The sequence below is a fragment of the Cucumis sativus genome, chromosome 1 (genome assembly GCF_000004075.3).
Source record: "Cucumis sativus cultivar 9930 chromosome 1, Cucumber_9930_V3, whole genome shotgun sequence".
NCBI classification, from domain to species: domain Eukaryota; kingdom Viridiplantae; phylum Streptophyta; class Magnoliopsida; order Cucurbitales; family Cucurbitaceae; genus Cucumis; species Cucumis sativus.
The window spans coordinates 10,416,696-10,560,518 of NC_026655.2; the positions used below are offsets into that span (position 1 = coordinate 10,416,696).

The 143,823-nt window shown below is 32.7% G+C and overlaps 11 protein-coding genes and 2 long non-coding RNA genes across 17 annotated transcripts; 8 read left to right on the plus strand and 5 right to left on the minus strand.

Annotated features, from left to right (window-relative positions):
- Window positions 1-4,155: 4,155 nt before the first annotated feature.
- Window positions 4,156-16,914, plus strand: LOC101204842 (transmembrane 9 superfamily member 5). Of its 2 annotated transcripts, none has more exons than XM_004139434.3 (7): window positions 4,156-4,658; window positions 5,222-5,262; window positions 5,396-5,984; window positions 6,094-6,225; window positions 15,483-15,639; window positions 15,752-16,236; window positions 16,331-16,914. In XM_004139434.3, exons 1-7 carry the CDS (start codon window positions 4,498-4,500, stop codon window positions 16,545-16,547), a joined length of 1,782 nt encoding a protein of 593 aa, XP_004139482.1. In that variant the 5' UTR covers window positions 4,156-4,497; the 3' UTR covers window positions 16,548-16,914. The 2 variants fall into 2 exon arrangements, with proteins under 2 accessions (XP_004139482.1, XP_011654417.1); XM_011656115.2 differs by having other exon boundaries at window positions 4,519-4,658; window positions 5,389-5,984.
- Window positions 16,915-30,593: 13,679 nt separating this feature from the next.
- LOC116402715 lies at window positions 30,594-32,116 on the plus strand. Its single transcript, XM_031882632.1, has 4 exons — window positions 30,594-30,622; window positions 30,706-31,164; window positions 31,275-31,370; window positions 31,469-32,116. Exons 2-4 carry the CDS (start codon window positions 30,739-30,741, stop codon window positions 32,012-32,014), a joined length of 1,068 nt encoding a protein of 355 aa, XP_031738492.1. The 5' UTR covers window positions 30,594-30,622; window positions 30,706-30,738; the 3' UTR covers window positions 32,015-32,116.
- A 433-nt stretch (window positions 32,117-32,549) lies between these two features.
- Window positions 32,550-34,365, minus strand: LOC116402860. Its single transcript, XM_031883265.1, has 2 exons — window positions 34,048-34,365; window positions 32,550-33,594 (listed from the first exon to the last, which is right to left on the minus strand). The coding sequence occupies exon 2, from the start codon at window positions 33,564-33,566 to the stop codon at window positions 32,550-32,552; it is 1,017 nt and encodes a 338-aa protein (XP_031739125.1). The 5' UTR covers window positions 33,567-33,594; window positions 34,048-34,365.
- Window positions 34,366-34,509: 144 nt separating this feature from the next.
- On the plus strand, window positions 34,510-38,386 carry LOC101205091 (endonuclease 4). Of its 2 annotated transcripts, XM_004139435.3 has the most exons (9): window positions 34,512-34,855; window positions 35,129-35,309; window positions 35,767-35,877; window positions 35,956-36,011; window positions 36,414-36,497; window positions 36,664-36,756; window positions 36,884-36,951; window positions 37,318-37,391; window positions 37,930-38,386. In XM_004139435.3, exons 1-9 carry the CDS (start codon window positions 34,742-34,744, stop codon window positions 38,046-38,048), a joined length of 900 nt encoding a protein of 299 aa, XP_004139483.1. In that variant the 5' UTR covers window positions 34,512-34,741; the 3' UTR covers window positions 38,049-38,386. The 2 variants fall into 2 exon arrangements, with proteins under 2 accessions (XP_031746034.1, XP_004139483.1); XM_031890174.1 differs by lacking the exons at window positions 37,318-37,391; window positions 37,930-38,386 and adding an exon at window positions 37,156-37,311 and having other exon boundaries at window positions 34,510-34,855.
- A 2,940-nt stretch (window positions 38,387-41,326) lies between these two features.
- On the minus strand, window positions 41,327-45,173 carry LOC101205334 (quinone oxidoreductase PIG3). Its single transcript, XM_004139436.3, has 6 exons — window positions 44,879-45,173; window positions 44,192-44,371; window positions 43,918-43,999; window positions 43,737-43,844; window positions 43,454-43,612; window positions 41,327-41,808 (listed from the first exon to the last, which is right to left on the minus strand). Exons 1-6 carry the CDS (start codon window positions 45,128-45,130, stop codon window positions 41,612-41,614), a joined length of 978 nt encoding a protein of 325 aa, XP_004139484.1. The 5' UTR covers window positions 45,131-45,173; the 3' UTR covers window positions 41,327-41,611.
- Window positions 45,174-49,337: 4,164 nt separating this feature from the next.
- Window positions 49,338-52,293, plus strand: LOC101205570 (60S ribosomal protein L10a). The gene is made up of 5 exons (XM_031880373.1): window positions 49,338-49,523; window positions 50,514-50,733; window positions 51,465-51,630; window positions 51,755-51,960; window positions 52,048-52,293. The coding sequence occupies exons 1-5, from the start codon at window positions 49,519-49,521 to the stop codon at window positions 52,099-52,101; spliced, it is 651 nt and encodes a 216-aa protein (XP_031736233.1). The 5' UTR covers window positions 49,338-49,518; the 3' UTR covers window positions 52,102-52,293.
- A 1,907-nt stretch (window positions 52,294-54,200) lies between these two features.
- LOC101205803 lies at window positions 54,201-56,244 on the plus strand. The gene is made up of 2 exons (XR_969392.2): window positions 54,201-54,448; window positions 55,561-56,244. It is a non-coding gene; the product is annotated as an uncharacterized LOC101205803 (long non-coding RNA).
- A 24,311-nt stretch (window positions 56,245-80,555) lies between these two features.
- LOC101206204 (glucan endo-1,3-beta-glucosidase 14) lies at window positions 80,556-82,656 on the plus strand. The gene is made up of 3 exons (XM_004139440.3): window positions 80,556-80,735; window positions 81,171-82,201; window positions 82,321-82,656. The coding sequence occupies exons 1-3, from the start codon at window positions 80,558-80,560 to the stop codon at window positions 82,375-82,377; spliced, it is 1,266 nt and encodes a 421-aa protein (XP_004139488.2). The 5' UTR covers window positions 80,556-80,557; the 3' UTR covers window positions 82,378-82,656.
- Window positions 82,657-85,883: 3,227 nt separating this feature from the next.
- LOC101206440 (probable calcium-binding protein CML48) lies at window positions 85,884-88,884 on the minus strand. The gene is made up of 5 exons (XM_004139441.3): window positions 88,102-88,884; window positions 87,637-87,683; window positions 86,730-86,905; window positions 86,613-86,631; window positions 85,884-86,329 (listed from the first exon to the last, which is right to left on the minus strand). The coding sequence occupies exons 1-5, from the start codon at window positions 88,502-88,504 to the stop codon at window positions 86,219-86,221; spliced, it is 756 nt and encodes a 251-aa protein (XP_004139489.1). The 5' UTR covers window positions 88,505-88,884; the 3' UTR covers window positions 85,884-86,218.
- Window positions 88,885-89,455: 571 nt separating this feature from the next.
- LOC116403991 lies at window positions 89,456-91,176 on the plus strand. Its single transcript, XR_004216933.1, has 2 exons — window positions 89,456-89,667; window positions 90,619-91,176. It is a non-coding gene; the product is annotated as an uncharacterized LOC116403991 (long non-coding RNA).
- A 3,731-nt stretch (window positions 91,177-94,907) lies between these two features.
- On the minus strand, window positions 94,908-115,308 carry LOC101206680 (protein transport protein sec24). Its single transcript, XM_004139442.3, has 14 exons — window positions 114,845-115,308; window positions 114,387-114,452; window positions 111,460-111,513; window positions 111,193-111,365; window positions 110,861-111,047; window positions 110,585-110,730; window positions 110,353-110,507; window positions 109,956-110,037; window positions 109,744-109,859; window positions 103,565-103,657; window positions 101,728-101,851; window positions 96,246-96,523; window positions 95,675-95,889; window positions 94,908-95,581 (listed from the first exon to the last, which is right to left on the minus strand). Exons 1-14 carry the CDS (start codon window positions 115,170-115,172, stop codon window positions 95,370-95,372), a joined length of 2,229 nt encoding a protein of 742 aa, XP_004139490.1. The 5' UTR covers window positions 115,173-115,308; the 3' UTR covers window positions 94,908-95,369.
- A 1,781-nt stretch (window positions 115,309-117,089) lies between these two features.
- LOC101209435 (protein WHAT'S THIS FACTOR 1 homolog, chloroplastic) lies at window positions 117,090-119,936 on the plus strand. 3 transcript variants are annotated; one of them, XM_031880316.1, is made up of 3 exons: window positions 117,090-117,398; window positions 117,581-117,628; window positions 118,035-119,936. In XM_031880316.1, the coding sequence occupies exon 3, from the start codon at window positions 118,239-118,241 to the stop codon at window positions 119,439-119,441; it is 1,203 nt and encodes a 400-aa protein (XP_031736176.1). In that variant the 5' UTR covers window positions 117,090-117,398; window positions 117,581-117,628; window positions 118,035-118,238; the 3' UTR covers window positions 119,442-119,936. The 3 variants fall into 3 exon arrangements, with proteins under 3 accessions (XP_031736176.1, XP_011654449.1, XP_004139581.1); XM_011656147.2 differs by lacking the exon at window positions 117,581-117,628 and having other exon boundaries at window positions 117,090-117,408; XM_004139533.3 differs by lacking the exon at window positions 117,581-117,628.
- A 7,246-nt stretch (window positions 119,937-127,182) lies between these two features.
- Window positions 127,183-130,118, minus strand: LOC101207164 (uncharacterized protein At2g27730, mitochondrial). Its single transcript, XM_004139443.3, has 4 exons — window positions 129,886-130,118; window positions 129,669-129,791; window positions 128,246-128,284; window positions 127,183-127,669 (listed from the first exon to the last, which is right to left on the minus strand). The coding sequence occupies exons 2-4, from the start codon at window positions 129,771-129,773 to the stop codon at window positions 127,460-127,462; spliced, it is 354 nt and encodes a 117-aa protein (XP_004139491.1). The 5' UTR covers window positions 129,774-129,791; window positions 129,886-130,118; the 3' UTR covers window positions 127,183-127,459.
- Window positions 130,119-143,823: the final 13,705 nt, after the last annotated feature.

The window sequence follows — 143,823 nt, forward strand, 5'->3', positions numbered from 1 at the left end:
GATCCATTTGTAAAAGGTTAGATTCACAGATTTGACATAATTCTTTTCAATTGAGATCCTCTTTATGGTTCTCCCCCAACATGGATCACTTAGCCGTGTCAAGCATTGTTCCTGGTGGTTCATTACCTAATATATTTTTCCCAAAGATGCATGCCAAGAGCCAGATTTTCTGTTAGTATTATTTTATGATCCCAATAGTCTCTCTCTTGAGAAATGAGAATATTGATCTGGAAGTATAAATTCTAATTGCCCATAGTATAGAGCCCAATGTATATCACTTTTATCGAGACTAGATGTTGTCTTCCTATTACCACTATTTATGACAATGAAAGTTCTAATGGACCAGTTGAGACATAGGATATAAATAATGCAACTTTATAGATCACAGAGAAAAATTATTTCATCTTATAAGTTATATTAAGTTGAAGGTAGTGACTCTCTTATCTTAACCTTTTTTAGCAAAGGAAAAAAAGGAAAGAAAAACCTAAATCAATATCATCAACCATGAACCCCATAAAGTCATTTTACGTACACTGAAAAAGTTGCATTCAAAATGGCTTGGGTCTAAGTTGAAGATATTACAAAGAGCAATTTCTAAATTGGCAATATGGTCGTAATGCAGCCACAAGCGAGTTGGAATATGCATTTGTTGAGGTACTTTTTTTAGATTATTTTTTATTCTTTCTAGTACTTCGGCAAAATGCTCTTTATTGTTTTGCAGTGCAAAAACTTAATTGCTGATGTTGGGGATATGATGAGCGTCCAAGTGATTGTTGAAGGATCAATGAATAGTTCGAACCCCTACTTCTCAAGCTCTTGGTGGCGAGACTTCGCTGTAAGTGTTCTTCTAGTAAACAACCACAACACAATTTTTAAATATTATCTATGCTGTTTTCATTTTTCCCATCAAACCATGATTCATGACTGCCACTTTTACACTTTTTCATGGAAGAATATGATGTTTTTATTATAGATGGAACTATTGTATAATGGAATGCCCAATAACAAGACCTCTACATTTATATCTATGTTATCTCTCTCTCTCTTTTTGTTCTTCTTATCCCGATGATGTATTCTTAAATTTTATCTTTCATTGACAACATATGTCTAGTGTCAGGGGGGTTTCATTCTGGATATGGGCGTACACTTCATTGTTGGATTACGGATGGTAACTGCCTTTGAAACTTTTTTCCTGTGAGAAAAATATTTGAGTTCTATCCTAATGGCTATCACTTGCCCACTGATTAACCATTACTGTTTCTGCTCTTCTTTAAGTCCAAAATGTTTATAATCTCAAAATTGACAAAACCTATAAAACCAGTACAAGTCTCAAGTACATAAGATGAGGTGGTGATGAATTACAAGCGTGACTGTCGCAAAGGCTCTGATTTGTGGAAGAAAAAAAAACCACCTTTAGTCATGCATGGCATTTATGTTCCCTCCCCGATGGCACCATCCTTGATATGATATTTTTAATTTGGAAATGCTAGTTTCTTGTATTTGTAAACAACTTGTTGGATGGGAGGTGGTATCAGTTTCAGCGACTACCTCCTATGTGGATAAGTCTTTACCTCTGCCAGATAACATATCCTCGCTCTTGGAAGTTTCAATTGCTTACTGCTAATTAATGAGTCACCAACAAGTTTGAAAACCTAGAAATTAAGAAGGATGACATTTTTCCCTCCTTTAGCCAACTGGAGAATGGATGTTCTGGTGTTTTCGTAATGGTGTTTCTACTTGATTTACATCGTAAGCAGTTTTCTTTTTTCCAGGTTAATCTTGTAAGAACTAAAGAAAACTTACCAATATCCGTTCTGCTTGCAAAGATGAAAATGTGAAGCTATCTCCACCTCGACTTGTATGTTATTTCTACATTGAGTTCAATTGTATATATTTTAGTGTTATTGTGAATTCGGTATCCAAGATGTAGAATTCAGCTCTAGAACGTCAGGACACGAGTAGGCTGAAAAACTTTATTAGCTTTTCCTAAGTATGATTACTCACAATAACATCTAATTTTAAACTTAAATGCAGAGATGAGTCTTGAAGAAGTGATAAGATATGTTGCATCTGATGAACTTATTAAGGTAGTTTATGCTTTATTCATTCAAATTGTCTTTTCCATCTATAAGAGTTGTACTCTCTTGTCCTATCATGGATGCTTATATTCATGTTGTCTTTGTAGGTTCAACTGGAGTCGACAACTTCATGAGTTTTCTTTCAAAGAACATTTCCAAAGACGAACATTCTCGGTTGGTCGTTTATGCTTCTGCAGAAAATCTTGTTAGATGTATTCTAATGCTATTTAAAATATTTTTTGATTAAGGGCTAGGATTCCGTACATGTGGATTGTTGAAACTTGTATGGAGATGTACAAACATTATAAATTGTATTATAGTGTATATATATTAAAGTGTTGGCTATTTTTTTCTACATGGATGTCAATATTATAAATTCAAAATTGTCATTCTCAGCTACATTATTGTCATTCAAATGGTTCGTGTAATGGTGGAGCGGCAAGGACAACAGGAAAAAACTGTAGTAAATTGAGAAATGTGTAACAGGAAATAAATGACGTAATAAATGAATTTGTGACAGTTATTACTTGTTGTAAATTGGAGAACGATGACAGTTATTTAACAAAATAAATTGTCACGATTGCCCTATATGTGACATGAATAAAATGTCGTCAATAGATAAACAATGACATTTTTTTTAAAAGAACTGTCACGATTGCAATATATTTGACTGCAAAAAAATGTCGTCAATAGCAAAACAATGACATTTTTAAAAAAAAAAACTGTTGCAACATATTCATGACAATTAAAAAATGTCACAATAAATGAAATTCGCGACATTTATTTAACCGTCGTTAATACACAAATGATGATAGTTATTTGTTGTCATAAAATAAAATATGACAGTTATTTGAAGTCGTTGAATGTTGATTAACGATATTTATTTCATGTCATAAAATAACCTATTGCGACAGTTTTTAAAAACTGTCGTCGAAGGACTTTCCATGACTCCCGCTTCTATGACTGAAAATAACTGTCGTGAAATTTGTTTACGACAGTAAATAACTGTCGTCGTAGACCACTTTTCTACTAGTGTGTCAACTACTCGAGAGAGCAAGTAGTAAAGATGTGGTTAACGCACGCAAGGAGGAGTTTGGAGACAAACTCCAACTTGGCGAGATAACTTCCATCATTTTTGTCCCAAAAGGCAAGCAAGTGAAGTATTCGGCGCCGAGAGGTTGTAACCCATAAAAGTGAAGTTTTATAAGTTGTATAAGTAAACCTTTCTAGATAGATCTCACTTAACCCAGTTTAGTCATTTGCATCTCGAGAGGCGAGTAAATGTTGCCTTTAAAGTAGTAAAAGGTGTTCACCTTAATCATAAGTTAGTTAACTAAGCTCTATCACATCAAGGTTGCGTAATTACGCAATGAAGAGAGACATACTGAGCATCTCGCATGCAATGATCGTGATCAATGACTCACCGCATATAATTAGATTTAAGCATACACAACACTACATAACCCTAAGTCCAAATCAACAAGTAGGATTTCATGATAATCTTAGGCAAAATCTACCCTAAGATCTAACACATAATGCATAAAAGGATGCAAACCTTCAAAATCTCGGGACTCATTCAATAGATATCGGGACAATTTCATCCAAATCATTCATGTTCTTGACGAACCCAAGAGGTTGAAATTAGGAAGATTCATCAAATGAACCTAACCTATATGAAATAAAAACACCAAATATGCAAAACATCCAAGAGTGTAGGGCCACGGCATCAAATTTCATAACAAACCCCAACAAATGAAAACTTAAATGCAGACCAATGAACAAAAAGCGTTCAAAGTGGAATACCTTCTACAAATTGAAGCTCACGCGAAAGAAGTGAATCTTAGTTATTTTGAGAGCAAAGAGGTTGATAACTAAGTGTGAAGATGAAGGGGTTTGTATTTTGATAATTGCCCAATAGTTTCTATTTTGAATTTGAAACAATTATTAGTGACAATCACTTCGGACTATTTTCTAAACGTAAAACCCAAAGCACACCGTTTTGGACAATTTCACGTAAATATGTTGAAAACTTATATATATTTGTAAATTGATTTAAATTTGGGTACATTTACCACACTTTTGCCTTATTTGAGTTATTTATTTATGCAAGAACCCTTTACACATACCTCTCTTTGGAAGTCGATACCGAACCAATCACACCGTTTCTTGCAAAGTTACCCGTCGTTAATCCCCGACTGATTTCCTTGAATTCAATTGCAGATTCCGAATTTGTATATTGTGAAATCACTGCTAGTCCATGGAGTAGAATATCATGAAGGAAGTCAAAGGGTAGTAGTGGAGGGATGGTTCTGAGTCCCCATTTTTCTCAAAACGCTACCAAGCCCTTCCACTCCGCCATTTCGCTTCTTCCATACTCTCATACTTGATCGCCACCTTTTTGTTCTTATCTTCTTCAACAATGTCTATGTCTCTCCTTCAATTCATTGCCATTTTGATGCTTTTCGATTCCCTCTGCTTCTCATCTCGTCTCTCTACTGCTTCGCCGCTCAATCACCAGTATAATGTCGGAGATCCCGTTCCGTTATTCGTCAACAAGGTCGGACCTTTGACCAACCCCAGGTAGTTCATTCCAATCCATTTCCTTTACTAATTTTACCTTCTTTCTTATTATTTGATTTGTACCCATCGTAAGCCTTGTGACTATGATGAAGTAGCGATGTGAGAAATTTGAACTGCCTTAAAAGTTATTGTGTCCATGATTTCTTAACTATGATCATATCTGTGTATAGGTTTAGAGTGGATTGTACTACAGTTAGATGAAACATTGAAATTGACACAAATGTGGAAAAACTATTCTTGTTCTTGTCCTGTCTTATTGGGTAACTCTTGGAACTACATTTTCGACATATTGCTCATTTTTTTGGAATCAATATGCACTGAGGAAAGCAGGGGATTCCTCCCTGTGCCGCTGTGTCAAATCCTTGTAGCTTTACCAATCAGGTTTCTCGTTGGACTAGTTTCAAACATTAAAAATGTTGACTTTTTTATTGGAGCAAGAATGCCATTTTAACTTATTGGAGAACAAGTCCAGCCTTATATTGAATTCGTTCTCTTTCTCTATCTTTTTGTATCTTGCTTCCGCTTCAGTCTTATTGTTTACTTCATTTCCAATTTGCTTGCAGTGAGACATACCAATACTATGAATTACCGTTCTGCCGTCCAGGTTAGCCTTTCAAAGAAGCATAATTAGAAAAGCTTTCATGTTTTAGTAGATACTAGTGCTATTTTAGAATCACTTTTGTTGAAATTTTTCTTTATGGAATAGTCCGTTTGAAGGTCTTCTCCTTAGCTTGCAGATCCAGTAGTCCCAAAGAAAGCAACCTTGGGGGAGGTTTTAAATGGGGATCGGCTGAATGGTGCCTTGCATGTGATAAAATTTAGGGAAGAGAAACGATGGGAAACTCTATGTGAAAAGAAGCTAAAAGGTGCTGAAGTTTCATTGTTCAGGGATGCTGTCAGGGATGATTTTTACTTCCAACTGTATTGTGATGATCTTCCAGTGTGGGGTTTTGTTGGCAAAATTGATGAACAGAGTTGGTCCCTAGACAAGCAGGGTCCAAAATATTATCTCTTCACACATATTCAGTTTGACGTTTCCTTTAATGAGAACCAAATTGTTGAAGTTAGTGCATTTAGTGATCCAAATCATGTTGTTGATATAACAAATGATGTTGAACTCAATGTCAAGTTCACTTATTCTATTGTTTGGAATGAAACTTCGGCTCTGTATGGAGATAGAATGAATAAGTATTCGAGGGCTTCACTACTGCCTATCAGTCAGAGAATTCACTGGTTTTCATTCCTTAATTCAATTGCTATTATTGTGCTGTTGATGGGATTGCTTACTTTGCTTTTTATGCGACGTCTCAAGAATGATTTGAGGAAGTAATGTCTTGTAAATAAATTCTGCTCGAGTCTTTTAAATTTTAATAAAGCTTGCTCTGTAAATTATCTGACCTTCTTTTTTCCTTTTTGTGTGTGTGTGTGTGTTTAGGTGTTCTGGTGGTGATGAAGAGGATGAAAAAGAGGTTGTTTGGAAGTATCTTCATGGAGATGTATTTAGATGTCCTCAAAATTTACCCCTCTTTAGTGCCGTTTTGGGTGTCGGTACACAGCTTCTGACTATGTAAGTTAATTTGAACTATTTCTTCTATAATCGATCTTCATTTTAAAATATTGATATGTCAACTGCAATACTAGCATTTTTATTATGCATTCGGATAACAGAAGAATTGTGTCCATGTATTATCCTCATCGGCGGTACAATTAATTGCCAGAGTTTTACTGAAGCAACCTTGACCATTGCATTTTAAAATACAACCATCACTTACTTCCTAGGAAAGTGATAGACCCCTCATACTCAAGGTGTATTCATGTAGGGATAAAAGTGGGAAGAAGAAAGAATGATTGAGAGTTAGTAATTTTTACTGTATGGACCCTTAGGAGCATGCTTGTTACCGGCCAAGTATTCTGTTAATTTTTTCAGTATTTGACTATTTAGGTATCTAGAATGGTTGGGGGAGGGTATTTTTTTGCTAAATGATTTTGGTGTAGAATTCTCAATAGAGAAGCATGGAGAGACTGGGGAGCTCTCAAATTCTTGCCCAATAGTTGATAAATAAAATTGTGGCCGAGGCCTTAACAATTTTGGTACTAGAGCCATTGTTTTTGGAATGGTTGGTCAAGCTAGGGTGATCGAACTGGAAGAAAATTTGGTGGGAGTAAACATAGGGATGACCGAGATAGAAGGTAGAGTAGAAGAAAAGTTCTTGCGAGTAGAAGAACGAAAGTTAGCATTCGAAAGGAAGATGGACACACAGTTTGCAGAAGCAGAAATTCGAAGGAGAATGGCAGAATAGAAGATTGAGGTAAATCTGTCAAAATTGAGTGAGGATTTGTTGTTGATACAAGGGATGGGAGTGATGGGAAGTGCATCGAGAGGATTTACATCTAGTTAAAGAACTATCACAAACAAGGGAAAAAATAATTAATGAGGAACAAATTCAGGAAGAAAAAAGTGAACAAAAAACTAACCTAGTTGTGGATGAAGGAATCAAAGTACCTTGTGCACCAAACCATCGTGAGATACCCCTCTTGGACATGAGGTTATGGAAATTAGAGGTACCAATATTTAAAGGATAAGAAGAAGAAAATGTGGACAAATGGCCACATCACATGGAACACTATTTTGTGGTGAATAGATTGACGAAGAGAGATAAGTTGGATGTGGCAATTCTTTGCTTGGAAGGGAAGCGTTGGATTGGTACCAGTGGAAGGAGGATCAAATGAAGATTAGTAGTTGGGTGGAATTCCAGCAGATTCTGTGGGCAGGATTCAAGCCGATTGATCGAGGGGATAGCATGTGAGATTGATGAAATTGCAGCAAGAAACCACCGTGAGGGAATATCGGCGGCGGTTTGAGCAGTTTTCGGCCGACCTTAAGGATATGAGTGATGCAGCCCTAGAAAGTAAATTTATTTTGAGCTAAAGGCAGAGATTCGAAGTGAGATCCATAAATTAAACCCAGTAGCCCTAGAAGCTAAAATGTTAATGGCCCAAGTAATAGAAGATGATCAAGCAGTCCAACCAGTGTTTTTAGATGCTCAAGACCCACTATAAGGCGCAATGGTCCTCTAGAGGCTAGGCACAAGGCGCACAAAAAGGCGTGAGCTTTTTTTCAGAAAGCGTACTATATATAAAAAGAAAATATATATACACACACATATGTTGAGCATAGCAACAATGTATAAAATATAAGTATATAACCAAGGTAGAATTGAGACTTAATTCTAATGTATAAAATACTACAAAATTAGTTTTCTACCCAAAAAAACAAAACATAACAGAAAACTACTCTTTGAAATGTATAAAATATTCTTTGAAGCGGAAGCAGAAAGAGAACGGAAGAGGTAGATGAAGAAAAGCCGTGCAGGAGAAGAAGAGTTGTTTCTTAACTTTCATGTAATAGGTTTAAAAAACCTATATAATCAAATTTTTTTAATTAAAGCCTAGCCCATTAATTATAAAAAAGCCCACGCTTAATGCGACTTCAGCCTAGGCGTGCCTAAGCCAGGCTTTAGTGAAAATGCCTCTCTTCTTCACAAATAAGCCTCATTTGCGCAACTTAAGCCTAGGCCCACCTAGGCATGCACCTTAGTGAGCCTTTTAAAACATTGGGTCCAACTAAGGAGGATCCTGATAGACCCCCAATTATACACCAGTACAGTGGAAGGAAGAAGAAGCAAGATTAACTGCACGTGCCAGGGAGAATAGCCTTAATAGCTTTAATATTGTTAGTAGATGATTCCGTAATAAAATAATAGAGTATAAGTAGGAGTTTGTTATGGAGAGAGAAAGTTAGTTAGAGTATAAATAGGAGTTGGTTATGGAGTATAAATAAGAGTCTGTTAGGAGAGAGAGGGGAGTGAGAATTTTGTGGGTAAGCTCGGGATTTTCCTAGAGGGAAAAGGGGGAGCAGAGGAGAGTCTTTCGTTTTTGAATTGAGGAGGATCCCCAATTCATTTTACATTGTAATTTCGTTAGTTTCGGGAATGATACTATCGTAACGGGGCTGTCCCTACTTGATCAGTTTCAAACAAGAGGAGTTCCATCAGATCCATGAGGCGAGCGGAAACCCTAACCTGTCAAATAAAATGTCGGTTAATGGGCCGAACGGGTCGGTCAATCAAACCAAGTCAAAGGGAACATAACGGATCGCTATGTCAAGAACCATTACGATTAACCCTTGCTGCAATTCGCCTTCATCATCCACAACGATTACTTCCCACGATTCTGGTGTGAAAAATCCAATGGTTCAATCGACTGCTAAATTACCGACAATGAAATCAAAATTAAGAAGGAAAAGGGACTATGTTTCCGGTGTGACAAGAAATTCAGCTCAGGGCACCATTGCAAAGAACAAGAATCAAATATCATTGTTGTTCAAGAAGGAGAGGACTTAAGTGAGGGAATTGATAAGGTAGTAGAGGAAACCGAAGATAAGTAGGATAAGGAAATCAATACAGAGATAGCGAATTTGTTGCTGAATTCGTTGGTGGGAGTTAGTTCTCCCAAAACCATAAAAATAAAAGGGGAAACAAGGGGACGCAAGTTTGTCGTGCCGATTGATGGGGGAGCTACACACAACTTTATTTCGGAGGAGGTGGTCAAGGAACTAAAAGTCTAGTGGAAACCTTGGATGCTTATGCCATTGTTTTAGGAACTGGGGGTGTAGTTTGAGCAATGAGTATGTGTAAGGATGTGAACCTGACAATTACCAATTAATCAATCACTCATGATTTTCTTCCTCTACCACTTGTGAGTGCCGATGTACTATTGGGATTCACATGACTGGAAACATCATGGTAAGTAATGTTCGATTGATTACAAGTTATTGGAGATGAAATTTTCATTAGGAGATTGGGTGGTGATTCTACAAGGGGACAAAAGTTTAGTAAAATCGCAAGTGTCACTAAAATCAATGATGAGGACCTTTGATAAGGAAGATCAGGGAGTGTTAATCGAGCTGAGTACAGTCGAACAGTGGGGAGCGGAAGAATCAGGAGATATCTTAGCAAATTGTCTAAGTAATCTGCAAACAGAAGTTCAGAGAGTTTTTTGATCTTTTAGCATTGTGTTTGAACCCAACAAGCAATTGCCCCCACCTCACGATCATGATCATGTTATTGAATTAGAACCAGGGGCTCGAGCAGTGAACATGCTCCCTTATTGCTTCCCCCAATTCCAGAAAGATGAGATTGAAAAACTAGTGAAGGAAATGTTGTTTGCTGGAATTATTCAGCCAAGCAATAGTGCTTTTCCAAACCCGATGCTCCTTGTTAAGAAGGATGGTAGCTGGCGATTCTGCGTGGATTACCGAGCACTGAATCTCGCCACTATACCAGATAAGTATTCGATTCCCATTTTTGATGAATTGTTAGGTGAATTATTCGGGGCAACCATTTTTGAAAAAATTGATTTAAAGTCTGGTTATCATCAGATTAGAGTGCGGGCTGCCGATGTTCATAAGACGCCTTTTTGTACCCACGAAGGGCACTATGAACCTCGTGATGCCATTTGAGTTGAAGAATGTCCTAGCAACATTCCAATCAGTAATGAATGATATCCTCCATCCGTACTTATGCAAATTCGTTTTGGTTTTCTTCAATGACATCTTAATCTATAGCAAGTTGTTGGAGGAACATTTGCACCAATTGCCTGTGGTATTGGAAACTCTGGTAGCTCACCAACTCATGGCGAATTTTAAAAAATGTCAATTCATGGTAGATCGAATTGAATACTTGGGCCACATTACCTCTTCAGAAAGGGTGGCGGCGGATCCAACTAAAATAGAAGCTATGGTTAAATGGCCAGCACCCAAGAACGTGAAGGAGTTGCGAGGTTTCTTAGGTCTAACGGGGTATTATCGAAATTTTTTTGCGAACTACGGTTCTATCGCACTACCCTTGACACAACAGTTAAAGAAAGTTAATTTTCAATGGAATTAGATGGCAGAAAAAGCATTTCAGCCATTGAAATCAGCTATGATGTCGGTGCCGGTGTTAGGTTTTCCTGATTTTACGGAAAGTTTTGTGTGGAAACTGATGCTTCGGGTGTGGGTATTTGGGCTGTCCTAATGCAGCATCAACGACCAATGGCTTTTTTTAAGTCAAGCTTTACCTATTACCCATAGATTTAAAGTTGTTAATGAATTAGAGCTTATGGCAATCGTGTTGGCTGTAAAAAAATGGCGGCCATATCTATTGGGTAAGCCTTTTGTGGTGCGTACGAATAAAAAAGGTTTGAAATTTCTTCTTGAGCAATAGGCTATCGAGGGAGAATACCAGAGATGGATTGCTAAACTATTGGGGTATGATTTTGTGATTAAATACAAGAAGGGATTGGAAACAAAGCGGCCTATCCCTTATCTAGATTACCATCGGTATTTGAATACGACCTTCTAAATGTTGTGGGCGGGCTAAATCCTTCGGTTTTCATTGATCAAGTGGATGAGAATGAACCTCTTAACAGTATTTGGTTATCATTGATAAATGGACAGCTAGCTCCAGCGGGATATTCGATACAAGGGGAGGTTTTATGCTATCATGGTCGTTTGGTTCTTCTTGAGGATTCACCTACTATCCCTTTTGCTATTAGCTGAATTTCACAACAGCCCAATGGGAGGATATTATGGCACGTTAAAAACATAGCAAAGGCTAGCAAGGGAGGTCTATTGGCATGGTATGGAAGCACCTATGTTGCTGAATGCTAGGTTTGTCAGAAAGCCAATTATCTGTCATTGACTCCGGCCAGTCTCCTTCAAGCATTACCCATTCCAGACCATGTATGGGAGGATAGTAGTATGGATTTTACAGAGGGCCTCCCGAGGGTTATGATGTCATATTGGTGGTTGTGGACCGTCTTTCTAAGTATGCACATTTCATTCCTTTGAAGCATCCATTTGGTGCAAAAGTTGTGGCTACTGTTTTTATACATGAGATTATTCGTTTGCATGGAAGCCCCAAAGTATAGTTTCAGATCGTGACTGAATTTTAACAAGCTGGTTTTGGGAAGAGTTGTGGCGTTTGTTGGGAACTCAGTTGAGACGAAGTACCACTCACCATCCCCAAACGAATGGCCAAAATAAAGTTGTTAATTGAGGGGTGGAGATGTATCTGTGATGTTTTTCTATGAACACACCCAAACAGTGGGCTAAATGGCTAGCATGGGCTGAATTGAGCTATTATACAACTGTTCATACAGCCATATTGATGACCCCCTTCGAGACTCTCTACGGTCAGCCACCCCCCTCTATATTACCGTATGTGAAGGGATCGAGCCGGTGAATGAAGTGGACCATTTGATGAAGGAAAGAGATGAAATTTTGGGCGTATTGGAGTCCAATTTACTGAAAGCACAGCAGTGAATGATAAAATATGCAAATGACAAATGACGGGAGGTGCAGTTTGAGGTACATGATTGAGTTTATGTGAAGTTGTGCCATTACCGACAATCCTCTTTTAGCCATTTTAAGCACCCTAAATTGGCCCCAAGATTCATTGGTCCATTTATGATTGTGGCCCAAATTGGTTCGGTTGCATATCACTTGGCCCTTCCCAAGGAATCACTTATCCACCTGGTTTTTTATGTTTCTGTTCTTCGTAAGGTAGTGGATTCAAATAGGCCATCTTCCTAATTCCAAAAGATTTGGCTGCTGATTAGTCTATGCAATTGTCTCCCGTAGATGTGCTGGGGGTTTGCAAAATGGGAGAAAAGGAGGACAACTTAGAAGTCTTGATCAGTTGGAGCGATGGTACACCCGAAAGTGCAACATGAGAATAGGCCACTCTTATTCAAGAACAACTTTTTGAACTTCACCTTGAGGTCAAGGTGTGTTTACGTAGGGATAAAAGTAGGAATAAGAAAGAATGATTGGGAGTTAGTAATTTTCACTTGTGGGTCCTTAGGAGTATGCTTCGTAGGGTGGGCCAAGTAGAATGGTTCTGTTTAGGTATCTAGCATGGTGGGGGGAGGGCATCTTGTTACTAAATGATTTTGGTGTAGAATTCTCAACAGAGAAGTGTGGAGAGATTGAGGGGCTCTCAAATCCTTCGCCAATAGTTGGTAAATAAAATTGTGGCTGGGGCTTAACAGAAAAACACACTAGTTTTTATAGAGGTCAATGCTGAACACACAGCACCACCGAAAATGCTACGTTAAATGCATTTGAAACATGGGCATGCATTGGAGTGTAAGCAGCACTTCAAGGATTATTTTATTTGAGATTCAATTAACTACATGTTGGACATAATCAATTACCTGTTTCCTTTACCAAAAAAAAAACAAAGATAACATGGCACTACACGACTGCTGCAAACGGGAATATAGTTCTAAAGAAAATCTAATTGTATTAATCTATGACTTGAATAAGACATGTCCTATAGATAGTATAATTTTCATTGAATTCTAAGAAAAAAACCTTAATGAGCTAAGCATTTAGAGTTAATTTTTCTCAAGTATTGTTCTATAGATAACTTTGTTCTCGATTTCTTAAAAAAACACTTAAATGATCTAGAAATTGAGAGTAAATATACCTAAAAAACATTTAGTTTCGTCTATGTTATTGAAAGGAAAATGTCAACATGTGGCCTAATATTATGATAGGCAGCTTCTCCTTCTTTCAGTGACAAAGAATTGCTAACATGATTGTTGACAGTGACAAATGGAAAATATGTAGGCTGACTTCCCGTGTCCTTGTTGAGTTAAGCCTAATAATGTAACGTATCATTGACATAGTTTGTGATGATGTTGTCACTGTTTTACTTGCACAGGACATTTAAAATACTTAATAGATAAAACAAAAAGAAAAATACTGAACTGTTTTTGCATGGGTTCACGATGCATCAAAAGACAAAAGTTCATGTGCAAGGTTTACGACAGATGAGCTGAACAAGACACATGGACAGAAATAAAAAGCTAAACTATAACAATTCCCTTGAACTTTGCCCTTTGTTTAAAAAATACCCTTATACTTCTAAAAGTTGCAATACTACCCTTCAAATTCCACAAATGTTTCAAAGCTACCCTTGGAATAGGAGTCCTTTAGAATTTCAAACAACAATTGAGACATGAAACTGTGTGATGGACGGTGACCTAAAACAATATGCAGACAATTTTTGTCTAAAATTTTATAGAATTTATAATCCAAGGGTATTTTTGAAACATTTGTAAAAGTTCAAAAGTAATGTAGCTACTTTGTAAGTATAAACCTATTAAACAGAGAATGATGGATAAATAGAAAACTAATTGGGGTCTCTGATAGGAATCTAATCAAGAGATTCTTGTTGAAAACAAGAAAAGCCCTAAGGCTGTTACAATCTCTAATCACAAGAACAAGAACAAAGAACAATGGCTATACCTCTCTCTCTCTAAACTAGAGAGAAGACTCAACTCACTCAAAACATAGTACAATTAATAAAAACTCTCACGTAGCTCCATGAATTTGTTCTGTTGCTTCTCAATCTTGATCTATAAGTCCTACACTTTTGGCTAATGAAGCCAAAGTTTCTTCTGTTACTGGTAATTTCTGAATTTCAACCCAGACTTCTGAAATCTCACGATCTAACGCTTGACGCTTCAATCTTCTCCATGAATCTTTGTGGCATTTTACTTATCCTTGACAGGTTGATGTCTGATTGATAGGAATCTAATCAAGAGATTCTTTTTGAAAACTTGAAAAGTTCTAAGGCCAACATTCTCCCAATCACGAGAACAAAGAACAAAGAACAATGATTATCCCTCTCTCTCTAAACTAGAGAGGAGACTCAACTTATCCAAAAGATAGTATGATACCTATGGTCCCCCTTCTCCAAACTAACGATGGAAGCCATGCTTCCAAACATACACGTGCTTTACCTTTTTTAACCTGTCTTCCATATGTCAACACAATAGGTGGCCTAACCATCTAGTAGAAAGTTGGAAATTGGTATCTGAAGTGACAAATAGCAGAGCGGAAAAAGGAATGTTCCACAATTAGATTTATCTTTCCCTTTATGGAAAAAGTTTTGATTTTGGTGCCTAGATAGAAAAGAGCAGAAGAGGAGGTAACCTTGTGCTCTGTTTTAAGTATCATAAAACTAAGTACTATTGTTAGAACTCAAGTATGCCTTAAAAAAAAAAAAAAAAAAAAGAAAAAAAAGAATGGAAGAAATCAGATTGGACTTCTGTTTTCTCTTTTCATCCATGGAAAGGGTCTTGGATATCTGGAAAATCTAGAGAAAAAGGGAGAGGTTGAGGTAGGCTTTATCATGGTTGCCTCTTATTTATTTTGCTAAGATGAATCATGAAATGGGACCATACTTTCCACAGCGGGATAGTGAAGTGGGCAAAGTTGGGGGCTGCAAGACAGTTTTTCAACCTGGACTATCAAGCTTATAAAACTGTATAGCTATCTTTGGTATCTAACACCATGTTTTTCAGTTTCGTAGATCAAAATTTCAATTATATTTTCACTAATCTTGGAGGAGTTTGTCGACATACAGTATTAGACCTTAGTTCAGCACAATTAAATGATAAAATTGCAATTTATTCCCTGCATACCTTATATATCAGGGTGATCCAGTTTTTTTATAGCAATAGTTCCTCTTTCTTGTTTCCCCTAGTCTTCTAACATTTCTGCTGTTGTATATGTTAATTGTTATGTGATATTTTCCTTCCAAGTTATGTTAAGAGTCCGTTACTCGTGCAATTACAACAGATTGCGGAGAAAAAAATGTTTTGATACCGAAGTATTGTTTTCATGAGGCTAGCACAGTAGTCATTTTAAGTGTGGTTATCATCAAATCTAGAATTTATTTCCCTCATTTTTTGCATTTTTTCCAACAGGTTTTGCTGTTTGTTTCTTCTTGCGTTTCTGGGGATCCTTTACCCATACAATCGAGGATCACTATTCACTTCCATTGTTTTGATCTATTCTCTTACATCTGTGGTTTCTGGGTATATATCTGCTTCTTTCCACTGCCAGTTTGCCGAGATTGGATGGGTATATTTTCCTTCTGTGTTAACTCTATTATATATATTTTTTGCCATATTCTTTTAGTGACGTGATATTTTGCCATTCCTTCTATCTTTTGATTTCAACTTTGTATTTGCAGGAGAGAAGTGTTATTTTATCTGGGATTCTGTATTTGGGACCATCATTCGTCATAATTTCTATCCTAAATATTGTTGCTATATCTAATGGAACTACTGCAGCATTGCCTATTGGCACCATCATAGTCATTCTGCTCATATATTTTTTTATCAGCCTCCCATTGCTTGTATTTGGTGGTATAATAGGACACCGCTTTAGATCCGAGTTTCAAGCGCCTTGCGCCACCAAGCGAAACCCACGAGAGATTCCTCCTCTGGCCTGGTTCAGAAAACTTCCATGTCAAATGTTCATTAGTGGTCTGCTGTCATTCAGTGCAGTTGTTCTTGAATTACATCACTTATATGCAAGCATGTGGGGATTCAAAATTTTCACTCTTCCTAGCATTTTATTCATCACATTCATCATCCTAGTCATACTCACTGCAATCTTAAGCGTCGGTTTAACTTACATTCAGCTATCAGTTGAAGATCATCAATGGTGGTGGAGGTATCTATTATGTTATGTCCAACCTTCATGATGCATGTTTGTTCTTTTTGAGACTGTCATCCATTTTATAATTACCGCCTTTTTGACTTTTCAGATCTGTGTTCTCCGGTGGTTCAACTGCCATCTTTATGTTTGGATATTGCATATACTTCTACGCCAGATCAAATATGAATGGTTTCTTGCAGCTATGCTTCTTCGTAGGGTATAATGCTTGTATATGCTACGCATTCTTCCTGATGCTAGGAGTTATAAGTTTTCGTGTTTCCTTGATCTTTGTTCGTCGTATTTACGACGCAGTCAAAAGTGAATGAATTCATTGGACAATGTCTTCATTCCCATCATTTTGAGGGAAGAAGGAAGCAGTAATTGGCTAACGCTTGTAGGACGACGATGATTGTGAAGATTTTTCCATCCACCTGAAGAAATTCATGGTAAGTAAGAAAGAAAAGATGTTAGTAATTTGAGTAAATCGTCCTTTCTTGACTTGTAGGAAAAAAGAAACTGTTAGACAAAGAATCAAAGTGAAAACAAGATTTTGCATTGTTCTTTATCTGGAACAATATTAATTCTTGAGATTTTGAACTCTCCTACGAATGGTTGAATGAATATCCATCGATAAAGATGCATTAAATAATTTCACCATTTTCTTTGAATGAATAATTTCACCATATTCTTGTTTGTATATTTCATATAAATTATTTGCATAAGCTTTTTTTATTTGAGGAATGTCACATTAGTGTGCAGATTTGAAACTATAACCTTCCAATCGGATGCTCTTGTTCCAATTATAAAAGGAAAATTGCCCATATATGTTTAGGGTCGTTTGGATAGAGAGAATTGAGATGGAAAAAGGATCGTTGGAAATTGAAATGAAAATAAGATTGGAATTAAAGATGCCTAAAATTTACAAGTCTGAAAATAAGATTGCTAGAAATAGTTTCTTTTTTGTATTTATTTATAAAATTAACTATGTTAAATATATTAATTGCTAAACAATAAATGAATTGAGAAAAATTAATTATTTAACCATCAAAAAGCAATATTAATTAAATTATTAATCACAAGTATTTGTAAAATGAGTAATTTGATTGGGATGAATTTTATGAATGTATATAGTTATGATGTATTAAACAATAAAATGATTAATAAATTCTAATTACTCAATGATGAACTAACTACAATTATTAAGAAATAGATTGATGTTATATTAATCATAATTATCTTGATAGTTTTATTGCTTCAATTCTTTATAGTTTATGTAAAAATTACTACGAGTATATGTGTATATATATAAACTAATTTATTAAATTAAAATAAAAGTAAATTAAATTAAAATTACTACGAGTAATTCAATAGTTTTATCGCTTCAATTCCTTATAGTTTTTTTTCCAAAACTTTCTTTTGGAAAATTTTAAAAATAGTAAATTTTACAAAATATTTACAATATATAGTAAATTTTATGACTGATAGTCATTGATATTGATATGTAATGGTGATAGAAGACTATCAATTATAAAATCTAAAATTTTGCTATAACTTGTAAATTCAAAAGTTCACGTGAGAAAATAACAAAAAAAAGAGTTTCAAAATTGTAAAAGTAGAAATTCAATTTTATAAATAGAAAATATTAATTAGCAAAAGACAGAAATACCCTACGAGCCTTACAATACTAATCAGTCAAAGACGAAAACGACTGTTAACCGTAAATCTAACTAATCTGTAAATATAGAAAAAAAATTTAAAAAAAAACTAATGATAAATTGTTTCAGTTTAGCTCATTGTTAAAAGTTTTTATTTAAAATTTTCTCATTCTACGAATATAAACAAATTTAGTTATTTTTATTTAACATATAGCAAATTGTAGTTTTGTTGTGATGTGATTTGATCTCTAGAATTTGGTTCTCTAACTCTCTCTCGATTGAATATTTATGTTTGATTTGAGAAAGCGGAGTGAGGAGTTAAGGAGTCTTCTAGCTGAATTCTCTCTACACCTTCTAGAGTAAAAAAATTTCAACATTCACAAATGAGAATAACTCATTTATTTATAAAGTTTTCTGGTGGGTTTTATGGGCTTGAACTTAGTTGGTTCATTGACCCGATCACATGAATTTGAATCATATTTAACCTTTGAACTCAATTAAACTTTTTTTTTTGGTGTAAAAATACATTGTAACTAAAAAAATTTAATATGTTAAAATTTTTGGTTTGTTTCTTCCATAATCTTCCAATCACTTTACAAGAAATTACGCTATGCCTAAAACACAAAAAAAGATAAATACATTAAAACAAATTTGCGTTAATGATGATTAGAACTCACTATGTGCTTTTTATTCAAAGAATTATTTTAATAAACTAATGTATATATTCATACGATCTTAACCACGACTTTTTAAATATTGTTTCATCTCAATCAACAATCATAAAAAATACTACCATGAAAATAAAAAGATAAATACTTAAAAGATAATTGCTATTACTTGAGGGAATGTCTTCAAAATATATTCTTCCCTGCCAACTTTGAATCTTAGAAATCTCTAGAGGGATATGATAAGATGTCAAAAAAGAAAGAAAAAAAATATATAATGTTGTATAAATCTTGATTTCATAACCAATCTTGTAATTTTTATTAATTTGTCGATGTCGATTTGCTTTGAAGAGATGAGTGTGATGAGATTCTTTTGAGCAAACTAAAAAATACCATAAAAGATAATCAATTGAGAGTATGAACACATTGAGATTTTTTGAAGTGACATTTTTTTAAAATAGCAAAATAAATTAAAATATTTACAGGTTATAACAAAACTTTGGATTATATAATTGATAATCTTCTATCATTATAGCATAACAATGACTATGAGTGATGAAATTTGTTATAGGTCGTAAATATTTTGTAAAATTTGTTATATTTTAAAATTATCTAGATAAGTATGTAAAAGAGATATGGTATTAGAGAGAAAAGATTGTTTTTAAAAAGAAAGAAAAAAGATGGAGTAAAATAGTTGGAATCCTCTGTAAGGGTATTTTAGATTTAGATAGCAAAATTTCGAAACTTTGGTAAAGGTAGGAGAAGTGAAAGAAAATGAAGTTTTGTGAAAGGAAGAAGGAAGAAGGCATCCTACGGAAAGAAAGTTCAAAAATGCAATGGATGGAACCACTTTTTTTTATCCATATTGAATTAAATTGTTGTCTTTGCTTTTTGAAATATGGATGTACCAAACATGTACATCACTACATCTATACTTATTACAAACATTTAAATAATCAACCTACCTCACCAGCAATTCAAAATTTTTTAAGATTGTTTATATTTGGTATAAGATCTTGAACCAAATAACACTATGAAAAAAATAATACAAGATTTTTGATTGATTAAAAACAAATATCATAATTTAGAAAAATATAAAAGAAAAATTGCTGAAAAAGAAAAGAAAGATGATGGAAAGGAAAAGAAAATTTGGAGGAGAAGAAAAAAAAGAAGATGGAAAGGAAGGGAAACCCTAAAATATTTGAAAAAAGTGACCGACTTCACGTGCTTTTCGATTTTGTTACAGGGACCGTAAATAATTTGGTGTTTTTTTTTTATATTTATGAAAAATAATCTTTTATATTTTCAGTAACCATTAATTACAAAATATATCGTCATTGATGAATGCTTTCCGTTTCATTCTTTCTTGTTTTATTAGTTAACAAATATGCTATGTATACCTAAATATGTTTGGGTGGTTAATGATAAATTTTGCAATTTTTTCTAGCATTATTATTATATAATATATGACATATATTTGTAAAATGACTAAATATACATGGATATATATATATATCACTTACCATGTATATTTATATCGTAATAGAAATTAGACTAGAATTATAATATAAGGTATACATTACACACGTTTCTCAAAAGACATAAAAGAACAGATAAAATATTTACACTTTATAGAACAATTTTGAAAACGAAAAAAAGTCCAAAGGCCCACAATGGAAAAGACCAAAAATATTCCAGTCTCAACACGCAATTGATCGACCACACGTGAACGTAAGTAATCTTCTTCTAAACGATTGTGTACCACAGTCTAAACAAATTATCTACGATTGTTTAGGTTATGATGATATATGATCCTATGGTTCTATTTAAAGATGGTAAGAAGGATTCAATTTAATCGATCGTGGTGACCATGCTAAAAGATCATATTGACAATGGTAACGATCGTTTAGATCATATCCACGTAATTGTGTAGTTCTTTTTAAATGATGGTAAAAAGGCTTCAAATCTAACCGATCATGTTGACTATGGTAAGTCATTGTTTAAATCATATCCACACGATCGTGTATTTCTTTTTAAACGATGGAAAAATGACTTCAAATCTAAATGATCGTGTTGACCTTGCTAAACACAATCGTGTCTACTATGGTAAGTGATTGTTTAGATCATACCAACACAATTGTATATTTCTTTTTAAATGATGAAAATAAGGTTTCAAATTTAAACGATTATGTTCAACATGACAAACGATTGTGTTAACAATGGTAAATGGTCGTTTGGATCATGTCGTAATAATCCAAATGATATTTAAACGATTTTGATATTCTCGAATATGAGGAAGATGAAATAGCTTCCAAAGAATCTTTGTTGAAAACGATGAAGAATAAAATAGGAGATTTAAACAGAAGAATAAATCATTTTAAAATATAAGAAAGAAAATCTGGAAGAAAAGATGAACAAATCGTAAAGAAAAAGAAAGAAAAGTGACGAATCATCCGAAATATTCAATGACAAATCTGAAAATTATGAAAATATTGTATCGGGTTCATGGGCTTTTGCTTTTCGTTACAAGGATCATAAATGTTTATGTGTTTTGTTATATTTATGAAAATTAACCTATATTATATAACAACATTGAATCTGTAATTGCTCTAAATATATATAAAATCAACATGAAGCTTTTGCAAAAAAAAAATTATGATAATAGAACCCATGTCACACCATATTTTAAATTTGCAAAAGTGGTAAATATCACTAATAGTCATGTGATATTACTAATTTTGTCATATTTACAATATTTTAAAAAACTTGATGCCATGAGCTTTTTTAAAAAATATTTTTGTTATTTGATGCAATTTTCCTATTAACTTTTCGTATAGATTTGAAATAAATATATGATATTCGTTAATACACAAATGATTATTGTTTTCTTTTAATTTTATAAGTATATTCTACATATCCTTACATTAACAGTGAAAAAGTTTTCTCAACAAATATCATGAACATATATGATTATATTAAGATAGATTATATTACATATTACTTTAGATGATTTAATAAACCAAGGATCAGAGAAGAAGCTTTGAAAGTTTCATCAATTAATCATTGATCTTCAAAATACGCCATAAGTAAGATATATCAATCATCACTTGATTACTTCAAATATTTATGTGCACAAGAACACACAAGAAACAAAGGTTAGAAGCTTTGGAGATTTTAAAACTAAGATTCTATCATTTTCTAAATTTTCCTCCTCTCATTCTTTGTTGATCAAATCTTTCAAACTTGATGCTACTCTTTGTTTTGAATGAATCATAAGAAATACAACAATAGTTTCTTAGTCTTCATAATTATGGTCTCATTCTCAACAAATACTTCATATAGCTTCTCTCCCTCAATAACTACTTCACATTTTGATTCTCTCTTCCATACTTTGATGGTCATCCTCATTTTTTTCAACAATATCATCACAATTATATTGGAATCTTCTTTATGGATTGTGGCACATTGTCTTGATCATCTTGAATTGCTTGGTTGTCTTTCATTAATGGACAATCTTGTTAATACCTTGTCTCCCAAGATTTTTTTTCTTCCTAGCTTTCGTGAATTCAACCGAATTGACCTTTGTAATCAATGGATTCGCTCAACTCAACAAAACTTTCTCGAACATACTTCCAAAAATTATCATCGCTATTATTGGTTAGACGATAATATCTTCTTTTATAAACATAGCGTAGGATTTTAATTTTAATATCTCAAAATTTCATCAAATATTTAGTATTTCGATAAGAATTATGAAAGAATATGTTTCATATAGTCTAGAATGTGAAAAGTCACAAAATCTCGAAGTTATTTTAAAATATATATATATAGATAGATGCATAAGAAAATTTTCTCCTTTCAAACTTTTTTTCTACTCACATTTTTTTAAAAAAAAAAAAAATCAAGCAGGTATGTTAAAAAATGAAGGAACAAAAAGAAAACGACGAGTCACGACAAAAATGGATAGTTGAAATTCGAAAGAAGAAAGGATATAATATGTTTTGAACCAAAGGTCTGACACCCTTTGAAAAAAATGACTAATTCAATCATGTTTGAGAACTCCTATTATTCAACGTGAAACCCCACAACATTAATCTAAATAACTCGTATATATGGTAAGCAAGTCTAAGAAAACTAAATAGATTTGGTTTGAAATATTTACGGATGATAAAAGAAAAAATGGACTTGTTGTTGACTCCAAATTTTCAAACTAATCTAAACAATCTAAAAGATCTAAAACATGCATTTTAAACGCAAGAAGGCAAAGAAAAGCATAAAACTTTAGAGAATAAACTCTAAGGATACGTTTGGATCGCACATATTGTTTTCGTATGACTATGAATATTAAATATTTGGAATTCAAATGTATGAATTCTTAATTGTCTTCCATACGTAGGATAATTGTTGTGTACAAATTAAGTGCATGTATTTATTTTACATGTTTTGGTATTAGGATTTAAATGTTTTGTATAATATACTTATTATCATGTTAACCAAAATTTAAAGATTAATTGCATCTGATCTACCGTTTGTTTAAAAAATAAAAGTTTTAGCCATTCATTTTTTACTTAACTTTTTGAGAAATTATTAGAGATAGTAAAAAATAATAATACTCATATTTATAAAGTAAAGAAAAATAAAAGTATTAACACGTTTATAAAGATATCGATCAATTTTGTTATATTTTGTAAATGATTTTAATATTTTGTTATACTTTTCTCTCTCTTTTTTTATTTTTACTTATTATTGATTTGTTTTATAAAAGAACCTAAAAATTATATTATAAAACCAAATATAGACCTGATCATATATTTTCTTATACAATTATATCAATAGAAAAATATTGTTATTACATTATTATTACTTTGGATTGAGGTAACATCCAACGAAGAAAAAATGATTTGTAAAAAAGAAATGAGCAAGTCTATAATCCAATGTTATCTAAACAGAAATAAATGAAATAAAGCAGGAAAAAGAGAGGAATATTTTCAAAGTATAACAAAACGGTAAAATATTTATACGATATAAAACAATTTCAAAAATGGAAAAGGTTGCACAAGCTTACAATAAAAAATACAAAATACAAAAGATGTTCGGCAATTAATTGACATCCAACACCTAATATATTTAAAAAATGATCATTTAGATTTAATTCTTTCTTGCACGATCTTAACCAAATATAAACGATTAGGTAGTCAAATCTAAAAAAATCTAATCTAATTAACGATTGGATACCCAAATCTAAAAAAAAAACTAATCTAAACGTTTGGGTACCAAAATCTAAACTATTTTTTTTTATAGTTTATATTTGAAAGTTTTGATTTTGATCGCACTACTAAATCTAAACGATTTTCTTAAAAGATTATTTGTCTACCCAAATCAAACTATTTTTTTTCAACATATTTTGTATTTGGAAGAACTAAATAACCGTTTGAAAAAAAATAGATTTTTTATCTTTGTACACGATCTTAAACCAAATAACATTTTTAAAAAAATAAAAGAAAAATTGTAGAAGACGATATCTACTAGGTGGCCTCAATTTGAGTAATATTAAAGTTTTCTCCCACAAAAATCGCTCGGAGATGCCCCACACTCGGTTTTTATTTTTCTCCCAATACTTTTCTTCTAATGGTTTAGTTGTGTTTCTTTGATCTTGTGGAACCTATTTAGACCGATGATAGTCGGCGGATAAATGTGGAAACCCATCTATATTGCGCCATGTACGACACAGAAAGAAAGCATGAACGAGCCCCACACGACCCCTAGGCCCTGGGCTTTCTTTCTGTGTCGTAAAGGGTGCAATATAGAGGGGTTTCCACACTTATCCGCCGACTATCATTGGTCTAAATAGGTTCGACAAGATCAAAGAAACACAACTAAACCATTGGAAGAAAAGTATTGGAGAAAAAAAACAATGAAATGAAAAAAAAATCGCAGAATATGAAAAAAAGAAAGACGATGAAAAGGAATGATAGCCCTAAAATATTTTTTAAAAATAGTCAGTTTCATGTGTTTTTTTATTTTGTTACCTGTGCCGTAAATATTTGACCGATTCGTTATATTTATAAAAATTAACAAAAAAAAAAAAAATGGAGTTGGAGGTTGGAAGAAATTTTATTTGTACTCTAGAATGAGAAAGAAGGCATGAGAAATGCAAGTTGTGGGAAAGGAAGAAGGAAGAAGCCCCATTCTCGATTTTTCCTCTTTCTCCCCTACTAATAAATTTTCCATGTGAAAATGTTACATCCTACACATAGTTTAAATAATGCTATGGATGGATACTTTTTTTAAAAAATTATTATTATTATTATTATTCTTACCTTTTCTTTTATATTTTTAATTTTAATGTTCATGTACCTAATTACATGGATAATTATTACATAATTAAACATCTTAACAATCAACCTACTTCATCACCAATATTTCATAAATAGTAGCCCAAACTTGAACCATATTTCTTAATTACATTTCTCTACCTTTTTTACACAATTTTTATAACCTTAATTGTACTACATTTTCTCTCTTATTTAATTTTCCTAATATTTTATAATAACAATATTAATATTTTATTATTCATAGAGTTTTATATTTTTGTTAATCATTAGTTACAAAATATATCATCATCAATAAGTAATCTCCATTTAATTATTTCTTGTTTTATTCATTAACAATTAAATATGTTATTATATCCCTAAATATGTTGTGGTGGTTAATGATGAATTTTTGCAATTTGCTCTTGCATTATTACTAGAAATACATTTATTTGCATTGAATGTGAAAGATTTCTCTTTTACTTTTGATAATATATATATATATTTATAAATAAACAATATGATATTAAATTAAGCAACAACAATTTTAAATACAACACAACACACTTCAATCTAATAAGATGGACAAACTATTTATACAAAGTTTTTATCTTTTAATGAATTTTTTTTGTTATAAAGTGTAAATAGTTTTATATTTTTTTTATTATTCTTAAATAAAATAATAGTTTCTTAAATTATATAGATATTTTTTATTACAATAAGACTCGTAGAAATAGAGATAGAGAATTGAAGTTTGATAGGAATTAATGGCAATCAAGGTCAATTATCGCTGTGATGATCCCACTTTAGGTTTCCAACTTGTGTATTTAAGTTATATTCATTAACAAAAAAAAATATATATATATGATTTAGAACATTAAGTTTGGAACATATGATATTATTTGTTCTCTTTGGATAAGACTGTCTATCAATGAACTAAATATTTTAATTGATATTTTGAAAGTTACTAATGTACTTCTGTCAATAGTATTGATAACTAGTAATAGAAGTCTATCAGTTTCTATCATTGATAGAATTCAAGTTTTTGCTATAACTTATAAGTATTTTAATTTATTTTGCTACTTTTAAAAATGTCTCTAACCCTAATATATTACCGTAAATTTGGAGGTTTAGTGAAAAACATGCAAATATGAAAGATAATTGTAATGGATTAGAGGTAACCCTAAATTTCTTACATTCTTTATTGTTTGCAAAAAAAAATTTGTAAAGTTACTTAAAATGTCATCGATATGCAATATGTTTTTTCTATTTGTTCACAATTTTTATGAGTATATACAAACTAATTTTTTTTTAAAAAAAAATCCATGAATGGTACTTTTATAATAGAAAAATATTGTATAGTTTGTCGATTTTTTATACCTACGATCAACTTCTTAATGCATTAATATTGTAGGTTAATTAATTAAATTTAAATTTGGGTTTGTACAATTTATGAATTTTTTTTTTCCATAGTTTCTATTGTACATTTATCTTGTAAGTGTGATCCTACCATTTTTCAGATTTCAGAGATATGCTTTAACATACTATTGTTAAGAAGACAACTGTTGAAGATTAACCTAACAAATCGTATCCATTTCTAGGATTTTCGTTGTTTCGACTTCTATAATCAGGCCCTCCGATGGGATGGTCACTGTAGAATAACAGGTAGACGAAACATAAAAATCTCACAATGTAATCTTGCCACGCCTAGTCTGCAACCTTTTTATGCGACTAAGGAAATACGTGACTGTCTAGAATAAATCTGCAAAAATGATTAAGTGATAAAATCTTTTATGGTTAAAGTATACGTTTTTGCGATTAAGTGGGTAGTTCATGAAAGAAGTTGTGCGATAAGAAGAGAAATTTTTTTTCGTGTAAGTTAAGAAGTAAAAGTTGGTTAGTTTATGTGGAAGGTTTCTTATAGTAAAAATATAATCACGCGATAAGGTTATTTGCTATAAATGATTAAGTGGTTGAAGTTATTCGTGGTTTGGGTTAGGCGAGAAGCAAAGTCTAGCGATGAAAATGTCAAATCTAATTTGACAGAGGTTAATGTATAAGATTAAGGATTTAAGCATGGCTAGGTTGAATATTAAATTTACACGTGTGAAGTTTTAAGTCGGAGCTGGCGAACTAAGAAGAGTTTATGCATGACTAAGTGAGTTTAAAGACTATAAATAAGAGGATTTTGGTAACTAAGGAGGGGATGATGAGAGTTTTGTTGAAATGCTGAAGTGCTAGTGGTTTAGCCATGCGAGAAGATGCTTGCAAAAAGAATGACTTTTTTAGTAAAGTTTGGTGAGTGACTTTCTTAAATGTGTTTATGTTAAAATCTTTCTTGTGATTTTCTTTTACTATTTTGAAAGATATAATGTTAAAGGTTGACTTGATAATTACGATTTCAATACTATGAAATGATTTTCAAACCATTAGTTGATTCCTTTAGATCATGCTAACTTTTATGTGGACATAAAGAGTCAAGGCCACCATGGGGTGTACGGACTACATGGTGATAAGAAGTTGACTTATGTGTTGAAAGAAGCGTATAAAGCTTAGCGGCCAATGTGGTCATCACAGTGAGCTAACTATTATATGCACATAAGGAGTAAAGATAGCCATGTAGAATACAATTACATGGTGGTAAGAGGCTGACCAATGTGGTTGTGTTAGTAGCCTAAGCAATAATAAATGAATCAGAAAATTTTTCAGAAGATGATGATGATGTGGTCATCACAGTAATCTATGTGTGGAAATGATTCATGTTTTTTACTATGGAATGTTAAAGACTAATGTGTGTTTTATGTTTTATGAATGAGGTGTTAAAGTTTGACTACTGAAAAATATTTAACGCATTGTATGCCTAAAAGGTTTTTAAAAACTATCACTCACTAAGTATTTGACTTACGTGTTTAGTTTTTCCTCCCTACGTGATCAAACTTTGAAGCCAAGTTAAGGAAGTTAGGTTAAGCTGCTACGCGTTAAGTAGAGCAAGCAAGGTGTTAACTGTTGAGAAGCAAAGCAAGACGTTCTAAATTTTACTTCATAGTTTATGTAATTAAGAAAGTGTGGAATAAGTGTAGTTGGATCGCATGATTTAAAATTAATAAAATGAAGTTATTGTTTTATGTGGCGTTTGAAATTATATATTCTGATATAGCTTAATGATTAAGTTAAGTGGTGTTAAAATTACTTGAGGTGTCGTAGGCGATCAAACTAAGTTCAAGGACTTAGGTTGAGCATTCATGCGTTTCATCTTGAGGTGTCAAAATTGCTCAAGTCGTGTTGCATACCGCATCGCGAGGTTTGGGACAAGTGCAGGGGAGGCGTGACAAATAGATTTTTTTAAAGAAAATATTGGTATTATATACTAATATCTTGAATTTGAGGATTATATTTACAACTATCCAAAATCTAAATAATTTGAAAAACACCTTTACAAAATAATAATGGTAATAATAAATAATGAAATTGGAAATTTTTTTAAAATAGCAAAATAAATTAACTATGGTATCCATATGATATTTTGGTATGTTGTAAACATTTGGTGCTATCTTTTACAATTTCCCTAGTTGAAAAATCACGGGGAATTGACAAAAATAGGCCAAAAATGGGGTAGAAATAGAGTTTTAGGATTGATTGTAGAAAAGTTGAGATTTAGGATAAATTGGAGGTGAAATGACGAAAATACCCTCTTTTATTTTCCTTCCTCTTTTCTTCTTTTTCCTTTTCTTCAACCCGAAGACAGAAGGCCGTTCAAAAGAAAAACGTAAACTCGCATTTGAACTCTCCCGCGTCTGCAGTTACCCTCTTCAACTCTCTCCCGCCTCCGGTGAACGTTTTTCTCTTCCGTCCATTTCTTCTCCACTTCCATCCATTTCTTCTTCACGACTCTCCGCTATATTTTCCGATTTCAACTTGTTCACCGAACGTCTCCATTTCTTCTGCACGGGTCTCCATTTCGACTTCATCTCCGGCGGACGCTTCTCCACTTCCATCCATTTCGATTTCAGGTTTGTTTTCACCGGACCTCTCCATTTCTTATCCACTCCTCTACATTGGCAGTGCCGTATCCATCATCTTTGAAGTCAAGTGAGTAATAAAATCTCAGTTTTTTTTTTAGAGTTAGTCTGTTGTAGCTTATTTATTATTACAGTATTCCATCTTGTTTGTTTAAGTTGTCTGTTAAGATGTGAGTTTTTTGTTTTTGGCACATTTTGGAGAAGAAATGCATGTCATATGCACACAGACATAGAGAACCGTGGGAGCCATTCTGTTTTTAGGAAGAAAAACCATTTCCTTTGCAATGTACTGTAATAATAGAAAAACCATACCTTGGAGTTTAGAACTTGAATTCGAACATATATTTGGTATCCCATATAAACTCTGCAAAGTTACCAGTACAATAGATATGTGCTAAACATGCATTCTAAATATTGTATTCTAAAGACATTATCATAAGCTGCATTGTTGAAAGACCATTTCCTTTGCCTTGAAGTTTTCCATCATCTCTCACCTATCAGCACCTATCTCTCACCTTCCAAAATTTTGAGTAGAAGTCCCAATATAAGAGTGTTAACTTCCTAAACCGTTTAGAATGCATGTTTAGCTAGTCTACTAGGTGTTAAGGCTATAGGGTTAGCAATTGTATTAGACTTAGCAACTTTGCCTTGAAGTTTTCCATCATCTCTCACCTATCAGCACCTATCTCTCACCTTCCAAAATTTTGAGTAGAAGTCCCAATATAAGAGTGTAAACTTCCTAAACCGTTTAGAATGCATGTTTAGCTAGTCTACTAGGTGTTAAGGCTATAGGGTTAGCAATTGTATTAGACTTAGCAACTTTGCCTTGAAGTTTTCCATCATCTCTCACCTATCAGCACCTATCTCTCACCTTCCAAAATTTTGAGTAGAAGTCCCAATATAAGAGTGTAAACTTCCTAAACGGTTTAGAATGCATGTTTAGCTAGTCTACTAGGTGTTAAGGCTATAGGGTTAGCAATTGTATTAGACTTAGCAACTTTGCCTTGAAGTTTTCCATCATCTCTCACCTATCAGCACCTATCTCTCACCTTCCAAAATTTTGAGTAGAAGTCCCAATATAAGAGTGTAAACTTCCTAAACGGTTTAGAATGCATGTTTAGCTAGTCTACTAGGTGTTAAGGCTATAGGGTTAGCAATTGTATTAGACTTAGCAACTTTGCCTTGAAGTTTTCCATCATCTCTCACCTATCAGCACCTATCTCTCACCTTCCAAAATTTTGAGTAGAAGTCCCAATATAAGAGTGTTAACTTCCTAAACCGTTTAGAATGCATGTTTAGCTAGTCTTCTAGGTGTTAAGGCTATAGGGTTAGCAATTGTATTAGACTTAGCAACTTTGCCTTGAAGTTTTCCATCATCTCTCACCTATCAGCACCTATCTCTCACCTTCCAAAATTTTGAGTAGAAGTCCCAATATAAGAGTGTAAACTTCCTAAACGGTTTAGAATGCATGTTTAGCTAGTCTACTAGGTGTTAAGGCTATAGGGTTAGCAATTGTATTAGACTTAGCAACTTTGCCTTGAAGTTTTCCATCATCTCTCACCTATCAGCACCTATCTCTCACCTTCCAAAATTTTGAGTAGAAGTCCCAATATAAGAGTGTAAACTTCCTAAACGGTTTAGAATGCATGTTTAGCTAGTCTACTAGGTGTTAAGGCTATAGGGTTAGCAATTGTATTAGACTTAGCAACTTTGGGGTGATGGGGTGAAACATGTTGAACGTCAAAAGCAGGTTAGGAATCAAAGTTCTGTAGTGGGGTGAAAATCATCCTTACTAATGCTTTATCCTTAGTAATGCATTTTGACCTTCCATAGGGTGTCGAAGCAAACCGCACGGAGGATGACACAATGGATGAGTTGGATAAGAAGGTTCATATTCATTCGGAGGAGCCAGTAGACGTCGTTGACGATTTGAACGAGGAAATTGGAGTAAAAAGTCTTACTTATTTTGATTCAGACGTCATGGAAATAGAACCATTATCCACTGAACGACCACATGTTCGGCCCGCACGTAGCAAGCGTGCAAGTGTATACTTGTCAACCCCCTTCACAGCTTTAGATAAACGGACTACAAAATCAATCACCACCACCTCTCAGTCTCAACCATCCGTCTATGATCCTATGCACAAAATACCTGACGCCCATTTAGATCGACTCAGAGCTTGGATCACAGACAAGCGTACGAAAGATGAGGTGCGTGAAACTTTTCACGGGAAAAAATCGAAGGAGTTTTTCAGAGACTTGTTCATGTGTCGTCGGTGGTTGGCGGATGAGGTTAGAACTTTTCTCATTATTTCTTATTTACAGTTTTAGAGCACTTAGTACCTTCAAGAAGTTGGTTTGATCGCATAACCGAATTAAATGCTTTATTTTGTTTCTATTAGCATTTGGATGCACTGTTTCTTCTCATTCGCTTCAACATTAAGACAGCCATGATACCTACTGCTCAAAACTTCACAACTGTAGACACACTATTCATGGTTTGTACTCGCAACCATACTTTATGTACTGAGTTTGCTTTTGATATTTGTCTTATTGTCTCATTGTATACATGCATGTGTGTTTTTTTTCCTTCCAGCGACTATTAGTTGCGAAGTGGCCTGAATACCAAGAATGTATTAAAGAGAATCGACCATTTCACTGGAAGGAGGAGTATCGGTTGGTTGACTATGTTGTCGGATCAAAACAAGACTGTCAAGATCCTTGGGTGAATGTTGATTACATTTACTCTCCATTCAATATCCATGGCAATCATTGGATTCTATTATGCTTGGACTTGGTACGTTGTCAAGTTAAGGTATGGGATTCGCTTCCGTCGCTGACGAGTGCCGAAGATATGAGAAGCATATTAGAGCCAATTCAAGAGATGGTGCCAAATTTGCTCGATGCTACTGGATTCTTTGTTAGGAGAGGCGGATCATCAACACACAAGGAACCTTGGCCACTTGTCATTGTCGACTCCATTCCACTTCAACGCAACAATAGTGATTGTGGTGTATTTACAATTAAGTATTTCGAATATGAAGCTTCTGGTTTAGATGTAGCTACATTATGTCAAGAAAACATGTCATATTTTAGAAAACAATTGGCATTTCAATTATGGACCAACAATCCCATGTATTGACTTTCAGTTTCAACTTTTGAAGGAATTGTATATGTTCCAAACTATGTACATAAATAGTTTTATATAATGGAATGAAGACCATTTTTGTTTTTTGGTATGCAATTTTTATTTCATTATCTTGGAAAATTGTAAAGTGTGCAGAACTTTTATATAATGTACAACAATGCAGGAGTGAAAAATTGTAAAGTGTGCAGAACTTTTATATAGACATTCTTGATGTGTTACCGGTGGTGGAGCAGAGGTTTATGGTGGCTGCGGAACTGATTTATATATAGCCTCACGTAGCAGGTTTTCATTATAAAAACATCTTATGTACGAACAATTGATCCTCATTACCAATAGCAGCATTTTGATCTGTGTCTTGTTCTGTACCTTTGCTGTTAACCAGCCGGCTTTATACATTACTTAAAATTAGCTCAGTCTTGCTACTACCTGAACTTTCAGAGTCAACTCATTACTACTGCATTGAGATTACTATGCTTGAGATTACTATGCTTGAAGAGGTGGTTCATATGCTTGAAGATTTGAATCATTACTACTGCAGTAGCAAAAGGAGAGCAGTTATTGAGTTTATTAATTCTCCAACAACCCAAGATTTTGCTTGCCTATGGTCACGATTCAAAACGTCAAGAGAACACGAATGAACTTTGACATACTTTTTAATCTTAAATATATTTGAATCCTTCAATCTCATCGCTCGCAGTCTCCAACCACACTTGTTGTCAATGCATCTAACAAAGAGAACCTCTTTTGTAGACTTTTTTACTACAAACTGAAAATTTTTTTTCATTGCCAAGACACTTAATCTCATTGACAAATCTTTTTTGGAAAAAAATATTTGTCCTACATCAAACTCCTCACTTGTAGAGCTTTCTTCGGACCAATCATTCATGTCTGTCTTCAACTTTTGGCTAGAAGAGCTGTAACGAACTTTAGATTTTCCTTTGCAATCTTTTGTAGGACCATCTCTATGTTGTGGGATGTCAAATGATTCACTATTCATCTCTACTGGCTCCCATGTAAAAGTCTCATCTTTCGAATCATATGACTCATATGATTCCCATATAGCCGAAGTGGTCCCTATCACGTTATCACACAAGCCAACTTCAACTTCACGAACATGGACTTCATTCTCATTTAATGTATCCATTACAATTGGAGGATGAGGGTTTAAGTTATGAGCTTGGTTGCTGCCAGATACTGAATTGTAATCTTTGCTTAACACTTTTTTGCTTTGATTACTTTTAGGCTCAAATGAGACGTATAAAGGGACCTTTAATGGATTTTCACTAAGAAGATAAAACTTCAAATCACGGTCATTGCTTAACTCAAATGTAGGAGCTTCGTGTTCCACTTTTATCTCATATATGCATCTTATCATTACGTCGAACTTTGAAGGGTCAACTTCTGCAAGGTCATATAATTCTGCCTGTAAATCTTTATGTGTTATTTCTTTACTGACAACGATGCCTTTTAACATGCCTCCTTCGTATTTTCTTCGCCTCTCATCCCACATACCACCGTAACGCACTAACATGGGAATATGTGACATCCTTAAACCACCTTATACTTTTCAATTGCTGCAAAAAATGATTTGAAGTTAGCATTTGACATATCACATAAACAAAGTTTATTAAAAAACAGTAGGTAAATACTAAATAAAACGTGCATAGTCACACCCTACATGTTTACGATCTTGACAGCTACAAAATGTTTAGGATATTGCGAGATACAAAAAACAATAGCTAAAAGTCACCCTAAATCAATTCATTTCAGATTAAACATTTCAATTTAAGAACCTGCAAGATGTCTGCGAGATGTTTGCGAGATGTCTACCAGATGTTTGCGAGATAAAATAATAATAATGATAAATTGCTAACATCATTTGAAACATCTATAAAGCAACCTTAAATCAACCCTAAATCAACTTGAAACAATAAAAAATAATATTTGATTTATACATTTAAGATGCAAAAATATATATACATATAACACAACACAATTCAGATTCGGATTTAAAAATTAAAACAAACCACAATGCGTGAGATGTTCGCCGGAGTAGATGATGAACGACACCGGAGTAAAGCGGAAAGTTGACAAACTTTTGAGAGAGGAGAAGAATCGCAAATGAGTTTTTCTTTTTTCTTTTTCCTTTACATAATCTATGAGAAGGAGGAGAAATGCTTCTTTTTTCTTTACGTAATCTATGAGACTGCAAGAGAAGGATTCTTCTTTTTTTTTCCCTTTACGTAATCTATGAGGAGAGGAGAAGAAGGCTGCGTTCGCAATTCTGTTTTTTTTCTTCAGGTGAATGACATTGAAGAGAGAGAGAGAGGGGTTGGAAAAGAAGAGAAGAGCAAATGTGAATTAAAATTAAAAGAGGGTATTTTCGTCATTTCACCTCCAATTTATCCTAAATCTCAACTTTTCTACAATCAATCCTAAAACTCTATTTATACCCCATTTTTGGCCTATTTTTGTCAATTTCCCAAAAATCACTTCAATTAATGAACTGTCCGTTTTTGTGATTCTAATTTTCGTAGCCTCTGATTTGGTGAGAGGCAAGCGTCGAAAAACGAGAAACAAGGCTGGTTTAAATTTGAATTTGGAGACAAGCTTCTAAGCCAGAGGTCAAGCAGCTGAATTCGGAGCTGCAATCGCTGCCAGCAACTGATTTCTGATTTCATTGTGTTTATCATTACCGTATTTTGTTTCTAGGGAGCAGACATGGGTCAGTCTGAGCTTTGTTGGACTGCCAATGCTTTCCTTTTTCTCTTATTTCTACCTGGAATCCTCGGCTGGGGAAGGGAAGGTCACTATATGATTTGCAAGATAGCAGAGGTAACCATATTCCAGTCTTTTGAGCATTATTTCCGTTTAGTTTTATCTAGCCTTTCGGTGTAACGCTGTTAATAGGGAAGGATTGCAATTGAAGGGATTTGGGTTTCGAATTCTTGAAACTGTAATAGCGTAGACAAGGACTCAAATTAAAAGAAACATGACAAAGGGTTTTGGAGCTGATTATGACTCAAACCCTATCATTAAGATTCCAACCATTAGATCCTGTATAAAGTTTGCTGAAGCCAAAATCTGATATCACTTCCTTTGGTTTAGAAATATTTGACTGAAGATGCTCTATCAATGGTCAAAGAATTGCTTCCATCTTATGCTGAGGGCGATCTTGCAGCTGTATGCTCCTGGGCTGATGAACTTCGAGCACATCCTGATTATCACTGGAGTGGCGCCTTACACTATGTTGACACGCCAGATTTCTTTTGTAATTATAAATGCTCGAGTAAGGTTAAGCTTCATGTTATTTTCAGTTTCTCTTGCAGTCTATCATGCCGTGTTGCTCTTTGATGTAATTCTTATTATCATTGTGTTCATGAGCTTTAAATTCACATTCATTGTTGAATCACAAGAGCACTCTTGATACTCGTAAATTTTGTAGTTCATGATCACATATATGATGAATCCTCCGATGTTATACCGTTAATTTCACCATGGTCTGTCTGATTTGGATATATATAGTATCAGTGTCTTCCTAACAAACTCGTTCTGCAATTTAGTTGAGTGTGTGTGTCATTATGGCTATGTCATATATGATGGTTATTAAATTCAATTGGTTTTTTATTTTGGTCATTGAACGAGGTATCAAGATTTATCTCAAATAACTCATTTTCAATACTTGAAACTTGAAAGTATATTTGATGATGTTGGCCTATGTAACAGTATTTTGTGCTTCTTGACAGGAGACTGTCATGACAATTATAGACACAAAGGTAGATGTGTGACAGCAGCAATTTACAACTACACTATGCAACTCGAATCAGCTTACAAGGAAATAACTTCAGAAATTAAATGTAAGCATCCTAGGTGACTGACGTTGTATCTGTACACTTCTCGAACAAATGTCATTTTTATTCACATGATATTTTCAGATAACTTAACAGAGGCTCTTATGTTCTTGTCCCATTTTATCGGAGACGTTCATCAGGTTTGCACTTTCTACAAGTTTGTACTTAAAGGCAGAGATAAATGAAAATAGAAAATAGATTCATGAAATTTGTATAGGTGCAAAATTTACTGCTCTGAGTGTTGTTGAAAGTTCACTTTCACTCGATTGGCTGTTCAAGTCCCTCATCCTTTTTAAATAAGATTTCTTGGAGTTGGACTTGCAGGTTTGTACATTGATTACATAGATAAATTATAGCCTCATTAATGGAGTTTCACCTTTTTCCATTACAGCACTTAAATTCTATAATAGTACTTCTTGAAAGTCTTCAATGGTACTGGTTGCTAATAATAACAATGTCTTCTTTATTTTATTTTTCGAAAAAGAGTTGGATAATCAATGGTTTTATCTCTTGCATCTGACTTTCCCGATATTCAATGGCAGCCCCTTCATGTCGGTTTTGTCGGAGATATAGGAGGTAATTTAATAAAAGTCAGTTGGTACCGAAGAAGGACCAATCTCCATCATGTAAGTGTCATGTAGAGATTTCAAATCCCTGCTACACCACAAGTGCCCTGCCAAGTTTGGAAATCTCACAACATTCTGAAGAATGTTCTGTTTTTATTTATTTTTTATTTTCTTTATTTAATGTTGGAATAGTTCTCCCCATAAAAAGTAAATAGTTTTCCTTTAGGTCTGGGATACCATGATCATTGATTCTGCCTTGAAGAGATTCTACCATTCAAATCTTTTGCTCATGATTCAAGCCATTCAAAACAACATTTCGGTATATATGCCAACTCTTTCTACTTTTATGTCCTTATGTACCATATACGATAGAAGTAAACCTGTTTTTCTTAGGTTTTGCTCTTAGTTCTTTTTCCTTATGGCTTCATCTTTCTAAATTTCTGAAGGATGAATGGCATAATGAGGTCTCAGCTTGGAGAAATTGCACAGTGAACCAAACAACTTGTCCAAACCCGTGAGTATATTCTTCTCCCTTATCCATGTTTTGTGAGATTTTTTAGATAAAGAAGAATGAAATATGAGAAATGTATATGGTGAGATGCTAATGATCAAATCATATATACAAATGGTATTCGATGATACAAACATCTTTGATCAGTATACGAAAGTTAGATGATGCTTGTGATAGAAATGAACTTGCTCCTTTCATGTCTCCAAGAAGCAGCGAAGTATAACATGTTGCTGAGACTTGAAACTGCCATTTTCTTTAGATTAGAAGGGGAGAAAAACATTCAGAGGATGAAAAGTAACCTTCATTTGACTACCTACCATAAAGTTGTAGGCATAACAAAATTTTATCGGGGAGCCTCTTATTTTTCAGGTATGCTTCTGAAAGTGTTAGCATGGCATGTAAATATGCATACAAGAACGCCACTCCAGGAAGCGTACTAGAAGGTATGGTCGGAAACTTTGAATCACGTTATCTTACCAATGCTGTGATTATTATAAGTGGGGAAAATCTGATCTTTTTAACTGGGATTAGAGGTGGGCTTGGGAGTGATGCAGAAAGTGAAACCTCTTGATATCGTGGTGATGAGAAAGACAGAAAAGGGTGTAGTCCTATGGGAATTGATCAGATAGGTCACTTGGTTTGGTGTTGCGTTTGCAATCATTTCTTCCCATAAAAAGATACACATTTGCCTGTCATAAAAATAGGATGAGACTGATAAGTTGCTTTTGTTAAATCTTCCAGTTTCTATATTCGAAATTTTAAAACCCGTCTTTCTTTATCCTTGGGAATGTCTCTGTAAGACCTCCAATTGTGCGTACGTATCTACTGAAGGGTAAGAAAGGAAGAAAGTGTAAAAACATCAGTAAAGAAAATGTTGACAACGAAAATCAGTTGGTTGGTGGGAGAGGTTTAAGAGAGGTTTTGGCTGCAGGGGAGAGGCATTGGGTGTTTTGTGATAAAAAAATTTCCTGTTTGTTGCAGACAGTTATTTTCTTAGCCGGTTACCAGTCATAGAGAAGAGGTTAGCACAAGGTGGCATTAGATTGGCTTCTACCCTCAATCGTATCTTTGCTTCTGAAGGGAAAGTGGCTGAAATTTGAAGACAATGACTAGGAGAGATCAGATCAATTTCCATAAGATAGATGTCAAAATGGTTTCTCACATGAATTGATTTGTGCTCTTGTCTTTTGTCTTCGTATTAATATACTTGCTATTGCTCCAAAAGAACCCTAAATGTGGAAACTCATTTAGTAAAAGAACAAGATATTCATAAATAAACCAGGTCATTTGATATAAAATCCTAACATATAGTACTTATAGTATAGACTAAAGTGATTAGATCATTGAGCCATTCATTTTTACCTTGTCTTATGAAAGAAAAAAAACCTCGAATTGAGGTGGTTAATGGGGAACTTGTAGCTTATGGTGTTTCCTTCCCTGCCTACTATGTCTTCTATCATTTTATTTCCTTTTGACCTTATGTTTTCTTAAGGTAGCTAAAATCAACAAAACAGGTAAAGAATCCATGTAAAAAAACTTTCTAGTGTTTGTTAATTTCATAATAAGAAAAGAAAGCAAAAAACAAGAATGGATCTCAAAAGAACCTTTTACTATTTGTTAATTACATAACAAGAAAAGAAAGCAAAATAGAAGTGGCTAGAGCTCTATCTCAACTCCATGTCAAAGACACAAATTGGGTGGACTAGGATGATCATCAATAATGGTAATATTCCATCACCAGCGTTTTGGTAAATTTTTGGATGACTTTGTCTGTAGGAAAATTGTTAGTTTCTTGTAGTAAGAGGTTAAAATTGGGTATATGAATATTAAGTGAGGGAAAAAAAGGGTTGAAAATTACATTTTGGTTTATGCATTTTTTGAAAATAACAAGTTAGTCTCTATGTAATTTAATTTTGTAATAATTTAGCACTTAACAATAAAGATATTTAATTTAAAATTTGTAATGACTTAACCATCATATCAAAAGTTAGAGTTACAATTTAACGAGTTTACTCCCATCAGGTAAATTAGAAATTAATTAATTAAAACCAACAACCATTAAATTGAGAGCTTATATTAGTAAATAATAATATAGACATTTGTTTTCAATGAAAAATTTTAATTGTCAATTAAAAAGGAAAATTCTCACAAATGGTAGAAATACCAAACTAAAAAATCTCTCTGCCTCTTTTTGGTCTCTACTTCTTTTTATTCTTCAACAGTGACAATTTTATTAATCTTCCTTTCACCGTCTTCTTCTTGTTCTTAATTTTTTCTTCTTCATTATCAATATATTGGAATTAAATTTCAACTATACGTAATTTAACACTGGAGAATGTGATAATTAAATAGAGATAGAACTCTATCTCTCTTTTACGTACACAAAAATAATATATATGCTATTAAATGTACTTTGTTCTATATCTTTAATTAGAATGTTGTCCGAGATTACTTTTCAATTGAATATGATATAATATTAGAATAAGATTGTTTGGGTGTTTTCCAAAGAAATATCATGTACTCATGCACTGGGTCTTTGGATTTTTAAGGTGGATAGTTATTCTTAGGTAACTAAGTATTATTATTCAAGAACATTGTCATCAATATGTAAAGGTTATGTTCCACCTACTGGAGTTTATTCAAATTAGAGAGGGTTATAGATGACAACAATGAATCATTACTTTTTGTTGTTAAACGTCAAAAGACCTAGAAAATAAAGGATCCTACCTAGAGGTGAAGCTAAAAGTTCAACAAAATTTAGTCTTTGTAATCACAAAGGTCACAATGGTCCAGGTGACCGGTCGGAAGAGCTCTTTCCTATGGTCAGCTCAACCGTCCCCACGGGTAGAACGAGGGGTTGATTCCATTTATCTTATCATCTTTGTTTGGATTTCTTCTCTTGGGAGTCCAAGGCCGAGGGCCAGATCACATCTTTCAGCTTACCGAAAGGAAGCAACTTCCACAGCCCCAAGCAACCTCCTCTCTTCTTAGTCAAGCAGCATCTGGCGCGTCCAACGCCCTACCTACTCTTTCCCAACCTGAAACTGCACTCATTCGTAGAAAGGAAGTCGTCGCGCGAGTCACTATGGTTGTCCGGTTTAGAGTCCTTCAGACGTCCTCAGTCCTTTCCATTAGTAGTTAGGAGCTTTTCATATTGCGGAAAAGAATATTGAAGCAAGGCGCAAAGAATATTGCAACCTATCCCCCTTTCCACGGAGTGGGCTGACTTTGCACCTCATCCTCTCCTCCATCTCAGTCGAGCTTCTCTTTCGGGATGCGAGAGGTTAGAAGAAGGAAGGCGCTAGTATATAAGCAAGCCACCACCAACCTATTCCCCTTCGTCGCTTAGGCCTGCAGATGAAAGCTGACTTCACGCTTTCCCCCAGCCCCTCCGGGGAGGAGAGGCAATCTGGGAAATCCGGGTTAGCTGGCCCCTCTTGATCTGGGTCTTACCTTGAGTCCCTAGCTTTCGAGATAGATGGTTCGGTTACAAACTCGGACCAATCAATTTATGATGTAATCATGATAGTTGTATTTGTTTTACGTGTATTTTCAAATTATTCATATTTGAGTTTGTGAGAGTTATTTTTTGATGTATCCTAGTTTTGAGTATAAGCAAATGGAACACTATCTTCAAATCAATAAAATATTATAATATCTTTGTGTAGATTCATCTTTTAATTATACCAATGGAAGCATAACAAATAAACTATTTTTGATACACTTCTATCACATTCCATCTCTATCACTTATATATACATGTGTGTGAAAGTATATATGTATTGATGGATGCATGTATATATAAATTTTATAACAAATAGTGGAAAGTTTAGTTGGTTAATTCCTTTTATATGCATTACTAAATTGGAGTCTTGAAAGACATTGTAAAGTGACAACGAAATTAACAACACAATTCAATTATATTCATTTCTAAGAGACTGAAAGTTTTAAAATGACATCTCAAAGCACTCAATATATGCATGGAGGAAAAAGAAGAAGTTTTTTTAAATCAACTCAAAGTTCACCATAGTTTTCTTTATCCTTAACATACAAACAACAACAAGAGAGTGTATCATCAGCCATCACAGAGAGAACGAAATGTGATTCAAATGTTTCAAATTAAATTCATAATCACCAAAACAAATAGACTCAAATAAAAAGAAAGCATGCAAACCCAAACCACCCCAACTTTAGAAACATGTATTGTTCTCAGTAGACTAAAATAATTTAACCTTGTCAAATGCTAATTTTCAATTAACACATCACAATTAGAAGTCTACTAATTTAAATTTTATAACTTTATTTTCTTTTTAATTACCCTCCAAATACAAATTTTATTTTCACTTCAAATCTTTCTGGTTCTAAATGAAATAAGGTATTTGAAATCATTTCTTAAATTTCAAATGATTTACATTCATTTATTGAACTTTTTAGGGGTGACAATGTTTCTATTTGTACCATCATCAGACAAGACTTGGCTAAAAGAAGTAAGCAATTAACGAAAAAGTAACTAACACAGTACACTGTTTTATTACTGCCAAATTTGGAAGACCTACAACAAAGCCAGAAACCCGAACAAGATAAAACTGAACTTCTTCCACAACTTAAAAATCACCAATCATGTCTTCACCCGGCCCCTAGGTCTTTCGACAATCCATGTCTATCATGGAGTCAGCAGTATCTTTCCAATATGCTTGCTACTCTCCATTAACTGGTGAGCTTCTGCTGCTTGTGACAATGGAAGATACTTGAAGATCACAGGCTTCACCTTGCCTGCTGCAATGGCTGGCCAGACTATCTTCTCAACTTCACTCACAATGACTGCTTTGTTTTCAAGAGATCGGGTCCGCAAGCCAGCAGCTGCATACATGGTACATGATATTTCATCATTCAAAGATTATGTACCAAAAAAAATGGAGGATATGAGAAAAAACCAATGCTTCGAAAATGGTGAAATCATTTTCTTGTAATGACCACATGTGAACCACATTCAAAGAAGAAAAATTTATATTATGATCTCGTGTGCATTATCAAAATTGGAGATGTGGAAACTTCAAAAATTCAAGATGGGAGTTCTTTTTATTTTTTTTATTTTTGTAATGCATCAATATCATATTCATTTTAATACGATCTCAAAGGTTAAGCATTAAAAAAAAAAGAAAAAAAGATGATTTGTATGGTCAAAGAGAAGTTGATGTCTCTGTGAAGAGAAAATTGGTATGCATAGAAGATCGATGAAACTTGAAACTCAGAACCAATCTGATAGGAATGATATTAGAATAGATTTGGAGACACTACTAGGTACTAAGAGTTTGTTGGGAATTAATCAAGAAGTTTATTACCGAAGTTTTGTTGTGAATACAGCGAGTAAGAAGATAAACAATATTTTAGTGAGTGATTTAAGACTTGGGAGATATCTAAAAAATTAGAGTCTACCGAAATCTTGATTCCACACAACCATTTTGATAAGATTCTTAAACCTAAAAAGCAGAAAAGTCCCAACAAGACAAAACAGAGGCATCACTCTGCTACAATATATTGATAATAGTAATCAAAATGTATCACAGAACTCATATAAAAACCCAGAAAACAGTAGCAAGACAAGAACAATAACCAGCTCCTTAGAGAAGGCTGGAAATTTCTCCCAATGAAGGCTATGGCAGCTTTCACCCAAAAAGAAAACATAAAACCTGAAAACAGCAATCCCCAAAACAATCCTTATAAATACCAAATCCCTCAGTGGGCCCTCCGGTGTTGCTTTCTCTCTTTCTGCTCCCAGAATTACCACAAGCCATGCCAATTCCCTTTTCTGCCCCTTCTCTTGTATGTGTGTAATATTGGGGTCTAACACATTACAAAAGGGGGGTATTGAGAGGGAAATGTCTTTCTAATTCCCTAAATTGTGCTTGACTACATATGAAACAGAATTTCTAAGAATTTGAAGAAAAGAAATCTTTTAGAGAAAAGTTATCAACGTTTTTCCAATAACTAATGGAAGCATTGATCCTTCGGTCAATAGCACTTAACCCACTCTAAGTTTTTTTTACTAGCAAAGGTATACTGCATTCAAAGCTTATGATGCATGCTTGCATCATATGGAAAACACTTTTCAGCATGGATACTTATTTAAATAGGAAAATTACTTAGGTACAGAACTATCTTGTGGGCAGCTCAAGCTAGATCTCCATGAAATATTGTCACGTGGCAATATACACATTCAATTATTTTTTAAAACTTTTTTTTTTTTTTGTATGTGGTAAAGGGAAGGGAGTCTAGGTTGCACCAAATCATTACTTTAAATAATATCTTCATCACCTTACAAGCATAGATGTGGTACCACAAGGACAATGAATTAATGAATGTTATGACGTTTTCCTAGCATATATTTGACATTTGGATATTTCAACTAGTTTGAAATTTTATTTCTGATTAAGATAGAAAGAAGAAAATTTCCTTTGAATAGACTGCAATTTATAACAACAAACCTCATTTAAAATGATCTTACCCTGCACAGTGGCGCGTTTCGCAAACAAACTGCGAATATCGAGCTGTGTTACTGCTCCCCCCATGGTTCCAATAATAAAAAGCCTACCATCTAAGTTTAAACTTTCAAGGTTGCGCTGAAAGTAAGAGGCTCCAACACTATCAAGAATAACATCCACACCTGTCACAAGGTACAGAAGATCACATACATTTTCAGTGCTACAATCTTAGAAAAGACCAAGCATTTTCAGGAAATGGAACCTTGAAGCCTTGAACAATTAAAATAGGAGATGCTAAAGAAACACCTTTTCCATCAGTTTCTTCTTTAACTCGTGCAACAAAATCTTCAGTTTTATAATTGATGCACACATCTGCTCCAAGGTCTTTGCAGACAGCTAATTTCTCTTCACTACCTGACGAAGAATCAAAACATCAGAACAAACTAAGGCACGGGGCACCTATAAAAGACCAAAGTAATCACTAGACCTGCAGTAACGAATACTTTTGCTCCTTGATATTTAGCTATCTGAATAGCAAAAGTACCAATTCCACTTGAGCCTCCATGAACCTGAAATTTGAATATCTTTTCATTCATGATGGGAATACGTAAATGAATTCAATTGTGATTATAACTGACTCCATGTTTATCAACACTAAAGAAAGTAACATTTCTTCTCTCTCTTCCTTTCATTTTCCTTTTTAGTCTTTTCTAGCTCATCCAAGTTAAGTAAAACCAACACTAAGTTTTTCATAACTGTACCAACAATGTCTCTCCTCTCGATAATCGACTTGTCATAAACACAGTGGACCAAACGGTGCAAGCCACCTCCGGAAGACTAGCAGCATCCTTCAAGGAAACACCAGGCGGAATGGGAAGTAATTGCCCAGCTGGGACAGCCACTTTCTCAGCATATCCGCCTCCAGAAAGAAGAGCACATACCTGTGCTTGCAGCAATATGCTAAATAATCAGATGCTAATCATTTCAGTTCCTTAAAGCATATAGTATATGAGGAATTGTTCCCTACCCATGAAAGATCACTAAAGAACGTTAAGAATTCACAAAAAAAGAAGAGTAAAATCGCCTCTGATGATATTATCACAACATTGAGCATTTACAAAAGTAAACAGGCTTTACAAAATTACAAAAAGCTTAATCAAAAACAGTTCCCAAGCAATACCTCTCAACCCATTAAAACATAAAAGGTCTCCTTTAAACATTTTCCTTTAATAATAATTTAACAATAAATCAGAGTATTGATAAAAAAAAAATATAAAAAAAAATCCCATCGACTGCAACCCATCAGCTAAATTGAAGGGTGATTTTCATATGATAAACTATTCAACGCTAAAATTGGATCATCTCTTCCTTTCTCGATCAATACTAATAACCATTTCGATGTTTTTAAGAAAAGAAAAAAAAAACCTTCCAAAAAATCGAAAAATGACCTGATCGCCAACTTTCCAGCGGGAAACGTTTTTGCCAAGAGCTTGGATGATCCCAGAGCATTCGAGGCCGAGGTAGGGACTGGAGCCCTTGGGGGCGGGATAGAAGCCTTTCCTCTGTAAGGTGTCGGCCCGGTTCAGGGCAGTGGCTTCAACCTTGATCAGAACTTCATCCTCATTGATTATTGGGTCATCAACCTCCTGCAATTGAAGAACTTCAGCCTCGCCAGGTTCGCTAATCACAACAGCCTTCATTGTTTGTCTGCTCTGTTCATAGACTGTCCAATAGCACCTTCAAAACAACATCTTTATTACTATTAAATTACATATTTGACCCTCGGTTTTACTTGTAGTAAATTTGTTTAACCTTGTGTGTAAATTTCTAATTGGTCTTAAAATTTAGATGAGTATATGATTTTTAACTCTTAAGGGCTAAGGAGTGTTCGGGTGCAACGTGAGCCATTTAGTCAACACATATAAGTATCTTTTTATATCTATATATAATTTTTAACTCTTAACCGATAAGGATTTGCTGGCGATTGTGCCATGGCTTTGTCATGTGCATGCAACCTGACCAAAACAACCTCTAAACCCAAAATGCACGTTTATTTCATTTACACATGCAAGCTTCTCGACCACTACTTAAAACATTGTTTTAATTCCAGAATCTTGACCTAGTTTTAAAAAATCATAACTTAAAATCCATAACTCTTTTGAAAATCTTCCTTCTTTAAATTTTCTTAACTTTTTTACCTCAAATTTTCAAAGGAAAATGTCAAGTAATGAGTCTTGTAGCTCTATGGAAGTGCACCTTGCTCAAATTCTCCTAGAAAATGACCTCGCTTAATCTTGATCCAATCACAATCCTTCTTGAATTCAAATTTAACAGCAACCGTTTCTCACAAATTAGACTTAACTTCTAAACTTTTAAGACCAATTTGAATAATTTTGCACGGGTGAGTTGTGAGAAATTCATTATTGAAACTACCTATTTATAGAGGTTCTTGCATAAGATTAAGGTGACACTTAATCTTTGATTAGACTCACCTCTTAAGCTCTTACTTACACCTCATCATCTTCTCTACATCCTCTTTGGATACAAAAATGCATGTTCATAAGACTAGGACACCTAAATTAACTTTAAACCGCTTTCTTAAAACATGTCACATAATTGTGTTAATCGCATAGCTAACCTCTATGACCTTCTCGCATAGCCCTTGGCCGCCCAACTAACCTCTCAACGCTAATCCTTGGTCGCCTAGCTTCCTCGCCTAGCTCATTCAAGTGACAATCCTCCTCGCCCAACTAACCTCTCAAACTTGCCGTCAAGTCTTAACTTCAAACGCGTAGATAACCTCTTTGGAGGTTATCTCGCCTAGTTCATAGTCATGTCTTTGGAGGTTATTCAATCTTCTTTTGCCGCCCAACCTAACCTTTAAATACCCAATATTTCTTTCTTTGACACATAGCCAAAATTTTCTACTTTTCTCTTCTCTTAAACTTAAACCTTAAATTCTTAAATTTCCAAGTATTTTATCCTTTCTTTTCTTATAAATCTCATTCTCTTATCCTTTCAAAAACTCAATAAGTTTCAAAGGCTTAAGAAATTGTTCGGTTTTATATTTTAACTAACATGACAAATCTACATTGTGTAGGACATGTCTAGTACAACCAACGTTTATTAGCTCTACGAGCACTTCCATCATCTTTGTTGTAGTGGAGCCCATCTAGTACTCACGACGTCATTGTTGTTACAGAGTACACTCAACGTCAACAACAGAATCTAACTCGTGTGCACACTGTACCAGATAGCCTCGGGCTCAACATCTTAGTCATGTAGTTAACACAAATCTCAAAAAGCCATGTGAAAACATTAAAACATGTCTACTATCTTTATCTTTTGTAAAACTCAAGCTTACTCAGATTATTCGTGGAAAACTGAAAATCTAAAAACAATACTTGCTTAAAATGATAATGTTTCAACTACTTTTTAGAATGTTGATAATAACGTGCTCATATATAGATTTCATCATAAAACCTAAACTTGAATCTATGGCTTGAAATCGTTCATAGAAATCATGTATTATTCATAAAATTATATTCAAGCACAGAAACACAATCATAAATAATAGTTCAGAAATCAGTTTTGAAATTCGTTTGTCACTCACAACCTTAGGCTAGTTCTAGGCTCAACCTATTTTCTCTTGGCCTATCAAACAAACGAAAACCGAGCGTTAGAACCTTATATAGTCTTGTATCTTTATATTAAACTTAAGATGGCGCACAAAAGATGACATTCATTAATTTTAAACTTAGTATAAAAGAACATTTCAAAATTTCACCAACATTTTCCATATTCACAGCCTACTTCAAATAATCATAACTTTTTGAATACTTCACCAACATTAATGTTCTTTATACAAAACTCCTCTCCAACTTATTTGAAGGAAAGAAAACAAAACTCCCAACAGATTGCTGCAAAAATTGCTCGTAACAGAGGTAGTCCAAAATCAGGTCTTCTTCTAACATCTTTTTTGTTCCTGAAATTAACTTTACTTCCAGTCATTTTTTGTTCTCGATTCCTTCGTGAAAGTTGTAGAAAATTTAATATGCTTTTCAACCGTACTTAATAGAGCTTCTAACTTACTCTGTACAATCTGAAAAACTCAAAACAACAGAGGCTTCATGAGTTTGCACACCAAACTATGACCTGAATGCCTCGTCTTTTAATTCCTTATGTGTAGTTCAAATTGACTTAAAAACGAGAGGATGTCTATGAACACCAAGCTTCTGCCATGACTATCTATTGCTTCAAGCTTTTCTTCATCCTCTTCACCTCAATTCACAGCCCCTTCCCTTCTTCTTCTTCCTCAAATTCTACCTCAAGACCCCTCTAAAATTTTGGTGAAAAAATGGATGAAGAACTTGCTCGACGTTGGAGAAAAAGTCAAACAATAAGTTGCATTGAAAGCTTCTATTTCCCCTTCTCTCTCTTCCTCCTTTCTAATTCACTTTTAAGTAAATTTAATTTCTCTTTTTTTTTTTTCCATAAATGTGTGTATATATATAATTCCAATTTCTTTTCCTTTCTTTCTTTTTATAAAAATTTCAAAAAGAAGTTGAACCAAAAGCTTTGCCAATTTTCTTCGCCAACAACTTAAATTCAACTTTCTATAATATGCCAATAGCAAAGAATCCAAGTAAAATCTTGGATTTACAATTTACCTCCCGTTAAGAAATTTTGTCATCAAAATTTAGAAGTCCTTAAACCAAAAGTGTTAGGCAACTCTTTCTCATATGGCCTTCTCCATGATTTCTTCAAAGCAAAGATTGGAGTGTAATCAATAAAACTTGAAGAGGGATGAAATTTGACATTTTCTTATTTTTATTTATTTTATTTATATACTATCTTTAATTATTTTAATATTATATTTTCTCAATTTTTGTGTTTTGATGTCTCATTTTTTACATCATAATTAAAATTTTAAATAAAACTATTAATTTCAAAATTAAGAAAAAACCAATTGTGCAAAAACTATATTAGTATAAAGGTTTTTTTTCAAAAATAGAACAAAGTGCAAAAAGTATAAACAATTTTTAAAAAAGAAAAAGATCACAAGCCCACAACGTAAAATAACAAAAATACGCTTGCGATTAATCAGTCACACACACGTGAAAAATGATTTTGTACTCAGTCAAAACGATCTCTTAGCAATGATCTCGTTACAAGTCTAAACAATATTGTAACCAAGTCTAAACGATCATGTACACTTCTACCTAGTCTAAACAATCTTGTAGCAAGTTTAAACGATTTTGTAGTAAATTTAAACGATCTTGTACCCTTGTACCTAGTCTAAATGATCTTGTACCAAATCAAAATGATCTTGTACCAAATCAAAATGATCTATTAGTGATAGTGGTCTATCTTTATCTATATAGGATAGACAACTGATCGTTTAGATATTGGTATACAGTCATTTAAATCTTGTATCAAGAAAAGAAAAAGATGAGAAATGAATCTTAAGAAAGAAATTATGGAAGAGAAAATGAAGAAATTAATAAATATTTATATAAATAACTATAATATTGTAAAATGAATAATAAGTAATAGTACGAAGAAATTAATAATATTAAAGAAGAGATAAATAAATCTAAAAAAAATTGGTTAGCAGTTATTTGAAGGCAAACCTAAAATTTATGAAAATATTATAAATTTTTTTATTTGGTTACACGGAACGTAATATTTTGGTGTTTGGTCGTATTTGTGAAAATTAAGATTAGTATAATTTTCTTGACATTTTCGGTATATTTTTGTAGATTAATATATATCAAATTTTCAAAAGAGAGAAAAGAAAAAAAAACGAAAAAGGGAGTTAAATGGGCCGGCCCAATTAAATTGAGCTGGTTGGTAATGCCCACCGATTACAATGTATAAAATCTCCTTTTCTTAACCCTAACCTGTTTCGTTTTCTTTCTTCTTGGTATGCCGTCTCCATTGCTCCTTTGCCTCTCTTCATAATCTCTATTTGCATTACCATTTTCCATTGTCATTTGCTTTTCTTTGAAGTTTCTTACAGTTTCTCAACTCTGTTTGTATACAGGACTGAAGGGTATACTGTCTTTGCGAAGGCGAAGATTCGAAAATGAGGTATTTTTGTCAGCATTCTCTTTGTTGTTCATAATTGTTTTGGTTTCTGATTCATGTAAGCATTTAGGTTTAACTAGTTACGATTTTTGCACTCTCTTAGTTTCTTTTATTCGATTGTACTGTTTTTTGAGTTTTATGGTTGCTATAATAATGGGTTCTGTATAATTTAATCTAATGTTTGAGTAATGTGAACTTTTGAAAGTGGATGGATGATCTTTTGGAAGTAGGTAGGCCTCTTTTCTTTGATTCTATTGTTTTGAGTTTTATGGTTGTTAGAATAGTGGGTTTGTTCTGAATAATCTAATCTACTATTCGAGTAATGTGAACTTTTAAGACAGTGGATTGATGATTTTGGGAAGTAGGCTTCTTTTCTTCAAATCTACTGTTTTGAGTCTTATGGTTGCTAAGATAATAGGTTCTGTATATTTTAATCTAATGTTCGAGTAATTTGAACCTTTGAGAAAGTGGATTGATAATCTTTTGGAAGTAGGCTTCTTTTATTTGATTCCACTGTTTTGAGTTTTATGGTTGCTAGAACAATGGGTTCTAAATGATTTTATCTAATGTTGGAGTAATGTGAACTTTTGATAGAGTGTATCGATAATCTTTAGGAAGTAGGCTTGTATTCCTTTGATTCTTCATGAAGTTTCAGCATGTGATCGTTTCAGTTATACCCCGTGTTTTAAAAAGCTGTCTGAGGCACAAGGCTTAGGTTTGGTGAAAATCATTGTGCCTTTTGGCTCGAAGACCTGTGTCTTGGAGATTTTTCTTTATTTTTAAGAAATGGTAATTATTAGAAGTCTTTTCTTTTTCATTTTCATTTTTTTTCATATTTCCACTTCAACTATGCTTCCTCTCCTTAATAAAGTACTTTTATCTAAAGTGCACCTCATGAAAACTCTTTTTGCGCTTTGTGCTTAGCCTAAGATTATTGTGCTTTATTGGGGCCATACCTTGTGTGTAATATTATCTTTTGATTTCCCTAAACAGTAAGCTTCAGAGTGATGCATTGAGAGAAGCTATCTCATCTATCTTCACTGATAGCAATGAGAAAAAGAGGAAGTTTACTGAGACCATTGAGCTTCAGATCGGGCTGAAGAACTATGATCCTCAAAAGGACAAGCGTTTCAGTGGTTCTGTGAAGTTGCCACACATTCCCCGTCCCAAGATGAAGATATGCATGCTTGGGGATGCCTCACACATTGAAGAGGTAATATTATATAGCTCTAGGTACATGATCATGTTACTGCTGACCCTTAGTTATTTTGCTTCCTATATCTTCACTTTGCTTATTGTAAGCTATAGAAATTTATTTTATTATGCTCAATATTTCTAAACTACATTTGTTTACTTATAGCCAAATCTATTGTTGGATTCTAACTATAATTTAAGAAGCACTGAGACTTTAGTTTGGCTAGTGTGTACGTGTTCAACACGTGCCGGACACTGACATGGAGACCTATCGAACACATGTTAGTGTAACAAATGCATTAGACATGCATAGAACACTCAGTTGAGTGGACTAGAAAGACACATATAAGACAATAATAATAACTTTTGAGTGAGGGATACATGAAGCTTAAGTTTTTTAAGCATATAAATGCTTCAATTCATTTATTATGAATTTTATTTTACTATAAAAATGATGAAAAATGAATATTTAAAAAATGTATCCTTGCCTTGTCATGTCCTATAATTTTAGAACATGGCATGTCGCTGTTTCTGTGTCATGTCGTATTTGTGTTCCTGCTTCTTAGAATATAACCTCTCTGTTTTTAAATTCCTACAGTTTATGGATTTGTTGTGGTGTTTATAAGCTAAATATTAATGTTTCTGATGATTGTTTTGGAGATGGATGATTGGATATGCCTTTTTTTTATTTGTTACTTGCGCTTTTGGGAGCTCGATGTGCTAATGGGGTTTCATGAAAGTATATTTCAGGCTGAGAAGATTGGTCTAGAATATATGGATGTGGAAGGCTTGAAGAAGCTTAATAAGAACAAGAAATTGGTGAAGAAACTTGCCAAAAAATACCATGCCTTTTTGGCATCAGAATCTATAATCAAGCAGATTCCTCGTCTTCTAGGCCCTGGTCTCAACAAAGCAGGTTAGAATATTTGATGGAGATGTTCTGTTTTTCTTCACCAAATATGATCAACTGATTGACTCCCTGGCAAATTGATCCTTGCTATGTTCAACTTTCAATCCTATCTTTGGTGTTTTTATTTCAGGAAAGTTCCCAACATTGGTGACACATCAAGAGACGCTTGAATCTAAAGTTAATGAGACCAAGGCGATGGTCAAGTTTCAACTGAAGAAGGTTCTTTGTATGGGAGTTGCTGTTGGAAACGTTTCCATGGATGAGAAGCAAGTCTTCCAAAATGTCCAAATGAGCGTCAATTTCCTAGTTTCTTTGTTGAAAAAGAACTGGCAGAATGTAAGTTTGTCTATGTGTAAATCTCCTAACTCAACTCCATCTGTTTCATCATTTTGCTTATGGAGATGTGAATATGGTTTCTTGCAGGTTAGGTGCCTGTACCTGAAGAGCACAATGGGGAAGTCGTATCGAGTTTTCTAAGCTTTGTTAGCAATGTAGTCAGTCTTGTGTGTTCAATCTTTTTATTATCAACGTTATTTCTCGAAGAGCAGTTTTGTGAAATGAGCGTTTTTGAATGATTCTTGAACAAAGAAACAGGAATGTTTTCTTCTCTTTTAAAGTGACAATTGATAATGAAGTTTTTAATTCCCACCCAACGTAACCTATTATGAACCTTTGTTTGCATTTACTTTGATGGTTTTTTAGTTTTCTACTTCATGATCTCCATCCCAATGTTAAAATCTTTTTTCAACCACCCTAATTATTGTTGTATTTTTTTTAAAATTTTATGTTACAGTTTGGCTACCATACCATTAATGAAAACGCTTGAATAATATCATCATTAGTTTGTATCCGATTTTAAGCATCGGGTATATGCTAAACCGAATTAAATATGTACAGTTTGGTAGAAGATAGATGTTGGAAGTTTGCCTTATTTGTAAGAAAGCAAATTTTGAGCTCATGAAACTTTAAGAAGGGTTTTGATTGATATGTTTATGAAAGATTATTTGTAATTATGAATATGTTCTGTGGCATGCAATCAGATATTTGAAAATACGATGATGGGTGAGCATAATAGATTGGCATAATAGATTGAAAACTGATTGGATTGAATGTTGTTGGTTGCATATAATGAGTTATTTGGTCGTGTAAATGGAGGTCAACCAAACTATGCCCTTTCTGTACTGCAAAAGAGGTTTGTAGATAGATCACAATCGACACTTCTACTTTCTTTATTTACATTAGAAATTTAGCCTTATTAACATTAATCGACTCCATTAACAAAGATTGATCAGTCATAGGTATTTTAGATGGCATAGTCACACTCGCTTTGTTTTCCTTCCTTTTACTTACAGAACTCTCTCCTCTCGCCTTTTCTCACCCTTTGATTTCTTAGCACTTTGGTTTTGGTGAAGCTGGAATTGGTGTATGATTTTGTGGAAGTTTGGGTCGTATAAAAGAGGGGAAAAAAGTTTGTTGCTTTGAGGTTGGTTCGTAGGAGAAGTTGTGGTTTTGTTGAAGAAGAGGAAAAAAGAAAGAAATGGAAAGAAACTATAAAATTTGAATAAAAGGTAATTTTCATTTAGGGGACATCTGGCGACCAATATGTAATGGAGTCGGGTGAATAATTCACCAAGGTTTGATGCATTAACAGTTAATTGAATAGGTTTATTACCTTGTTATTCGTGTTAATCCATATTTTTTATTTAGTTATTTGTGTTATCTGGTGGAAAATTTTGAGAAATAACACTTTTCTGTTTTATATTTTAAAAGTAGCACAATTTTAGAAAACTCATAATTTTGTTTTTCTCGAGATCAATCTCAGTCGAGTCGAGATTCCTCCCAAATTTTAAAAAGGTTTTTGAAGGATTTACCTCAGTCTCTCTACAACGAGCGTATCACGATATAATGTGCTTCTTTTATTAAAAAGTTGAAAATAAAGACATAGAGTTCAAACAACGTAATAAGATACTTTGGATATGAGAATAATTTTCTTTTACAAACTTTTGTTCCTTGAGAGCCTGAGCAAGAAGAACCTTTAAAAAATAAGGACTGTCCGACGCTTTACAAAACCGTTTAACAAAGAACCTTAAATAACACATTTTCTTTATTTTGGCTCAACTTTTCAAAAAAGAAATGAGGAAGCCACAGAGATGCTCTTATTCAAGAAATGCGACAATATTCTTCCTTGTGTGACTAAAAATTGAACTTTAATTTAAACTAATTGACCTAAAAATGACTAACCTTCAATAAAAAAAATAAATCGGTGGAGCGATTGATGGAGGAACATGTTGATCCTCTTCTTCATTTTATGGCTAAGATATTTTTCTTAAAATGACTAAAAGTGTCTAGATTTTAGTTTTTAAACTTGAAGACATTTTGAGACAATCTTAGCCCGAGATGCTAATACGTATTGCTTATGTTCTTTAGTTCAATGCTATCTTATGGCATCCGGAGGCAATGTTGTTTAGATGGTTTCCATGATTGAATTAGTTTTTTTTTTAAAAAAAGTCACAAATGGGTAGCCGCCTGACCTACCTTTTTATAGAGCATAAAAAGGAAGAAGCATAAGATGTAAGGAACTTGGATCTGCTACTTCACTCTCCGCCTCTTCGAACCTCGCAAATGGCAAATTCTCCATTCATCCCCCCTCTTCCCTCTTCCTCCTCTGGGCCTTCACCATTCTCCAAAAGCCATTTTTCTTCCTCTTTCTTTATATATATTCTATATATATATATATATATTGCCCTAATATTCGCATCCTTCAACCACTTACGTCTCCCTTTTGATTTCCTGTCCTTGCTTTCTCCGCTGCCTCTCTCTTTCTGTAAGCTTCTCTTCCCCCATTTCCTTCCTTCGTTTATATGTTCTTTCTATCTTTTGCTATGAAAATCAACTAATTTGCTTCTCAACATATTTGTTCTCTAACCATCTCCCTCATCAAAATGCCCTTTTCCTTTTACCATTTCGCTATTTACTGTATTTCCTCATTTCCCATATTCTCTTCTCTTTTTACATCACTGCCTTTATTTTTGTTGCTTTCGATCGTTTTAGTTAGATAATATCAATCTGTGCTAACTTCTGTTTCTTCAAATAAAACCTTTGGATTCTGTTGACATTTTGTTCTTAACTAATGCAACTGATCTGGGTTGGAATTGAATGGTTTTGTTCATTACTTATGGAGCTTCGAGTGAAGAGCAGATAAAGCCCTTAGGTTGCATCTTCTCATAATGCTCCATACACCAATTTGCCTCCATTAACATTGAATAGCTTTCTGCTGTGCTACCTCATTTGTTCTTTCAAGAGGCATACAAAATCACTGAACCTATCATTTATTGCATTCGTTTCTCTATGCTCTGAATTGAAACACTCGATGCTTAGTTTTCACACACACGCAAATACTCCATTGCTGTTAAATGATACAACAGTTAATTTACTCTTAAGCTTAAGCATTTGAGTCAATAGGTGTTTTATAACGTTGCTGGAGCAGAGAGCAGATCCTATTTCAAACTCGTCCATTGTTATTTCCTTCTCAATTTACATCGATGTCGATTTCTATTTGTTGGTTCTTCTAAAATTAGAAGATATAATATTAAGTTTACCTTCCCTCCATTAGTTTAAGCTTTTGGGTCAATTGGTGTTTTAAGAATTAGAAAGGTAAATGAAGAAATCAAGTATTTTCTGCTGAATTGTGAGATAAAATGAAAAAGAAAATGGTTCTGCATTTTTCATACCTCTGCCATATGGAGGTTCATTGTTAGAGTATGATCATCATCCATTCTGGTGCTTGTTGGATGTGCTCTATATTCTAAATATTCTGTTTGATCTTTTGTTACTTGCTTGTTCCCCGGTGTAGCCTTTATTTTTCTCACATGCTTTTAGGTTTTGATTGATTTGATTTGTAAACCACACCCGTTTAAATGTGTTTCATGAATTTAGGAGCAGAAATGTCAACCATGTCAACTGCAAAGCTCCCTACCCACTTCATGTACAACACACAATCTAAAAATCAACTCGGTAGCACCATCATCAAGTGTCCATCGTCAATTGGATCTACGAGAAACATTTTGAAATCCTTTGGCTTGAATTCACGTCCCTCATTCAGAGCCTGTGCAATGGCAGCTTTCAAAATTAAACTTGTCGAACCATGTGGGAAAGAGCATGAGTTTGAGGCATCTGATGATACTTATATTCTTGATGCAGCTGAAGAAGCGGGAATAGACTTACCTTATTCTTGCAGGGCAGGTGCGTGTTCTACGTGTGCTGGGAAAATAGTTTCGGGTTCGGTTGATCAATCAGACGGGTCATTCCTTGACGATGATCAAATGGCAAATGGTTACTTGTTAACCTGTATTTCACTCCCAACTGCAGATTGTGTGATTCACACACACAAAGAAGGAGAACTGATCTGAGTATGATAGTTTGAATGATACAGAGTGTTTTCTTGTCTAATGGTTTTCATTTGTAATGTCATATTATTAAAAAATGAAAAAAATGAAAAAATAAATCAAATGTGTGAACTTTCTCGTCATGCACTTTCCTTGTTATTATTATCTACTTACATTGCATGAGAAATTTTGTACAATTATTTCTTTGAACCTATGGACATTGACATTCTCATTATATCATTGAAAAATCACTAAGCATATATATACTGTTAACTTGATATTTTGGAAACTAAATCAGTGAATTGGCCAACAATTTCATGTAATAGTATAGGGTAAGCTGTAGGGAAGCATATAGGAAACTTGATTGAAGCACATTAGGAGAATTGGAAAAGTATGGAATCGTTTAATCATTAAACCGTTTGATTATTATTGAGTCAGATGGTGTAAAATCTTACATTTATCAAGTCCTTAACAACACACGAGTCTTCATCTAAATGTCAAAGCATATTTTGACATATAAGCACAATTCAATTCCAAATGGTGTTGCCAATGAAATTGCAAGATGAGGTTTTACTTCAAATATAGCTGCAAAATTGACACAACATGGTGTATATATGCTAAATTATCATACATTGTATTTTTCTATTATGGTAAATTTTATTCTCTTTTTCTTTTTTACTTCTAGTTGGAGTTGAAATTCAAATTTGGATTTTTTTTAAAAATAATGTGTTTTGTAAAAGTATATACAAAAATAGGGTAGTCGGGAAAGTATTTTCAAAAATAGGTGACTGAAGTTTTGAGTACCCCGTACACGACTTCAATAAAATTATTATTATTATTATTAAAAATAATAATTATTAATAAAAATCAAAACCTAATTAATGTTAAATGTACTTTTTTTCTTTCATGATTTGACTAATAATAATAATAATAATAATAATAATCATAATAAAATAATAAAAATAATAAAAATAATCATGATTTGACTAATAATAATAATGATTTTACTAATAATAATAAAAATAATAATAGTAGTAAAAATAACAATGATTTGATTAATTTTGCAGACAAATCAAACACCCTGGTCCACTGTATGTTCCTCCTGCTCTCCTTCGTGCATCCCTTTCAGTCAGACCGAACCGCCCACACCCTCTGTCCAAATCTGCCTCCATTTTTGCAAAGCGCCGCCGTGTATTTTCCCTTTCTTCCAGCCGCCGCGTGACCCTCTGCTTTTCCAGCTGGCACGAGATCATTTACCTTTCAGCCGCCGCGTCTGTTCGTTGGCCGACAATAAGGTAGCATCGTGCTTCTTCTTCCAGTCGCGATTCATAAATTGTCGTACACTCTAATCTGTTTGTACGATCTTTGTCGTTTAAGTTAGATCGTCGCTGCCGCTGTTTTGTTGTGAGTTCTCTGATAAACAAAATTAATAATTTCTGCGTAATGGATTGTTAAGATAAATATCAAATTAAACGTTTGGTTAATATTGTTGTTGAAGGTGTTGGAAGTGAAGTTGGTTTCTTGTATTCATAAGCAAAACTATAAATTTTGGAGTTCGGCTTGCCAATACTTGGTAAGCTAGAATCAGGAGAAATTAGTGGAAGTGTGTATCGTGAAAGTATTTTAGTTTCATAATTTTTATGTTTAGGTATCTTTCGTTGGATATAGTTTGTTCGAGGAGTTGAGTAACTTTGAGGTAAGAGACTTTCTACTGGACTCAATAAGAAAATTAAGATGTATTGACTGTATGGACTGTAATGTTATATCTGAACTGAGTAGGGATGACGATTATGATGTATGTTTGGATGTGGGCTTAATGTTTAATGTTTATCGTGTTTGATTGGGAGAAATTTATATATATGTGCATAGATTGATGTGGACTTGTGGTTGAGTGTATGTTGTGACTGTCTGGTTATGTATATGTACAAACATAAGGATGTGAAAACGACTGAATCTCGTAGATGTTGCTTATATAAAGTGTGGATTTTAATTAGTAGATTGATTGTTGTTTAGACTGAATGTATGATCTACTGTTATGGTTGTGTGCTTGTGAACGGAAGAGACGTCATGGTTGTGCCCTTGTAGATTGAGGAGGAGGTTATGGTTATTTAATTTGTTAACTGATGTATTGATATGTTTTTAACTGACCTTGGACTAAACTAGAGTAAGACGACTGTTTGGGGTTAAATGGGGTTAACGAAATAATTCTTGCTCCTTTTAATCCTGGGTAAGTCAAGTTATTTTATTACTTGCATTGCAAAAAACTAGTACTAATATTTTGTATAATTAGGGGTCATTGGGCACTGCTGGCCATAAATGCGTATGATAATACAGTATTCTACCTCGACTCACTAAGGACAACATCGAAGTCAACTATAAGATACGTCACCGACACGTAAGTTAATCTAGTATTTCATTTAGTGTTGATTCTTATATGCATGTACACAATATTTAAACTATTTGTTCAATCTTATCTTGTCAAAACAGAGCAATAGCGATGTTTCAGTCACAAAATAACATTAAAAAAAGTAGAAAACAAACTTTACGCCGAACAGTAAAGGCAAGTATCAACTTTTAAAGTCATTATATTTTTGTAGACTACTAGCAATTAGGATTACTTTGTTATTCAAATTCGTTGCTTTTATATAGTGTCCACTACAAGTCGGGAGTACTGAGTGTGGATACTACGTGATGATGTATATGAGAGAAATTGTGACTAGGTGAAGCATTGTCATATCTGATGCGGTATGTTATATATCAAACTATTGGTTTTATGAGTTAATTGGTTTATTTGTATAGTCAGTTAATTCATTTAATTTATGTTGCATGTTTATAGATTGATACACGAAGATCATACTCACATGCAGAACTAGACGAGGTGCGAGTTGAGTTAGCTGACTTTTTGGGTTCTTACATATGATTATGACTAATATTTTGTGATTTTGAAGTAGGAAATTTTTTGTTGTGTCGCTTCTTTATGATCTGAAACTTTATATATAGAAATTTTAGCCGATAATTCCTTTGAATTGTTCATATGGAGGGGGGGGGGGGGGGGTTCATTTGTATACTTTTGATTATTGTTATAGCTTGCATGTTTTGTGACTTTCTATATTAATGAAATATAAAATCTAATGTAAAGTCTATTTCATTATGTATATGTAAAGTTTTGGAATTGAATATATATGGTGAATGGTTTTATTTATATATGTTTGAGATTTGAAACTATATTTGACGAATATCAAATATCTATGAAACTGTTGCTGAACAATTACAAGACAATTAGAATATATTTCTTTCAATTACAGCATAATGCAATTACAATTTCTTTTTTTTAAAAAAAATAAAAAATGCTTGACGGTTTTAAAATGTCATAAACAATTGCATGCTTGACGGTTTACAAATGTCATGAACAATTGCATTTTTGACGGTTTATAAATGTCAAGAACAATTACATTCTTGACAGTTTTAAAATGTCATGAACATTAAAATTCTTGCGGATTTAAAATGTCGTAAACCAGTTCATTCTTGACGGCTTTAAAATGTCATAAACAATACCAGTCTTGACGGTTCTAAAACGTCATGAACATAAGTATACTTGACGTTTATAAAACATCAACGTTCACTATTTTTGACGTTTATTCAACCGTCAAGAATTTTGCCTTTCTTGACGCTGGCTTCAATGACGTTTTTAAAACCGTCAAGAGAGTCATCTCTTGACAGTTTAAAAACGTCAAGAGAGCCTGTTTTTGTAGTAGTGATTAATTGGACACCATACACGTCCCACATTATGACATTGCTTCCACATCAATGTCATAACGGTCCGATGTGGACATATGTGGGTCCTATGATTTGCTTTTATCTCGTTGAGAAGCATCAAGTAGATCGTGTATTGCGACAGTTCCATATGCTACAAATGCCATCAGGGCCTACACCAAATTGATTTAAGAGGCAAGCACGATCAAGATTGGAGTAGGATTCATGCAGAGCATATAGCAATGTGGCATTCACGAAATAATTTTTGTGCCGAAGCAGAAGCAACATAGAAGCCGACAGTATCAAATAACTACTTTTCTTGGTACACGTCGATTACCCGACGCTTCATGACACCTGATGGCGCTTACTGTTATCGCATGGTAATAGTTTTAATATGATTTATAAATTTAATACAAGCATGAACATTTTTTAATTATATTATTTACAATCGTTCAGAATAATTTTGTTGAAGACGTACGTCGAATCTCCATGGAAAACAATTTTGAAAGACCAATGTGTGACGAAGTCATGGGAGATATAGACAACCTTGTTCAGCGGACTCGACGTTTAAATGTTGCCGACACAGATCGTAGACGCATTTGACGGCGACGACGACGACAAGGCGATGATGTCGTAGAGGGAGATGGGGAAGCTTCTTAAGTTGTATAATTTAAGTGTTTTTAAATTTTGCTAGAACTTATTCAAGTTGTATAAATAAAAAAATGAACTTTTTTAAATTAATTATAAATTAGAAGTTGCTAATACATGATTTAGATGTAGAAGTATTCTTAATAATATCAATATATAATATATATTTTTTAAAAGTAGAAAACCAAGTATTAGAAAAAACGTTCAAAATATTTTTTTCACAATCTATCTTAAGCCACAAGATTTCTTTAATAAATTAACAAAAATTCTTATAAGATATACTAATGATGTGTTTTACCTTTGGTTTATTTTTTTAATTTGTTCGTAATAAACATGAATTACCAAAAATTTAGCCATTTAAACAAAAACTAAAATTTTCACATATTTAAAGTTGAACATTTAAACAAAAACATAAATTTCCAACTACCATAATTTTGAAAATACTTTTTAAAAACACATTATTTTAAAAAAAAAATCCGTCTTTCTCAAATGTTTTTACCCTAAAAATAGTTAATCTTTTAAAATATAATAATTTTAAAAACAATTATTTAGGAAGTCGTGTACCCCGTACACGACTTCCGTCCACGACTTCCGTTCACGTGGGTCAAACTCGTGCATACGTGGAGCGAAGTGGTCAAATGTGCTGACATGTACATTTAGGAAGTCGTGTACCCCGTACACGACTTCGTTCAATTTCATTTGGAAGTTGTGTACCCCGTACACGACTTCCTCCAATTTAAAAAAAACACTTATTTTTTAAAATAGTTTTGGAAACAACCTTTGTTCTTATAATTTCTTTCCCAACAACTCTATTTTTCAAAATATTTTTACAAAACACATTATTTTTAAAAAAAATCCTTCAAATTTATTACCTCTTAACTTTTAAGAAGCTCAATTTCAAACGTGTAAAAGGAAGAGTTTTTTACTTTCTATAATGTTCTTCCTTTTTAAGCGAATGTATTGCATTTTACCTTGTTCTACTTCTCACCCTTTCATAATTTTACCTTATAAATTGAACCCTTTCACCAAAGCACCACTCAACAAAAAGTATTTAAATTCTTTTAGATAAAAATCTTAGTTTAAATATAAAAATGTAAGTCGGACAAAAAATATTGTTTTTTTATGGATTTTATCATTTAAATTATATGAATACATAGAATTTTTCTATTTAAAATTTAATTAATAGATTGCTTTTAAAATTATAAACACATTACATATTTTAAATGGGACCGAGTAGTGTTTTCTATGAATTTATTAATTCTTACATACATGAAATTTGACACCTAAGATAAAGATTCAAATATCAAAATTTGGTATCTTAATGTTCTTAAGATGAATATAAAAAAATATATCTTTTGAAATAAAAATAAATTTAATTACTCTAATGACTTTTATGCCACCCATAATTATCGATTCGTGTTTATGTTTTATTTTCTTCGATATAAATTGATAACCATGAGACATTTTAAAAAAACCTAAATAAAAATTTTTGTTTTGTGAACCCTTAATTTAGTTTAAATAAAAATTTTTGTTTTGTGAACCCTTAATTTAGTTTAAAAGATAAAATTGGGTAACTATTTTATGAGTGTTGTAGGGTGCTAACACCTTCCCTACACACAATTGATTACTAAACTTAAATCATGAATTTAAGTAGACATTTTTTTCTTTGGGTGACCAATTACACCTTAATATGGTTGGTGGCGACTCCAAAACTATTTATTTATTGAAATGAAATAAATGATGGAGGTCAACTGCTCCGCGTAGCAATCACGTCGCGACAGGGGTACCAAAATATTTGTTCTTCAAGGCTGCACCATCAACTGAAATAACTGGTACACAATAATTTCATGCATTAATTGAAGCAGCAAGTTCCATAAAAAAGAAACTTAAACCAACCTTCGTCATCTGCTTCTTCAGTCGTATACGTTCCGTTCCTAAAAACAGTGAAATAAAACAATATGAGAATTACAGTGTGTTTCCATGATGACCAATTGATATGATTTCAATTACATTGTATTTGTAGCATATTATACATGGGTTGCTTCTAATCAATGCATCCAAAAAATCTGGCAACATTGCATATGAGACCTTCAAAGTACTCCTAATGAAATTCAATTCAATCTCACGTCCTCTCCAAGCCTTGTCATAGCTTACATTCACTCCATAGTTAATCTTCATGTAATTAATAACGTCAGAAGGATGACATGAAGCCTTGTCATTCATTTTAAAAATGACTTCGTACACTCAGAAACAATTCAAGATGTTGTTTGCCTGTAATCATTTTTAACAATGTCAAACAACACACTGGTGGGTATTCGTGAATTTACGAACAATCCAAATATCACTTTCCTTGAATACAAAAGCACGTAAATACCAAGGATAAGATGAATCTTTACAAAGAATATCAAACAGATGTGCGATTGGACCTAACTGTAACAAGTTCAAAACTATTGTTCATAGGCAACAGATAAATCACTTTCTTCAATACTGATTTACTTCTAAACATTACTCCCACCTTAATAGATATTTCAACATGCGGCGAATCAAATGCATCAACGTCAATGATCTTTTTTACATGATGTGAATGATCCTTGTTACATGATGTGAATCTTGTGATCTAGATACTTCATTGTTCAAATACGAGGTATTTCCAAACGCCCCAGCAGGTGTAGAGTCAACAACAACTAGTAAATCATTGTTGGGAAATTTCGTCAAAACTAACATAAGCCAATAGACATCCTTATCTTCAACAATCCGAATGAGGTTCGAATTGTTGCAGTCATCCCAATAAAGAGTCAAACGAGACATAAAAAGATTTGAAGATGTGAAAAAGTCTACCTTAGATGCATTTTAGAAAACCTTGAAACGAAGATGAAAATGGAATATATACATCAACCACACAGTAATCAATATATCGGGAGGAGTCAATCCACCTACCATCCAACACAGTCCTTATGCATTGCAAAGCCATCAGAAATAATGCTAAGGGATGACGGTAAAGAAAGCCTTTGACAAAATCCATAACACAAAAAAGAAAATACTCATAAAAATAAACATAATATAGAAACAGTCTCAAAATAATCATTCAATACAATTGACACAATAAAATAATTTTTTAAAATAAAAATCAACTAATTAGCACGATTTTAGGAAAGATAAAATTTTAAATACAAACTGTTATTAACAATACTAATTTTGAAGGTATTTAAATTCAAATTTTTTTATAAATATTTTAAAATGTAAATAATTCAAAAATATTGAATTTATATTTACTATTATTTTAAGGATATCAACGAATAATCCGATTTTAGGGGATGATAAAGTTTTTGATAAAATAAGTGAAAAATCTAATCAACACGATTTTAGAAAATGGTAAAATTTTAAATTAAAATTGTTATAACAATATGTATCTTTTAGGGTTTAAATTAAATTTTTATAAATATTAAGAAATATAAATAATCCAAAATTGTTAAATTTATGTTTGTCATTATTATTTTAGAGAATGGTAGTTTAAAAAGTAATTGAAATGGATAGATTTTAGTGAAAATCTAACTTCTAATTGTTATTAAAAATAAGAAACACATGTATTATATAATAATAAATTATTAATAAATATAATGAAACCAAAACTATTGAAATTATGTTAGCCATTATTGTAGGGGTATGAAAAAATATAAATTCAAATCATTATTAATATATATATATATATATATATATATATATATATATATATATATATTATAAATTGTAGAAATAAATATGTTAATTAATTGATTTAAATGTTAAGAATGTGAAAATCTAGTATAAACTACCGACGTATATTTAGGTATGTTTTTGCAATCTTAATCAGTTCGAAAATACCATATTTAGTTAAGAGTTTTCAAAACTGAGAGTGTATTCACTTATGATGTATATAAACGAATTGTCCTTTATGAAAGGTATAATCGATTAAAAAAAACAATTTGTAGTCGAGAATTTTACTATAAATATTAATATTTTGGAGATTTGGTATTGTTTTAGTTTGATATTTAATATTTTACCATCCACACACTTGTCTAATTAAAGAATATAAAAATCAAATTTAGAATTTCAATCAAACAGACTAAACTAACACTATTGTTGGGCCAATTAAGGGTGAGAGTACAAAATGGGCCTCGTATGATTGGGGCTACATTATTTTGGAAAGGGCCTTGTGGGTGAGCATTTCTAAACACAAAACCTATCTCTTTCGGCTTTAGTTGCATGAGTTACAAATAATTGATGTGTGGAGACATATCAATCATATCCAATCACTTCAAACTATTTGATTTCTAAATATGTTGATTGAGTTTGTAATTGTTAATCTTAGCATTTTCAATGATATTATGAGAGTGGTGTCCATGTTCGTGAATGGTAATTTTGAAATGGTTAAGATAACTTAGGTCAGGTTCATAAAATAACGCTACACGCATAACTATTATCGTTAAAATATAATTTTATATTTTCAAGTACTTTCCTTATATCGTCAAAAATATTTTTGAATGATTAAAAACATATGGGTAGAGTTATTAGAAAATGAAAATAATAAAATTTTAACAATTCAATATTCACAACCCTAATAATTGTTTTTTTTTATATAAATAGAACAAAGCGAAAATCTTTAAACCGTGTAGAACAATTTTTAAAAAGGAAAAAGCTCACAAGCCCACAACATGAAATAACAAAAATACCCTATGATTAATCGGTCACACATGTGTGAAAAATGATTTTGTACCCAGTTTAAACGATTTCTTTGCAAGTCTAAACGATCTTGTATCCTTGTACTAGGTCTAAATGATCTTGTACCCTTGTACCTAAGTCTAAACGATCTTGTACCCACTCTAAACGATCTCGTAGCAAGTCTAAATGATCTCGTAACAAGTTCAAACGATCTTGTACCCTTGTACCTAAATCTATACAATCTTGTACCCTTATACCTAGTCTAAACGATCTTGTACCAAGTCTAAATGATTTTGTACCAAATCTAATCGATCATGTACCCAGTTTAAACAATTTTGTACCAAATCTAAACAATCTATTGGTGATAGTAGTCTATCTCTGTCTAGTTGAGATAGACAACTTATCATTTAGATAATGGTACACGATCGTTTAGATCCTGTACCAATTATGTCATAAAGATATTGTACTAGGAAGAAAAAAGAGAAATACCAATTATGTCATAAAGATATTGTACTAGGAAGAAAAAAGAGAAAATGATAATTGAAGAAGAAGGAAGAAAATGTTGAAAGATGAAAGGAAGAAATTGGTAAATACATGAATAAGTTTTGTTATATTCATCTTTTCATAAATAAGAAAATTGAATAGTATTTAAAAGAGAGAGAGATAAAGGTAGAAATTAGGAATAGATGGAGTTAGAGTCAAAGAGGGCAATGAAGGGTATTAATGCTATTGCATGTGTAGTGGAAAGCAATTTATTAAAGAAACTATATGAAAATGAAGCATTATCCAAACAATATTCATTGGTTGGAGAAACTAAAGGTGGTGGAAAACAGAAAGGGACAACAGTCATCTTCTCCATCATCATTCTAAAGAAAACAGAAAGGAAGCCAACTTTACCACATGCATTAGAGACAGACACTATATATATATATATATACATACATACTTACTTACAATACAATGTGTATGCAAAAGAACACTTTTATTACCTCCTTACCTTTTACTTTTCTTTATCTTCTAATTTTTGGGAGAAACTTGTTCCTTACTACTCCAACAAAAAGGGGTTTTTTCTTCTTCTTTCCAAACCAATATACCTCCTAAAGCAAAAGCATATCTTTCCCAACACTAAGTTCTATGTTTCTTTTTTCTTTTTGTTATTGTACACCCAAACACTATCTGAGTTGTGCTATACTCATTTGTGGAGTACATACAAAGAAAAATTAGCATATATGAAATTACGAAAAATTTATCTTTTTAGTCTTTAGGTTTTGAAAATATGTACATGCACTTAGTTTTTGAGTTTTTAAAATGTATATTTTTAGTTTTTCGAGTTTTAAAAAATATATATGTTTCAACTTTTAAGTTTTCAAAATACTTTTTTACTCACTTAATTTTTAGAAATGAGAGTTTTATTGATGCCAATTAATTTGGTCAAGCGAAAACATATTCAACCTTAACATGAAAACAACTGTAAATTTGTAATTTTGGAAAGAAAGAATCTACTAAACGAAGAAAAAGGTTTTGAATGAATAAGCTAGCAAGAGACTTATAAAGTAGAAAAGAAATCCTTTTACCACTTATTTTTAAAGTTTTCCTTTTGACCTTTTTCTCTCCATTCTTTTTAAAGTGGGAATTCCTTATTTCTTCTTCAGTTAGAGTACCATTAGAACTTGTTTGGGCTCGAGCTCAAGTTGGACAAAGGTTGAGTAGGGTAGTATATGAGCTTCTTTTGGATTTATCTTCCGTCAACTACAATTTTAAAATTTTCATTTTGAAAAATAGCGAAATCTGTTTTTTTTTTTAAAAAAAATGGCAAGTCCAAAAAAATAAGAATTTGGAAACACCAATAATACCCTACATACATGAATTACACTTTCATAACATTTTCTTCTTTCAATTTCAAGAACCCTTTCTACTTTAATTTTAGAAAACTATTGATTTCATGTTCTTCTTCCATCTTCCTTCTTTCTCTGTCTACCTCCTTTCTTCTTTTTCCTTTTTCCGTCTTCCTGTCTAAATAAAATGAAGATGGAATATATAGCCAAGATGGGCATTGGGCAGCGGAGACAATCCATCCGACAAACTACTCCGACGGCCATCGACAAACACACACTTAAATAGTTTTAACCCTAGTGTATAGGTAGGTACCTTACAACATATACTTTAAGAGTCATAAAATGTATGAGTTGAATGAGCATGCACAAAAAATAGAAACAAAAATTGGTCATCGAAGTTGGTCGCATCGAAGTTGGTTGCATAGAGTTTGTTATCGAAGACCGAAATTCGTTATCAAAGTTGGCCATCGAAGATGGTTAATGTCAGTGTGCCAGTAATTGATTGTCAAAGTTTGCTACTCAAAGGCGGCTGCTGAAGGTGTGATCAAAGTGATTGTCTGAGTTGTCGTTGGAGTGATTGTCAAAGCCCAGTATTGGCCATCGAATTTGTCATTGAAGTGATTATCAAAGCCCAATATTAGTAGTCAAAGTTGTCATCAAAATGATTGTCATAGTTTGAAATTGGTCGCTAAAATTAGTCACACCAGAGTTGTGATAAGAGAGTGATTGCTATGGCGAAAATTTGGTAACTGGAAATGGTCGTGTTGAAGTTGTCATCGGAGTGACCATCATATTCCATAATTGGCCATTAGAGTTGGTCATCAAAGTTTTCACCTGAGTCTGAAGTTGGTCACCCCAGAGTGGATGCATGAAAGTGATGATCAAGATGGTTTCCGAAGTATGAAAACGATACTTGTCAACAATGACTAATGAATGGAGTATAGAAAACATTGGAAAAAGAGAGAATTGAGTTGTCAACTTCACCAACATTCAAAGTTGGTGGACCAGACAAATACCAACTCAACTAAACTCATGTTGATGAGCCAAACACGCCCTTTAAGTTATTGATTACAATTCTATAATTGGTTTTGCCAAATCAATTTTAAAGTTTTATGAAAAATAATATTTCATTTCGTACCCAAAACTATTATACGAGTTAAATATTTAATATAGATATATAATTAAAAAAATATTATAAACATCAAACCCAACAAAAAAATATTTAGAAAATATAACAAACAAATTTATCGTCTATAAATTTATATTTAATTTTTCTTTATAATTAAAATAACAATAATAATAATGTACAATCACCCATTTTTTCTGTCTCTCTCACCCAACTTTTTCTCCTCGAAAAGATTCTAATTTTTTTTTATTCCTTTCAAATTCTAACAACTAACCCCTTTTTTCTTCTTTCTTTGTAAGAGAAAAAAGAAATCTTAGATCTTATCACCTTCTCCCCCTCTATCAATTATTTAAGTCTAATAATTGGCCACCCATATATAGTCTACACAACCTTTGTTGCAGGGGATAACTGTATATCAAACAATAATTTTGTGAAATGGTTTGAGCTAGTGTTTAAAGTTAATATAGTCTCGTTTATGATAATATGTGTTTGGAGTGCATATTACTTTAGTACAGTTATAAGAGCTAATTTGGAGTGTATACTTGCTATTTTAGTTTAAGTAAAACATAGTAAATATCGTAGTAATAAAATAAAGAATATTGTACAACTTGTAGTTTATAATAATTGAAAATATTAGAGTATGAACCTTTTTATGTTTCATATAAAAGCTGAAGAACATTATTCTCATATTATCTTTTGTGCATATAAATTATAAACTTGCTTTTAGGGGACCTTTTTGGCGAGGGAAGGACGAGGGAACATGGTGATCAAGATTAGATGCCTCAACCATTTTCTTTCTTCATTTTTCCATTTAGTTTTGTCTATAAAATACTTTTCATTACCTTTGTGGGGATCACAAATTCTTCTATTTGATTTCCATGGAAAGTTGTGTTATCTAGGATTTAGTCAATTACCTTACTCTATACCCTATTGACAAATGAAAGAAAATAAATTAGAACACAAGATATACAGTAAAAATCCTAGTACACAAGAAAAAAATCACAATACATATAGTTCTTATTGTTTTTTAATTTGATAATCGTAGATGTACAAAAAGAGAAAATTTTATAGACAACACGAGTCTAATTAAAAGAATAAAAAATTAGAACAAAGTAAATCTTAACTACGTATGCTTTCATCATCACCTAAGCTCGTTACTTCTAACAAAATGTTTTTCTAATTTATTTGTTTTCTAGATATTTGAATAAGAAAATTGAATTATGGGATATTTGTTTTCTTAATTGGATTATTGCATTCTTCTTTACAAATATTTATTGCAGTAATATTTTTTCTTTTATATATATTTAAATTATGTAAGATCAATTTACATATAACAAAACTAAAAAATATTTACGATTCATATAACAAAAATTAAAGTCCACGAAATCATCATTGTTTTTTCATAAATTCTAGTTTTTTTTTGTTGTTTTTTTAATATTGTGGGATCATTCTGTTCACTTCACCTCTTTTTCTTTCTCCTTTGCAATTTATTATTCTCTTCTTCCTATTATTACTTCTTCTTCATATTCTCACTTTTTTGAGTTTGCGATTTCTTCATTCTTCTTCATCTCTCATCTTTTTTTTCTTCTTCTTAGAACAAGATCTAAACGGTATCAATATCATCCTAGATAACACTATCACTAATAGATCGTTTAAATTAGTACAAGATCTTTTAGAGTACCGAGTACAAGATCTTGATTTGATTGGGTCTAAGGGTATAATATCGTTTACACTGGGTATAAGATCGTTTAGACTGGATACAAAACTGTTTTTAATTGTTTTTACATGCATGCGTGACCGAAGGATATTTTTGTTATTTTACTCTATGGACTTTTTCCTTTTTCAAAATTGTTTTATACGGTGTACATATTTTCATCTTTTGTTCTATATTTAAAAAATAATAATTATATAAATGTTAATATTATTTGTCAAATATGAGAACAATTATTCATGATTATCTTTATTTTTTTTTTGTTATATATGTATTTAAACTTATTGGATTGTTGAATATTTAAATTATCCTCGTGTGAATTATGTGATCCTTAAAAATTATGTATATTATATCTTTTGACAATAAGTTTTATTTAGTTTTTATAACTCTTTATGGATTATTTTTTAAAAGAATTATATTACCGCAAGATTATATTATTCCATATTTTTAGGGATTTGTTGATCTGATAGTTGATGGCGCCTTATTGATTTTTTAATTTATCTCTTTTGTTATGGAGAGATATCTCCGAGTCCCTCGATTAAGCATGAGTGTAGAAATGCATGACCGTGCTATAAAGGAATTAATATGGATATCAATGTCATTTATTATTTCAGTATTCTTATTGATCGAGAAAGTAATTAATTAGATAAGGTTACTTTCTTCCCGCCTTATATTAAATTATAGATATCCCGTGATAAAAGAATTAAAACAATAATTATATTAGGTTATATGCTAGATCACCGACTTAATTTAACATATGCAATCTTAATATCTTACTAGAGACCAATTATGACTTAGGGATCATGAAACTAATTTCGGTTCATTGTCATATTAAATTAACCTAATAGATTGCACGTAAAAAGAATTGTGTCTAATTTATCATTGGACTTAGTAATTAATAAGCTTCCAATTATATGGAGAATTGGAAGCTTATTATGGAAGAGAAAAAATAGAGAAAACACGTATGATTTTACGCCAATGTCTTAAAATCTCATTTATTTTCGTTAATAAGATTTCAAAATTTTTAATGACCAATATGTCCTCCATGTTAATATTAAATATTCAATCTTTTCGAAAATATATATCCATTATTGCCCTTGTTTATTACACATTTATTATTTTTATTAAATATTACATATTTAGTCTATTAGTTATTTAAGTTATTTATTTTCATTTAATTTTAAGATTGTATTTATTAGATATCATATTTCAATATTATATATAATTAATTTTATCATGGTAATATTATAATAAAAAAATTCCTTGTAATTTTGTTAAAAAGTTATTTTGCTGGTCTGATCTCTCTCACTTTTGGATCCCTTTCTTCGTCTGACCTCTCTCTCCATTAATTCTTTTTTATTTCGTTTATTTCCTTTAAATTTTTCGGTGAGTGCATGTTTATTTCATATTATTAATTATGTTTATGAAATTATGAATTATAGTATGACGATGAACTTTTTTGATGAAGAAAATTTACAGTGAATGAAGTATATATGTCACGTTATTTCCTTTCCTTTTGTATTGTTTTTCATATATACTATCTACTTGACTAATTCATAATATGTAATCATTATATTTTCATCCATTTTGCATTGTTTTTCATATATTGGAAGTTATTTTGATAAATTCTACTATGTCAGAAACTGATTTCGGTTTAAGTAGATTAATATATACCTCTATTTACAGTCAGTCAAGTATATATATCAAGTCATTTTCTTCTGTCTTACATTGTTTTTCATATATAAACCTCATAATTTAATAATTTTTGATAGATACTTATTACATTTCATCAATTTTGCATTGATTTTCATATATTTGAAGTTAATTTGTAAAATCTTACCGTGACTGAAACTATTTTTAATTTAATTAGATCACTATTATTCCTATATATTTAACATAATATTAGATAACAATGTTTGTGTGCATATTTTACATTGTATTTTAATTTTGTAACAAATTTTACATTATATGAAAGTACACGTTTATATCAAAGTGTAGATATCAACGAGAAGAAAGAGACTCAATGAACATATAACAGACTGGAATGCCCCAATTTTTAAAATCAGTTTGAAATTATATTGTTAAATAAATATATAAAATCTATTTTAGATTAGATTCTCAAAATTAAGTGCATATTTGGTATAGAGAATATGTTGATTATTTTTTTTATTTTAGAATGTATATTTTTATCGTATTTATATCTATTTTTAGAAAACAAATAAAAAAATTTGTATGCATATTATATATCTTAAAATTTATTATTTTAATACGTTTATTATTTATATCTCTTTAAAAAATAATTAAAAAATATGTATTTTTTAATAATATTTTGAAGTATCTATTACTCATGTTATTTGTTTGAGTTGTTATCAAACATCAATTTCACTCAACATCATAAACTCAAGTGAACGAAAGAAGAACGAGGAAAACAAACCTTTTTTCTGCGTAAGAACGAAGCTGAAATCGTTTAGATGAAGAAGCTCCTCCACAAGAAGAAAAACCTATATACTTCCCTGCCATGCACCAAATGTATGAAGAGTTTGAAGAAGACGAAGCTAGAAGCTGAAATTGTTTCGGGTTTGAAGAATTCTTTTCGACGAACTTCTTTTTGCTGAATGCTTGAAGGGTTTGAAAGATGTGAATAATTTCCTTCTTTCACGCACAAGTTGAAGAAAATATGAAATGACTACCTAAATTATGTTTTGAATTTGGAGTTTCGATGGAGGTGAACTTCAGGAGGAAAAATTACTATTTTGATAGGTTTTAATTGATTTGCTTGTGTTAATGGAGAATTAATTGATTTGGTTGTGTTGATAGAAAAAGAAAGGAGATAGATATAATTATTATTTTCTAGGAGTTTGAGTCAATTACTGAGTATTTGTGGTTCATGGAATAATTGTATTTAGGACTAGTTTTTCACTAGATCGGAGGCATTTAAGAAACCAACGTTTAGATTTTTCGATTTTGCTACTCATCAATTAAGATTAAATTAAATTATTTAAACAAAATAAACTATGGATTTGCTATTCTTCTCGTCGGCCTTTATTTTTATTAAGGTTATTTTGATAAATAATAATAGAAAATGGGTAAATGTCAGCCTATCAAAAGTTAATAGTAAACTTTATTATTAATGTTCCTAAATAATAGATTAAAATGTAATAAGCAAATAGACAGAAAAGTCGGCGAGGTAGTCGGCAATCCCACGCGTTTTATAAATAGCAATAAAATATGATTGGATACACGTGGATAGTTTGGAAAGACGTGTGCTGCCGACGTGTCACCGACTTCCCCTATTGAAGACCACGAGGTCGGTGCTGATCCACGTGCTTGTTTTTATCAACCTTCACATCGTCACTCTTCAATTATAATTATTGGGTTTAGGATCGAAATACCCGTTTTAACCCTAATTAAGCTTTGCAAACCCTATCAATTTTCCTTCTAATTTTTTTTTAAAATTTTATCTTTCCACTTTTAAACTTTATATGTATGTTGCAATTCTAATCAATTACATAGAGTGGGCATTTTCTTTTCATTAAAATTTGTAAATTTGCTCTAATAATTAATGGTCCACTTCGTGCATTAATTGTATTTACTTTTTGTTAAGCTTCACTTTCATTATATTAGTGATTTCCTACATTTTCTTGTACATTATTTCATAGATAGGTCCATCAACAAAAATTATTGAATAGAAAAGTAAAATTTTCTACACCTACCTTAGTTAAGTTCGATTTAATTCAATTGAAAGTTTATAAATATAATTTGTAAACAAATGGAGAAATAAAAAAGCAATAAAGAAATCGAAATTGACGTTGAAATTGTTAGATTTTTTGGCCAACTATTAGTAGTGTAGTTGTTTATCTAGGAAAGTCTTGAACTTGTCCTACATTGTTGAAAAAGGTTTAGAAAAATAACGAACTTATTCTATATTGAAAGGGTTTAGGAAAGTCATTAGTTTTTCGTACGTTAAGAAGATTTAGGAAATTGATCATGGACTATAAAAGGAGCCTATGTCGTTCATCTTTCGATTGTCTAAGTTATAAACACTTTAATATTTAGTGTGCAACTTGTAATTAAATTTCTTTTGTATTCTCTAGTTGGAGAGTGACCAAAAGCTAGAGAATGTTTTTGTAATTGGGGTTCTTTTGATTGAAGCAATTTTTCACATAGTGAGTTACTTTCTTATACGTGTTTTTTCGCAAAATTTGTAATTTTCCATGTAAATTTGTGTGTTTTAGTTTTTATTGTTTTCTCTTAATTTTTCTGCTTGACTTCTACCGTAATAATGAGAGATTTTTTCGAACAAGTGGTATTAAAGAATCTGTTTCGTATAGTTTCTTGAATTTCTAAGTATGATATGTGGTTATAGCATCGTCTAATCTTCCACAATAGAAAAGAATTATCGAAACATGTTGTGTGATACTTGTGAATAGTGTGAATTGCTCACTATTTGTTCTTTTCCTAGGAAGAGAACTATATATGTTAAGTTTTATGAGTTTAGTAAAGTTTGATGTGGATAAATTTGATGGAAGGATGAACTTACTTAAGGCAAGAACAAATCAAGGACGTCCTGATACAATCTGGATTACACAGGTGTAAGTTAAGTGGTGATGGTGTTCTTGTGCAATCCAAGAGTGATTCAAGTAGAGGTTGAAAGAAGACAGACTTTGAGCAGATAAGATAGGTTGTTGGGAATGCAAACAATCTAAGCACATGAAAAATAGAGCATCTTCATCCAATGATCCAAGGGCTCTTAATCAAATGTTGATGGTTTCTTTTGGGGAGACAATTCCTTCCTCTAAAGAAGGCAAAATTTGTCCTCGTGGTTCTACAAGTTTGCTCATGACTATTGACCTAAAAATTATGTAACGTGTGTTGTAAAAGTTATATTGATGGTTAAAGGATTTTCAAGTGAGTCAAATAGGTGGAAGTTACACCATAAATATTAATAGGATTTATTGACATGTGACAAAAAAAAAAGAAAATTCTTGGGATGTGGTATTCCAAGTGGTCTACTACTCTTTATGTGAAGTGAGTTATAGTTCTCTGAGTTAGAATTTCGATTGTCGATATGAAGATAATGGATGTTATAGAAGCTATGAATTCTTCAAATATCTTATCAAGGTAGAAATTGTTGGGTTTTTAGACAAACTATTAAAAGTGCAGCTGTCCATCATAAAAAAGTGTTTATAAAGGTCATGAACTTGTCTTGCATTGAAAAAGTTTAGGAAAGTCGTGAGCTTCTCCTACGTTGAAAGAGTTTAGGAAAGTCATGAGTTATTTTTCCTATGTAGAAAAGGTTTAATTTAGAAAAATCATGGACTATAAGAGAAACATACGTCTTTGGTTAGAAACACTTTAATTAAGTTTAATTATTTTGTATTCTCTAATTGGAGTGTTAGAGAAAGGTATGAGTGACCAAAAGTTTTGAGAGAAAGTTTTTGTAATTGGAATCGAGAGAAAAAATTATTCTTTGTGATAGTGGATTTCTTTTATTATCCGTGATGTTTTTCTCAAAATTAAGAGTTTAATTTCCACGTAAACTAATGTGTTTTGATCAATTTTTATTGTTTTCTTTTAATTTTTCAATTATTTTTCTACTTATTTATGGTCGAGAGGCATACATTATAAATGCAATGCATCTTTATCCACTATCTCTCTTCCATTTCTTTACTTTTCGTCTTGTTGATGTGTTTTAAGTAGTTTAGGTTCATATGATCTACTTGATAAAGGATCCTTTGGTTCTAAGTCTCATCGTGTTTAGTTGAGCTGAACTCAATTGCTTGACCAGCATTAGTCGTCAAATTGCTCTAGAGAGTAAGTAGCAAGGACATAGCTAAACATGTGTAGAAGGAAGTTTACAAACTCCCATTTTGGTGTTTTGACTCCAATCATTTGTGTCCCGAAAGGAAAATAAGTGTGATGTTTAGGCACTGAGAGGCTGCTCGCCTTAAATAGAGAGTTAAATATGATACTTATAAGTAAAGAAGCCTAGTGTATATTGCTTGGTTTATTTTTACAATTTGTATCTTGAAAGAAGAACAAATGTGGTGTTTATACCCCAAAAGGTTGCTTGCCTTAAATATAAGATAGTCAAGTGATCTACATTGCATCAAGGCCGGACATGTCATATAGCTTAGATCGCCTAGAATACTAAGAATTTTCTCCACCCCTCTTAAGCAAGTTAGTTTGCATTATGCAGTCTTCCCCTTTCATTCCCTCTATAGAATCGTCTATGTAAATAACTAGATTAGTGTGGTTTTATACTAATACTATTAGAATTTATACTTCCTGGTTGAAAAGTAAGTGTTATAACTAAATTTTGATAAAAATTCCTTGTGTTCGACCCTAGCTTACCTAGGAAATTCTTCGCTTTGGTTACACTTGGACAAGAGTGAGTAAAACTTGTACTAAACTTATTCATGCATGAAACAACGCTAGGTAGGCGATGCATCCTTTATCTTATAATCCTAGCCTAGACACCTGTATTAGTCACACTATTGGAACCTTTCATGATAAATATTCATGAATTAAAAATGAACAAGTAATTGCCTTTATCCCAATTGCTTCACCATTTCTCAATTCCTGCGATGAAAAACACCCCGAAGTCATAATTTCCAAAATTCAACACCATGTAAACACCAAGAATACTTACAAGTCTAATTGATACATCTACCCACTACTTTTCCTTAATTATCTTGAACAAAGAACAATAATGACCAATATATCTACAAGTTATCATGCTCGTTTCTTAAAAAGTAACATATAAGCATATAAACATCTTCTAACTTAAAAGTAGTATTAGCACGTTTAAGTCATTGTGGTATGTTATCAGTGGCTTGTATGATTTATTGGTTTGCGATTGTGGGGAGAAGCATCGATCAAAACTTAGGAAAAGAGAAGAAGTCAATTCATGCCATTTTTGGAGGACGATGAAATCAAAAGATGGAGGAATGTGATGAAAATTGGAGGAAAAAGTTGTGGTTGTGGCCTTGTTTTTCTGCATAACCTCTCTTTCGCTTATTTAATGCAATGTAGGCACATCTTTTGTCTCTTTATTTTTGTCATTTTTAATTTAGTCCGAAACTAATTTCGTTGTCGCTTAAAAGTACATCGTATTTACAAAAATAGCAAAAATAATAATAATAATAATAATAATAATAGAGTTTATATTACTACAATTTCTAAATTATAAAAGTAACAAATTTAAAAGGATAGTTTTTTTATAGTAGTTCGATATATCTAATTACTTATAATATTTATTATCAACATGCAAAAAATAAGTGTTATAAACTGTTTTTTTTTTTTAAATTGTCTATCGTTATTCCAAAAACACAAAAAGATGTATAAATGAAATTTTATATATTTTTTAAAGATTAGTTTATCATGTAACAAAGTATTTTTGGATGAGCTACCTAAAATACTTACAATCTCAAATACATCTAAATATTTTTCTCCTTTTTTTTTTGTTCTTTCTTTTATACTTGCTTAGGCAAGCTTAATGTTATAATCAAATAGAAAATTATTGTAAATAGTAAAATTGGTAAAAATATTTATTTTTATCAATTTTGTTATATTTAAAACAATCATTTGTTGCAGTAGTTTAATTAGATATGGTGGCTCCAATTTTACAATAATTGAAAGATAAGTAAATGATCTAAATTTTTAGTCAATTTCTAAAAGTAAAATCAAAACATTTGAAAAAGTATTTATATTATTTTAGTATTCAAAAGACGTGATTTAGTTTATGAAAACAACAGTAAAAAGTAAATAAGGAAACAAAAATAGAATGGTAGAAAAAAGATAACTAAAAGGGTTTGAAAGTGCAAGGACCTTTTTTTTTTTTTATTTTCTTTTTGAAAGTTCTCCCTAAAATTCATTGAGGCAACAAATTATGTTTGAGAATAAGAGAGGAAAATGTTGAAACTATTTTTATTTTTCTTTTGCGAAGATGTTTGTGAACATGAAATCTAAATAATGTATTATTAATAAACAAAAGAAAATAGAAATTGACAGGTGTCGGACATGGAATCTTTCTTATAAAAAATCAAAAAGGAATAGAAAAGAAAAAGATGGTGGAATTGGAAGAAGCCCAGAAAGCAACCTTTTCTTTCTTCTTTCACCACTTACCATATCCATCTATAAACCTTCTTTTCAAAATCATTCACTTTTTCCATTTTCAAATTACTATATATCCCATTACAAATTACCATATTTAATCATTATACTATATGTCAGTTGTGTTCAAAGTATTGCATATTGATATATATTAGTATTAGTAGATTTTCCAATATTATACTAGTGAAGCTATAAACTTCCAAGAAGTCCCTAAACATTTGTACATATTTTGAGAGTGATAAATTAAAAAAACATAAACAAAAAGGTTAAAAACTTGATCAAGTACTTTTTAAATTTAACCTATTAGAATGAGACTAAAACTAAGTCTAAATGTGTGTGTGTGAACATTTGCCAAAAAAAAAAAAAGATTGTGCTATTTTTAGTATTTAAGAATGGTAGGGAGTGCATAAAATAAGTTAATATGGATACATGTCAAATTAAGAATACAAATAAAAAATAGTGATAATAATATTAATTTTTTTCTCTTTCAATGAACAATAATCAAATCAAATAAAGGTTATGGGGCAGCTTTGTGAGTGTGTCTTGACTAACTACATATGCTTTAGTCTTTAATGAAGGTAATTAGTCTCTGTCGTCCTTTAAATATAAGTGCATGAGAGTATGTATTTAACTAATTTCTATATTTTCTTATCATTTATTTTACAAAATAAAAATAGATAAATATTTCATATCAAAACACAACTACACATGCTACGTCCACAGTTCAATATTTATTTGGATCATATTAATTAGAAAATTTTGTTTTTTAATTTTGTTTTGAATTTCTAAACAACTATATTCATCTTTTGAGTTATTTTAATTTCAATTCAAGTTAAAATATATTTAAAGGAAAAAATATACCATAAATTGTCAAGTTTTTCCAAGTATATATATATATATATATGCCAATTAGTTTAGTACTAAGCTTAAAGTGCACATACAAAATCCTTCAAATCCCTTGACCAAAATTTTACCACATTAAAATTAGACATGCGAATATATTGATGGAGAATCCTAGAACACATTAAAGACAATTTTTGTTTGACTTAGAAGGATACTATGCTTCAACATTTTGATATGATGATTATTTTAGGTGTGAATCGTTCTTTTTCATGCTAATATATGATTTTGTTTATTCAGATGAGAATAATGTTCTAAAGAGTTGGATCGACACTTAAACAAGCTAGCTAGTCTACAACAATTGAAATTAAGAGGGAGGACTGTGCGACTTGGCTTCCTTGTTGTTCTAAAGTCTAGTAGGAGTACTTACATATATCATAGGTATCCATTATCTCTGGTGCCCTTCGTCTAGTCTCTTTTGAGTTATGTGGGAGGTAGTATCTTCCAAACACGGTTTTTAACTATCGAAAATCGACTATAGTCAAGGGTGATATACTAATATTTGTATATATATATACATAGTTTTATGTGTTCTTTACATTGACAGATAAGATCGATAATTTGACCTTATGATTTGTAGATCTTTCTTAATTAATACTCCATATTAGCTCATTCTAAAAAAACAATGTGTCCACATTAATTAGTTCTATCCTCCAAAGTTATTTCGGTAAAAAAGAAAAAAACAAACAATTTTTTTTCATTTTTATTTCATTAAATATTTCCTATAAAATACGGTTTATAAATTTACTTTAATAACTTTCATTTAAAGAAAAATCACTACTAATTAAACCTCCCATTTTATTGCTTGAAACAAATGTCATAATTAATAATAAAAAAAAATTAATAGCCATGAATATTGAAATTTGAATAAAATAAAAAAAATTAAATTACAAATTAACTAAATATAGTTTGAGAATTGTGTGTACAAAATCTATAAGTATCTACAAATTTAGTAAATTACAAAAGCATCGACACTTAGGGTTGAACCTATATTAAGACTAAGTTTAATGTGAACTTTTTAGCGGAAGCCTTTGGGATTACTTCTGACAAATTACATTTTTTAAAAAATCAGTTATATTTGAAAAAGCAAAAAAAAGAAATGATAAAATTAATAGATTCTCGACGAATAGAAAAGAAGCATTTGATTAAAAAAAATAGGTTGATAAATAAAAAGTACTTTATAACTATTCAGTTGAATTAAAAAAGTTGTTTTTAAAGAAACTTTATCGATTACTAAAAAATATAACTTTTAATTAGTTAATAAAAAACTTTCCAAATGTGTAATAAGATAAGAAAATATATATGTAATTAGTATACTATATAATATTTGATTACAATCCAACCAAAATAGTTTGATATTTGAGAAATATAAAAAATAGTAACATTATAAAAGAAGATATTTAATTAGGAAAACAATGATCTAATTTGAACGCAACTCTCGAGTTGGGAATTGAAATCATAATGTGTATGATTTGAATGTGAATGTTGAAAAGAAAAGAAGAAGAAGAAGAAGAAGAAGAAATGAAATTTGAAGAGTTTAATCCGTGCAAACATAGAAAGGAAGAGGTAAGCCAATTAAAACACAAATTCTATATAATAAAATAAAAAGTAATAATAATTATTTTATTTTATTTTAAAAAAAGAAAAAAAAAAGAAAAAAAAATAGTGAATAATTAATTCAAATAAAAGGTGTCTGGATGCGGCTGCACCGGCTCTCGAACCGGTTAAGAGCGACAGCTTTCACTATATAACGCGTACTTGTATGAAATTTAGCTCCCATTTACTACTCGGCAATTCTTCTATTTCCTCATACACGGCCCTCCCGGAGGCGGACCCGGAGGTACGGTGGTGTTTTGTGGCTTTGGCCTTATCTTTTCCATCCTTCATGGCTAACTTCCACCGCCTCTTCCGAGTTCTCTTGATGCTTTTCGCTTTATCAGGTTTGCTTTTTGGATCTTGTTTATTTTACTGCTCTAAAGCTGCAGAAAATGCTTTGGAACTTGTTTCTTCTTTAGTTTAATCGGATAATCAATCAATAACATTTCAATTTTAGTTACGGGAGTTGTGAATGTGTTCATTCAGTGGAATTATGTCTTTCTTTCTTTAATTCAGTGAGTTGCAGAGGACCGTAACTCTTTCCCCTTCCTCTTTGCTTTTTTGTTTTCTCCTCTCCAACTTTTTCACTCATTAGTTGGATTCATCTCCCTTTCGTACCATATCCTTTGTTTTTTATCCAGAGAATATTTATGAAATTGAGGTGATCTGTGAGTATCAATTTTAATTGTTTTAAGCTTGGTGAGATTCGTTCCTCTTTTCATAGAATTTGATTCTCAACATTTAGGTTCTCTTATAATTCGGCCTGTGTTTGATTTCAGGTTCAGTAATTCCAACTCTGAGCGTTGGAGTTGGAATTAACTATGGCCAGATCGCTAATAATCTGCCGTCTCCATCGCGCGTCGCTAGTCTTCTCCGAAGTTTAAACATCAGTAGAGTAAAACTTTACGATGCAGATCCTAATGTTCTGTTTGCATTCTCCAGGAGTGAAGTGAATTTCATTATAGGCCTTGGTAATGAGTATCTCCAGAACATGTCTGATCCTCAGAAAGCCCTAGCTTGGGTTCAACAACATGTTCAAACACACATCTCACAAACAAAAATTACTTGCATCACTGTTGGCAATGAAGTTTTCAACTCTAATGATAACCAATTAAGGTCTAATCTTCTTCCTGCAATGCAATCTGTTTATAATGTGCTTGTTAATCTTGGGCTGGATAAACAGGTTTCTGTTACCACAGCTCATTCTCTTAACATATTAGGCAACTCTTTCCCTCCGTCGGCTGGAACATTCAAGCCGGACCTCGCTGAATACCTACAACCAATTCTCAATTTCCACTCCATGGTCAAGTCACCTTTTCTTATAAATGCGTATCCTTTTTTTGCATACAAGGATAATCCTACCCAAGTTTCCTTAGAATATGTGCTGTTCCAGCCTAACCAAGGAATGACTGATCCCATTACAAATTTGCATTATGACAATATGTTGTATGCTCAAATTGATGCGGTTTATGCTGCCATCAAAGCCATGGGCCATACAGATATCCGGGTTCAGATTTCCGAAACTGGTTGGCCATCTCGAGGGGATCCGAATGAGGTTGGTGCTACGCCAGAGAATGCAGGGTTGTATAATGGTAATTTGCTAAGAAGAATAGAGAGTGGACAAGGAACCCCGTTAAAACCATCGATTCCTATCGACATCTATGTTTTTGCTCTATTTAATGAGGATTTGAAGCCTGGTCCATCATCTGAGAGAAACTATGGTCTTTACTATCCTGATGGGACACCAGTTTATAACATTGGATTGCAGGGGTATCTCCCAGAATTGTTATATTCATCGTCCAAAAGGAATGTAAGAACCATTTACTTTGTTTTGCAATTACCACTACTGTTTCCCAAATACTTTGATACCATGTTAAATCACGGTGGTTTAACATATGAATATCTAATTTGTAAATTCTTTATTTGCAGGTTTTCTCAGTTTTAAGCTTGCTTCTGATATTCGTAGCATACGGAATCTACACTTAGACTTATACCGAGTAGTTGATAGAAATTCTTATTCATAGCACAAGGAGTCTTACAGAGGAGAGTCCATACAGATCACTTTCAGCTGCTGCACTTAACTAACCATCTGTATTGTATATTTACTTCATATCCCACATCGATTTGGTTCATTGGATGATTTTTTTTGTAGTTTCACACAACAATAAAGTATTAATTATTTCATTAGAGAAGCTTTCTCACTATCTTGAATTGAAATAATATTGAGCTCCAGAAGAACAGGTTTCTTCTTCTTCTTCTTCTTCTTCTTCTTCTTCTTCTTCTTCTTCTTCTTCTTCTTCTTTCTTCTTCTTTCTTCTTCCAGTCTTTGCAGCCCCATTTAAGATCCAATTGTAAATCTCACAAAAACGCAAGGACTGAAATGGAGATAAGGGTTATTCAATTCATCCTGTAAGAATCTGGAATCAGTAAGGTCTGACCTCTTCTCTTTCCTCTAATGGTATATCCAACATAACAAAAACATATCTTCTTCATGATAAATTCTGGCTGTCTCCATCACTCGGCTCTCTCTAATTTTACATGTGAATCTTGCCATCAACTTTTGAATTAGTCATATATGAACAATCATTTGATGGCAGCCACCTAAACGGGCGCATATCTGAGCAGCCGAATTTGAAACCGCAAAGTAGCCATCTAGGGAAGGCTTTGGACAGTTATCATCTCAAAATTGTGTACTCTTTTTCTGTTTCCTTTGATTTTTCAACTAAAACTTGAAATCTTGACGCCCTCGAAATTTGAAATTTTGGTAGAATGTCTACAAATTTCAGGAAATTTTCTATTTCTAAAGAATTAGTTATTTTAGTTCATTTCAATTTATTATTATTTTCATTTTTTGCTTTTTGGTCATCATTACAAGTACAACCAATTAGAGTTCCATAAGCCAATAGGCCAATATCATTTAGGATGAAGCTTGTCTTTGTGTTTTTTCTTTTTCTACGTTGGTAAAGGGAAATTATTATAAAGTATTTCTTAAAATATAGAAAAAATTTAGCAAATTTTAGATTATGTCATTTAAGTATCTCATTATAAAATACAATTATTTTATACACATTTTGATTCGTTTTAATATATTAGAATATTATGTAAAAAGACCAAAAAAGAGTGTAATATTTGAACCTCATTCAATTTTATTTAATTAAATATTTACATCACTTCCGGTTAAAATTGAGTCCAAATTTTTCACATACATACATCACTTGATCTTAAAAATAAAATAAAAATCTAATTAAGTCAGTGTCAAAATTTCATATCTCGTCCCTTTCCTTGCATACTCATACTCATACGCCATTTCTTTTTGGAAACCTCTTTGTAGGCGGGGCCCTACTCATTTTAACCATATTATTCGATGGTGCTGAATCAAATGAGGTCACCCACCTTAGGCATCTGTTTTCCATTTTGATAAGTTCGATTTGATTTTTATTTTAGAATTGGATGTATGAAAACAACTTTTGGTGGCTTCCAAATAAAATAATTACCTATATTTTGTTCTCACTTTTCTTTTGTTGATATTTTAATAAAATATGTGGTGGTAATGGATATTTTTATTGTACAATTCAAAATGGACCAAACATACAAACGAACTAGAGGAATAATATCATTCAAATAATAGTTAGAAGAAAAAAAAAAGGCACACTTGAAACTATTTTTAAGTATATTAAGGAATGTATATCTTTGTGCACATCCAAACAAAAGAAGACGACAGCTGAAAAATAAAGAAACAAAAATACCAAATCTTCATTAAGAAGTAGTTAAAGCCGAAGAGGCTACAAATTTGCTAGTTTCCTTCATACCGCTGCTATATACACCAACCAAAGAAGAATACAATTTGGTAATCTTCTATGCACCAATGCATCATACCTATTCTAGAGACATAGAACGTTACTATAAAAAAAACACATACTTAGTTGTTGCTATATTGAAAATTAATAACAAAAAGAACAACTATGAAAGCACATATAATTCATCGATGACAGCATCTACATCTAGGGGTCTTAGGTCCATGATAAAAGAATATATTTCTCGTGTAGTAATTGATCGTTATAATGTTACAACTGAGGGTACAACACTCTAAACATGAACCAATGTGCTGATTATAGACCGACTCAACCGTTATAGCAATTATCATAACATTAATAGGATCACCCGTTCTTAATCAATGACCACTATCAATTCTAGCTTGAATAGCTGATCAATCTCTTATGTTCAGAATATGGTATCGTCACACATTAGTTTTTGAAAGTACATCCTGAACTCTTACCACTCGTCAGAATATATATTCCAACCAACGTCGAAAGGCAAAGACATCTTTCACAAACGATTCTCTACACCAAACCAACTTTCAAATAAACACTAAAATAACAATGTTTTGTTATTTTTCAGCACAATAACTTAAGGCAGAGAGATTAGAATTGTTTGGTCAAGAGAGTTGTATGTGTTATTAGAGCAACTATATGTTTTTACAACAATCACATTTCATTCCATTGGTACTAAATTTGGGTATTTATTTAATAAATTGATCGGAAATATTGGGACCAAAATATGGTAATTGATCCAAAAAAGAAAACCAAGAATTCGAATAAAAAAATAATTATAAAATTATGATGGAAGCAAGGAATGAATGTTTATTATGTTAATGTGACATAGTAACCACCACAACCCACATACTGAAACAATTATTGTTTAGTTTGATGATGGGAATCACTTTCCAACCATAGTGGAATCAAATGGTCCTTTAATTCTTTTTAAGTTACTATTGTTATCATTATCATTATTATTTGTCTTTATTAAATGTTTTTATTATTATTTCATCTATTTTTTTTTTTTAGAAAAAGAAAAATAAACAATTAAGTTTCCATTTCTTAACCAAACGACAAAAGTAGATGTTGAAATTGGAATATTGGGTCCAATAGGCTGATGAGTTGAACAACATTAAGTAATTAAGTAATGTATAGGACCAAACTTATATTAACTACTCGACCATTTGTCAATTAAAACATAATGCAATTTGCAACAAATGTAGAATCCATTTTGAAGTCTGAAGTTGAATCCCTCAATCCAATTGAAAAGAAAAGAAAAGAAATAACTAGACCAATCCACGATGGTTAGGCTATGTTAGTTATCACACCCAACTTGAAACAGGTTACAGTTTTGACCCATTTTCAACAAGCTTTTCATGAAGCACATAATCGAAAACACAATCTCAAACTGTAAAATAGATCAAAGCCATGAAGAGTTAACAATAATATGATTCACTCAACAACTTAAGTAACATTTCTACCACAAAATTTGTAAGAAAGTACTCAAATACATCTTAGACGTCAAAACATCAACTAACTAAATTGTGTTCAATTATAATTTATAATTTATATATATGAGTAGGGAGAAGAGATGCACAAATAGATAGTGAAAAGGATTCACCCAATTACTACCCTAAAATTTGAGGAAAAAAATAGAAAAACTGAACAGAAAGAGAATTAAACAAAACATGAACTTCCTCATAATAAGCCATGGCCGGTTTATTCCTTCACTTTCAAGTACAAGTTCCAAAACTTGATTAAACTCAGTCGCAAACAATCTAAAAAACCAACAAACGAAGAATTCTATCTTGCAGAATCAAAACGTGGAGAAACAAAATAACAAATAAATCTTTGTACATGGAAACTCTCTCATGCCAATATAAACCTTTCCGTCTAAAGCAGCAGCTTACCTTGAATGTACAGCTTCTACCATTTTCATGTAAACAACAAATGAGGAGATGATATTACACAGAATCCAAGAATTGTAGAGATATCGATCATCGTTGAGGGTTTTAACTGTACGACACAAGAAATGGGAGGATTGTTGACATGAAATCTTCATACGTAAGGGTCGCTGAACCCGTGTAGTTCCTATCCTTCTCCTTGAATTTCTCAGTCAATCCCTGAAATTTGCAAGCATTGGTTTAGATATGATATCACACTCAAAAAAGTATTTTGTGCTGTTAATAAGAGAGTATTATACTAAAATTTCTAATTGCAGCTATGAATAGGCACTTGTGGTTTTTACTTAAAAGAGATATACTCCAAGGCATTGGTTTAAACATAGAAAGCCACATTCGATTATGTGGGCAGGATCTATCTACAGTATTAAATAGCCGAGTAGACGTTACAATACTAATGGAATCTCTCTTTCGAAAATAAAGAGTGAAAGGTCAATAATCTCACCTTAACTATCATGCCACATCTGCAAAAAGGAAAATAGACAGATCCAGAAATGTAAGTATCCAAGGCTTTTGGCATATAAAAAGCTATATAAGAATTCTACAACTTAGAAACACTTACTCGACAAAACTGTCAAAATTAAATTCCACTTGTTGGCCACTTCGATCATCGTATAGAGAAATTAGAAGTTGAAGGACTGAGGATGGAACTGCATAGCCAAGACCATAAAGTGCATCCCTCATTTCCAATGCATCAATTCTTCCACTTCTATCTCTATCATATCTCTCAAACATGCCCTGCGAATTAATAAAATTCATTCTTAGTCTCATACGGCAAAAGCTGATCCTTCAAAAAAATCTCGAAAAGGAAAAAAAGAAAAAAGTTCCAATGGAAAAAAGAAAATAAAACTAGAACATGTTCTATATACAATCTGGAAATGTTCTATAAGAAATTGCCAATTAAATCCAAATTATTAGACTAATAGGTTGCTCTCTCGTTTTGTTTTCTTCTTATCTACCCTATTTCCTCAAGAATCTAGAAAACATTATCCTAAAAAGATCCTTAAATTTTAGAAAAACTTAAAAATTAAATAGTAACATCGACTTTAAATGAAAAGAAGCATATATGGCACATGTGCTACTAATTAGCTATAGAAGCAAGAGAGTCTTTCTTTCTAAATGAAATTACAAAGTGTAGAACAAATCATGCTTTGAACTAAGATATTACAAGTTCTAAAAATACTTTAGCGATATTATACATACATCGAATGGCTTCAACAAATTGGTTCAACTAAAATACTTTTCTGTTATCTAACCTTATTATGGTTTTAATTAAAATACTCCAACCCAACTTATAGATCAGAATTACAACCAACAACTATCTTTCCATATAACAGTTCATAGTGACATTTAAAACCAATCATCTACTTTAAGTCGGAAGTTCTAATTTCATTGTCATCATCTTTTTGTAAGTCAGAGCAAAAAATGATCAAGGAAGAAGGTAACAGCACAATAGCAACAGTACTTACACGCCATTGGCCAAGACAGTTCCACAAAGCAGTAAATTCATTAGGCCCTGCACCAAGCAATTCAGAAACACAAAGTTAAGTAAAAGGCACCAGCAAATACAGTAAATAATCTTCGAATATGTTAAAATTAAGCAAAATATAAGTATCCTAAAAGCAGTTGAGAAATCCAAGATAAAATGAAGCTGTATTCGTATTCACATTTAACAATAAACGTAGCTTTTCATTTTCAATTTCCTTTTCTTCACATTCTATTCGCTTTACTTTGGGTAGGGGTCAAACAAAACCAATCGTTACCTATTCAACTTGCCGAGAAACTGAACCACGAGGCAATAGTGTACGTTCATGAGTTTAATTATTATGAAAGATGGTATAATTAAACAGAGATTAAAGTCGAAAGAACGATCTCAAGTTAAATTACAACATTAAATCAAGGAGAATAAAGGAGAGAAGAAAATAGAAACTAACCCATTCTGGAGGAATCAATTGGATTTCTAAATAAGAAGATGAGCAAACGAACGGTTCTAAGACTAAACCTTTGGTAACCAGAAGAAAGGGCTTGCTGCAATTCATTCTCATCAATGAATCCACTTCTATCTCTATCCACCATTTGAAAGCTCCTAATTACCTCAGGGCTGGTCCCCGGAGGAAAACCATAAGACCCATAAGAAGAAACCCCACCGTAATTGAAACCATAAGGCTGCGGCTGATTCTGTTCGGAGTGATACGGCGAAGCGGTCGCATGAGAATGTTCCTGGCCTTGTGTTTCCGGCGCCGATGGAGGGGACGGTGCAGAGGGGGCATGGGAATTGGAATTGGAATTGGAGCTGGAATTGGAATAGGAAGTGAATCTATTAAAGAAGGACGCCATTGATGGCCAAAAAGAAACAAGAAATGGGCAATAAATTTAGGATCAGAAAGAGCGAAGAATCAAAAGGGTATTCGAATCTGGGAACTTTTTTTGAGATGAAACGGTGGTCAGATTCTGGGTGGATTCAAGATGAAAAAAAAAATGGAAAAGGAAGAATAAGAGAGATGCAACAGAGAAAGCAAAAGGGAATTTGAAGACGAATTTATGTTAAACCATACGCGGTTGCTTGCTTCAATTGGGGATTTGGGGTTTCTTCAAACGTTCATCTTGATTGATGATAAACACGAAAGTACCATGAAATGTGATTTGCCATTGGCGAGAGATGATTCGATACAAAGGCCCTTAGTCCCCCATGACGTTTGGGATTTTTTACCCATTTAATTTTACGTTCTTCATCCTTTTTTCCAACTTAAATTACAATATTTCTATACAAATAATTATTTTCTTTAAGGTCATGTTTTCAAAAATGAACAATGCTCATTAAATTTGAATTTGAGATCTCTCTTTCAGTTTACCTTATATTAGCAATAAATATTTTTTTAATCCAAAATTTAAAATGCATCATTATATCAAATTCATATTACTTAATACACATTTTAATTCTAAAAAAATTATATTTCATATACCAATATGGTAAAATTATGATAATAGAGTGTATTTTTTTTAATTTTTTTTTTTTTTGTAATTCTATTATCATAATTCTTTTTACTATTTTGCTCCTTAATTTAATGCTCACCTGGCTATCTGTTATGTATGAGTTCTTACCAATTTGATTTTATCAAATGAAACTTTAGGAAAGTGTGGAAACATTCAAATATCACAAACATGTATGAAAAATTAAATATTGGATTGAAATATATATTTTGTTGAAGGTATAAATATATATTTTTCATTATATATATATTCACCCGAAAAAGTAAAAAGGTTAAGAGAGGTTGGGGTATTTAAGAACACTTGGAATCGGTGCATTTACTAAAAAGGGAAAAGAAATTATTCTTTTGGAGCTTTTTATCTTCTTCCTTACGAGGACCGTCGCTTTTCTTCTTGGAATTTCTTTTCGACCGCTCGTTCACCTCCATCGTCGATGCCCACCACCAGCATGTCTCCGCCGCCTCACTCTTCTTCCCACGGCTGGATCCCCACTACTCATCAGTGGGTTTTGGGTGAGTTTTTGACATATTGTTGGTGTTTTGTTATGGGTTTTGAATTCCTGTGTTAAGAATTTATTTTGAGATAAAATTAGGAATATTTTTCTTGCTTATTTTAAGGTTTAGTTGAAGATTTTTGGAAGTTCCTTTGCCATTTTCCCAACGAGACTGGAATTTGGAATTTCATTCTCAATTGCTAGATTAAATTGGAGAATTAAATATTGGATTGAAATTGATAATCTTATATATAAAACTATTAATTTAAATTTTTTAATTTGGGAGTATAATTGCAACCAAGAAATTAAGTTCTAAGTTTGAGGTAAAATGTACAGCGGATCTTCAACATCATATAAGGTTGAGTTGGAATGAACCGAATTAAATTGGGTTAACAAAAATATGTATTAAAGTTGGATTAAATTACATTGTGAGTATTATTATGTAAAATCATAAACCATGTTGATTATGTAAATTGAATAAACTTTTAATGATGTTGATTGATTAGAATGTTTTTGGACGGATGGTAACTATGTTAGCTTTGACTATTAGATTAGTACATCTTATATGTACAGTGTCCTACGAGACCACTTTCATGACTAATGTATGTGTGCTTTTACAAGATCACTTTTGTGACTAATGTGTGCTCCTACGAGATCACTTTTGTGACGGGTGTGTGCTCGGGTGCTCCTAGGGGACCCACAAGACTAATATGACTTTGAGTGCATCTTTAATAGGAAGTTTAAGAGTTTACATAGTGGACTCAGTGGGTCCCTTACTAGATATTTTATATATTATCTTTTTCCAATTTTAGTTGTCCAAACAAATATGAGTTAATATGATCTTTTAGGTAGAACAATGGAGTCAAAATGCATGATAATATGTTAAAACGTGTAACTTCTATTACAAATTCATAAATATAATAGAATACAACTGGGATAAGTTTCATGGCTGTTTCATCATGTTTTTCAGTGTTTAATCATGGGATTATGAAGAAAAGAAGACACAGTGAATTGCAGGAGGATTGCGTCCACAAGCTTTACGATAGAAAGCTTTTTGGGAGATTAAATATCCCTAGGCGAGGAACCACATCATCACGCGTTGAAGATTCACTAGCAGGCGAATGGTAGTTGCAGTTGATGTTACTTGACATGATGCAATCGGCACTAACATGAACTGAAGAATAGAAACTTCCCTCCTAAAGTAGTCTATAAAAAGGGCTTCTTACCATGTAAAACTTGTCTAGTCTAAATGAACCAAAATGTAGAGAGCTCCATCAGAGTCGGTGGAAAGGACTAGCCTTTTTGCCTTCGGTAAAGAATACTTCATCTCTTTTTCGATCAACCTTATAAGTGAGAGCTTAGAGTAAGATTAGACAGAGAAACTACAACTTTTTTTTCTTCTTAACTTGTAAAAGAACTAAAGGATGCTTGCCTGCAAGTCAGCTCACATCTCTTGTTTTTTATTTTTGTACTTTGTAATGTATGAGTTTCATATTATACATGGTCGAAAGGCCTACATTCTTTAATACTTTGTAATTTTACCCCCTAATTTCAATTTACCATTTTTTTATTGTTCACCTGTTGAAATGTTGTAAGTAGTTTAAGCTTGTGATAAGTTCTTAATAAGAGATCTAGCTTATAAGGTTCATCACACATTTAACTGAGCTTTACTCCATTGCTTGACCTCTCCATAGGGAGGATGTTTGGAAACAAACTTCAATATGGCGTTTAAACCTCTCCATCATTTTTGTTCCAAAAGGAGAACAAGTGTGGTAACATGGCGTAAGAGTTTGTCACCCTTAAAAAGGGAGGTAATGACCCTTATAAGTGATAAAATCTAGATAGCTATCGTACAATTTATCTTCTCATTTGCATCTCGAGTGGCGAGTAAGTGTGGCATGTAGGCACTGAGAGGTGTTCGTCTTAATCTAAAGATTGTTACTTGATCTCTAACACGTCAAGGACTACAACATGGCTTAATCGCCTAGAACATAGAGACTTTGCTTCACACTTTCTTAATACAAGTTAGAGCTTACACTTGGGCAAGCAATAGAAAAACCGGAACTACATGTTTATCATTTGGAAATCACCAATGCATAGATAGAAGAGCATAACAAAATAATGGGGTTTTTTAAAAAATATAACAAACCGGTAAAATATTTACAATGTATAGAACAATTTCGAAAACGAAAAAGCTCACATGTTCGCCATAAAAATACCAAAAATGCCTTAGTCAACTTGTAACTAATTGGTCACACGCGCATGTGTAATTATTTCCTTAAACGATCATACACGATCGTGTAGGAAAATGATACACGTGTGCGTACCAAATTTAAACGAGTACCAAAATCTTTTATATTTGATACACGATTTTGTACCAATATTGTTTAGATTTGGTACACGATCGTGTACTCAAATCTAAACGATCGTATACCAATATCCCAACGAGTTTTTTTAAGATCGTGTACTAAATATAAACAAAATATAAAAGATTAGACCCATAGCACAATTTATACTTTTGCAAAAATAGCAAAATGGAAGTCCAACCCACATTTTAAACATATGAAATTATGAAGCTACCCTTTATCTTCCCTCGCGTTGTTTCATCTTCCCAAAATTTAGGGCATGTCGAAAACCACCCAATCGAATAAACTTCGGATGAAAAACTTCACAGAGCACAACGAATACCATCAAATCGAACAAACTTCGGACGAAAAACTTCACAAAGACAATTTTCTTGATACACGAAATGACAAGGTATTTCAGAGAGACTTCTATACACATCTATTCACTTCAATGAAACCATTATTTGATTTCTTTTTCTAACTCATAGACTTCTATACGGTTCTATACACTTTTATTCACTAAACTGAAATCATTATTTAATTTCTTTTTCTAGTATTTTATATTGTCGTTGAATACAAACAACTTTTTGAAATTGAAATTTTTTATTTTTTTATCGAATACAAAAAAAAAGAAAAAAAGAGAGAAAGATTGAAAAAGATAAAACAAAGAAAAGAAAATGAAGTTTGAAAAGGGTGGAAGTTCAAAAAGTAGAAAAAGACGACAAAAAAGAAGAAAGAATCATTGTCCAAGAAAGAGATAATTACTGATATACCATTATATACCGTTAATACACTCTTTTTGTTTCACTAATAAACTGCTCATACACATATTATAAGTTTGGAATACTTGATATGATTTTGATACTCTTCTTAAACTGTTGATACACTTTATATTTTATTAATACGCTCAATCAGTTAAATACTACATACACTTGTTAAACTATTGGTACACTTTATATTTTGTTAATACACTCAATCAGTTAAATACACGACACACTTGTTAAACTGTTGATATACTTGAAATTTTGTTGATACACTCAATCAGTTAAATACACACTTGATGCACTAAGCATGACGGACGCACTTTATGTATTGTTGATATGTTTGTTATAGTTTGGTAATATTTTTGATAGATTTAATACACGTAATCACTTGCTCAGCTTCATTGATACATATTATTAGATTGATACACTTGATATTTTGTTGATACACTTAATCAATTAAATGCACTTAATACACTAAGCATGATACACTTTATGTATAGTTGATACACTTGTTATGGTTTGGTGATACTTTTGATAGACTTAATCACTTACTAGACTTCACTTCGAACCAATTCTCTATTTTCTATCTTCAAAGCAAGTTTCATCTTTTTGTGTCAATTCAACAGGTTCCAACACATCAACTTTTGCCTTCAACCATGGACTAAGTCCATTCATGAACGTCTTTTCCAGCACAACTTGTTGTAGAAATGAAACCGGCGCCAAGTATCTTTCAAAATGGTTAGTACTCTTCTATGATTGACTCTTGTTTGATATTCAAGACTCAACCTACCAATGTTCCCTCACTAATCGTGCGAAATCCCACGCATCATACGATCTATACCAGTCAAGTGCAGGGCCATCAAAACTGATCATAACAACTGTCAGTTTTTCTGATTCAGTGAGGTTATGAATTTTAAAATAACGATTTTCTCTAAAAAGCCAAGAATCTGGATCAATACCATTGAAAAACCGACATTTCAACCTTCTTGAATTTACTTATGTTAGTCATTTTATCTTCCTCGTTAGCTTTGCTCGACTTCGACTCTTCTACTGTATCAAGCATTGAAACGACACCTTGTTTCCTGTTACTGTCATGGAATGTTGCTCCACTATATGATCTGTCAATTTCCCTCATCACTGTGGATTTTTCCATAATTACGCCTTCAATGTATTTCAGTAAAAGTTGTTATTGTTGTTGCTTGTCGACTTGTTTTTGTTGTTCGACTTGCATTCCAAACTTCTTAATATTTGTTGCAAGTGAAGATCAACCCTATTGTCTTAACATATATCATTCAACATAATATTCTCCACACCCTATCCTTCCAACTTCCTCCCTTTTATATCATGTTTTCCTGTAACTACCGTTGGGTTCCACCAGAATAATTACCCCTTTCTTCCTCAATTTCCCTATTGTCTTAACATATATCTTTACCCTTATCTCTTCGAGTATACGTAAATCTTATAGGAGATCTAATCGTAGACCAACGGTACAAATCACTCCGAGTTTATGACATATGGTGGCCTCTTGCCTTTTGTTGGATTTTAAAAGAATATATTATAAATTAGTTATGTACATGTAACAATTATTTGAGTTTAAATCTCCATCATCAATTTTCTTTTACCAAAATCAATTAGTCCAAAGTGAATTTAGATTTCACTTTCCTCTCTTTTTAAACTCCTATTTGAAAGAATTTTTCTCGCAAAACTATTTTAAAAGTCTCTTGATCTCTAAAACAAAAAATGGATGTAAAGATTTGATTCTCAACGGCAGAAAAAAACAAATTTGTTTTTGGCTGAAAAAAAAACATTATAATTATTTAACTTTAAGCCATAAAAAGAGTCTGAGTTTGAGTTGTATACTCAAGAAGAGCTTGGAAAGTGGAGGTAGGCAGGTAGGGTTGTGCGAACCATTATAAAATTATCGGTAAGTGGAGGTAGATAGGTAGGGCTGTGCCAATTTCTAGTTGAATGAGTTAATTGAGATGCATTATGTGTGGTGTGACGCCCATAACCAATACAGAATTACATAATTTTGCCCATAAACGCATAAAATAACAATAATAATAAATAAATAACGAATTATCAGGTAAAAATGTAGGTCATTCTTCAGGTCTCCAACTTTCATCGAATTCTAAGGATCGGAACAAGAATTGATTGGTTAATGCGAGTAAATGACCCACGAAGTCTACTGCATTGATTAGGTTTAAGCAACTCAACATCTCCAAGTAAATACTCTCGCCAATTATTCCACAACAATAAAATTATCCTATCAAACTATCTACATAAAAACTAAAAAGATGGAGGAAAAACTAGTTACTTTTCCAGTCAGCTCAGTGTTTCACAATGGCAATACAATGCTAAAAGAATATAGAGTGAAAACAATACTAACAAGTCTTATAGCAATATTTATTACTGTGTCCACCTGAAGGGATCTTCTATGCTAGGAAGAAAACCTAAATTTGCTGCAAACATTCGCGTATGGATCCCTCAATTGTTGATCCAGACTCCTCATTGTTCAGACTCGAGAGTAGTTGAAATATCAGGACGTTTGGTGTATGCTTGTTGCTTTTAAGTTTTAGTTGCCAAGAAAGATGAATTCCAAGCAATGTTGTCTATTTCAGATATTCCAAAACACTCTGCTTGACGTCTTCAAGGAAGGAAACAAAACCCATGACGCTAGTGAGGCCACTTCCATCGACATCTTGTTCCTCTATAAGATAGTTTTCAAAAGCCGTAGCATCATCTTGACCTCCCCGGATAAATATGAGTCTTGGAGTGATGCATCTGTCTTTTTTTAGCTCGTTAATTGTACTTCTTAATAAACCTGAAAAATCAAAATGGCAAAGTTTGAAAATCAGACTTCAACCACACTTCTAAAGTACAATTCCTCCCACATGAAAGCAATAAATTGTCTTACAATCTTGAGGTGGAGGAAACGGAAGCGTAGCGTCTGCCGTGGAAGAATAAAACACAATTAGAGTTGTGAATGCGTCTAGAAAAAATATTGGACTGCCACTTGTAATCAGTGCAGCACGACTCAATGAGTGACGTGGATATGCTTGAATGTCTGGGGTAGAATATGATGTCAGCACTGGATACACAGCACAATGAAGGGAACTGGGTTCAAGTGCACTGCACCATAAAAGACAGATGAGTTACAACGACAATGGCACATAAGAAACGGGAGAGAAAACAAATATCCATTTCTTTGAACATATCCTTTAGCCTGTTGCTAAACCCAAAATTATCAAGTCGTATTAAATTCTCTATATTACCGCACTCCACCAAAGAAATAGTAGAACTGAATCAAGGGTGGGTTAAGATAGATTAGATAACATACTAAGACATAATTAGCATTGAATTAGGCTTGTCCCCAAAAAACAAAGAAAAAAGGCACTGAATTTGAAAAAATGAAAGGTGTGTTATGATATTGCAACCATAATAATGGGAGATGACATTCCTTTAAATAATGATGATCACAAAATTACCTGAAAAGGCATTGCAGATAGATCCGGTAATCGGGATGGACACCTTCTTCATGAAATCGAAGGAGAGGGTTCCTAAGTAAAGCAAAGACCAAGCGAGGTAGAGATTGAAGTTGAGGACACTGAGAGAATGCAACATCAACAAGAGAAGTTCCTGAAGCTCCATTTTTGTAATGAACAAGTTTATAAGCATCATTGTATTGTGCTGTGAGAATTACAAGCCAATCATGAAGTAGAGCCCTGCCCTCTCGAACACCTTGCTCCAAAGAAGCTAATATAACCTTGAGAAATAGAAGTATGAAAAAGAAAGCATAAATGTCAGTGATAGATTACTTTTATAGTTTTTAGCACATACAAATACATATAAAAGAACGAGAATGAAATAACAATATTCCTCTCCAAATGTCATCCTTATTTCACTTCAGATGAAAATTGTTGTGAGCGTTCTTAAAATTAGTTTGATAGCAGTCCTGTTTTGCAGAATGCTAAATGGAATATGCTATTATAATTCCATTTCATTTCAGTTGGATCATTCTTTTTCCGGATAAAAGACTTCTAAACTCAAAAAATACCAAATTAAAAGAAGATATGTTACCCAAAAAATTAAAAAGGAGATTTCCTAATTAATGAAATTGCAATTAAATATTTCACAACTAAGGAATAAATTTACACTACCCTCAAGCTGGAATGTAGATGGAATACAAGCCAAGTATGGAGTTGAAACCTTCACAATAAATCCACAGTGTCTTTTGAGACAATTTCAATTCTTCAATTATCTTGTTAATCCATATACCATCAGGACTTTCATGTGCTAAGGCTCTAACTTCCTTTTTTTTAAAAAAAAAGGATAAATCTCAATATCATTAATATATAGAAAAATAGAGAGACAAAGCTCAATGTACATGAGCATTATACAAAAAGCAACAGGGGAGAGGATCAGCAGATGCACCTAGGCTTCTCAACTAGGTTAACACCCCGTAGCGCCCTTATCATATCCAAGAAGCGAAAATAAAACCCTTAAACTAGGATCCTATTCCCAGTACAAAATCAAAACAAAGCAAAGCAAAGAGCCACAAATACAAGGCTCTAACTTCTGTTTTAGCACTTCTTTTGACTACAACTTTTTACTTCTTAGTTCTTACGACACCATGTAACAAATGAAGAATAACCAGAAGTAGATCTTCTACCTATAGTACTTCCAAATATGCATCAGATATACACTTCAATTTGAAGACTGATGTTTCTGAAATTATCTGCTTTTACCTTGAGTTCCTTTTAACTTGGAATTTTATACATTGCTTCAAAATTAATGGATCTAGGTGCATGCACGAATTGACTCACCAAACTTTACTACAAATGGCATATCTAGACATGTGAGATAAATAGATGATCTACCCACAAGCCTTTGGTATCTATCTTTGTCCTTTACTTCTTCAACTTTTGTAATTCGTAATTTTAAATTCGATTCAATAGGGGTTTCTGCTGCCTGACAAGTAAATTTGTCTCCTGAAGTAAGTCAATAACATGTTTCCTTTGAAAATACTTTTCTCTTGCAACCTTCAACCTAAAAAGTATTTCAAAACTCAACTCCCAAGAGTGAACTCATGTGAGAATAATATCAAGATACATAATATGGTATAATTTGCTTGACTTTGATGGTATAATAGCTAGGAATTACTTTTCCAAGACAATCAACCAAGGTCTTGAAAGACTACTTGAGACCGTAAAATGATTTCTTTAATCTGCAAACTTTACCATTCAACAAATTATGCATTACATTCATCTTCCCCCATCTTGGGGCACCTTGTGTTGTCATAACTCTGAACTTCCAGCTCATCTGTTTGCTCACTGCTACTTTGCGAGGCATTTCTAGCATATTATTCTGGAAGCATTTGATTAGTCTTTTGTCTGCCCCAATTCTATTTTTTATCTCATGGCATCTTTGTTTGTGGGCATCCTTTCGAAAGGTACAAGCAGACTTTTTGGTTGGCTATTGTGTGTGCATTCTTTTCATAATGGTCAACTATTCAGGGACTCCTCTACTTTTGATAGATTTATGGATTAGGTTCTTACTAATACTTTTACTTGGTGTAAATTTGAGTCTCCTCTTACTCGTTATAGTTGATCTTTCCAATTGGACAGATTTCTTGTATTCACCTATAGGCGTTGGGTTTTCCCTATTTCAATCATTTAATGAAACGTTTCTTTATAACTTGTAGCCAAAGAAAATCATTAAAGTACCCTTTCAAATTCTGATGGTGGGTTCATATATACCTCTTCTCCTAAATAACCATTGAGAAAGACATTTTTAACGTCCAGTTCATGAAGTGGCCAATCTAAATTAGCTACAAGAGACAAAATAACTCTGATGTAGTTAATTTTTGCAGAGAGAGCAAATGTCTCCTAATAGCAGCAAGGGATAAAAGAATTTTAATGGAGACAAACCTTGGACCAAACAAGAAGATGTGTATCGCTTACCATTCTCATCTCAATTCCCTCAATCCGATAACCCCTTAAAGGATGAAGAAATATTTGAATTTCAGCAATTATTATCTACAGTTTCTTTAAGTGCCCAATGGAATCTGCCACATCCCAAAGCCAGATTATTTTGAATAAAAGCGGTTAAAACAATTATTTCATAACATTGTCTGCAGGAATCAACCTATCTTCCGTGATAAACATCTGCCAGGTTTTCACCATATTAATTTAGTCCAACCATCATGAGTCAAACTAGTGGTAAAAAAGGAGACGGTCTCAATAACTAATAGATCATGAGTTCAATCCATGGTGGCCACCTACCGAGGAATTAATGTCCTACGAATTTCCTTGACATGTGTTGTAGAGTCAAGCAAGTGATAGATACCTAGATTAGTGTAGGTACAGCACTAACGGTAGTTAGTTATGTAGGTAGTTAGATAGTTATAAACAGGAAGTTGAGGAGGGAAGAAAAGGGGAGATTGGTTTTGTGGGTAGTTTTCTGCACTCTTCCTTGAGAGAGAGGATAGGCAGAGAGGAGAGTCTTTTCACTTGTTCTTAGTTAATTTCTGTATTTTCATTTCATATCAATTCTTCTTTGTAATAGTAAGTTTATATCAATTGAATAAGAACACATTTATTGGTTTCCATCAGTTGGTTTCCTTCAGCAGGTTGTCTCATGAGATTAGTCGAGGTGCGCATAAGCTAGCCCAGAAACTCATGAATATAAGAAAAAAGACGTATTAACTAGCTCGCTTGAAGACATCCACTTGGTGTTATAAATTATTTGGGGGGTTTTCTATTCAAGATATTTGTCTTAAATTCTTAATGGTTATGTTTCTTTATGCTTTCTTCCGTCCTTTTTGAAGTTTGTATATTTTGAGCAAGCCTCTATATGCCACAAGCATAGCCGAGAGACATCACTAAACAACAGCCAACAGATGAGCAGTAAACTACAGTGGATTTCACAAACACAGCCAAGAAAAATATTGAGCCGTGAGGGACTGAAGAAAACGATAGTCTTCAGCATGTGACCGGTGGCAGTCTTGTGCGACATTCAAATGTGCACAATGCGAGACGAAAATCCCAATGCCAAAAGGGACACTAAAAGAAGTGATACCAAAAAAATTAGGTTTATAGTTGCTATAGTACCACCTGTTTTTCATGATAAAAGAAATTCAAAATACCAAATTACAAGATATGCTACCCATGAAATATATAAAATGCAGCTAGCTAATAAATGAAATTTCAACTAAATAAAGATAAAAAAAAAATTGCAAACAAGGAAGAAATCTAGTGTACCTAGTTATACTCTATTGGGCTCTAATTTGAATTAATTTCATAAATGGAACTTTTTAAATAAGATAACTTTATATGTTAAACTACTACATACTAATTTAATATTTTCTTATACTATCATATTTATTTACAAAACTTCTAAGCACAAGCCTTTTTCTCTAATCTGAAGCTTAGGCTTTTTTTCTAATCTGTGTCCTGATTTCATTAACTAATCTCACTAGACAACTACCTAACACAACTATATTTGATTGTCAAGGTAACTCATAAGATATTGAATCCTAAGTAGTCGTCATTGCTTGAACTCATTCTCTCTAAACCCTTTATTATTTACATGACCCTTATTGACAGTTTTGAGGATAGAGTAAATGTCTACCATTCCACATCCCTCTCTTAAAGGCAGACTCTACCACACTGATCTCCCTAAAGTCACTCTCTCTCTAACAAGGCTTCTCTGAGATACTTCATTCAACAATCTAATATCAAGGTATCAGCCCCACTAATCTGAGGGTACTCAAACATAAGAGAAATCAAAATTTTTGAACAAACAATATTTGTATAGGTCTTACTCAGACACCACATAACTTTGCCAATGTAGTATGTACAGTTGTGTTGCTCAAATACCATAACCTTAAGGGAACAAGGGCCTCTAGGATTATTACTACAGTTCCCAACAAGTGGCCTTCCAACAAGACAAAAAATAAACTATATTCAGTAGCTGTCGTGAAACTCGTATCGTTTGTTTATCATGGGTGTAAAAAAATCAGCATGCTACCATGTGAATCCTGTTAGACCACCCATCATACACCAATACAGTAGGAGAAGGAATAGGAAAGAGAAGAAGGAGGGGAAGTTGGTTATGTAACCAACTGCAGGTGGGGACCACAGGTGAGTGGAGCGTCGACGCACGATCCACTGAGGGGGACCACGGTAGGGGAGTGAGGGAGCGAATATAAATAAAGAAGAGAAGGAAAGGAGAGGGCACGATTTTGGTTGTCAAGAATCCTACTGTTTTATTCTTGAAAGATAGGATAGCAGGTGAGGGAGAGGGAGCCGTCGACTGAGAGAATCCTGTATTTTCTTTTGCCATTTTTCATCTTAGTAATATCGCATATATTTCATCCTTCTATATTGAGAGTTGGAACAGTTGGGATCCATCAAATCCTTTATTAGATATATTTATAACAGATTGTTGGCACAGAAATTCAGCATTCCTCAACTAATCAAGGTGGACAAGATATCATGTCAAATTTCCTTAAACCTTTTGTAAAATTTATTGTGTAATCTGTGCATATTTATCATTTAGATTTGTAATATTTATTTCCTTATTCGTTGGTGATTTTTCTCCTATATAAGAAGACCTTGTAGTTGTTTTATACAAGTAAGAAGAAATAAAATAATATTATTCTTTCTAAATTCAATTTGGTATTAGAGCAGGTAGTCCAAGATGTCCTATGTTCGAGCCCCTGCCATGTTATTCCCTCCATAACTAATACTGATTTCACTAGTTGGAAATACATATTTCAAGCCCATGAGCGAGAAGAGTGTTTAGATAATATAATATTAAATTTACCTTCCCCCATCCGCTCAAACTTTAAATCAATCATTTATTTAAGATATCATCTAACCTATATACTCAAGGTCAAATTTAAAGTAACGTGAATAAACCAAAGTTCGGTTTCAAGATTGTTTTTGAGAGTGGATTAGAACATACCTTGTGAACGAGCAAAGAGAGAACCACCTCAGGCTCAACACTGTCATAAAGCTCGTTGAAATTTTGAGCAGTACCAAACTGTATAGTTCGTATCCTCAGTCTTCGTTTAAGGGAATGTCCCGTTCTGTATAAACAATCCATCATGCGTCAAGCTAGCCAAAAATAACTTATTTTATAAGTAGCAGACATGAGAAGAAAAAATCGATGATTATGTTTTTTTTATGAGAAAAACAACTTTCATTGAGAAAAAAATGAAAGAATACAAAGGCATACAAAAAAATCAGCCCACAAAAACACCCCAACTAAAAGAAGGGGGACCAACTGAGAAGAATGTCAACAATGGAATAATTACAAAAGGACTTTGAAATCGAAGCCCAAAAGGGAACATGAAATGAAATCTAACCAAAGACCAAACCTTACTATGATCCCTTTCCCTACCACGAAACACCCGACTATTCCTCTCCCCTCAAATGTTCCACAAAATAGCATACACTCCAACAATCCATAAAAAGCCCCTCCTCTTTCTCTAAAGGGCGGATGAAAGGGTATATTGATGATAATGTTTTTGGTAGTCAAAGTAAAAGAACTTCGAGAAACTAATTGAATATTCAAAATCAAAGCACATTACGTTCAAAGAAACATATCAATGACTGTACAATGAAATGCTGATTTCAGATAAAAAGAATCCAACGGAGAAAAAGAATCATAGGAAGTTCATCACTTTTTCTTCATGGAATCAACTTGCATTGGAGATTATCGTGACCATCATAATGAAATTTAAACTGAAATAGGAAAACAAAATGGATTGACAAAAAACTATGTTCTGTTATCATTTTCATCTTCCTACTGCATTATGGAGGAAATTAATTGAAAATAGAGCTAAGAAAGTGTTGAGGATTTTTTTCAATGAAAAACCTGTCTTTCATTGAGGACAAAAGAACAGTGTAACTTCAATTCTGTTTAATTCGGTTTCAGTTTTTCACAATAACCGAACATGAGCTGGTTTTGCACAATAACGGAACCAAACCATACCACTTGCATCACTACAAGGGACCACACCTTGCTCAGATCCATACCTCTAAAGACTATTGTCCCCCCCCCCCCCCTCCCCCTCAAAAAAAAGTACAAAATAAAGCACACATCTCAATTTTTATGTCTTTCTCAAACCAACCACCTATTTAGCCTAAACCTCTATTTTTATCCTACCCTTTCTGCCTTCCCTATAAATAAGGCAGTTTGATGTAAAATTTGGGTGATTATTGAAATTGTGAGGTATTTCTTTTACTTGTGTGCCTTGAGATATATATATATAACAAACAAGAGATAATGAAATGATAATTCTAGTATTAGAATGCCAGTTGTAACATCCTGACCTACCGGTTAGTGTAAAAAACTGTTAAAAAGAACCAACCCAAGAAAATTCTAACTCGTCAGTGAGGACTGAACAGTGAAACTGATAAACACATTAGTAAGTATACTATTGAAATTCAACACTTCATGAAACAAAGGATACAAGAATTCTCATTAAGGAATTGACAATTCTTTCACTTTTTTTCTTTTTTCTTTTTCTTTTTTTTTTTAAACGAAGGATACAAGAATTCTCATTAAAGAATTGAAAATAGATGCTCAGAGGTATCAATAAAAAGAGAAAAAAAAAACATTATTAGGAGCATAAAAATGCATTTACACAAGAGGGTCAACCTGTTGAATAGCACACATGTTAGACTAGACAAATGGACGGTGTTTAGATTTTTGGAGCAATTATAAGAAGGAAAACTTAAAATCCATTTATAAGTAAAACTTAAAAATCGACAGTCTTTTGTATCTTTGGATATACCTACTAGATGAAAGAGAACTAGAAAGCTCCTCAGGAGGCACAACAACTGTATACTGGAAAGCAATCTGCACAATGGGAAACCCAGGAGCGTGCCTGCATAAGATCATAGGCTAGTGATTAGTATTAAGCTGCTAAACACCATAAAAATGTTTAACAGGATGGATTTATAAATTTAAAATAATGTGCAAGAACAGGAAGCTAGCGAAAGTCAAAGAGGCCAAACGTGAACTAATTTATTTGCTAAGTGAACAAGTACTTGTACAAAATAAAACAAAATTGTCTTCGAAGACATCTTTCCATAAAACAATACTACATGGACCACTCCTAGTTTTGAATTGCCAAGTAAAGAAACATAACGTAATGTCGAGCTGACATAGGTTGATAGTATAATTTTGTAAATCATAGCAGGAAAATTTCAGTGCAGCTACATAGAAAAGACCCCACAAGATTAATAAAATAAGAACAGACGAATAGTAGGGTTGACAACAAAGTAATTACATTAGGACCCACCAACTGCTGAGGAAAATGATACTGCATGATTGTAAACACCCAGCACTTCTGTCCAGCAAACTAAAACTAAGGTGAAACATGAAATTATCTTGGCCTTCCTCTTGGTAGATATGCCAAAAATCTCTTTTTGGTAACCCATTCTTGACAAGATTCAAACAAAGATAGAGAGATGGAAAAAATTCACTCCATCTAGAAATGGACATTAGATTCTTTGCAACTCGGTCCTCTCATGCATCCCCGCTTATATTACATGTCTATTTGTCTCATGCCATCAATGGTCGGTTTAGAGCTTGTGCGAATTTTAAGGCAGCAAAGTAAATCACTATGTGAGATGGAGTTTTACCCTACAGCTCAAATACCATAGGGGGCTCAACATCAGCATTGAAACACAGAAATTTGGTCCTGATCGCAAAGTGGAGAGATTTGTCCAAGAACCCCATGCCTTCTGGAGAAAGATAATTGTGAGTCTCCATGGTTCAAACGATTTTACTCACATACTTATGGAAAAACAGCGCAAGTCTTTGCAGCCTTTGGGTGAGTATGATAGGAATGGTATTAGGGTGTTAGAAGGATATTAGGGATATATTAGAAATTAGTTAGGGAAGTTGGTTATGGTATTTGGTTATAAATAGAGATAAGGAAAATAGGAAAGATAGGCATGAGTGAATTAGGACTCGTGTGTGTTCTCAAGATTAGGAGGGTCCAAATACCTCGAATGATTATCTTGTATTTTGATTAACGATTATATCACAATATATTTGGGTTCTATCATTGTGGTACTTAAGCACCTTGGAGAACCACACCCAAAAGCTACCTATTGAGGTGGGAGAGCTAAGCCACTTAAATACAAAGGTAAGCCACACTACATGCAGGACAAGGCGTTCCATCCCTTGTTGGTTATTTTTGTTTTGTCTACTTTATTGTATTTTGAGGATTAATCTCATTTCATGATTTCAATGAAAAGGTTTATTTCCATTTTAGAAAAAATACTAAATTAGTTACTAACGATACCCCATCCTCGGAAAGCCAACATCCTAGCAACTAGACCAATAGTACTTCACTCAGAACACCCGGTCAAAACACTCACTGGTGCTTCCTTCTAGAACGTCAACAATCTGCTCTGATACAATTGTTAGGTACTTGAGCACCTCCCAAAAGCTAGCTGGTGTAAGAGTCAAACCACTTAAGTACCACATTGGTCATTCCATTATAACCAATGTGGTACAAAGATAACTGATACTACCTTCGTTCCAAACAAAGTATTTCTAAAATTTGGAAGAAATTAAGTCCTATGCACACATCAGTGGGAAATGGTAGCCAAATATTCTTTTTCCTTGATTCCGGATTGATTACTTTCCCCTTTATAGGTATGTTTTTCTTGTTTGTTTGTTTGTTATTTCTTATAATCCAGAAGGCTTTGTTTCGTCATGGTGGGATGCATCAACTTCTTCGTGGAATTTCACTTTTAGAAGATTACTTCTTAAATCACCAAATGATTCAAAAGCTTAAGCATATGGGTCAAGGAAAATTTAATCATATATCATCTAACATTCCCCACCTCCCTGTAGGCTTGCAATATGTGAAGGCCCAACAAGTGGAGATGAATATTAATTGAGGAGGAAATAACATTGTAGGAGTTGAGCATAGAACCTCCTTAGATCACCTGCTCTATTTACCATTTTAAATCACCAATTGACCCAAGAGGTTAAAGCTTATGGGTGAAGAAAAATCAAATATAATATCTAACATTGTTAAAGGATGAAGAAATTATCGACTTTCATGCCCTTATTATGAATCTTTCTTCAGCAACAAGTAATTCTAATGAAGATTAACAAAGGTGGTCTCTTGCATCTTCGGGTGGGTTTTCTGTCAAATCTTTGACATGACATTTGGCTTCATCATCATCTACAAACAGATCTATTTGCAGCCCGGTGGAAGTCAAAAAGTTCAAAGAATATTAATATTGTTGTGAATTGTGGTAGCTTTATGACATATCCAAGTGAAATTACTAAAACAGAACGTCGTGCACCCAGATTGTCTATAGAATAGTTGAAAAAAATGAAATGTATATTTAAATGGTGTCTATAGAATAGTTAAGAAAAAAAAAAACACTTCAAAATGGAAGCCCAAGGAGAAACATAAAACCTAATAAAGGACCAAACATCATTAGGGTCTCTTTCCAACCCTCTAAACACTCTCATTACTTTCACCCCAAAAACTTCACATGACAGTGCAACCCAATAAGCTACTAGAAACGACTCTTTCTCATGATAAGGAGGATGGAAGAACTCTCTGATCAATATACTAATGTCCCTTTGACGAGCTAGAAAAAAATCGAACATTTGGACGAAAGCATTACAACAGATTGCACAAACTCACATCTCCAAAGATGTGATCCAAGTCTTCCTACACCTTCCGACAGTTGGAGTACAACAAATTGGGCCAAATAATGATGGCACCCAAAAGCCGATCCAACAGCATCCTCTTTCCATTTCTCCGATGAAAACTTAAAAGTATCACATGTTTCTTAAAAAATGAGTCCAAAGCGCACATCCAAACTAATTAGGTCAAAGAATCATTGTGGGAAACCTTTCTCTGAAGTTCAATAATTGTTATTTAGCTCATCTTGCACCACATTTGGAAACCATTTTGTAATAAAAAACATAGTTGGAAAGTTTACTCAACCACCATTTTGGTCGAGGTACAACGGTAACTTCCTACCACATGAGATCACTTGTTTTGTCAATCAGAGTTGGATTTTTGCTTAGATCATTAGGGATTGTGGGAGTACTTTCTTTGCGCCACTTTACAATTAGTGGTTGATTCCTTGTTAGCTGTTTTTGGAATTTTTTAGCAGTGGCGGTTTTTTTTTCTTATTGGGCCTTGTGTCATGCTCTAGTGGAAGATTTTAGAGAGTTATGAGATTGTTTTTTTTAAATGAGACAAGCTTCTTTATTATTAATAAACTCAAAGTACAAGAAAGCTATAAATTGAGAATAATAGAGAAGCCTAGAAATGGGAGTGAGAGAGAGGATAAGTAGGTACGCTCGGACATCTCAACTAGGTTGACACCCCATAGCACCCTCATCATGTCCAAAATACAAGAACAATACTAAGGTCATGAAAAGACCAAAGTAAACACCCAAAATAACAATATAAGCTACCTACGGTAGACAGAAGCAAGGCTGAAAAGTAAAAACTTAAAAGGTAGAAATACATATTAAAGCCCGTCAAAACTACAAAAGCACAAATTCTGAACTAGCAATCAGGGAAAACTGCATTGAATCTCTTCAGATGAAGGCAGTCCAATTGAGGCAAATATCCCGTATGGAGTAAGCTTTGAATTCTGCATTTGAAGAACACCAAGCTGCTGCATTTCTTTTAGAATTGTCTACAATGTCAACCCAATCCCTTTTTTATCATGGAAGATGCATTGGTTACGTTCAAACAAAATCTCAGCTAGAAGCGCTTTAATCAAATTAACCCAAATTAGAAAAGGTTTTATTTTTATAAATAAGGCCCCCTCAATAATTGGAACACATTGGCGTTTAACGAACCATCAAAGACCCAAGCTTTTTTTAGCGTAGAAAATATGCTAAACCAATAATTAGATGAGAAGGGACAGAAAATGAATAAGTGTATTAGGAGCTCACTGTTTTTCAAGCAAAGGGGCCACACTAAAGGCAGTAAACACATATTGGGAAGCTTCCTTTACATAGTCTCAGAACAGTTTAGAGAACCCACTGTCATACTCCATACCAGAATATTTATTCTCCTTGGACTGCTGGTTTTCCCAAGTGCTTTAAAGTAATCTTTTTCTAAAGGTGAAAAATGAGAGAGGTGCTTCGAAAGGGACTTAACTGAAAAATGGTCCAAGGATTCTAAAGACCAAACTCTCCTATCATCCAAGTCCGTTAGACCTTTCTGAGACCTGAGTGTTAAAAGCCTTTGGAAATCTTGAATTCCTTCATCTTGGTTCTTTTCAAGTGTCTTGGTGTTGGTTCTTCAGAAGCTTCTTTCTTCGGATATTAGTCCATTCATCATTGAAGAGTTTTTGGTATGCTCTGACAGCTCTTCGTTAGTCTTTTCTTTAGAAAGATCAACACTCTTTGTTAGTCTTTTGTTAGTTGGTGGTTGCTTTCTGCATTTCTATCGTACCATTGCAGTAGCTTTTGCTTTTCTACCGCTAAAGGTGAATTGTCAGTCGTAGTTGTTTGAAAGTTTACCTCTATTTGGTTGTATTTGTTATTCATTTCTTTTTTCCCCACTTTGGGATAGATTGTATCTCCTAAACATAGTAGTCTTTTTCATTAACTCAATGAGAAATTGTTTCTTATTTCAAAAAAGACATGGATTGCTCTCTTGAAAAACTTTCTGGCCCTATTGGAGCCAAAAGCAATATCCTCTCTGAAGCTTTCCTCCCCTCAACCTTCTTTCGCTTTCTACCCCCATTTCCTTAGTGAAGGAAAGAAAGGATCAGTAATTTGTTTGATTGATGTTCCAAAACAATATTATAGGTACTCATTGCCCTGCCTTTTTGTATTCTTTTTTAAGGGAAACTGTTGGAATTCTTTCCTTTTTTCTAGGCTTTTTCCTTGTTAGAATCCTAGAATAATTATGGAAAGATTATGGGAATGTTTTTCTTATTTTCCTAAATCTTTTCCTTTTTTATTCCATTGTATACTCTATTTATTCTCCCTTGTACCTATTGTTTTATTCATTAGAAAACAATAACAACAAACAATCGTGGTTTTTCTCCCAGTACTCAGGTTTCCACGTAAATTGGTGTGAACTCGTTGTCTCTCCTTTCAATAGAAACGAGTCTCTTTTATTAATGAGAATAATGAGACAAAAGCTCAAGTAAAAGAGAGTTGTACAATGAGCAAAATAACCTAGGAATCAGTAGATGCATCCGGACATCTCAACTAGGTTGACACCCCCTTAGTTTCCTCATCATATCCGAACAAACTAGTAAAAACATGAGAACTGAGGACAAACAAATGCCCTGCCTTTTGGTAATTATGAACTGCAATTTATATTGTTGGATTGGAGTCTGTGACTTATTTTTGTGGTTTTTTTTTTTTTTTTTTTGCATATACCCTTCTAAATTACTTTTGTTCAAACAATGGAAACTCAATATCTTACCCAAGACAATAAGTTCCTAAACAATCTTATATAGCAATCAAACCAAACAGGTTCAAGTTTACTGCTCTTTTTCTTCGGTTTTCCTTTTTTTCAATAAAAGAAAGGAAATCTTTCATCGAAATAATAAAAAGAGACTAATGTTCAAAATAAATTGAAACAAAATAGAACTTCTGCCTTCCATTGAATTTCATCTATAACTATAAATGTGCATGCCTCTCATATATAACTAGATAGGTTTTGGTGCCAGTTAACAAACACCATTAATTGTGATAGGTATTTCTTAGGATTTCATATCTAGAAGATTACAAGAACACTTTTTTTCAAAATCACAACTTTTCTTTCATAATAGCAAATTAGAAACATCTTTTGTATTCCCTTTAAATGAGACCTTGTTGATATACTCGGATATTTCGTTCCATCAATGAAATTATTTCTTATAAAAAAACATATGATGCTATAAACTGTTTCTAAGCTCGTCAATAAGGAAAAATAATTGCACAAATACCGCAAGACTTGTTCCGTACCTTGAAAATCCAACATTATTTGCAAACTCAAAGTCATAGGCATATGTTGCATAAGAATCGCAACAGATAATGTGTTGGACATTTTCATATTGTGGATCTGGGAAAAAATGACCGTACTGCAAAATGGTTAAGAAAATTAGTATGCCATAAAAAACTTGGAAGGGTTAGCAACAAATAAACGATATATAATTCAAATAACATTACAAACTCACGGAACGGCCAGGCTTGAATTCAGTAGAAGTTCTTAATCGCAATACACAACCAAAAGCATAAGGCCGACTTAACATCCGATACCTGCAACAGAATTCTATCATAAAACTATATCCTGTCTAATAGCAATTTAAGAATGCAGGTTTAGTATGAGTTTAAAATTTTCATATCTGTATTAACATATACTTATTCTATCTAATGAAGGAAAACTCTTATGCACTGAGTACTTTACATGGGAAATCATGAGTATGTGTCAAGTGTCATTACTCATTAGTTCACAAGTGCAATGTCAATCCTAAACTGCTGTATAACTAAAAACACATACGCTACAGAGTGCTGGATGTTTTATTTCTTTTCAATTTAAGATAAGAAGAATAATACAAATTGCTAGATACTTACATATCCTGAGGAAGAGTTGAGTCATCGGTACTTGGATAGAAGCATAGTGACCCACCACTTTCAATGCTAAGAAATTTTAGGGATGCCAAGTCAGTGTATTCATTTGTAACAGCAAATATGTCTACACAAACTCCTGCTTGGACAGCAACTGCAGCCTGTAGATGTAAATGAAAACTTACAACCTTTTAAAGCATCTAAACAGAATAGAGCAACTTTTAATTAGCCATATTACCAACTCCTTATAAAATGGGGTCTGCTCAGGAAGTAATGCACGGTCCGCATCCTCTCCTTTACTAGCATATTGCTCTCCATATCGCCTTGTGTCAAGTTGCCCAGCTCCATAATCAGGAGGACCAGATAGGAAAGCAAAAATTCTAGCTGAAGTAAAGAAGACAATACCATACATCATAATTAATGCCCTTTGATTGAAAAAGAAATGTGCAGTGCTCAATGCCTGTATTTTGAAAGCATTGAAACTATTAGATGAGCTTTCCGCTGTAATACTTGCCTAATGCAAATATATTCCCATATTCTGATCCGAGGTAATTAAGGAGTGCTTCCATAGCCACACCAAAACCTCTTCCACCCATCAATATACCATCTATTCCTTGACCTGCTGCTGTAGTTCTCTCCCATGATGTCGTTGGTCGAAGAGTTTCAAGAGCAGCCTCAATGCGATCCTTACAGGTTTCCACCTACAATCAAATTGTTAAATTGAAGACCCATCCAATTGTAAAGCATGACAGAGTGAAAATTCAAGGATTCTGTGCTTGATAATTGATAAAAAATAATCAATTAAATGAAGTACAAAGGCAAAATGCATCAACATCCTTCACATACCGGTGCCAAAAACTGCAACAAAGGCATTACATCTTCAAGTTCAATTGGCAGGGCCCCCTCCGTATCAGGGGGAATGAAGACATTCTTCACAACGGGTATAGGACCTTGAACATCATATAGACCTAGTTTGTGGCTGAAGGTAGCAAGACCAAAAAGTGAACCAGGCCCAAGAGCTACAAGGAATATTGAAATACCACAAAACAAAATGTCTTTAAGAAGAATTACAGATATAAAAGAAAATAAGGTTTTAATCCAACACTTGAAAACCTTCTAAAGCTGCCAGTAATGCACTTTTCGTGAGCTCCAAAAATTCTTCTGAAGCTGCAGTTGAAAACCAAATAAAACAAAATGATAAATAGGAAAAGCATCTCCTAGGGAAGCAAAGGATGAAATAAATGAATTAATTAATACACATTTCAAAATGCATTTACTGTTCAATAGTTTGTTCATATTTTGCATCCTATTTAATCAGATTCATTATATGAGAATAAAAACTTTTAATCTTCACTTCAAAAATAACTTGGGGGGAAATTTTCGATAGAATAGACCCAATTCCGTAGAAAAATATACTGTTGTAGTATGTCCTCCAAAAATATACTAAATGGTTAACAAATAAGCACAAAGTTTTCTGGTAACCGTCAACCATTATGTTATAACTAATCATGAACATAAATAACTTTGACAATATATGAACCATAATCAGCTTTTATTCACTCCAAATCATCTTTCGCGTTCGTATCAGTTTGAAACCATATAAAATCATTTGCATATCACAAATGCAATGGTAAACAGAAAAAAAGCGTAGGATCTACCAAATAATCTTGTCAAGTAAAGAACAGAATACAATTAACAAAGGAATCGCTGGATAACTACATAAAATATAGGGCTTCCACAATTAGAAAAAGTAACTACCAAAGTTAATGGATATACGTATTCACGCAATAGATGACATTATAAAACAAACTACCTCGTTGCAGAAGAAGTTGTATCTAACAGTGTAGAAGCAAAGATCTTACACATGGGTACTTCATTCCAAAATAGAAATGTTGCATAGGAACGGTAAAATGTTAAGCCAATTGATGCATTCAGTGTCTCATTTCAAAGATGGGTGTAAAAATCTAAGATGTTTAAAATAAACTGAAGAACAGATCTTGGTCTACCTAAAAGGCACATATACAGATACTGATGTGAGGCATGAAAGGAACATAACTTGGACACAGTGGCAGATTATTTTTTAAAAAAATTCAGGGCACAAACACAACAAAGACGCCTTTATTAATATTAATTTATTTATACATATATCGTCTATTTTATGAAATAGATAGACTTTCATTGAAAAAAATAAAAGAATACACCAACATATAAAATATACTCAACCCACAAAAAGGGGGTCAAACTACAAGAAGGGGCTCCAGTCAAGTAAAATAAAAGTCTGAAGCTTCTATTACTTCTCTCGCCCCATAGACCCCACAAAATAACACTCCAGCCTACCATAAAAATATCCCTCTCATGAAAAAAACGAATAAAGATAAGTCTCTTCGTTGGATTGGAATTGGATATTTTGTTTCAGCTCAGGTTCAAGCCTCGTCACATTTGATTTGGATTGATTTTATTTATCCTGCTCAGTCCTATTTTTCTCTATATTTGTTTTCATATTTTTGGTGTTTTCGTTTGTTTTCCTTGTATTTTAAGTGTTGGCCTCTTTTCATTCTACCAATGAAAAAGCTTTATTTGCTTTTCCGAAAAAGAAAAAAAAATATATATATATATTTATATATATAGAGAGAGAGAGAGAGGAGTGGGGGGGGGGGGGGGGGGGGGGGGCCAAAATCGAGGTGGTCACCTCAAATTTATCACACAAAAAAAAAACTTCTCTAGCCAGATTTGGCAGCTTTTTACATGAAAATGATGCTTTGTGGAAGAAGCTAACTGTGGCAATGTACTACTCCTAGTTGTCTATGGTCGACCAATACTCGTGGTTCTTCTAAATCATTGTGGTGATTTATTTGTCAAACTATTGAACAGTTGGCCTCTTGTATACAGTGTTGTCTTTGTTCAGGTTGATCCATTTGTTTTAAGGATCTTTCGCATAATTGTGTTGTCCTCTCGACGGTGTTCCCCAAATTGGCATCTCGTTGTGTCATGTCGTGCCGGGTGTCTCATGTCCATGTTTGTGCTTCTTAGTTGGGGATTATAGTCACATAATGGAGGAATTCCTCTTCCATCCACCGTTTTGAAAGAGGCAGATTCTTGTGGCACATGACAACATTTGTGTTCTGCTATGGGTCTTATAAGGAGAGAGAAATAATAGGAACCTTAAAGAAGTGAAGCGGGACAATGGGGATGTTTAGGCTCTTGCTAGAATCTGTCTCTCTTTGGGAATGTTAAAGAAGTGAAGCTTGATCCATTTCTTTTTTGAAGGTCCTTCGCTTAATTGTATTGTCCACTCGACGGTGTTCCCCAAATTGGCATCTACTCGTGTCGTGTCATGTTGGGTGTCTTGTGTCCGTGTTCGTGCTTCTTGGTTGGGGATTATAGTCACATAATGGGGCAGTACCTCTTTCATCCACTGTTTTGAGACAGGAAGATTCTTGTGGCACATGACGACATTTGTGTTCTGTTATGGGTGTTATAAGGAAAGAGAAATAATAGGATCCTTAAAGGGTGGGGGACAATGGGGATGTTTAGGCTCTTGCTAGAATCTGTGTCTCTCTTTGTACGTCAATGTTAAATCTTTTTTGTACTTATCCTTCGGGTCTTATTTTGCTTGATTGAACTGGATCTTTAGGAACTTCTTTGAGTGTGCTTGGTTTTTTTGAATGTCCATTTCCCCCCAATGAAAGTATGATTCGATATTTGAAAAGGAGAGGGTAACATATATTATTATTCAAACAAAAGTCTGTGTTTCCTTTCATCCCAAAATAGGGAAGAAAAAGAAAATTCCTAAAGAGGACATCAGGGATTCCATTATATTGGTTCCTTCTAATTGGGATATTCTTTGTAATGTGTTTTTGGTAATTTTCCAATTTCCTTGATAATTACAGTACTGCAGAATGAAGAACCTCATTTTAACAATCAGTAAATAAAAATTTGCTTCTTATTGGCACCCGCCTCAATTTTAAATGCCCTATCAGAGAGAGATGGATAAAACTATTTAGATCAGAGACATATGAGTGGGTTTATAGAAATCTCACATGACAGATCGATAGCTGCAACATATACTGGACGAGATTGCATTGCTTCTGCTCCGGAGCCTTCATCTTTAAAATGAGAGAAAAAAATAGATTAATGTAAACCCCAGAAAGAACAGAGGAAAACACAACTATCAATCAATAACCTTCAAAAAGAAGAAGAAATTATCAATCAATAAGACCATTCGAGCGAGAGGGAAGAGGGTGGTGAAAACAAAGCCTAGAATCACTGGCTGAATGTCAGGTAACCGAATGCAAGACAACAAAGAAACAAAAAGAAACCTAAATCATTATACGACATCAATAAATCTAATCAATTCTTTAGCAGTTCTTCAATTTTTCACACCATAACAAAACACCAAATCCAACGAATCCCACAATTACAAACTAAAAAAACAATTACAGGGGCGAGGCTGTTTCTGAAGAAAGCTAAGAAAAAATGAAGAAGAAAACGTACTCACCAGGGAGCTCGAGATCTATGAACGAGGACATCATCTCGGGGCAGGATTCAGGATTGGAGAATCGAGCAATCGCCTTGGAAGAGAGGCCATTGAGGGTACCGCAGAGAGCGCAGGTCCATGCCCAATGTTCAAGGTCACAATAGGAGTTGAAGTAAGCCCAGCAATGCTCGCAACGGGGAAGGAGGTGGGCATCGGATCCGTAGGCGGGAGGACGGCCATTCTCATCCTTGGAGGCGAAGGGGGTGACGGAAACTCCCCAAGGAAGGCCAGAGTTCTCCTGAGCATCAGCGTCAACTGGGAAACGAGAGACTGTAGCTCTAACAGCCATAGCCTCCGAGTTTTAAGCTCTCTCCGTTGAAACCGAGAGCCCAGTAGGCGAAATGGTGCCGGTCGTCGGAGACTGTATGTTGGAAATTTTCTAAAAGAAAAAGAAAAACGACGTGGCGTTCCACGTAAGATGAACCAATTGTGAAGCGCCTTCTCAAACAAAAAATAAAGAAAGGCGTAATTGGGGAAATTTTCTATATTTGATAGAAAGCCTTTTATTAGTTTGGCTTCCTCAATTTTGTATTATGTGCAAATTATTATTAATAATATTTTTAAACTTGTTTCTGTTAGACAAAATAAGTTTGAGGACAAATTTATTTATCTTTCAAAATAGTCAAAAAAAAATGAACTCATGTTACACATGATTTGCACTTATAATCTCGAAACATAACTAATATACCATGTCACATGTCTTTCATTTTTATTTGAAACACTTTGAGTTCAATATTTAGCGGATTAATAAATCCCTTAGCTGATCATCAACAATGAAAAATACCCAACAATGTTAGATCGATTATGATGCTCCCACCCAATGCCAAACATGGAGTTGATCGACCCAAGAAGATTAGGGTTCCTTCTAAAATAGAGTTTAAGAGACATGTTAAATGTGTCGTTGTTAACGATTTGGTTATAACCAAAAGAGATGTAGGCTTTCTTTATTGAATTAGGTTGATCTATTGTCGAATGATACGTTTTTTCTAAAATTACCTTTAGGTTTTTAATAACTTTGTACGTCCTATTGTATTTAAGACTTTTATTATGTTATAGACAATTTCTCATATTCCAATTATTGGTTTATGTTTTTTTTCTCTTCTTTTTATATCGCTTCATTATTTACTACTCTCAACAAAAGTTTAAAATTTTAATGTATTTATGTTTATGTTTCATTGTGTGTTCTATATGCACCTTGTTATTATTTCTTGCATACAACATTACAAAGTCATTCGAAATTGGCTTTGAATGTATCAATTAGCACATATAAATCAAATTTTTTTCATATATACTACAAATTAGATCACTTAATTAATCCACTTATACATCAGTGGTTCTTCAATGTCTCTGAATCTTCATTATGTCATATATTATCCTGCATACATAAACACTATTCGTCTAAGTTTCTAATTTCATGCAACTTCATAGTTTTCATATATAGCAGACAATATAAATATGACCAAAATCTATATATATCAGACATGTTGTCATATCATTCATATACCTCTACGAACAAGTTTACAATTTTCTTGAATTTATGTTTGTTTTTTGTGTGTTCCATATGCACCTTATTATATTTGTTCATAAATATATGTCCAATGATATCCTTTATACCACATTATAGAGTCATTTGAAATTGACCTCGAATGTACCAATCACCACATATACACCGTTTTATTTCATATATACCCCATATTAGCTAACTTACAAATTTCACCTATTAAATCAGTATCTCATTAATGTTCCTAAGTTTTCAATTCTGTCATATACTCGTAGTTTGCACACATAAACACTATTCGTCCAAGTTTATAATTTCATACAACTTCAATTTTTTCATATATAGCCGACAATATATTTCAGTCAATAAATTATTGACCAAAATCTATATATATCACATATTTTGTCATACAACTGAGTAATGTTCAAAACCAATATATAAATAATAAAAAAATTGAGAAAGATGTAGAGTTCACGATTAATATATATATAAATAACAAGAAAAGAAGAAAGTGTAGAATCCACGTGTAATATATATATATAAACAAAAAAGATAAAATGTGAGTTCAAAACTACCGTATTTTTATGTCCTATCGAGATTAGTTTTTAACTTTAGGTTATTTTAGAATAGGTCATTAATTTTCAAAAAGAGTTCAAAATTACACACCAAACTTAAAAAGATGGTTAAAAGAATGTGAATTTCCCAAAACACTTTACCCTAACCCTCCAAATAAAAATCCGACCTTTCCAATTTTCCCATCTTCTTCCTTCCTCCTTCACCAGTGCTGACCACGAGAAAATGGTCGACGATGGCGAGACTTCCACGACGGCGTCGTGCAGTCGCCGCCAGCGTTTATCTTCTTTGTCTTGTTCTCGCAACGTTTCTATCCTTTTCGACGAGTTTCAGCGGTAGTCCACTCTCGGATTGGTCTCAATTCACTTTACCCCCTATCATAGCATGCGTTTCTGCAAGTTTGAACACTTTCGAACACCAACCATCTTATCAGAGTCCATTTGGGTAAGCTTTGGTGAGCATCAATGCTCATTTGCCATTTCCAATTAAATTAGTAGTCTTTAGAATCTCCGGGTGAATTTTGAAGTATTCGATTAATTGTAAGTATTAGCATGCGTTGAATCATTTTGGACCTGATTAAAGTACGTTAGATTAATTTCTAACCTCAGGGAATCTTACTGTTGTAGTTTTGGACTAATTCGGAGTTATCCATTATAGTTCATGGTAGATTTTAGGTAAGAATATCCCTCTTGAACGCTCTATCGGTATGATTGTTTATTGTTTAGGCTATAAATGATGTTTGTTCAAGGAAGTGAACTTTCGGTTGTCATTGAGGTAAATAGTTGTCGGATCTCTTTCAAAATATAATGTTGACTATATATAGTGATTTGTTAGGAGTTTGAAAGCATTTTTGAATGTTTGAATGTATGTTTTATGTGATTTGAGTATTGGGTGAAATTTTTCTTGTGGATAGGACTTCTTGGATATGTCAAATTTTGTTCTGGGGAATATATGTTATGTTGTAGTTCTTTTTAAAGATGAAAATGTTATGTTGTAGTTAGCCAATATGTGTAATTGACAGTAAATAATATGACTGAAACTTGTCAGCTTTTTTAAGGCCTCCATTTTGCCACGTTTCAGGACAAAATTTGCAAGAAGGATTGCCAATTCCAGTCTTTGGTGTTGCCTGTGAAAACTGAATCTGATAAAAGTCCTTGAAATTCCCAGTAGAGAAATGAATAGCTTTTCACATCAGAATCGGATGTAGTATTGTTCGATCAAGGGACTTTTGAGCTTGCCCACAAACTATTTGATATTTTGTTCCACAGAGTTTAGGAGTTTAAAATGAATGGAAAATCTATGTTCCTACGCCTAAATCGATACCCCAACTCTTACCCAATTTCTGAAACACATGTTTTTGATCATAAGAAGTCGGCTTTTCTATGGGTTTTGATGAGGCACAAATCTAGCGGTGGAATGAGACCAAAGAGAAAAATCTATTATAGAGTTGCTGAACTGGACAAAGTTATGGACTTGCAAAAAAAGCCATCCCTTATACTAAAGCTTATTAACATTATCCAATCTCAAAAGAACAAATTTATATTATTGAGGGACCTCGAGAAAGAAGTAGGATTTGTCCAAAAATGGAACTTCATGGCTGTTATTGAGAAGTACTCTTCGATCTTCTATGTTGGTTCTGGAAGTAGTAGAGTGCCCCCTTATGTTAGGCTCTCCAATAAAGCTGAAATGATTGCTAGTGAAGAAGATAAGGTAAAGAGTGCAATGGAACCAATCTTAGTAAAGAATTTGAGGAAGCTGTTGATGCTGTCTGTTGATTGTCGAGTACCGCTCGAGAATATAGAATTCATTGCATCTGAATTGGGTTTGCCTTGTGACTTCAAAACTTCATTGATTCCTAAGTACCCTGAATTCTTTTCAGTGAAGGAAGTTGATGGGAAAGCTCATCTACATTTGGAAAATTGGGATTCTTCACTTGCAATTTGTGCTCGAGAGGATAGATTTGCTAAAGCTAGAGATTTATCTTCTTGTGGATATGGAAAAAGAGTTAGAATCTCAAAAGATGGCAACTTTTCTGGTCCTTTTGCATTCAAGATGTGTTTTCCTTCAGGCTTTAGGCCAAACACGAGTTACCTTGAACATCTTGAAAGGTGGCAGAAAATGGATTTTCCTTCCCCGTACTTGAACGCAAGGAGATTTGATGTAGCTGATCCGAAGACAAGAAAGAGAGTGGTCGCAGTTCTTCACGAGTTTCTAAGTTTGACAATGGAAAAAAGAATGACTTCAACACAATTGGATGCGTTTCATAGGGAGTTTCTTCTACCATCTAAACTATTGCTTTGCTTAGTAAAGCATCAGGGAATCTTCTACATCACTAATAAAGGTGCAAGGAGTACCGTATTTCTGAAAGAAGGCTATGAAGGGTCAATTTTGGTTGATAAATGTCCTTTGCTGTTGCACTCTGATAGATTTCTTTCACTCTGTGGTAGGAGGGACATGAGTTGCAATTCACACCAAGTTAGTTTATAATCACATATTTATTGGAAAAAAATGCATGAAAAGTTAAAGGAAAGCTTAATCCTCGTTGGATTTCCCAAGATATGAAAGTATTGAAGGTCGTTGTTGTAGTTTGCTGTCTTCATACACCAGTTAAAAGAAGGATGTAAAGAGGAAATAGCAAGGTATTCTCGTAAGTAAGTTTACCGGGTAACTGTTGGGGTTGGTGTATACATTATAATATTTTTGGCAAAGATAGGAGTTGAGTTGGGATTCCTGTACATCTGAAGATGTTTGACATAATTTAGATTTCACAAAATCTTCTTAAAAACTCCTTTGATTAGCTAAAGTGAATTTGTCTCAAACGATAATTATCTTAAGTTAAGATCTTCCTTTGGTGCTTAGCTCATTGAAGTTTGAATGAATAGCCATGAGCGACTTCAAAAACAATGTGTGAATCGGTGTATTTTCCCCTTGGACTGCCCTTATGTTGCTATGATGAAGGATCCTTGACCACTTATTCTTTCATTAGCCATCAGTCACTTGGTTTGACAATGACTTGTTATAATTCAACTTCTCTATGTGTTTTAGTCGTCTCCTAAGGTTCCACTCTCCACGATAGGAGTGGTTGACAGGGCTCCTTGGAGGGTGGAACCTTAGGAGACGACTAAAAATAAGAAATTCATTTTTAATTACTAACTTGTTCATTATCCAAGGAAATCAAATAGCTCCTTATTCTAAAGGAGTTCTTTCGTATTTACAAGAATGATATCTTTACTAACTCAAATGTTAACACCTATTTACTTGTCTTACGTTGAAATTTGAAAACCCGTCATTTGTACTTGTACTTAATTTTTTTTTCCTTTGATTATGCCACACAAATACCTACAAAAAAGTTGTTGAAACGATGGTTAGGCTAAGTTAGGAAAAATTGTAAAAAAACCACCTTTTTTTTTTAGTTTACTTCTCAAAATTAGCATCTTTTTAAGAACTTATTAGAATAGTTTCATTTCATAGTTCTCGAATTTGAAATCTTCGAATGTCATTGATTGTTTTTTGCATGTTCGGTGAAACTCGTATTAACATCGAATTTTAACAATTTTTTTCAAATATTATTTGATCTTTCCATAATTTAAATCAAATCTTATCTAATTTTTGGTATCTATCTCTAACAAATCTTTATGTCAAAATTTTACATAATTATTCAAATCTTTAGCTTAATTTATGCATTTCCTAATTATATGAATTTTCAAAATTCTAAAATTTCAAATAAATTTACTAATTATGATTTGTTGGGTGGGTCTCAACTGCAGTGCGATTTTAAAATTGTAGTAACGATAAAATTTTGCGGATTTGTATTTATATAGGGTGTTGGTATTATTAGTACGCTTGAGATTTAACTGAGGAAATTCAAATGTATTGAATATCGGTTATTTGGCTTGAGATAACACTGATTTTTTTTATATATTTTCTAAATTTTACCCACTTGAGATCTTATTGAAAAAGCCAAAAATAATTGAAGACATATAAAAATGTCAGAAAAGTTTATTTTTCTAAGTAAATTTTGGTGGTCAATCTACAAAATGAAGGAAGAAAAACAAGTTTAACGAATTTTCAAAATGTGTTGTTTTTTAAAATTGAAAACAATGTAATGAACGTTGACTAAAGCAAGTACAAGAAACTGGAAATGTCGATTTTCATAGAGGAAAATATCTAGTTCTGGGTATTTAGAGCTGAACATTTTTTCAAAATTAATAACTTCCCGGAAGCAGAAAAAGTGAAAGTAGCAGTGGTTAGTTTCGGACAAGATGAAGTAGATTGGTATCGTTGGAGTAATCATAGAAAGAAGGTGGAAGGCTGGAAGGATTTGAAGGAAAGAATGTTCAAATTCTTTCGAGATTCCGGGCAGAAGAGCTTAAACGCGAGACTGATTCGAATAGAACAAGATGGATCCTATAATGATTATGTCAAGAAATTCGTCCAATACTTTGCTCCACTGCCTCACATGGTCAAAATTGTGCTCTTAGATGCATTCGTGATGGGTCTTGAACCGACTCTTCAGGCAGAAGTTATTAGTAGGCACCCTCAAACCTTGGAGGAGTGTATGAATGAGGCTATTGTATAAGGGAAGAATGGTAGTATCTAAAACTTCTACAGTTATACCAAAGTTCCTGCATACTTTCCATGATTCTATTCTCATGGGCCACTCGAGATTTTTAAGAACTTATAAGAGGATCAATGGAGAACTATATTGGAAGGGTATGAAGGCCGATGTAAAGAAACAAATATGAAGCGACCAAGCCAGCTAGGGCACTTCAACCAATTCCCATTCTGGATAGAATCTTAGAAGATTGGACCATGGATTTTATTGAGGGGTTACCACTGGCTGGAGGAGTTAATGTGATCATGGGTGGTAGTTGACTGACTGAGTAAGTATTCTTACTTCATACCACTGAGACATCATTTTTTGGCTAAGCAAGTTGCTTTCATTTTCATTGACAGAGTAGTAAGCAAGCATGACATTCCAAAGTCAATTATCACAGACGGAGATAAAATCTTTCTTAGTAATTTCTGTAAAGAACTGTTTGCAGCTATGGAGACTATTCTAAAAAGGAGTACGACGTTCCACTAACAAACAGATGGACAGATGGAAAGGGTAAACAGATGTCTTGAAACTTATCTAAGGTGCTTCTATAATGAACAACCTAGAAAATGGGATAGATTGATTCCTTGGGCAGAATTGTGGTACATTACCACCTTCCATGCGTCCATCAAGGTGACCCCCTTCCAGATGGTATATGGCAGACTCTCTCCTCCCTTGTTGTCCTATGGTCATAAGAAAACTCCTAACAATGAAGTAGACACAATGTTGAAGCAACGAGACTTAGTCATCAATGCTTTAAAGGAAAAGATGTGTGTAGCCTAGAACAAGATGAAAAAAATGGCTGATCGGAATTGAAGAGAGTTAAAGTTTAAAGTAGGAGATGAAGTTTACTTAAAATTGAGACCTTACCGACAACATTCCTTAGCTCGAAAGAAGTGTGAAAAGTTAGCTCCTAAGTATTATGAATGTTGGCTTTTTGGCCTTTTGGCCATTAATCTCAAATTAATTTATTTTAACTATTCAATTAATTTATGTTTTGATGATAACAAATCTGATTTTTTTTTTATTGACAATTTTATTAATTTGAATAGACCATATCGTAGAGTTTGGAAAAATGATTCTAACGCCTCTTGAATCACCCAAATCGAAGTTCAAATGAAGAAAATATTGCTAAAAGAAGGTTAACGGAAAAATACCCGAGATGGTGACGTGGCGACCAAGCATTCAATTTGAACCAATTAGAGAAAGCCACTTGGAGCAATAAAGGAGTAACAAATGTGGCTTTTTGTTATGTTTTATTGGCTTTTATAAAGAAAATGAATTTAAAAGGAAAATGATTTTAATATTATTATTTTTTCTTGTGTCTAACGACTAGTTTTTTTAAAGATGGTGAAGTTGCTTTATTGATTTCTTTTTAAACAAAGTATTTTGAAAAGACATATTATTATATTATTATTTGTATCGTGTCTAACGGCTAATTAAGTTTAAATCTCAACCATTCATTTTTCTTTTACTTATATCTAATGACCTAAATGATTTTGAATTTATCTTTCCTCTCTTTTTAAATACTTCACATTTACACAAGATCACAACATCTTTACAATCCTCAAGCAAAAAACCAACATTGTTATTCTCTCTAAAGCTTCCAATTTTTATTCTGTTCATCTTATTCTTGAGAGTTTCTTATTGTATTGTGAGGATTAAATTTGTGAGCTTCAAATTGTATACTCACTCTTTTAGAGAGTTTTTTTTTTTGTGATTTAAAAACTTCAACATATTGTAACGGTTGGATCCTAACCCGTGGAAAGGATCGGGTTTGCTCTTGAACCCGAAAAAGGAGCAAGAATCGGTTCGACTCAAATTCGTGGAAAGAGTCTAAAGAAGATTTTCAATTAAAATCCCAAGAGGTGCTTGGGAAAGTGGATGTAGGTTGAGTTTAACCGAACCACTATAAAATTACGGTGTCTTCTTCTCTAACTCTTCTCTAATTATTTTTTAATTTAATTTTAGTTACATATTCTTATTGGTTGAGTTTGATTGCATACTTCCATTCATATCTTTTTATCAATCTTGTTATTTAACAAAGTTTACAAAGTTCTTTATTTAAATATTAAAAATATCTAATTAGTTGATTTTACCTTTTATTTGTCAAAAAGTTTATTTAAACCCTATTCACCCCCCTCTAGGGTTGCCATACCGATCCAACAATGAAACCTACAAAATTATTTAAGAAATAGGGGCAGTTGCCTATAGGCTGATGTTACCTCCTGAAGCCATTATCCACGATGTGTTTCATATTTCTTAGTTAAAAATTAAGTTGGGTAAACAACGAGCTGTCCAACATCATGAACCTATCCTAACGGAAGAGTTTGAGGTGCAATTATGGCCCAAAACTGTTTTGGGAGTTTGTTGGAATCAGAAATTGGGAGGAAATTAATGGTTAATCAAATGGAAGGGGCTGTCGGACAGTGAAGCAACATGGGAATTAGTTTTCCAAATGAACCAACAATTCCCTAACTTTCACCTTGAGGACAAGGTGAACCTGGAGCTGAGGGGTATTGTAAGGCCCCCTATCGTCCATACATACAAAAGGAGGGACAAAAACGTAAAAGCTCACGTAGCAAAAGATCAAGGAATGTTAGGAAAAGAACGTGAGAGTGGCGCCCACATGGAGGAGTGAGAGATGAGCTATAAATAGGGTCTTATCGGGATTGGGAGCTAGGTTAATATTTGTCATCATTTTGATAGGAGAGGTTGCTACGGCCTAGGGAGAGGACTAGCTTAACCTAGAGAGGTTTGGTATGTTTGTTATCGTCATTGTTCGTTATTTATATATCTCTTCTACTGTATCTTTTGGCATTTATACATAAATAAAGATTATCAGTGTACTGTCTTTGTTTTGCCAATTGGTTGGGCATTTAGTATTTTATTTGTAGAGTCTCTGCAAACACATGTTGCTAGTATTTCTTAAACCATAATAACCAACATGTTGACAACAACACACCCTCCTCCTTCTTTCATTAGTAGGTCAAGACATATCTATAAACACATACAGTTAACCAATTTAAACAAGAAAGAATATGCATATATGTACAAAACACAAATATATATAAGAGAAAAAATGCAGTAAACAAACAACACAACGCATAGATTAACAACTAACCCATAAATAGAAACAAACCATAACAAACATGTCAGTAAAAATTGAATTACGTACTAGTTTGTGCAAAAGGTACTCTGATTTCAAACAAGTTGTCTCATCCTGTAAACCCTAGTTAGTGTTCCAAAGTGTGCATTGAAAATTAATTATGTAGTGTATGTTAATTAATTATCGTTTTCGTTTGGAGTCGCATTTAGCATTTAAGCTTATTGATACTGAGCAGGATCCCAATTTTGTAGTGCACACTAGAACGAACACACCAGTGAAACGACTTCATCGTTTTTGTTACCGTTACCATTTGGGTTACCAATTTTGATATTGTTCATTTAAAATATGTAAACTTCTTACTGATTGTAAGACCCTTTTTTTCTTTATTTTAGTATAGGAAGTAACATTCAACTAAGTATTAAGGGAGTTGGTGTTCGAATAAATCAACGGAAAAGATTAAGTGATAAAATCTTTTATAATTAAGAAGTTAATTCGCGAGGAAATTTTGAGAAAATAAGGGTTTGCAGTATAATTTATAAGTCTAAAAGCTCTAAAAAAAATATAAGTTATGAAGTTTTGACTAAAACGACTAGACATTTAGGTAGTCTTCGCGATAAGAACCAAGAGTTTTGCGATGAAGTAATCCGCGAGGAAGCCTTGAAGTTTAAGTTCGCGATAAGTGTTCTAAGCGAGTAAAAGTTGGTTAATTCGCGAGGAAAGTTTCTTGTAGTAAAAACATAACCACATGATAAGGTTATCTGCGAAGAGTGTTAAGTGGTTAAAATTATTTGCGATGTGGTGTTAGACAAAAAGTAAAGTCTAGCAAAGAAAATATCAAATCTAATTTGATAGGAGGTTAACGTATAAGATTAAGAAGTCAAAGCATGCTTGTGTTGAGTATTAAATAAGTAGAAGCTGGCAAACTGAGAAGAAATCTGATGTTTTGCTTGGCTGAGAAGAAGCAAAACAAAATGTTAACTAAGGTAATTTGTTCCACGAGAAAGCTTCATGAGAAGAGAAGAAAGATGAATATTTTTGTTAAAGTGTGGTGAATGATTTTCTTCTTAAAAGTTCTTTTATTCTACTTTACTATTTTGAAAGATGATTTCAAATGAAAAGTGTTTCAAAAATAGATTTCTATAAAAAGTTTGTGTTCAAGCATAATTTATAATGTTAAAGCTTGATTACGATTTTAGTGCTATAAAATGGTTTTCAAAATACTAGTTGATTTCTTAAAATGATGCTGCTAACTTTTATAAAAAACTTGGCAGCCTAGTAATGAATAATATGTATATTTCTCAAATATTGTTAATATAGTAGGCAAACGCGAGGTAATGAGACCAAATATAGAGAACGAAAAATGATGAAAGAGAAGAAAGACAAATATAGAAAGAAAAAAAATCACAAAACAGAGAAAAAAACATGAAAATGAAGACAAACCTGAAATAATTTTTAAAAATACAGCTCCATGGGCCTTTTGATTTTGTTACACACAATAAGTATTTTTTATAAAAATTAGCCTTGCATAATACATAAGAGTCTTTTCAAAAATAGAAAAAATTGACAAACTATTTATACTTCATAAAACAAAACCACTATAATACAAAATTTATTACACTTCATTTTTCATTTTTCATTTTTCTATTAATCATTTTTTCATTTTTCTATTAATCATTTTTCTATTAATGTAAATTGATCAAATCTTCTACTTTTAACAATTTCCTTTCTATAAATTTATCAAATCTTTTATTTTTTTTTAACAATTTCCTTACTACTAAGTTGAATTTATAACATGACATTATATTTCTAAATGTTTTATACGTATTTAATATAATTTTACTTTTTAAAATGTAACATTCAATGGATAAATACAATGAAAACATAAAAATATTGTTCTAAAAAATTACACCGTTTGGATCATAGAATCAAAAACTAGTTTTAAAAAATTGTTTGCTAAACACACATAAAAACATCAAATCTAAAAAACTAAAACAAAATCCACACTCTCTATTTTTTAAAGTAAGTGGTTTTTCTTGTAAAGGAGACTCTGACCAAAAGTTCAAAAACAAAAATAAGTTTTTAAAATCAATTAAGTTTTCGAATCTAACTTTTTAAGAAAGTAAGTCAAGAAGTAAGAATTTCCCGACATTAATGTAAATGGTATTGGTAGTGTCTACACACGTTTAGTAGCCATTATTTTTCTGTAATCACTACACCCGAAATCATTTCTTCAAGGAGCAAATAGTTAAGTAGGAATATCACAACAGATAATTTAAACTATCGCCGATGATTATGTCAAGAATTATTTCTCTGCTGAATCAAATTGAATGGGCTTGTTGCTGTGATCCACTGAAATTATAACCATTATGCGTTAACCATTTAAGCTAAAAAAGAAAAAGGCTATGCTTATGTTCGTAAAAACTCAAAAGTTTGAAAATTATGGAAATACATATTAGCTTTCTACAATGTAATGGAAACGGAGTATTCTTCTTTCTTTTTTTAGAAACGATAGAAAAAGAGTATTTACTGAATATCCTTGAAGAGAATGTGAAATTGAAATCCAATAAAACCAAGTCTTTGTCACAGTGTATGTCTCATCCTGTCACTGTCTCAGGGTTAATTTTCCATGAAAGTAAACAGAAATAAGGCCAAAAAACCTTTTTCAAGGAGAAACATCAAATATTCATTAACCAAGATCCATACGCATCTCAATTTTTGGTTTATTTTGTAGAGGAAAGGAGAAAGCTGACCTCCCATGCTTCAGATGCTAGTGATATGAAAATGACTTCATTGGTTAACTCAATCATGGACTTCTTCTGGCTTCTTTTTAGATTTGAGATACCATCCGAGAGCACCAAGAATAGTTACAGTTCCAGCTACGACAGCATAATTGCGCTGTTTGTCAGTCGATATTTTCTCTGTTGATGATGCTCCTGATGCTGAGGCTGAGCTGCTGCTTGGAACGGAATCAGCTACTGACTCTCCTAGCTTTTCTTCTGGTTTAGGTCCCTAGAAATATAATGCATTTGTAGCCCAAAGAAGATAAGAATATTCAGCTCACTCAAAAAAAGAAAACTATATTACAATTTAACAATAGACCTAGATACGTGATACAAGTTACGGCTATCAATTTTATTAATCAACATATATCATGGTAAGTTTTGAGAGCATTCCCTCTTTCTCAATATCTCCTAAGAGAACTCAACAGAAAACACAGCCAATGATACCTCCAACTAAAAATGCTCACCCCTTAAATCACAAAAACTCTTCCCAACTAAATTCTACAAACAGGAAATAATGCAATATAAATGAACCTCACAATCCCTACATAAACCTCATTACATTCCTCGATTCTTCTTCATGCACCTACAATAGTAAACCTAAAAGATTTGGGGCCATCAATACTCAGCCCCTCAAAACAAAAACATGTAATTTAATTACTTCAATAAAACGAAGTTGTTTTACAATTATCAAGAGAACTGTAAAAGTTTACTATGTGAAATGCTAGATTGTCCAAGATCCGGAGATCCCATAATTTCAAACTCTAGATTCTCAAATGAAAGTTTTAAGAAACTACAAGCATACCTTGCGGGCAAGCTTCTCCAGTTTTTCTTGTTCAGTTTTCTGCAAAAATTCAACACAAAGAAATATGGATAGAAATAAGGTAAAAAGACCACATAAGCAGGCAGGTGGTAACCGAGTAATGTTCACTCATATGCAGAGAAATAACTAAACTCTTGGCATTGATAAATCCCCAAGACTTAGCACTTTGATGCTTCAACTTGGAGTCTTAGACAAATGTTCCACATGAAAAGAAGAATCTATTACTATTATACTCTACCTGCAAAAGGCCTAGAAAAAGAAAGTGCAACTACCTGGAGAAAGCCTTTAATTATACTCTAGTAATTAATGAAGAACTGCACTAAGAAGAACTGAAGAAGCTTAGATTACAAAGTCATGGGTCTCTATGGCAATATATCAAGAAACCAACCCTCTACTTCAAATAAGACCATCATACCGACAATAAAATGGGATGTTCGAGAAATATAAAGGATTGTAGACTTGTTAGTTTGCCTGTTTTATTAAATTGTAGATTAGCGAAAAACAGACTCTAAAGCTGTATATTTATAGGCATTTAAGAACAAGCTGAAACAACCTAACTAACAAACTAACAGGAAACATAATAAATAACTAACGCAAGACCTACACTAGCGGGTAAACAAAAATGGCCACAAAAACATAATAAAAACAAAACAATCCAGATGGATTACAAGAAGCCCCTTCCAAATAAAAGAACAATTGGGTACATCCAATCCGCTTCCATCGTATTTGATACTTGAAATAGTTTCATTTTATACCACTTCTTACTTAGCTTGCAGTAGAGGACTATTTGTCTCAACGACATCAACGATCCAATCAATAAATTTTGAAATGGTTTTGTTTTTAGTACAACAATTGTTGGTTATGAGGATTGAACCTCCCACTTTAACATTGTACCTCCTTAATCAAGGTACGATATCATCTTAAATCATCTATTGACCTAAAAGTTTAGACTTATGAGCGAAGGCAAATTTAATGATATATCATCCAACACACTTAACATACAATGAATTTTATAAGTACATATGCATGAAAAGTAATTAAGGGTCTAAGTTTGAATGGAATAAACTACTTCGTACACGAGTACCATTTGGTTTTAGTCATCCCGATCATTTCTTGTTTGACCATTCTGATTTCAAACAAAAAAACTAACAAACAAAGAAAAGAATAGTAGTCTCGACCCTTCGAGAAACTACATCTCAAACAAGCAAGCTGTAGGTCATCAACAAGCAAATACACCACACATTTTCTATTAATCTATGATTATAAATATACTTTTTCAATGCCTTATAATTACAATCCATTGAAACAACAATCAGCATAATCCTAACATAATCAGAAAAGCCCCCCAAATAAGAAAATGCGAAACGTGAAAATCAGAGGTGGCGGTTAGGGTTCAGATGGGGACCTTGATGTAGATATTCTCAGCAGCCTTTTCTTCCTCGCTGAGAATCTTCCCGCCGCTCGAAAACCTTCGGGAAAAGATTCTAGCGGCGGTCCTAGCTGCTGCCATTTCTATCGATCGACTTTCCTAAAAAGATGAATACGAGTGATTGAATGGAAACATTACATTAGTGGGAAAACGTAGAACAACTATGGAAGCTTGATTGAAGAAGAATACTTACCGAAAGAAGAAGAAAAGAGAGTTAGTTTTGGGAAGAAAACGGTAGTAGTTGCCGAGATGAAGTGGGAAATCGAGTAGGGTTTTATAGATGCAAAATTTCTGAAGGCGAAATATGTGGAGATTATGCAAATTGAAGCCCTTCAATTTAAGAAACGAATCGATACTCGTTCCGCGCTTGGAAACGTATAGGTACACCTATCTCCTTATGCTAGAATTGTATTGGACTCACAAAATAGGAGCTTCAAATATATTTTTAAATTGAAAAATTAGAAAAATTAGAAAAATTAGAAAAATATAAATTTTAAATAAAAACAGTAATAAAATAAATTTCAATTATATTATAATTAAAAAACCTCCGTCAATTAAATTCTATCAAAAATTTAATCTCCACTTTCAAACCCTAGCAATCTTTTAATTTACGTTCATTGATCCACCAAAATGCATTCTTCTGCTCCATACAAATTTACGTTCATTCATAAAAAACATCTTTTCACCATTTTCCTCCACTCAAAAGCATTTTTCTTAAAATATCGACTCGACTTTTTATATTAAGTTAAGGTCGTTACTATTAAATTAAATAAAGACTTTTAAAAAATAATAGTAAATAAGTAAAAGAATGTACTAAGTGTTTAAATAAAAATCTCAAATACTTATTTATAAATATTGTGGAGAAATAAAAGTAAAAGGTCAAAAATACTAGTTCGGACCTATTTAAAATAATAAAAAAATATTATAAGAGTTCTAAAATTTTAAATAAAATATTGTAAATCAAATACCAAAAACATAAAGGCGGAAGGAATCATAAACTTTCCCCTAGTAGCTTTTCATCTTCAGTTGCTCGGCTCATTCTCAGTCGAGTTGGGTGTTTTCTATCTCTAACACAATAAAGTACCCATCTTTTTCTTCCATTTTTGCCTTTCGTGAAACCCTAAATCATTAAAATTTCAAAGAAACATCAACAGAGAATAAATTGAAAAAAAGAAAACAAAGAAGTTGTTGAGGTTAGTTACAAGGAAAATCCTAAGGTTCATATTTGTTAAGATCAACATCACCAATTGCTGTGCGACAGAAACTACTATCCATAACTTTCTCAAACAAGTAATGTGAAATGAGTTCTACCTGAGTGGAATGAAACTGAAAACCAGGGGCAATTCCAAATGATCTTGTTTATTAACAACAGCAGAAGCAGACATGGTTTTAAAGTAAGGTTTTTAGAAAGAGAATAGAGGTAAGAATTTGTGAGAAGATACACAACTTTGAAACAAGTTTTAATAAGAGAAAAAAAGGAAAAGAAAAAGAAACGGTTAAGAAAAAAAGGTTTGAGGAAAAGGAAAAGATAAATGAAAGATGGATATTGTGTTATAGGAGAAAAGAAAAAGGCAGAATGTGAAACAGAAGAGCCCTAAATAGTGGGTTTTTAAGAGCAAGAGAAATGTGGTTCGTAAGGCAACTTTGCTGATGTTAGTTCTAAGCCCTTTTCATTTTTTTCCTTCTTTAGTGACCCTTTCTCAAAACCACCTCTAACGCTTGTGTTCTCTTTTTCGTATAGATGTTCGGGTTGTTTAGATAACTAGTAACCATAGTTGATCTATGACTAACACACCAAGATGTTAAAATTGAATCTTCAAACCTATACATTGAATACGATCAATACAATTACGTAAAGTTGAGTTTTTTTTTTTTTGTGGTATATTAGAGTTTCGTAACTACACACAAACCACAAACAAAAGTTTCATAACTAAAATTCAAGCTTCAAAAACCACTCATCGTTAAATTCAAGCTTGCATTGAAATGGTTTGTAGTTGAGATAACTCATTCTTCAATTTTGAATTTTCTAATACAAATGATGACTTTATTCGTTGTCCTTGTTTGAAATGTGAAAATTATGAAAAACAAAGTCACGCTACTATTAGAGATCACTAATATGTCAATGGAATTGATGAAAGTTATAAATTTTGGTTTTGGCATGACGAACCAACTACCTAACTCATCCTCATATGGAAAATCTTCTAAGTTTGATACCCACATGTATGAAGATAATGATGTTGGAAGTATAAATGAAATTATTGAAGTTGCTCATGAGGAGTATTCAAAAGATCCAAATGAATTTGAGAAATTGCTTAATGATACTGAAAAACCATAATTTGAAAGATAAGATGCAAAAAATTCACTAAGATATGGATGGGGTTTGAAAGTTAAGTTATCCACATTAGTCAAGTTGTATAATTTGAAAGTTAGGTATTGGTGAATTGATATTAGCTTTTCAGAACTACTGAAAACTTTAAAGGAAATTTTGCCTCCCACCAATGTGATCTCAGTATTGTTGGAATTTTTTGTCCTAAAACTCGTAGTTTGTAAATCATATTCTGTTCAATAAAGTTGTTATTGAGAAATTAAATATTATAATCTTAAATCCAATAAATCAAGTTCCAAGGCTATTTTTTGAATAAACTTGAACTTTATGTGTAAACATAAACGTGGATCAAGTTCGAGTATATAGCCTAAATAGTCTATAGTATATGAAATAAAGGTTGGGCGCCTTATTTTGAGAAACTATGGATGCGACCCACTTTGTAGTACAAACGAGGTGATCCTAATCGTTCATGTAGAGACATGAAAGTGGGGGCATCCTATGTAAAATGTTTACATAAGACTGAACCATGAATTAGTCATTTTTACGTTATAACACCGTTTACTGTTTAAAACTGACTATCTCAATTATTGATGACCTAGGTAACTTAGTCTTAATCCTGAGTTAACTATGAACTCCTGTTCACACGAGATTATCCTTAGATCTGCATAGGTGAGGGCAGCTCATCAGCGTTGGCCCAATAAGCCTCCCATTTCAGGGGTAAGATCGGGTGGATAGCTGGGAACATAGGGTACAAGATGGAATTCACTCCTACCCGCTTTAGGGTTAGTAGATAGGTTGATCTCTTAAGCACTGAATCCAAGTCTTGAACAAGGGGCCCCACCCTCTCATTGGCCCGAGAGGGATTAAGTTTATAGGTTGAACCTTAAACCAATTGTTCAATAGTGGATTAGTGGGACTTAAGGAGCAAGATGTAATCTTGGGGGTAAAACGGTATTTTGACCCAGCCAAGGTTACGAGCAACCTGTGAAGGATTAACTTACTGATTATGGTTTTATCAAATGGACACAAATATATCTATAGTGAGGGGAGTGCAACTACGGGACTTTAGTGGAATGACCCGTTAGTTAACGAATGTTGATTAACTCGGTTTAAAAGAGTTTAGCTAGTTAATCTTGAATCGTTGGAGCCCATGATCTATAGGTCCATTAGGTTCCTCTGCTAGCTCATATGGATTAAACTTAGAACAGTGTGATGAAATAAGTCGAATTGTTCGAATTGGGAGAAGAAAGGGAAACCGACAAATATAGTGATATAATCGTCGGTCTTCTAATTAGAAATAGAGCTTTATGTTTTACATACTATAAGTATGAATGCGGATTCATACTAAGAAGCTCGGAATTGGTCAAAAATAGTAAAAAGTCAAAATGTTGACTTTTGACTTTGAAAAGTCAAACTTTGACCGGCCTTATATTCAAATGTGATTTGAATTTTGGAAAAATGAATGCGGATTCATGCTCGGGAGGTTGGAATTAGTCAAGACGGACAAAATGGTAAAAAGTCAAAATATTGACTTTTGACTTAGAAAAGTCAAAGTTTGACTTTTGACTAGAAATATCTAATGACCATTTTACCCTTGGACTAAGTTAGTGGGAAAATCCAACATTTTGTTGGATAATCCCACTAACTCTTAGTGGGATATGTGGCTATATGAGATATAGACACCTAGCCCACTAAGTTCCACTAATTGTTAGTGGAACATTAGGTGTTGAGATTTGGCAAATGAATTGCATGCATTTTTGCATGTAATTAGGCTATAAATAGAGGTGTTTTCAAATGTTGAAGGACTTTTGCCTCTTTTATCATTTTCATCATCTCAACAAAAGAAAAAAGAAAGCTTCCAATCTCATTTTATCTCCATTACTTTCTACACCAAAATTGGGTCCCACAACCCGGTTCTTTGTCTAGAGGATAGCAGTTGAGTACTAGTGGTGGTCTCGGGTAGAATTGGTAAGAAGACATCAAACATTTTGAAAGCTTCAAAGGTAATACTTCTTAAAACCCTAATTTGATTAGTTTATGGTTACATGTTAATTGTGGCAATTAGGGTAGAAATTCGATTCTTTTTCCGCTGTGCATGACTTAGTTCTATCAAGTATCAATGTATGAAGCGAATAAAATTTTAGGTGCACTAAGAATGAATTGGGAAAAGATTCACGCATGTCCTAATGATTGTTGTTTGTATAGAAAAGAATATGCTGATGCAATCGAATGTTCTGAATGTGGTGAATCAAGGTGGAAGCATGCTAATAATGCAAACAAAGGACAAAAAAGATTCCTAGGCATTATACTTTCCACCGATTCTACATTTCAAAAGATTGTTTCGAAGTATTAATTACCATGCTAAAAATTTGATTTGGCATGCTAATGAGCGAGTAGTTAATGGAAAATTACGACATCCCGCGGACTCTTCATAATTTAGTTGGTCCCAAATTTCATAATTTGTAATTTTATCATTTGATTTGACATTTAATTTGGGATAGTTTGTGATTGAGTAAAAAGTTCTTACTCAATACTTCGTTTTTCGAAATATGTGTTTCAATTTTACAAAACCAATATTAATAGGAAAAAAAAAACTCCCTTTTCTTAAAACATGTTCTTAGTTTGTGCCATGCACATGTGAAAGTTGTATTTTATTTTATTAAAAAATCTATATATTTCAACCCGAGAAGGTAAATTATTTGATGTAAAATCTTATTTTATTTTATTGGATATTTTTAAAAATAGTAAAATAAATTAAAATATTTATAAGCTATACCAAAATTTTAGATTCTATTAATGATAGTCTTCTATCACTATAGTATATCAACGATTATCAATAATAAAATTTTCTATAGGCCATAAATATTTTGTAAAATTTGCTATTTTTGAAAATTTTTCATTTTATAAAAGTTGTTCGTAATTTGTTTATTTGAATACTATTATTATTTTGAAACTTTTGGCATTTGAGTGTAGTAATAAATTTTAGAAATAATTTACAAAAGCAATTAAATGTTATAATTACATGATGCCACATTTTCCACACAAATGACATAAACAGGGTTCTTACATATTTTGATGTGAATAGCACAAATCTCATATCTACAAAAAGAAAAGAAAAATAATAAGAGAGTCAACACGTAAAGAAAAACAAGAGTGGTAATCGCTTGATGACAACCAACTAAATAAACGATTACAATACTATGGAGAGATTTTAGATAGGTACCATTTCTAGTAGAGGGAAAATATAGACAATAAAACAACATGTAGTGTTGTTTAAAATAATTAGTAGAAGATGGCATTTCTATGCCTACGAGGGTGAAAGAAAAATAGATAAATTAAACGGGAGTTTTTAAAAAATATAACAAATCGATAAAATATTTACACTAGAACAATTTAAAAAATAAAAAAAGTCTATGGGCCAGTAATGAAAAATACAAAAAATGTCTAAATCAACGCAAGATTAATTGGCCACTCGCATACGTAATATATTTGGTATGACTACACTATCGTTTAGATATAGTTACCAAAATCTAAACAATATTTTTCAAGATTCTTTGGTACACGATCGTTTAGATCTGGTTACTAAAACCTAAACGATTGAGTACCAATACTCCAACGACTTTTTCAAGATCTTTTATAATTTTGGTATATGACTAAACCAAATAACATTGAAAACAAAAAATACAAGATTTATGATTGATTGAAAACAAAGATCGAGATTTTAAAAACATTATAAAAAAATTACAAAATAAATAAAAAGACGATGAAAAGGAAAAGAAAAAATGAAAGAAAATTGAAAAGAAAGAAAAATGTGAAATATTTTAAAAATTGGTCGATTTTTTAAATTAACTTAAATAAAAAAAAAATATAAGTTGATGATATTAATTACCTCTTAAACTTTTGTTGAGAATGTATAGGAAATATTTCTATAGTTGTTGATTGTAGAAATAAAAATGAAAAAGTGAGAAAAATAATACAAGTATACAAATATAAAATATAAAATAATAAAAAGAAGAAGTCAATATACCTTTCAAACTCTTTTATAGTTGTAGAATAGAACAAGAATATATTTCATAATTAAATGATAAAGTTACGTTTTTTTCATATTTCTATTTATTAATTACATTTAATAATTAAACAAAACAAACGATGGAAAAATTTATAGATGTTCACGAATGTTAGAATATTGAAAGATTTTATTCAAAATTAGAAAAAAAAATATAAAAACTCATAATTAAAAAATGAAGTTATTAGAAACATTTTTAGTTAAAAAATGAACAAATTTATTTATTTTCATATAAGTTGGAGAGGGGAAGGGAGTGATGATGTTTTGGAGGTTAGTGGAGATTAATTAAGAAATTAAAAGAGTGAAATGGAAAGTTAGGAATTGATAATTGCATAATACGCGTTGAAAGAAAGAGAAGTTAGTGAATGATTAATCCCTAACATAGTGCATATTTTAGTTTAGTCGTTGACATCCTTCGACCAATTCAAATATTCTTTTGACATTTTAACTCTTTTTCTTTTTCTTCTTCTTCTTCTTCTTCTTTTTATTTCAATTTTCCAAATTCAACTTTCTAGAAAATGAATAGTTCCATTTTTTTCTTCTTTCTTTCTTGGATTTTGGCAGTGGGAAACAACCATTCACACCTATAATCTATCATTTCCCTTTTCCTCTTTTCTATTAAACAATATCAAAAAGTCACCGATTTTGATTTTATTTTAGACCATTTCTCCATCATAACTTCTTCACAATTTTTGCTCGGTTTTTCCTTTTTTTTTTTCCTTTTTTTTTTTTTTTTAAGTAAATTTGTTTTTGTACTAAAACCATTTATAAGGTTTTGCTTTTATTTATTTATTTCTTTACATTCTATTTTTTAAATGGGTTTACCATACTTTTCAAATTTCATTATACATATTCTTACATTTTACTTATGTATTTGCAAACAAGTTAGTTGCCAAGTTTAGAAAGGTTTTTTCTTCTGCCTAAAGTCATTTTTCTAAAATTTCTTTATAACCCTAATAAATAACAAAAAAAGAAACATTTTTAAATATATGATATTGAATTAAAATATTTACAAAATATAACAAAAATTTTAGAAAATGTTCGACACAGGGGATTATAAGTACTATTATAGTATGCGTTTGAGATGCAGACTATTATAGTCTATTAAGTTGTGTTTGAGAGGACATTATTATAATATGAGATTTTCCCTACTCATTTTTTTTGTTTACGTATATACTGTACATAAAATACACATTTTTCTTAAATTTTTTTCTTTCTTTTTTGGTAAAATGAGAAAACTGTATATAGAGTTACATACAAGTGTTAGTTGAGTTAAACTTATGTTGACAATATATATTATATTTGTTTAATAACAAATTGAATTTAAATTTTAGATCATCCCCTAAAATAATGCAAATTACGATTATCCACTTATGTTGTAGCATATGTTGTTGACACAATTACATTGTAATTTTATGCTTTTAAATAATGTGATGAACTATTCGTTCTATATTATGATCACATATTCACATATTAATATTTATTTGCTCGTATAATCATATACTTTTTCAATTAAAAAAACTAACATTAAGATGAATTTGATACAAAATCAACAATAAGAACGATTTCCTTAATAGTGTCATTGAATCATAATCATGATTGTTTAACTAACCAAACTTAATAATAACCAATAGAATTAATATTTTCCAAACATAATATATGTCGGGTATGAATGATGTTATAAACATAAGATTTTTGGGACACACATAAAAGGTAATAAATTCCTCTCGGTATAGGATAATCTATATATTTCAAATACAATGTATTTAAATAGCTCAAAAGATGAGACAAAATATTGGAAGCAGCACGCAGTGTATTTTGCAAACAACATTCAAATTTGATAAATCTTAACTAAAACTATTATTTTATTGTTGGACAAGATTGCAACAATCTCCCCAATAGTGATAGCAAATATATCTACAAGATTTTGAGATTTGTTATACTTTAAACAATTTATTAATAATATCAGTAATTAATATAATTCCTTAAATGACCTTAAATATTTTTCCCTCTTCTTCATTATTTTACCTATTCATTAAGCATTGTATCTTGTAGGACGTCACTCATGTTTTTGTCTATTCCTTACTTAGCTTGGAATTCTTTTTGCTCTCTCTTTGATAGCGACTTGTCTTACTACAATTAAAACATGTTACTACCTTCATGACCCCGCAGACCTCTGAATACACTACCTACGTCGTGGTTTCTATTTTTGGTTGCTACTCCAGTGCGATCCTTGGGTAAAACTTGCCTTAGCTCGTTTACTATCCTCTTTCCCCTCTGCATTCTTCCTTCCCTCTTCTCCACTAAATGTGGATGTCATCGCCCTCTTCCATTTTGTCATGAACACACAATGCCACTTCAACTAACTCAACATAACTACACCGTGTGGCAAAAGTTATGACTATTGTCCATATCTCGCTTCTTAATCCAGTTTCAAAACACCTATGCCTATCTCTTTTAGTGGCCACTATCACCATTGCATACTTAGCCAACTCCATAAACTTCTTTGCATACTCTGTGACCTCGCTCGCCTTGCTCTAGGTGGAAAAGTTCATCTTGCCTCCCCTCTTTATAAGTCTCTAAGAAATACTTCTCATTAAACACTGCCTTAAACTCCTCCCAATTCACCTCGCCTCGTCTACTTTCTTCTAACACCTATCAGTCTTCTGCTTTCCTATGAAGTAAGAAAGCTGCTAAGTCAATCTTCCTCTCCTCGAGGCACTGCAGTACCCTAAAACACTTCTCCAATGCTCTTAACCACTTATTCGCCTGCTCTAGTTCTACTGTTCTTGAAAACTCTTTGTCTCCAAATGCCTTGACTTGCTCTATTCCATACTTCTTCTTTCGGCTTTCTTGATAAACTATCTTTTAATTTTGCACCACTCGATTATATAACTCCTCTTCTATCACTCTCTTAACATTCGAATTTACTGACTGGGCCTCTGAGTCCATAGTGGGCTCAGTTGTTGTGCTTGGCTTGCTCCCTGGTCGTCCATGTCCTCTTCCTCGCAACATGATTTTTTCTCAACATTTCTGACAGAGAACAACAATGCATATTAGTATAACAATTAGTGAACTAACTCAACTTCTCAGATTTTGCTAAAACCATCTTAACTTCCAAGACTTTTAGATATGCTCTAATACCAAACTAGTATCAAACTATCTAAAACGCAACTTAAACCTTTACTGTTCCTGTAAACCCTGAATCTTAAGGATTGTGTCTGTTAAAGAGATTGGCATGTTTGATTTTGATGGAGTTAAGAATTTTTCATGTAAGGCTTACTATGTATATCACTTCAAATGAGAATTTTCTCTAATTCTACTTCTATCTTTTGGCTCAAATTACTTTTAAAAGTTAAAAAATTGAGTCTAGTTTCTAGACTGGGGTTGCTGACTAAGTTTGATGCGAGGAACATTAAGTTCGAGCTTAATGAAGGGAGAAAGACATTTTTGGGAGGAATATGAGCAGTCTTGATTACAAGAAGGCTATAGAATGTGTATCGTAGTGTTTGTGGTTGCGACTTTGAGGTAAGAAAGCTAAGAAAAATTCAAGACACTTTGTACAAGAAAGTTTTCTCAAAAGAGATAGCTTTTTAGCTATAATTTTTCAAAGTGGAGTTAAGTTTCTAGATGAAGGGTTCTGAGCAGTGTTGGTGGCTCACCGAGTGTCAAGGATTCCAAGGCGAGACTAAGTGTGTGTTTTGGTGGAGAAAGAGGTTAGCATGTGCTTGACAGCCAGTGTTGAGTGCATGGCCAAGTGTTGTGCAGCAACACCTGCGCGTAAAGGCAAGTAACACGCAAGGAGCGTGGCAACCCTGCGTGAAAGAGACGCGTGCAAGGTATCATGCAAGAGTCCATATGAGGTGTGTGGCAACCATGCATGCAAGGGAAATGTGCGAGGTTTCATGCAAGAGTTTGTATGAGGCGCGCGACATACTACAAGTGAGTTCAGCACGCGACATGGCTAGGCAAGCCTTGCGCACTCATGTCGGCCCCTATCGTGGTGCTTTATGTGCTAACCCACGTCATTAGATGATTTTAGGTTGTTTTAGTGGTTTTGGAAAATTTTGATAATAGTTTTTGGTGTTTTTATGATCAAAGAGAATTAAATTGATTTATTTTTCGTTATTTAAGAATCAAGAAGAGATTGAGCAAGTCTACAAGTCAAGGGTTTAAGCTACCATTTGTAAGTGACTAAAGGATTTCTAAAGAAGTTTTTAAAGCATGTTTTATTAATTTCTATTTGAATTGAATGTTTAAGATTTATTAATGATGATGAGATTTCCAAGTAAGATTGCATGTTTTATTTATAATCTTTTGAATGTGTTTGTGATAGTAAATAATTTTATTTACAAGTATGCTTACAGTTTTTTAAATTGAATTGTTTATTACTTAAGAAAGATATTTTCAAAAGCATGAGTTTGTTAAGTAAGGCTTTAAGTAAGAAAACCGTGTTCATTCTATACACTTAGTTACCTATGGTCAATGTGCACAGAGTTTTAAGGGTGTAAAGCTATGTTGACCACTTAACTGCTACCATCGAGTTCAAACAAAATAGTATCAATTATACTCTACTATCTTGACTAAGTTATTAGACACTGTAGTTTTGAATCATCAAGCTTACATGATAGAGTTCAGGGTATAGGATAAATAGAGATAAAAGAGAAAGAATTGTTTTAGAAAACAAAAAGTGGTATTTAAGGGCAAAAAGAGATTGCCACGCAAAAGGTTTCAAGATCAGTTCTTTGATATACTCTATGAATAATAAATTATTTATGCAAAAAGGTTAAGCTTTAAGTTAAACGATTTCAAAGGCATATTTTAAGATCAGTCCTTCACTGGGCTATTTAGCTCTTTATTTTCAAAGGTTTTCCACTTTTCAGGAAGAGATCATGATTCGAAAGTCTGACTTGCTCTCATTAGTTTGAACTTTTGAAGTACAACAACTCGTATGTGTGCCTATGATGAACTAAATTTTAATATTTTCACAAAGGTGAACAATAGGTAAATGTAAAGGAGGTTAGGACATTTAGAGTTAGATTAATGAATGGTTTATAAGAAAGCAGTAGCTTCTTGTCAATAAACATATGTTTATTGATTAAACAACACTTTGATTTCATCAAAACTTGATTTGAATATCTTTCTTTCTTTTCTTCATTTGACTATATTTACATTTAATTTATTCACTCCTACCTGTTGTTGGTTGTAGGTGTGGGCTAATTCAGAAGTTTGCTTAAGATTCATGGTGGAGTTTGGACTAATTTAGACCTTCCAGAGTAGACAATCAACTCTCTCAATGTATTTTTTTTCTTTTATATAAAGGATGATCAATATCATAGTTAAACTTCTCATTTTGTTTTTAGAGCCAAGTTGTATATATAAACGTACACAATATTAAAATTTCATTTTGTATTGATACGAGTAAAAGAAAAATATTAATTATAGTTTCTAAAAAAACATTGTTGACTTAACCCGACACAATTAATGACGAATTTTAAACTATTTGGCGTCATTAAAAAAATGAACAATTAATTAAATCAAATTCAATTAACACATTTATTTAACAGGTTCTTCCAAAAATGGAATAAACCGACAAAATATTTACGCTGCATAGAACAAATTTGAAAACGAAAAAAGTCCACAAGCGCACAATGAGAAATACAAAAAATGTCTTAGTCAACACGTGATTAATCGCATATCCACACGATCGTATAGTTCTTTTTAAATGATGGGAAAATTGCTTCAAAGCTAAACGATCGTGTTGGCCATGCTATAAACGATCGTGTTGACTAGGTAAGCGATCGTTTAGATCATATTCACATGATTGTGTAGTTCTTTTTAAACGATGAAAAAGGGCTTTATATCTAAATAATCGTGTTAATCATGCTAAACGATTGTGTGTTGACTAGGTAAACAATCATTTAGATCATATCAAAGTGATATTTAAACGATCTTAATATTCTGGAAGAAGAGCTGAAAGAAAGAAAGTGAAGATGAAGAAAGAAAGAAAAAGAAGATGAATAGAAATAGAAAAAAGAAAATCTGGAAGAGGCGCTGAAAAAATCTGGAAGAGAAGATGAATAAATCAAAAAGAAAATGAAGAAGAGAAGTGACGAATCGTCTGCGATATCAAGAAAAAAATATAGAATTTATGAAAATATTTTACCGATTTCATGGACTTTTTAGTTTTGTTACACGATCGGGTTGTAAATATTTTAAGTGTTTTATTACATTTATGAAAATTACCATTCATTTAAATCATATTTAAATAAACATATCTATCACATAACCTATAGTTTTAATTTGACTAATTTAATTAAATCAAATAAAATCAATGGATCTTTTAAAAAATATAACAAAGTGGCTAAATATTTACACTGTATATAACAATTTCAAAAACGGAAAAAGCCCACAAGTCAACAATGAGAAATACCAAAAGCACCCTGTAATTAATTGACATCTAATATGCGAAATATATTTGGTAAATGATCATTTAGATTTGGCTACCCAAATCTAAATGATTTTTTTTCTTCAAAATTCTTTGTTACATGATCATTTAGATTTCACTATATTTTGGTATAAATTGTTTAGCATCGTTTAAATTAGGGTAACAAAATCTAAACGATTTTTTTCAAGATTTTTGGTACACGATTGTTTAGATTTGATGCATAATTGTTTAAATTTGATCGTTTAAATTTGGATAGTCAAATATAAACGGTTTTTTTCAAAAAAATTAATTAATACACAATCGTTTAGATTTTGGATAGTCAAATCTCAATGATATTTTTTCAAAATTTTTTGATACACGATTATTTAGATTTGGTGCATGATCGTTTATATTTGATATAAGACCGTTTAGATTTAGTACAAGATTATTTAGATTTGATGATCATTTAAATTTGGCTACCTAAATCTAAGCAATTTTTTTAAAATACTCCGGTACACAATCGTTTAGATTTGACTATTTTTTTACACAATCGTTTAGAATTGGCTATCCAATATCCTAACGATTTTTTTCAAGATTTTTTATAGAAGAGAAAAAGACGATGGAAGGGAAAAGAAAAATCACAAAAGAAAGAAGATGGAAAGGAAGGGCAACTAAAAATATTTTAAAATTTTGCAGAAGAAGAGAAAAAGACGATGGAAAGAAAAAAAATCACAGAAGAGGAAGAGTGGAGAGACGATGAAAATGAATGACAAACTTGAAATATTTTAGAAAAAAATGGTGAGCTTCGTAGATTTTTTTTCATTTTGTTACACGAGCTGTAAATATTTTGTCTGTTTGTTATATTTATAAATTAACCTAAAATCAAACCAAATCAAATTAAAAAATTAATTAATTAATTTCTGAGTTACACATCACATACTTTAACTTAATTTACAATTTGAATGATATTCGGTTGTGTCTCTCTCAACTTATAGTTCTAATTTATATCATATACACATTAAACTTTAGCAGTTTTAATATGAATCTAATTCATATCAAATTAATAACTTTTTTTTTCAAAAAACGTCAAGAAAGAAAAATAACAACCGTCAAGAAATGTACTTTTTGTAACCGTGTATAAAAACTTAAAGTTACAATGGTATAATTGTAGTGTTTTTTTTATTAAACAACTAAATAATTCATAGTCATAACTCCTCGTATACCCTTCTTCTCAACACCAATCCCTCTCCCTTTTTTATATCCGATTCTTTCTTCACTTCTCTTTCTTCGTCCAATTACATTATCAATTTCA

What these genes read in the sequence shown, in the direction of transcription:
- LOC101204842 (XM_004139434.3), top strand. Translation starts at nt 4,498, where the DNA reads ATGTCTATGTCTCTCCTTCAATTCATTGCCATTTTGATGCTTTTCGAT. An exon ending in GGTACACAGCTTCTGACTAT is followed by an intron (nt 6,226 to 15,482) that starts GTAAGTTAATTT and finishes TTTTTCCAACAG; the next exon opens with GTTTTGCTGTTTGTTTCTTC. An exon ending in GATCATCAATGGTGGTGGAG is followed by an intron (nt 16,237 to 16,330) that starts GTATCTATTATG and finishes TTGACTTTTCAG; the next exon opens with ATCTGTGTTCTCCGGTGGTT.
- LOC116402715 (XM_031882632.1), top strand. Translation starts at nt 30,739, where the DNA reads ATGGATGAGTTGGATAAGAAGGTTCATATTCATTCGGAGGAGCCAGTA. An exon ending in GTCGGTGGTTGGCGGATGAG is followed by an intron (nt 31,165 to 31,274) that starts GTTAGAACTTTT and finishes TGTTTCTATTAG; the next exon opens with CATTTGGATGCACTGTTTCT. An exon ending in CTGTAGACACACTATTCATG is followed by an intron (nt 31,371 to 31,468) that starts GTTTGTACTCGC and finishes TTTTCCTTCCAG; the next exon opens with CGACTATTAGTTGCGAAGTG.
- LOC116402860 (XM_031883265.1), bottom strand. Translation starts at nt 33,566, where the DNA reads ATGTCACATATTCCCATGTTAGTGCGTTACGGTGGTATGTGGGATGAG.
- LOC101205091 (XM_004139435.3), top strand. Translation starts at nt 34,742, where the DNA reads ATGGGTCAGTCTGAGCTTTGTTGGACTGCCAATGCTTTCCTTTTTCTC. An exon ending in TGATTTGCAAGATAGCAGAG is followed by an intron (nt 34,856 to 35,128) that starts GTAACCATATTC and finishes CCTTTGGTTTAG; the next exon opens with AAATATTTGACTGAAGATGC. An exon ending in TTGTAATTATAAATGCTCGA is followed by an intron (nt 35,310 to 35,766) that starts GTAAGGTTAAGC and finishes GCTTCTTGACAG; the next exon opens with GAGACTGTCATGACAATTAT.
- LOC101205334 (XM_004139436.3), bottom strand. Translation starts at nt 45,130, where the DNA reads ATGAAGGCTGTTGTGATTAGCGAACCTGGCGAGGCTGAAGTTCTTCAA. An exon ending in AAAAGTATTCGTTACTGCAG is followed by an intron (nt 43,845 to 43,917) that starts GTCTAGTGATTA and finishes ATTCTTCGTCAG; the next exon opens with GTAGTGAAGAGAAATTAGCT. An exon ending in GAAACGCGCCACTGTGCAGG is followed by an intron (nt 41,809 to 43,453) that starts GTAAGATCATTT and finishes CCATGTATGCAG; the next exon opens with CTGCTGGCTTGCGGACCCGA.
- LOC101205570 (XM_031880373.1), top strand. An exon ending in CCCTGGTCTCAACAAAGCAG is followed by an intron (nt 51,631 to 51,754) that starts GTTAGAATATTT and finishes TTTTTATTTCAG; the next exon opens with GAAAGTTCCCAACATTGGTG. An exon ending in TGAAAAAGAACTGGCAGAAT is followed by an intron (nt 51,961 to 52,047) that starts GTAAGTTTGTCT and finishes GGTTTCTTGCAG; the next exon opens with GTTAGGTGCCTGTACCTGAA.
- LOC101206204 (XM_004139440.3), top strand. Translation starts at nt 80,558, where the DNA reads ATGAAATTTAGCTCCCATTTACTACTCGGCAATTCTTCTATTTCCTCA. An exon ending in GATGCTTTTCGCTTTATCAG is followed by an intron (nt 80,736 to 81,170) that starts GTTTGCTTTTTG and finishes GTTTGATTTCAG; the next exon opens with GTTCAGTAATTCCAACTCTG. An exon ending in ATTCATCGTCCAAAAGGAAT is followed by an intron (nt 82,202 to 82,320) that starts GTAAGAACCATT and finishes CTTTATTTGCAG; the next exon opens with GTTTTCTCAGTTTTAAGCTT.
- LOC101206440 (XM_004139441.3), bottom strand. Translation starts at nt 88,504, where the DNA reads ATGGCGTCCTTCTTTAATAGATTCACTTCCTATTCCAATTCCAGCTCC. An exon ending in AATTGATTCCTCCAGAATGG is followed by an intron (nt 87,684 to 88,101) that starts GTTAGTTTCTAT and finishes TGCTTGGTGCAG; the next exon opens with GGCCTAATGAATTTACTGCT. An exon ending in ACTGTCTTGGCCAATGGCGT is followed by an intron (nt 86,906 to 87,636) that starts GTAAGTACTGTT and finishes ATTAATTCGCAG; the next exon opens with GGCATGTTTGAGAGATATGA.
- LOC101206680 (XM_004139442.3), bottom strand. Translation starts at nt 115,172, where the DNA reads ATGGCTGTTAGAGCTACAGTCTCTCGTTTCCCAGTTGACGCTGATGCT. An exon ending in TGCAGCTATCGATCTGTCAT is followed by an intron (nt 111,514 to 114,386) that starts GTGAGATTTCTA and finishes TTTCAACTGCAG; the next exon opens with CTTCAGAAGAATTTTTGGAG. An exon ending in TGGGAATATATTTGCATTAG is followed by an intron (nt 110,731 to 110,860) that starts GCAAGTATTACA and finishes TCTTTACTTCAG; the next exon opens with CTAGAATTTTTGCTTTCCTA.
- LOC101209435 (XM_011656147.2), top strand. Translation starts at nt 118,239, where the DNA reads ATGAATGGAAAATCTATGTTCCTACGCCTAAATCGATACCCCAACTCT.
- LOC101207164 (XM_004139443.3), bottom strand. Translation starts at nt 129,773, where the DNA reads ATGGCAGCAGCTAGGACCGCCGCTAGAATCTTTTCCCGAAGGTTTTCG. An exon ending in CTGAGAATATCTACATCAAG is followed by an intron (nt 128,285 to 129,668) that starts GTCCCCATCTGA and finishes GAATTTTTGCAG; the next exon opens with AAAACTGAACAAGAAAAACT. An exon ending in TGGAGAAGCTTGCCCGCAAG is followed by an intron (nt 127,670 to 128,245) that starts GTATGCTTGTAG and finishes TTATATTTCTAG; the next exon opens with GGACCTAAACCAGAAGAAAA.